At 42.7% G+C, this 144,179-nt stretch overlaps 1 protein-coding gene across 1 annotated transcript; it reads right to left on the bottom strand.

Moving 5' to 3' along the window:
• Positions 1-48,921: 48,921 nt before the first annotated feature.
• LOC121282840 (immunoglobulin superfamily member 22-like) lies at positions 48,922-143,389 on the bottom strand. Its single transcript, XM_041196652.1, has 22 exons — positions 143,266-143,389; positions 141,242-141,376; positions 138,812-138,948; positions 137,021-137,120; positions 134,403-134,445; positions 128,553-128,727; positions 122,023-122,136; positions 117,906-118,068; positions 115,829-116,101; positions 105,896-106,180; positions 93,570-93,694; positions 85,561-85,702; positions 84,885-85,181; positions 79,176-79,478; positions 71,696-71,869; positions 70,318-70,446; positions 62,793-63,089; positions 61,250-61,335; positions 57,087-57,279; positions 54,600-54,912; positions 49,988-50,304; positions 48,922-48,968 (listed from the first exon to the last, which is right to left on the bottom strand). The coding sequence occupies exons 1-22, from the start codon at positions 143,387-143,389 to the stop codon at positions 48,922-48,924; spliced, it is 3,972 nt and encodes a 1,323-aa protein (XP_041052586.1).
• Between the last annotated feature and the right edge of the window lie 790 nt (positions 143,390-144,179).

The raw sequence follows: 144,179 nt of genomic DNA, 5'->3' as shown, positions 1-144,179 counted from the left end.
TAAACTCAAATCTGCATCCAGCCTACCCCTGATAACCTATCACTCCATTGTTTACCAAGAATCTATCCACCTCTGCCTTAAAAATATTCAAAGACTCTCCTTCCACTGCCTTTACAGGAAGAGAGTTCCAAAGGCTCACAACCCTCAGAGAAAATATTTTGCCTTATCTCCATTTTAAATGAGTGACCCTTACTTTTAAACAATGACCCTCTAGTTCTAGATTCTCCCACAAGAGGAAACATCCCCTCCACATCCACTCTATCAAGATCCCCCAGGATCTTATGTTTCAAGCAAATCACCTCTTACTCTGCTAAACTCCAGTTGATACAAGCCCGCCTGTCCAACCTTTCCTCATAAGACAACCCGCCCATTCGAGGTATTAGTCTGGTAAACAAGATGGCCAAGGATGTAGGGATCAAACATCCCCACCAACTCATGGGACTCCCTGGCTCGTGACCAACCAAAATGGAGAAAGTTCACCCGGGAAGGCACCGAAGACAATGAAAGACTTCATCTAGAATGTGCAAAGGTGAAGTCGAGACATTGAAGGGAATACATAAACCTTCAACAACTCTTCTGCCTAACCCTTCAAGCGCCACCTGCCCAGCATATGGCAGAGTCTGCAAATCATGACTTATCAGGCATCCTCCCCCTGCCAACTGTCTCAGGTTACATCAGTCTGTTTGCAATCTTGGTGTCACATTTAACTCTGAGATGAGATTCTGATCTCATATTCATGCCGTTACTAAGATCATCTATTTCCTCCTCTGTATCTTTGCCTGACTATATTGCTGTCTCAGCTGGCCTGCTGCTAATACCCTCATTCATACCTTTTTACCTCAAGACTCAATTATTCTAACACACTTCTAGTTATTCTTCCACATTCTACCCTCTGCAAAATTTAGGTCATTCAAAACTCTGACGCTCATGCCTCAATTTATGCCATGTCACGTTACCCTACACCTCTGTGCTCATTGACCCACACTGGCCCTGATCAAGCAACATCTTGATTTTAAAACCCACATCCTTGTTTTCAAATCCCTCCATATCTCTGTACTCTCCTCCACCTCAAGAACGCTCCTAGATATCTGCGCTCCTCCAATTCTGGCCTCTTGTGCAACCCCAATTTTAATTATTCCAACACTGGAAGCTTCGCCTTCAGTTACCTAGGCCCTAAGATCTGGAATATCCTCCTCCCCCCCTCAACCACCCACCACTCCCCCAACCCCCACACCCCCCCCACCTCCCCAACCCCCACCCCCCCCACCATACCTCTCTACCGCAATTTCCTCCTTTAATGCACTCCTTAAAACCTATCTTTATTGACCAAGCTTTTGATCATCTGACCTAATATCAAATAATGTTGCTTGGTGCCAGATTTGTCCTTGTGAAGTGTCTTGGGACATTTTATTATGTTAAAGGAGCTATATAAATATAAGTTGCTATTGTATCATGCACCACTTTACAGTCAAGAAGGTGCCTATCAATGTTCCCCTTTGGGCATGACAAAGATTAGCAGATTTTCTTCCTTTTCAGATCAGTTGATGGCTTCTGCCCAGGACTTCCATCCATTTCAATTTTTTTTAAAAAATCAGCAAATGACATCTGGAGCCAATTTAAAATTATACTATTCTTTCTTCTCTCAGTCCTCTTTCCTGTCTCAATGATGCTGATTCCTATAATGTAAAATTTCACAACCAATGGTCTACCTCTGGTATTTCATGAGTGAATCTAGAGTGTGAGTGTCAGCATGCTATCCACCCGTGGGAGGCCTCACAGTCAAGTCCCTATCCTATTGTCCACTAGCTTCCACACCTCAACTTTCCAGTATCAGCATGAGTTCCGATTTCATCCTTCCTTTTTTCCTTACGGCACTAAAGCCAATTGTAGCACCCCAACAGAGCTAGGGCGAGGAAAAGAATGGCCAGGGCTCCTAATCACTATCCACTGAATGTCAGATGAGGACAGTCTTGTATACAATCACTGCACGGCATAGTCAAGAAACCAGGTGACGCCCCTACTGTTCAAGGCTCAGGCATGTAGAACATATGAACATACAATGGGAGCAGGAATAAGCCACTCAGCCCCTCAAGCCTGCTCCACTATTTAACAAGATCATGGCTGGTCTGACTGTAACCTCAATTCCACATTCCCACCAACCCCCATAACATTTCACCCCCTTGATTATCAAGAATCTATCTACCCCTGCCTTAAAAATATCTGCTTCCACTGAGTTTGCAGGAAGAGAGTTCTAAAGACTCAGGACCCTCAGAAAAAAATGAATGAATGACCCATTATTTTTACCTCTATTCTAGATTCTCCCCCCAAGAGGAAACATCCTCTCCACATCTACCCTGACAAGACCCATCAGGATCTTCTATGTTTCAAACAAGTCGCCTCTCACTCTTCTAAACCTCAGTGGACATAAGCCTAACCTGTCCAATCTTTCCTCATAAAACAACCCTCCAATTCCAGGTATTAGTCTAATAAACGATGGGTCAATTAGAAAATGTATTGGAGGAAATACTGGTAACTGGAACCATACACTATACAAGGAGGTAGTTCCCTCAGACTTTTTAAAATGGCTTAAGCTCCTTCCTTTAAATAACAGTCCTACAGACATCAGAAAGCCTGGGTTAAAAGGAGGTTACAATTTTTACAAGTCCACGAACCTCTATTCCCATTATTATCCACAGATGGTTAACTCAATAGCACCTGTGAGATTTGGTAATAAGTTATAATTTTCCTCTGAATACTTTGTACACTTTTCTGCAGTACTGTGCCAGCTTCTGGGGAAACAAAAACACATCTGAGTGGGAACTAATTGGGTCACAGCCCCCTTAAATGAAGTAGTTTGAAAAATACTAGCTCAGTCAGTTTAAAATCAAAGCAGGCTTCACTTGAATGTGGATAGACCTTCTTTGGGAGAGTCAGAGACATAACAGTATATGATGGCCAATACATCACTAAAACACTGAGCCTCATTTGCTGTGGAAAGACAACAAACACATTCCGAGAGTTGTGTTATGTGACTCTGGGTCATTACTGCTTTGATTGATGGGGCAGGTGGGAAGACAAAGGGGCTCGAGGTCACTTTAGATCAGAGGGGAACAGCCGAGCTGAAAGAACACTTTTCTAAATCAAAGCACTCATGTTTACTGTAACAAAAAGAAATGGACACAGAAAAATTCAAATTGGCACAGAGGTCAGCCCTGGTCTTAAAGGGGCAGCATGAAGATATCAGCACCTTTAATAAGCAAGCTCATTACAGGGCCATCATACCAAAGGTTGTGCTGCAACCATCATTATTTACTGAACCCAATGGCGTGACTGTGCTTTAAAGTTGTGAGATGCTCAACTCTATTACGGTAGGTCGCACATGCTGTGCAATAATTCTGCTTGTATATTCTAGCCCCAATAATATCACCATGCTTAGCAAAGTGCGGTGAAGGAAGTAGTTATGTTATACAGGCTAACACTGCTAGCAATGTGGAATCACCTCATTTACATTTCAAGGCAGATATCCCTGTGCCAGAGCAACATGCGCTTGTTGTTTACAAACTGCTATCCACAATTTTGTTTTCTCTCTGCTGTTCCTTTCCCAGCTGCTGACAATAACCACACTGATGAGCAAGCAGTTGGAAGAGATGGTGAATCACACCTCTCAAAGCTCTGTTTATATTCCTGCTTCAGAAAGCAGCTGAAGGCAACTCATTTAAGAGGGTCTTGGCAGCCAGAGAGACAGTAGTGGCATCATCTTGCAGTTGGTGGCAAAGTTGTGAAGCAAGTGGAACCAAGATGGAATAGTGACTTAAGGCTTATCTCCCACTGCTGCTTCAGGGCTTCCTTCCTCACCCAAGAACTGTAGCACCAGCTACGGAAGAATCGGTAATCAGTATGACAGTCCTTTCCCCACAACCCCAAAAAATGAAGTGCTGGAGACAAAACAGGTCAATCAGAATTTATGCAACAGCCTATTTGAAAACTGAATAGGAAATAGGGGAAAAGTTGAGCTAACAAAATTCAACATGCGGTGACTGACTGTAGTACATCTTCTACTTGTACCAACCAGTCTCTTAACACTGGATCAATCGCTAACTAATTGCAGCCAGCATTCATTGCATGACACAGCTGAGCTGCAGCACTCTGGATTCAGAAGTGAAATGCAAAACAGCATCTTGGCAGCAATTGTCTTTGTGTGTTAGCAAGAGGGAAACATAGTATGAAGTATGAAGGATGTGACCAGGCCAAACACCTCTCTGACATCAAATATGTTTTTCTTGTTGTGTAATTGATTGCAGTATGATCAACTATCCCCTGATTTACTAGGTAAATGCAAACTGGCACTAACCCACACAGATGGGGAAAGTCAAGATTGGCTGGTTCCCTGGTAAAGTTGCTGCCATTGGCATCAATGCCGCTTGGAATAGGGAGGACAGGAATCAACCAGGGTGGCCGGTCCTGTGACCACTGCTGGAAACCACGAGGACAGAATTAGGCTCAGCGCTCGACAATGGTTTCATGGTCACCATTACTGAGACTAGCTTTCAATTTCAGATTTATTAACTGAATTCAAATTCCTCCAGTTGTCATGTTGGGATTTGAACCCATGTCCCCAGAGCTTGAGTCTAGGTCTCTGGACATTACCACTATGCCACAAGCTCCCTCTTTCAAAATGACACCAACCTCATGGTCAGGGGTAACAGGGCAATCTATTTTGAATCAGCTACCACCCATAATACCAATCAAAACAAGTTAAAATTAACCCAAGGAGTTACACAATACACGTTCACTCCACGACTCCTACATAAGAGCAGAGGTTGCACTCATCAGCCACCCCACTCCCAACACAGGGACAGAGGTTACACATGACCAGACACTTCTGACTCTCAACAGAGGCTACACATCACTTCACAAGTGCCATGAAATTATCATTTACTAACTCGAGTAAACATGGATTAAAAGAAATCGTTTTCACCAAAACACAGTCCTTTGGACAAAAGTAAAACAGCCCTACACTTTCATCAATTATTTAAGAGTCTTCATTAAACTAGATACACAATTATATATTTTGATACATTTTATATCATGTCATTTGCTCATAACCAAATTAAAAATAAAACAATGGAGGCTTGCCCAAAAACAATTTGCTGTGTAGTCCAAGTCCCTTTTAAAAGTTGCAGGTGACTTAATGCAAAAACAGCCTGGTCAATGTCAACAGGTTAACAGAGGCAACATTAGAGCTGCACTTTTTCTGCCACCATAGATTTAAGTAAAATTCTCTCAACTTGGTGAGTTAAACGAATCCTCATTTAAGATAAGGAAGAGTCTGAAATGCAGCTTGTTCCAGTGCCGGGCTGTTGCCTCTTACCGAATAGGCGGCATACAAGTATTTAATATGAATGAAAATTAGTGAGAAGATGAGTTGATTCCCTCACCTCTGCATGGCCGTGCTGTACTGTTTCTGAATTCCTCGCTTCCTGCCCGGATAGACCCTGCCATCAGCTCTCAGCACACAGAGAAGCACACACAGCGTCCTCAGGCCAATCATAGCTGCACAGTGAGAGGCAGAAAGCGCCGAGCGCCCGCGGAAAGCCCCCAGCTCCAGTCAATGATCCGCCCTGCGCTCCCACTCAACACAGCTTCCCCCGGGCAGCAGCGCTCCGAGTCTCCCTGCACTCATTGGGAGACTGCACTGGCTGGAGAAACAGGCTGGTGGGAGGAGAGCCCTGAACACAGCCTCAGGCAGCAAGGAGGAGGTGGGCAGATCCCTGCCCTCTCACTGAGGGAGCTAAAGTCCCTGTGCTCGGTGGGGGGGGGAGTGGGTCTTTGTCCTCATACTGTCCTCAGGGCGGGTCGGAGGGTCTCTGTTTTCTCAATTAATGTCACAACTACAATGCCCTGACTATTCGCTGCTGCTAGATTAGGCTCTCTGCTAAATTTAGGGGGCTCTATTCCCCCCAAAGAAGGAATCAGTGTCTTTTCTACATTAAAACAGTGACTAGACTTTGAAAGTCCTTCATTGGCTATAAAATGCTTTGGGTGTCCTGTTATCCTGAAAAGTGTGATGGTCACTGCCTTCATACTGATGGGGGTGGGGGGTCTCTGCCCTCATATCAAAAGTATATAAATACAAAACTTTCTTTTATACTGGGGGATTCTACCATCATACTGGGAGATCTCTACTCCATTTTTATAGTCAAATTGGGGTGGGGGTCCCTTCCCTAGCACTGAGGGTCTCTGCCCTTGTAACAGAGTAGAGGATCTCAGTGTCAGATTGTGGAGGGGGTGAGTAGGAGCGACTGGGAGCTGAGTCCTCAAATTGTAAGGCTGGGGGTGGGGAGAGTAGCAGTTGATCTCTGCCCTTATACAGGAAATCATTTCACTGTGAGGGATAAGCCTTCCACTTTGGGAGAGAGAGGGGAGGAAGGGCAGTACCCTCAGAGCAACTGGTCAGAGACAGGTCTCCGTCACACAGGATGGCCTTCTGTTTTGCAGTTTGCCTCTGCTGGAGCTCTTCACTCTCGCACAATCTTTGTCCTCACAGTGGTAGTCTCTATTTCCACAGTCGATAGTCACTGCCTTTAATGTCAGGTGGGGTGGGTGACTGCCTTCATATCCAGGTTTAGTCCTCTCACTTGGAGTCTCTCAACTCACATAAGGTGGGGGTTTTCTGCTATCAGTGGAAGTAACTGCTGTGACACTGGGGTCTGCCGATTCACATAGAGTTAGGGCCCTGACATTGATGGAAAGATTTTGTGCTTTTAGACTGGTGGACCTGGTTATCAACCTAAGCCAGTCTCAATCTTTAACTAGGAGCCTCAGCAGTTGACTAAGTTCTCCTTCCATCACAAGGAGAATTTCTGCCTTCGTGTTAGTGTTCCCTTTTTCTCACTAGTTATCACTGCCCAGAAAGGGAGTCCCTGTTCTCAAATAGGGTGTTCTGATTTAACAGCCTCACATACAAGGCCACTATCTTGACATTGTGGGTTCTCTCCCCGCAACTGGCAATCTGTGTAATAAAATTCGGGCCCTCTTGTCTCACACTGGAAGGAGCCCAGCACCTCAGATCCTGGAAATCTCTTGCCTCAATTAGGAAGTCTGCTTTGACACTGGGCAGAGGGGTCTGCGATCACACAGGGGATCTCTATCCACACACTCTAGTGAATCAGTCTTGTCCTTAAACGTAGTTTTTACTCTCAGAATGAAGGCCATTTGTCCCCAGCATTAGAGGTAAGGTCCTTCAGTCATACTCAAACTCTATGTCTTAGATTACAGGGGCTGATTCAGTTTGGAAAGTCCCTGTGCACCACGAGAGGGTTGAAGAATTCAAGAAACTTGTAGTCAATATCAGTGTACCCTCCAATTTTTTTTGGAGTGGGCAATTTGTTTCAGTGCACAAACTCTTTAATTTTTTTGTGCAACCACGCACACACAGTTTTGTAAAGGGGACAACTTGCACTCAGCCTGCATGGGAACATTTGGTTGTTGTGCAGCCATGCAATTTAGAGAGAACATTGCTCAGTACCCAGTGAAATCATTCCAGTCGGATCCCCATCCCTGATCTATGACCCTGATCTTTATCCTTAATCTCAGCATGATCTCAGTCCAATATCTGCCTCTATTACCTGCCTGATCCTGGAACTTCGTTGCTGGTCATTTTCAAATCTTGAACCCCAGCCCCAGGTTACTGTCCAATCCCAGTCTCAGATCCCCAACCTCATTCCAGGCATTCATGCCTGCCTCTGGCCCCTGAATACTTGCTTTGTTCCTGCACTGACATTTTCAGTAGAATTAACCGAAGGAACTTAACCCTGCAATTTATTCATGTCTCTGGTAAGTCTAAGCAACAGCTATTGTCTCTTATCTTTACTAGCTTCATCAATATTCTTTCCTCATCTCTTGTCATTCTCAGCCTCACCATCTCTTAGCTCAAAAGGAACTTCCATTGCTCCCCTGTACTTAAAGCAGCATCTGAGAAACTTACTTTCTTCTTTTGCAAAAATACTTGTTCTGTTGAACAATTCTTGACTTCATATTCTGTCCAAAACTGAATCCAGACTAAAGGATATTCCCCTAGCATCTGGACAAGGTACGTACATGAAAAAATCTTCATAGTTCTCTCTGATTTCAGCTTCCAACTGAAATATTTCTGTGAAATGGAGATTTCCTAAGCAACAATCACTTAATTCAATGCTCAAGCTGAATATAGTGTGAGGTAGCAGAATTCCCTTCAATGAGACAGAAGGGCATCCTTTTCAAAAGCAGCTAGATCAACAACGGTGAATGTAGATTGCAGATAGAGTCAATTCTGTTGGTACAGTCTAGAAACAGGTCAAGAAGAAGATGGCTGACCTGTAGAAAACCGCTTTAGATAAGTTTGCAATTTTCACCACTGAGTCCCATACCTAAGTGTACCTACCCTAAAATGTACTTTCAACATATCTAACTCAGTTTATGTTGATCCATTTGAAGTAATCATATAAGCCTAACCTTTATAGTCCTGGCAAGACAGAGACTGCTCCAACAGTTTCCTGACATGTGCAAGACAAAAATAACACATTCTCTAAAACTGCCCCTGTTGCTAATTAACCCTGACAAAATGTCTAGGCTACATTAACATAATAATAATTATCAGCTTTTGACTTATAAGATTCCTGGGCCAAGCTATTGGAACAAACAAAGGAAATCAACCCAGGGTACACACCTTCCATTGCCACATTCAGACTGTAGAGTCAGTTATGTGGTTTGGTTGCACTTGTCTCAGAAAGAATGAGCACTACCAGGAGATGTCACAAACTGAAATTTTCATCAACTTCCTTGAGATTGTACAACCTCAGTGCTTATAACTTTCATTTCTCTGAAAATGGAATGGTTATTAGATTGTGTTCTCTTAAACTAAAGGCCCTGAAAATCTTGTTTTTGTTCAAGTCTTTGAAGATATAGTTTTTTCCTGTTTCTTGCAAGTATAACCACCAGCTACCAGCTTCCACTTCAGACAGCTCTATCCATAATCTTTCTTCATACATTGACACTGTTGGCTTTGCTATCTCCTCTCATCTTAAATTATACTGCCATATTTCCTCCAAAGCTGCTTCCTTGGAGTTAGTTTCCTTCATTCTAACATTTGTTTTCCCTCAAGATCTCTCTGTTAAACACAAGTCTGGACAGGAGTTGAATTCTGTTCCCATATTGAGATCTTCATGTCTTAACAAGATCCAAGAAAAAGTTAGTTGTGTGATAAGAAATGCTTCTCTTCCTTCACGCTTCCAGAGCACTATTTATTTCAATCTTTCTCTCTTTCTCTTATATTCCACTGCTTGACCACTAATTTTCTAAACATTTCTATCTTGTTCCGTCTAATCACCCAATGCAATATCCATCAATTTTTTCTTCCTTGATGCAAATAAAGTGTTTCGAAATTAAGATGCATTGCGAAGTCTCCTAAGCCAACTCATTTTTTCCCCTTAGAACTGGAGTTCCTTGACTCCCCCAATCTTTTCTCTATAATCTTCAGGTCCTTTTAAATCTAAGTCTGGCATTATCCAATCACTATTGATATAAAAAGCACGATGCTGAACTCTTCTTCCACCGCCTTCGTCTTCGTGCTCATTTCTTTGGGCAGGAGTCCTCTCCCTGTTCAACGGATCCTTTTACCCACCTCCAATATTCTCCCTCCACCTGGACCCCTCCCTCTGGATTCTTACCTTCTCTTGATCTTTTCATTGAGAACTGTCAGTGTGATATTAGTCGTCTCAATATCTCTGCTCCTCTAACCTGTCTCTCTCTGAACTTACTGCACTCTGTTCTCTCAGGTCCAACCCTAACATTGTCATCAAACCCGCTGACAAGGGTGGTGCTGTTGTTGTCTGGCACACTGACCTCTACCTTGCGGAGGCTGAGCGTCAACTCGCAGACACTTCCTCCTACCTCTCCCTGGACCATGACCCCACCACTGAACATCAAGCCATTATTTCCAAGACTGTCACTGACCTCATCGCCTCTGGAGATCTTCCTCCCACAGCTTCCAACTTGATAGTCGACCAACCTTGGACGGCCCGCTTCTACCTCCTACCCAAAATCCACAAACAGGACTGTCCTGGCAGACTGATCATGCCAGCCTGTTCCTGCCCCACAGAACTCATTTCTCGTTATCTTGACTCCCTTCTCTCTCCCCTTGTCCAGTCCCTTCCCACCTACATCCGTGAATCCTCTGACACTTTACGTCACTTCGACAATTTCCAGTTCCCTGGCCCCAACCGCCTCCCCATCACCATGGACGTCCAATCCCTCTACATCTCCATCCCCCACCAGGATGGTCTGAGGGCTCTCAGCTTCTTCCTCGAACAGAGGCCCGAACAATCCCCATCCGCGACTATTCTCTACCATCTGGCTGAACTTGTTCTCACACTGAACAATTTCTCCTTTAACTCCTCTCACTTCCTCCAAATAAAAGGTATGGCTATGGGTACCCGCAAGGGCCCCAGCTATTCCTGTCTCTTTATGGGGTATGTGGAGCATTCCAGTCCTACTCCGGCCCCCTCCCACAACTCTCTCTCCGGTACATCGATGATTACTTCGGTGCTGCTTCATGCTCTCGTTGGGACCTGGAAAAATGTATTAATTTTGCTTCCAATCTCCACCCCTCCATCATTTTCACATGGTCCATCTCTGACACTTCCCTTCGCTTCCTTGGCTCTCTGTCTCAATTTCTGGTGATAGACTGTCCACCAATATCCATTACAAGCCTACCGACTCCCACAGCTACCTCGACTACAGCTCCTCACACCCCGCTTCCTGTAAGGACTCCATCCCATTCTCTCAGATCCTTTGCCTCCGTTGCATCTGTTCTGATGATGCTACCTTCAAAAACAGTTCCTCTGACATGTCCTCCTTCTTCCTTAACCGAGGTTTTCCACCCACGGTAGTTGACAGGGCCCTCAACTGTGTCCGGCCCATCTCCCGCGCATCTGACCTCACTTCTTCTCCTCCCTTCCAGAAACATGACAGGGTACCCTTGTCCTCACTTATCACCCCACCAGCCTCCGCGTTCAAAGGATCACCCTCTACCATTTCCGCCAACTCCAGCATGATGCCATCACCAAACACATTTTCCCTTCACCTGCCCCCCCCCCGCCCGGCGGCATTCCGTAGGGATTGTTCCCTCCATGATGTCCTGATCCACTCCTCCATCACCGCCTACCCCTCAACCCCCACTTACGGCACCTCCCTATGCATATGCAAAATATGCAACACCTGCCCCTTCACTTCCTCTCTCCTCACTGTCCAAGGGGCCAAACACTCCTTTCAAGTGAAGCAGCATTTCACTTGCATTTCCCCCAATTGAGTCTACTGCATTCGTTGCTCCCAATGCGGTTTCCTCTACATTGGAGAGACCAAACGCAGACGGGGCGACCGCTTTGCAGATCACCTTCGGTCTGTCCGCAAGAATGACCCAGACCTCCCTGTCGCTTGCCATTTTAACACTCCACCCTGCTCTCTTGCCCACATGTCTGTCCTTGGCATGCTGCATTGTTCCAGTGAAGTTCAATGCAAACTGGAGGAACAGCACCTCATCTCCCGACTAGGTACTTCACAGCCTTCCGGACTGAATTTTGAGTTCAACAACTTTAGATCTTGAACTCCCTCCTCCATCCCCACCCCCTTTCCGTTTCTTCCCCCTCCCTTTTGGATTTTCCAATAATTTACATAGATTTTGCTTCTCCCACCTATTTCCATTATTTTTAAATCTATACCTTTTATGCCCTTTTAGTCTTATTTCACCCCACCCCCACTAGAGCTATCTGTACCTTGCATGTCCTGCTATCCATTCTTAATTAGCACATTCTTTTAGATAATATCACCACCTTCAACACCTCTTCGTTCTTTTGTCTGTGACATCTTTTGGTTGTGTGCTCCTATCACTGCTTGCTTGTCCCTACAACCACCCCACACCCCCCCACTTCTCCCCCCACCACCCACCACCCCCCAACCCCCACCTTAAACCAGCTTATATTTCACCCCTCTCCTATTTTTACTTAGTTCTGTTGATGGGTCATGAGGACTTGAAACATCAACTTTGTTCTTCTCTGGCGATGCTGCCAGACCTGCTGAGTTTTTCCAGATATTTCTGTTTTTGTTTTGTATCCAATCACTACTTCCTGCTTTATCTTATCTTCCCTCCTACATAATAAACCTGAATATATCATAAATTACCATTTTTTCCCTCAGGGAGAATGCAGCTGGATTGTCCCCTTCCTCACTCACTGTTGTCTTGGAAGCAAACATTCTCCCAAGGCATTGTATTTATTCAAGGTGCCGCTCTCAGATTGAGATCACAGTCCTCACAGGGAATAACAAACACACCAGAATACAGCTGAAGTATTTATAACTTTCTGAAGGTTGGTGGTAGAGAATGCGGTTTCCTCTTCTGTTAATCAGTAGCCTAAATCAAGATCACAATGGAGTGGAGACCAGGTTTCTGCATATTACCTCTGTGCAGAAGTCAGTACCCATCTCCCCTGATTAGTTCACAGTAAATGGACAGAAATCAATCTACTTATCTGGGTGATTAAAGGACACTGAAGGGACAGCTGATATGGCTTCATAACCAGATTGACATGTCAGCTCCTACTGTTCTTACTACTTTGTGGCTGAAATAGGGAGATGGGGAATGTAGAGAAAGATGGTTCATGGAGTCAGAAGGCTTTTAGATATTTGTATAAATATCTGAGGCAGATAGACTCAGCCCAATCCTACCTTTCTCTTCAAGATAACTTTGCACGTGAAAGATCTTTCAGTGTGACACCTCTTGTTAAGGTTTGAATAAGGAATGAGTCATAAGATCTGAAATGTTCCTCAGTTCATTGATGCTGCCAGACCTGCTTAGTGTTTTCAGCACTTTCCATTCTTAATTCAGACTTGCAGCATCTGCAGCAGTTTTCCTTTTGTGAGTGTCTAGACTTTGGGGTGAGGAGAGCCATTAGGCTTGACACTAATGGCCCTATGACAGAGATGCCTGTTTGATCTCAAGGCCTTGCCTCAGGGTTCAATAATGGACACAGGTGACATTTCAGAGAGTACTGGTGGAAGATATTCAAGCTACAAGGCTGAAACGTCACTAGAGGAGGGAAAAATGATAGGACAAATAAATGTATAAAAAGGAAATAAAACACAATGAGGTAGCATTAGGTGAGATTTCAACTCATGCAAAATGTCTTTGATACTTGTTTGTTCCCATATTGTACATGATTACAGACTTCACACATTGTGAAAGAACAACTGAATCCTCCTTAGAACAATCACTAAGTTACATTTAATGATTAAATCAGCAAAACAGCTGAAAGAAAAGCAGATACAAGCCAGCCTTCATTAAATATTCGAGTATGTAGCAGATACAAACCAGCCTCCATTAAATATTCGAGTATGTAGCTCAGTGGGTCAATTTGGGAGGGGGAAGCTATTAGGGTTCCTCATCTGGACCTCTATCCAGGGCTCCTGCTGGTGAATGGGCAGTGTGGACATTGGGTAAGATGAGGACAGGCTCATTTGATATTGTCTCTGCAGATGAATAGTCTGCCAACACTCACTGTCTTGCTCAAAGATGAAAGATTTGGACAGGTGGCACATTTGGGATGGAGCGCATAGAGCAGGGGTTTGGGGGTATTTAATCACGGATACAATCTTATTGTGCAGAAATTGAAACAATATGAAACGCTGGAATAAATATGAGTAATAGTGTCTCGCTCATAGACTCCATTTCCATAAAGAATGAGTTAGTTTTTGGGATATTCTGTGGATCAGGGTTCTGATTACATCACAAAAACAGAATTACCTGGAAAAACTCAGCAGGTCTGGCAGCATCGGCGGAGAAGAAAAGAGTTGATGTTTCGAGTCCTCATGACCCTTCGACAGAACTGTCGAAGGGTCATGAGGACTCGAAACGTCAACTCTTTTCTTCTCCGCCGATGCTGCCAGACCTGCTGAGTTTTTCCAGGTAATTCTGTTTTTGTTTTGGATTTCCAGCATCCGCAGTTTTTTTGTTTTTATTTCTGATTACATCAGATAGCAGAAAATACCTTAAAGAGGATTTAATGGATCTGGAATTCCACCTTGTGTGTGACTAAAGAATACATTTACCCTGGCCAGACACTGCTAGTTACTAACTAATGAGGCCTTGCAACTGACCCATTTGTATCAAGATGTGAAACAGCTCTTTGTACAGAGTCAAGAACATAGAATTAAGCTGCTCTGACACTTCTCCACCATCAGTCTTCCCAAAAAGGGGCCTCACCACCACAAACATCTTTTTCATTACTCATAACAAATTACAATTCTTATTAACACTTCAAGACTGGTACTGATTTTTTAGATATAGCACCCATCATGCTGGGCACAGCAATCATACCGAAGATGCTGCCAGACCTGCTGAGTTTTTCCAGGTAATTCTGTTTTTGTACAGCAATCATACCACCTATCCAATGGCATAGCGAGAGGCCAGAGCCAAGCTAGAAGCCATTGGTTAAAGAAAGAAAATAGGCAATACCGAGAAAGGAGAGGGAACAATAGGACCCAGCAACAGTCATGCTCCTCTTGACCCCACTAAAATCAGTGACATTTAGTTCATTATAACAGCCAGCAGCAGACCCCTTAAGGACGACTGGTTAAGTTGTTGATGGTCACATATGCAAATTGTGGCGCGTTTCTACAACCAGCATAGGAATCTACCAATTTAAATATTTTAATAAGCTCCTGCAAAATGTTCCCTCAAATTTTCCTTTGCTGGATGTGGCCTGCTTTTTTTGTCCCCTGCGCTGAGTGCTACAAGGAAAAGCACCCATGGAGCTTAGAGGGTGTGCTGCTTCCAGCTCAAGCACTGGCCATCAATTTTGAAAATTGAATTGGGGTCAGGGTCTCAGGCAACCATTGGGTGGCAAGTTTCTTTTTAAAATTAATGTCTTCCAACCACCTGAGCAGGGAAGAGGCAGACGCAATTCACCCTCTTTAAAAAAAATCATTGCAATCTATCAGTATATTAGAAATGCCACATCTGGGGTGCATGCAGATGTGCACACTTGAGATTTCACACTTTGTTCCAGATGCAAAACAATCCACTTCCTTCTGACCTTCAGCTTGAAACCGACAAGAACATAACAGTCTGTAAAGAACCTTGATTTGATGTCAAACGTAGACTGCACTGAGCTTACTCAACAACAATTACTTGTATCTTTAACAGAACACAAAACCCTAACTACATCAGAATAATACTTTGTGCATTCTCTCATATAGCATACCTGTCTTTATGAAATAATGCATTAACTACTGACCATCTATGGCAGAGATGTTGGTATATATTTATGGAAGGTAAATCTGCACACATTTCCTGTCTATCACACTTCTGACCTTATTGCTTTGGGGATCATATTTCATAATTTTGTCTATTTGAAAAATAGATATAATCATTATTGAAGAGTGAGGAAATGTACAAATCAAATACAAGGAAATTAGATAGAAAGGTATAAGCAAAGTTGTATTAAGCATATGAAAAGACTATAAACTAAATTTGAAGAGAAAAGTAAATCTACAAATTAGAGAAATAACAACCAATTAACTATTCAAATTGTTTTTTGAAAATCCTATTATCTTTGTTTTCTCAGTAAATCAAATATTGAAAATAAGTTTGTTACAATTGAAGACATAATTAAATATTTCATAATAACATTACTAAACTAAACTTTATTAAGTATAAGGTGCCATAACAATAGTCAAAGAAGAGAAACAGGGCAGTTCTCATAGTGTCCTGGTCAAGATTTCATTGCTGTTGTGTGTTCTTACTTTGAGCAAGTTAGCTGCCAGACATGCCTACATCGCAACAGCGGCTAAACTTTCAATGTACCTCATTGGTTGTATAGCATTTTGGTATGTTCTGAAATCCTGAAAGATGCAACAGTATATAAATGTAGGTTCTTCCTTTCTTTAGCCGTGGGGCACCATTGTTTTACTGTCTTGACAATTGCAACTTCTAACTTCTCGTATACTTCTTAAAGGAGAGGACTGCCCATAACACGTAGGAGAGGTCCATGACAGATGGTGAGCCTTGACATTTCAGGCCACTTATCCTGTGTGAGAAAGATGCCCTTGAAATCCTTGTAAGGAAAGAATTAGCATGTGCGAGAGTTGGAGGAGCAGGGTAGCATTTAAGGTTTGGTATCAGCTTTTGTGACTCTTCCCATTCTCTTATTCATTAACTGCTAACAAAGCATCCATGGAAATGCTGTACTTTCTACATCAGTGTATGACCTTATTCAATTAAGCAAAATAAACTTCTATATACTCTTGAAAGAGGTTCTAATTGTGCATGGGAAACCCAGAAAATTCAGCCTATCTATCAGTTGCCTTTATTGAAAGGTGACTTAATTGTCACCAAAGTGTTTTCCAGTACAGTTGTAGCAGAGAAGTGCTAAGAGGGATGATGGCAAAATGGGGACATAGAAGTAGAAACTCCACTCAAAGCACTTCCATTTCTCACCTGTTGCCCTCCACATTTAGTATCCATCATGTTGTCCCATCTCCCAATGGCCAAGTTTGTCCTTGCACAGGTGCAGCTGAAACAGTCTTAGGCAGAGCCTCAGGCTCCAAAATTCAGAAGATGTCAGCCAAGAGCATCTCAGCCATCAGAGCAGCTTATCTCATCCCATGTTGAAGCCACAGGTTGCACCATGTAGCAGCAGCAGAAAAAGGCAAGCAGAATTTTCCATTCTGGGACTAAGACCCATGGCAGGGTGGGAATTGGGAATGTTTCCCACTGCAGAGGCTGATGGAAGTTTGCAGCAAATCACACAATGCCGGCCTCATTAATTATGCAGTCGGAGGTTTCCTGACATCTTTTGTGTGGGGCGGGCTGGATGGTGTGCGCACCGCCATCATATTCTGGTGCCATATTTAAAAGGAGTCCAGACATCAACTTACCCACATTGAAGGAGGAGATGGCCTGCCGATTACAGGGACCCCTCACCCCCTGATACATACCACATCTCTGGAAGTCCTGCTCAATGCAGTGGAGGCCACCTCTACAGAGGATGAAAGGAGGAGGCCGAGCCATCAGACCAGGCCTGCATGGGCGGAAGTTTCCAGGGCAGTCAGTGCCCTGGGATTCCACTAGGGGACTGCCCTGCAATGCCACAAAAGGATGACTTACCTCATCTGCTCTGCTAGATTAAGTGAACCCTCAATTACTTACACTCACCTAAAAGGTGCAGGGAACATGGGCCTCAGTGACAAGGGCACCATCCCTGCAGCCCATGCATAAAAGAGATACTCAACGTGATAAGGTTGAGTACCTCTGCAGAGTCCCACTGCAGAGTATCTAGTCTGCAGGTGCAGAGGCCACTGTGGCCTTCCACACAGGGAACTCAGATGCTGACTAGGGGAGGGGAGTTAGGTGTTGAGAGCACCAGTGAGCACCGCTAATGACATGCCTCTGTGAGCCTCATCCTTCTATCTGCATGGGCTCACCGCTCTGAAGGGTGCTGTCTCAGAATCCTTGTGGGCAACCCAAAGTGCGTCAATCACATGGCACACAATCTAATGGGTCACTTGACTCATGAGAAAGATTCATGAATCCCAATTCCTCTCAACCCCATCTTCTCTGTTTGCGCAAAAAAAGAGTTGGATGACAAGCCTCTGGAATTGGCCCTGCACGCAATGCTGGGGAGCTGCAAGAAGCGGGGGAACATCAGGCAGTGATATTGGAGGCCCTCAGTAGAGTGGCATATGAGGCGGAGGAGTCCACCCACCTGCTCTGATGAAGTGGTGCCAATGTGTGCATGCATCGAGGTCTCAATGGGGCTGGAATCCTGGGAAACCTGTGGACCCAATGTGAAACTCAAAAGTTCATATAAATATCATTCTTATTGAGCAATTAACATGTTAATTGCCAACCTGCCTCTCCTGAGTGGGTTATGCCCACATAGTCTAATGTGCTAGAACCAACTTCACAACATGCTGTCAGTTTTGCTGGTTTTAACCCTCCACGTGGTCCCGGAGGTTAAAGTTCAGGCCTCTGCATCTTTTTTTTTATATTGCCAGTATTCCAGTCAGATGGGACCAGAAACCTCCCACCACAATTGATGTGAGATATTTATGCTGAGCTAGGCTAACAGCTTGATTATTTACAGTGTATGGAGAAACAACATCAAAGCATTTTGAGTAAATATTATCTTGTGTCTTTGTTTAAACACTCAGCATTTTTCTGTGGAGAAATGGGGGTGGGGTGGGGAAAGATCCCCCAAATGCAACAGCATATGCAGGAGTCACACAGAATGGCTAGGCTGCTGATTTCCCTTCTGAGCTCTGGAGAAATATGAGCCATGGACTTGCTGCTTTCTTAGATGGTAAAGCTGAGATAGGCAGTTTGTTGGCACTGCCTTGGAACACTGCCTTTTAAACTGACCAGTCCTTTTATTTCTGCTTGTGCCCACTGGACAGGCCATTCATCATTTGCCATGGTGTCCCTATTGTGATGCACCACCTGCTGAATATCAGCAATCTAATTGGACATCAGACAAAAAAAGACAATTCCAAGTAAAAATAAATAATTATAAATATTTCAGGAAGATGCATGAGCCCTGAAATTCCTGGGATGTGGAGGCATAATTCCTTTGTGTGTTCACAAATTTGTGATGGGGCTGATGTATGCCAGGGTTCTGCTGGAGAATTCTTCAAGGCATAACATCCATTCAGCTTTAGAATGTGAAGTACCCTTGTTCCCAGTGCCAGCCATTTGCAAATGGAAGAGTTAGATGCAATGAGATCACTTGCTAAATTGCTTTGTGTAATTGGGTGCTGCCAAAACTGGTGCCATAGTTCATACAATTTTCAAACTGTCAAATGCCTTCTGACATTCCTTTCTCCATTGAAACTTCTTGTTCTTTTTTAATTGTTCAGTCAGTAGAACAACCACACTGCTAAAATTTGGTACACATTTCCAGTAAAACCCACTCATGCCCACAAAAAACTTCTCGTTTTGTTAGAGGCAATGGGAAATCCACGATAGCCTTGACCTTCACATCGCTTGGAGCCACCTAACCATGTCTTGCGCTTTTGCAACTTCACTTTTAGCCAAGTTCATCACCAAATTAGCTTCTTGTAATTGAGTAAATAATTCTTCCAGATGCTGTGAATGCTTCTCCTACATCTGACTGAAAAGTATTAAGTCATCAATATAAATAGCACAATTGCTTAGATCTGCAATTACTTTGTCAGTCTTTGAAATGTTGCAGGTGCATTCTTCATACCAAATTACATGACTTCAAACTGATATAGTTAGTTTGGCATCACAAAAGCCAATATCTCCTTTGCTCTCTCTGATAACGGTACCTGCCAATATCCTTTTAGCAAGTCAATCTTTGTGATAAATTTTAATTGTCCCAATTTCTCAATACAATCCTCCAAACATGGTATAGGATATGTATTCACTTTTGTCATTGCATTCACTATCCAAAAGTCCACAAACAGTCTTTGTGTTCCATCTGGTTTCAGCACCAACACAATAGGTAAACTCCAGTTACTGCAACTAGACACAATTATATTATTTTGAACCATGAAGTCAATTTATTTTTGTACTTGTAATAACTTTGCTGGATTTAATCTATAAGGATGTTGCTTTATCGAAGATGAAACTTCTACAGACACATCATGTATAGCTAAATCTGTCTTCCCCAACTTATTCCCACAAATAGGTTTGTATGACTGTAATAGATTTTCCAAATCACTTTTACACTTGTTTGGAAGGTAACTCAATGTTACATTTAAATTTTCAAGTACCCCCTCATTATTCAATTTGATTAGAGGAAATCAATTTCAGAGTTCTGCACTTCTACCTCTTTCTCATCGTCTACCACCACTAATACCTCCTTTTGGTCCTCTTCCCTGTCAAAGTATTTTTTAAACATATTTACATGACACACCCTCTGCTTCTTTCTTCTATCTGGAGTATTTATTAAATAATTTACTTCATTCAATTTCTTATCAATCCTGAAAGGCCCACGAAACCCTGCCTTTAATCAGTCACCCAGTACTGGTAACAGAACTAGCACTTTCTCTCCAACAACAAAATTCTGAGCTGTAATTTTCCTGTCTGCTTTCACTTTCATCACTTGCTGTGATATCTTTAAATGTTCCCTAGTCAACTCACATGCTCCGTCTAATCTCTCTCTGAAGATTGACACAATCCAGGAGAATAATTTCTGAATTTTGACCCACCAATTTCTCATAAATCAATTTCAGTGGTCTCCTTACTTCATGACCATAAATTAGTTCACAAAGGCTAAAACCAGTCAAAGCATTAGGAGCGCCTCTAGTAGCAAATAACAAGAATGGAAATTCCAATCATATGGATAATCCTGACAGTATGCTCTCATCTTAGTTTTTAAAGTTTGATGCCATCTTTCAAAGCCCATTGTGACTCCGGATGGTAAGTTGTTGACTTAAACTGTTTTATCCCCAAATTATTCATTACTTCCTTGAACAGCTGTGACATGAAATTTGACCCCTGATCTGACTGTATTTCTATACGTAAACCATATTCTTGTAAAAGATTTAGTTAACTCTTCCACAATCTTCTTTGTTGTAATGTTTCTTAAAAGTATCGCTTCAGGAAACCTGGTAGACACATCCATTATTGTCAGTAAGTACTGATTTCCACTTCTAGTCTTAGGGAGGGGTACTACACAATCAATCATGACCCTAGTTCCTCAGGGTTCTTCAAATGCTGGTATTGGGATTAAAGGTGCCAGCTTAATCACTGCTTGTGGTTTCCCTATCACCTGACGTGTGGCATGTTCTACAGAATTTGACTACATCTCTATGCAATCCTGGCCAATAAAAATGTCTTTGTTCTTTTGCCTGTGATTTTCTAATTCCTAAATGTCCCCCTACTGGAATTTCATGAGCAATCCTCAAAATTTCATTTCTATACCCAACTGGGATAACAATCTGATGTACTTCACTCCAGTTTTCGTTTTCTGAGACATGATCCAGTCTCCGCTTTCTCATTAAAATATCACCCTTAAGGTAATGACATTTGGGAATACATTTTGCCTCTGTTTCTGAGTTCTGGAGTTCCTCAGGGTAGTGTCTTAGGTCCAACCACCTTCAGCTGCTTCATCAATGACCTTCCTTCCATCATAAGGTCAGAAGTGGGGATGTTCGCTGATGATTGCATAATTTTCAGCACCATTCGCGACTCCTCAGATACTGAAGCAGTCCATGTCCAAATGCAGCAAGACCTGGACAATATCCAGGCTTGGGCTGACAAGTGGCAATAACATTCGCGTCACACAAGTGTCAGGCAATGACCATCTCCAATAAGAGAGAATTCAACCATCACCCCTTGATGTTTAATAGCATTGCCATCACTGAATCCACCACTATCAACATCCTGAGGGTTACCATTGACCAAAACTGAACTGGACTAGCCATATAGCAGGTCAGGGGCTAGGAATTGTGCGATGAGTAACTCACCTCTTGACTCCCCAAAGCCAGTCCACCATCTACAAGGCACAAGTCAGGAGTGTGATGGAATAGTCCCCACTTGCCTGCATGAGTGCAGCTCCCACAACACTGAAGAAGCTGGACGCTGTAACAGGACAAAGCAGTCCACTTGATTGGCACCCCATCCACGAACATTCACTCCCTCCACCACCAATGCACAGTAGCAGCGTTGTAAACAGTGTTTACCATCTACATGATGCACTGCAGGAATTCACCAAGGCTCCTTAAACAGCACCTTCCAAACCTACGACCACTACCATTCTAGAAGGACAAGGGCAGCAGTTAGATGGGAATACCGCCACCTGGAAGTTCTCTTCCAAGTGACTCACAATCCTGACTTGGAAATATAGCGCCGTTCCTTCACGGTCTCTGGGTCCAAATTCTGGAACTTCTTTCCTAACAGCACTAGGGCGTACCTAAACCACATGGACTGCAGAGGTTCAAGAAGGCAGGTTACCACCACCTTCTCAAGAGCAACTAGGGATGGGCAATAAATGTTGGCCCAGCCAGTGAAGCCAACATCCCACGAATGAATAAAAAAAAGCTGTCTGATATAACTGTTTTAGTTGCAAATCATTTTGCTGCAACTCAGATAACTGCCTTGAATTAAACACCCCAACTGCCTTTTCCTCTGCCGTGTCTTTATGTTATCAAACACAGCAACTGCTAATTGGATTTCAATACCTTCTTCCTGCCTTTGAACTACCTGTCTTTCTTGTTTTTCTTGTTTCAATCTATTAGCCTGTGACCTGTCACACAATCTGGAAACAATCCAGGATGCTCTTTTTGCAACACCTCTGATGAAAACATTTCTGCAGACTGCCCAACTACCATAGGCATCACCCAAATCTGTGACCCAGCTATATCATTACTCAAAATAAATTGAACCCTGCAATGGACAATTTTTCCACTACTCCAACTGTCAACTCACCTGTCTTTAATTTATTCTTTAAATTTATCTTCCACAAGGGAATAGGTTTAGCAATTCCATGAACCCCATTTATTATCACCTGCTCCTGTAATACTCCCTCTGGACAACAAATGTCACTGTTCCACAACATTATGGATTGATGAGCCCTGTGACTCTTAATATTTTGACATATTTTGCTATCACTGATTATCCTTGGTTTTATCTGTAAGCAAGCTGTTGGTTTTTCCTGTGCCTGTACCTCAGAACCCACAGTACTCTTACTTCCAGAATCTTTCTACTCCCCTATAGTTCCAACAGATTTTCCCTGCAATTTCCAGCACACTGACTTCATGTGTCCAACTTTATTACAACGAGAACACCTCAACTTTCAAATGTCACTTCTACCCTAATTACCTCCCTTTTTATCCTGAAAAAAAAACTTCCTGGGAATTTCCAGCTGCTCCTCTCTTCCCTGATTATCCACCTTCCTTTCATCTTCCCGCTTTCTATCCTTTTCTGTTTTAAAAGGGTGACAAAAAATGATTTAGCTCTATGAACTAGCTCATAATCATCAACTATCTTTGTGGCTTGCCTGACAGATTCAACCCTCTGTTCCTCCACATATGTTCTCACTACTGAAGGAATTGAGTCTTTAAATTCTTCCAAAAGAGTTACTTCTATAAGAGCTGCATATGTTGTCTCTATCTTTAATGCCCATATCAACCTGTCAAAATTAGTTTGTTTTACTCACTCAAAATCAGTATAAGTTTGCCTAGGTTGTTTTCTCATTTCTGCCTGTATGCATCAGGAACCAACTCATGGGCACTCAAAATAGCCTTTTTTACCACACCATAATTCACTGATACCTCTTCAGACAATGAAGTATATACCTCATATGGTCTACCCACCAACCTGGATTACAACAACAATGTCCAGTTCTCCTATGGCCATTTCATCTGTTTAGCTATTTTCCCAAATGAAATAAAGAATGCTTCACCATCTTTTCCCTCAAACTTTGGAAGAGTTTGTACAATTTAACCATCTCCCCACGGGGTTCTGATCTGGAGATAAGTCCTTCCTCACCTCCTGGTGTCTCTTTTTTAACTGCTAGCATTTTCAATTGAAATTCTCTCTCTTTTTTCCCTCCTTTTCTGTCTTCACAATTTCTAATTCCCTTTCCTGTTTTCTTTTTCTCTCTTGCCTTTCTGCCTGTTCTCTTTGGAATACCCTTTTTCTTTCCTTTTCTTCCAATTCAATCATTTTTATTTGCAACTGAATTTTAGCCCATTCCAATGAACCACTGCTTGGAGAACCCTGTCTCTCAGGTATTTCTTCCAATTTCAAATGCTGCGCTATTACTTCAACTATGTCTGATTTCCTTACCCCTGCAGGTAATCCTAATTGCAACTTATCCGCCAACTCTGTTAACTTATTCTTGGATATTTTCTGTAACCTAATCAGAGTTATATCTTCTACTTTCAAAAAAAAAAATTTTAGCCATGGATACAGCCATTTTTGCAGTCTCACCACTTCAAAAATACCACACACCAACTCCTGAATTCAAAGTGCTTCTTGTACTCATAACCTCAAGATTCACCAATTCCAAATCAATCAAGTAATTACAAATATATCCCGCAAAGAGCCCCCAATTATTATGACACAGCCAATGGTAAATGCTGAACTGTTCAAATTCCCGAGGAAAACTTGAGACAACTGTCATAACCAATTTTGCAATTAGTTTTGAGATACGGGCTTTGAATTCATAGTAATAAGACCACCGAGTCTCAAGGTGTTTTTGTAAAACTAAATGAAACATTTATCAATACAAGAAAGATTGTAAGCACATACATATGTCTACTAAATTGCTACTATTATAACTACAAAATCTCCTAACTAATCTGATTCCTAGTTACACATCCATAAGGCAACAGTAAAACACATAGATTTAAACAGACCCCTGGCAAAGCACACTCTGGACAGTCACATTCAAAATGAGTTTCTTTCAGCTCTGGGTCCTTGCAGACAGTGGCTTGAGGTTTACAGGCTGGAGGTTTTATATCTTAGAATCCGTCTCTTTTTAACCAACTGCCTTCTCTACCTTTATACATATTTTCCTCTTTGAATGCAAATTTTCATTATATCACTGTGTCTTTTGAACTTTACCTCTTCTAAGAATAAGACCCTTTCATAGTAATCCTTGGGACAATAAACAAACACACTGTTTCTGAACATCACCTGATGTAATATTTCACACCCTCTCTTTGAATCAAAGCTACACTAATTTGTTTAAAGAAAGAATGCAAATTGCCCCCATATTTACCTAATTAACATTTCAAACCTATTTCTCTTCTATACATGAAAGCCTCCAGACCAGCTGGTTTTAATCCAATTAAGACACACACACACAGACACTACTAAACTCTATTTTAAAATCATTTCAAATAACATTATAGACATTATTATATCTTCTTGACAAGCAGCAGGAGGCTTTAAGGAAAGCCAAATTAATCAGGCAACACTGGAGAAAAGTTAGACCACACCAGCACTAGCCATCCGTCAGATATATAGAATCATGCACATTTTACAAGACTGTTGCCAGAAACATTGTTTCAGGGGCCTGCATTTTAGCCATGAATGCTTTGCCAAAAGCAGGTCAATAAGCAAGATTCACTACACATACAGCTCTTACTAGGCACAGAAGGTGACCACGGCTCTCAAACTCTCAACATTCTCAGGAGTCACAAGGCACTTTGGCAGATCAGCCAATTTGTGGTGTCATCCTTTATTAGGCAAATCTCCAGTGTCATCTTTGTCAGGGTTGCTCAATTTCTACAATTTACCAGGACTCACTGTCATTTGGCAGATGACTGAAAAAGCCATCAATTATTTCAGAATTACCAGATTACACAGGGTTGTAGATGTTGTTGATTGTACCCAAGTGGCATTATGTAGATCAAATGTAAATCTTAGTATTTATAAGAACCACATATTCTATTCCGTAAAAGTGCTGCTTATTTGCGATGAGTGACACAACTTGCATGTGAATTCACAACATGCTGGGACCTGTACTGATACTTGTGTACCTTTTCTATCTAGTGTCTCAGCCCTATTTCATCAGCAGAGGAATGTTGTGGGTTGACAAGGGATTCCTGTCAATGTTCTCTCAAAGCTGTGTGGTCACACAGCAATCTGGAATGTACTGCACAATGCAACCAACAGGCCACGCACATCAAATAAAATAATTGATACCCCCAGCTCCCATGAGTCATGCCATCTCTTTATGCAACTGCCAGTGCTGCAGAGGGGCTCACAGTACACAGTGATAAGTAAATAGAGCAAGTAATTAAGATGTTCAGAGTAAGATATCTTGTTAGGTCCTAATGCACCTTAACAGCCAGATTCATAGAAGTGAATGCTTCTGTTGGGGTCTGTTGGAGTGATTTTTTGTTCTTTGGCATGAAGAAATCTCTGAGGTATCCACACAAGTTTCTCCACATGTACAGGGATCAAGGTTCTAGTTAGCGGTGGACAGTAGCAAAACAGCTGACAGAATGAGAAAAGTCCCTAAATTTCTGACAGAGTCTTAAGTGAATAGCCTTTAATCCTGTTGAGATGCTAACATGTAAACCTCGCAACCATCTCCAGATGGTTCCCCCAAGATCTGCTGTCCTTCATTTAATCCTCCATGTTGAATTAACCAACTTGACTGAATCTCCCATGAGGCAGGGAAAGGTTTATAGATCATCCTGCAGCTGTCCTTTTATTCAGGCTGCCCTCCAATGAATTGAGCTACTTTCAGATCTTAATGCACACTGAGGTAGTAGACTCTACAGCCACTTGCCGCACATCTGGGACAAGCACTCAGAATCTTCATATTTATCTCACACTCTGCCAGTAGCTCTCTCTCCATGGTAGGACCTCAGAGATAATCATCTGTTCCTTAGTTGTCAAAAGCTGCTAAATTTTATGGCTCTGCTCAACAACACCAGGCTTCATATTTACATTGACATATTCTGACTTCCTTATTCTATGTGTCTCACTACATGTCAATTCCTCATCTGTATTGGAAGCTGGCTCAGCTGGCTAAGTTCCAAAGAACATAACTGGCAAATTGATCCTGCAGGGGCTCGTGAGAGCACCACTGTGAAAGGAAAACCTACTTGACCTTATCCTCACCAATCTACCTGTTACAGATTGACTACCAGACAATCTTTGTAGAGATGAAGTTCTGTCTTCACACTGAGGATACAATTTTTCATGTGTGGTACTGTCTCTTTGTTCTATGGAATAGATTCAGAACAGATGTTGCAGCTCAAAGCTGGACACCCTTTGAGGTGTTGTGAGCCATCAGCAGTAGCAGAATTGTATTCCACTATAATTTATAACCTCATGGTCCCATATATCCCTCACTCAGCCATTACCATCAAGCCAGCGGACCAGCCCTGGTTCAATCAGCATAGGCGAGCATGCCCGAACAGAACCAAGCATATCTAAAAATGAGGTGTCAACTTGGTGAAGCTACAGCACAGGACTAAGTGAATGCTAAAAAGCAAAGGCAACATGCTATAGACAGACTTAAGTGATTGCATAACCAACAGATCAGATCAAATCTTAGCAGTCCTGCCACATCCAGTCATGAATGGTGGGGGACAATTAAATAACTAACTGGAGGCTGAGGCTCTATGAACACCCCATCATCAATGCTGACAGAGGCCATCATTTGAGTGACAAGATCTGGCAGTTTTGCTGATGACTTGTGAGATTCTTATAGTTCCATGTACTAAAAGATTGGCCTCATCGGCAACCTCATAAGTAGGGCCTGAGCTATTTACTCACCATGCAAGCTTAATGCTGAAATAGGGCGCATCAAAGGTGTCCTGCAGGATAATGGCCTGATCAGGTTATTTTGCGCTGTATATTGGGCAAACTCATGAACGAGCCTAACACTTGTCAGCCCTGACAAGTGCCCAGATCACCCTGGAAGGGCAAGATATCTCAAACATTTGAGCAACAGGTGAAGCTAGCTGTTTCACGCTGCTACTATGCAGTAGCAACATAATTGGCATTCACCACTGACAGGGTGCTGCCATTAAGCCAAAAAGATGTTCTGCCTATCACATAAATGAGTAATGTGGTATATGAGTTTCAGTGCCAGTGTGATGCTAGGTATGTACATCACAAAGACTGGGGTATCATATCAAACATCATGTCCCTTCCACTGTTTACATAGGGCAAGGTTCAGATGGTACCCAACCAACCCATGCTTGCAAAATAGTGTCCAACATTAGATGTGATTCCACGATTGGACAACATTCGCTAAATAATCCTCGATGTGCTAAGAGTTACACTGACAACCAACTTAAGATTGTCAGTCGGACTCGCAGTGTACTGGAAGCCAACTATACTAATACACAGGGCCCTGTTCTTTGCAGACAGAAAGAACATATACATACATTGTGCCTGTTTCAGCTAAACAAAATAAGTCACAGCCATTTGCTGGTTCATTCCTCAGGGCAATGTCTTGACCAATCAATCAGAGTCAAGCCGCCTGGCTTAAATTTCAAACAATGCTTGGCAGTTAATTGTCAATCACCATCATCTGCATTGTCCATGGCAAAGCCTCTACCAATCAGAGTCCACTGATGGCTTGGTGGCTGCAAGAGCAGGTCAAAGGTTAGGAATCCCACAGTGAGTAACTCATCTCCTGACTCCCCAAAACCTGTCCACCATCTACAAGGCACAAGTCAGGAGTGTCAGAATACTCTCCACTTGCCACTTACCTGGATGAATGCCACTCCAACGACACTCAAAAAGCTTGACACCACCCAGAACAAAGCAGCCCATTTGATTGGCAGCCCATCCACAAACATTCACTCCCTCCACCACTAACGCATTGTGGCAGCAGTATGTACCATCTACAAGGTGCACTGCAGAAACTCACCAAGGCTACTTAGGCAGCAGGGGAGGCATTGACGTAGTGGTTTTGTCACTGGACCAGTAATCCAGAGACCCAGGGTAATACTCTGGGGACCAGGACCAGGGTTTGAATCCTGCCACCAGACCTGGAATTAAAGTAAAAACCCACCTGGTTCACTAATGTCCTTTAAAGGAAATCTGCCGTCCTCACCTGGTCTGGCCTACATCTGACTGCAGGTCGACAGTAATGTGGGTGACTTTTAAATGCCCTCCGAAATGGCCTAGCAAGCCACTCAGTTGTATCAAAATAGGTTAGACTAAATAAAAAGGAATGAAACTGGACGGACCACCCGGCATCGACCTAGCCACCGGAAACGACAATGGCAAACCCAGCCCTGTCGACCCTGTCAAGCAACATCCTGACATAGTCATACTCACGGAATCATACCTTACAGTTCATGTCCTAGAGACCACCACCATCACCATCCCTGGATATGCCCTGTCCCATCGGCAGAACAGACCCAGCAGAGGTGGTGGCACAGTGATATACAGTTAGGAGGGAGTTCCCTGAGAGTCCTCAACATCAGCTCCGGACCCCAAGAAGTCTCATGGCATCAGGTCAAACAAAAAGCTCAACTACATACCTCTCACAACCCCCAAAGTGATGAATCAGTACTCCTCCATGTTGAGCACCACATGGAGGAAGTACTGAGGGTGGCAAGGGCACAGAATGTACTCGGGGTGGGGGACTTCAAATATCCAGAGTGGCTTGGTAGCAGTACCACAGACTGAGCTGGCTGAGTCCTTAAGGTCATAGCTGCCAGACTGGGTCTGAGGAAACCAACAAGAGGGAAAAACATCCTCACCAAGCCGCCTGCTGCAGATGCATCTGTCCATGACGGTAAGAGTGACCACTGCATAATCCTTGCAGTGACAAAGTCCCGTCTTCACATTGAGGACACCCTCTATTGCATTGCATGGCAATACCACCATGCTTAAATAGGATAGATTTTGATAGAAATTTGATGCTATCTTTAACTTTTTAAATTAACCACGGATGGTGGATCCTCCCCATGGAATTTTTCTTTCTGGTTGGAATATATCTATTGTGTATGTTCTGAAATATCTCCTTAAATTTCTGCTATCGCATCTCTATGGACCTTTCCCTAATCTGTCAGTTCACTTTAGCTAACTCTGCTTTCATGCCCTCATAATTGACCTTACTTAAGTTTAAAATACAAGTCTTGGACCCACTCTTCTCACCCTCAAACTGAATGTAAAACTCAATCATATTATGATCAGTGCTACCTAGAGACGTCTTCACCACAAGGTCATTAATTAAACCCATCTCATTGCACAATATCAGGTCTAGAATAGTCTACTTTCTGATTGGCACCAGAAAGTACTGTTCTAAGAAATTATACCGAAAACAAGCTATGAATTCCTCATCTAGGCTACCATTGCCCACCTTTTTCCAGTCTATATGTAGATTAAGATGCCCCATATTATCGCCATACCTTTCTGACAAGCTCCCATTATTTCCTCCTTTATACCTTGTCCTTCCATGTGGTTACTGTTAGGAGGCCTGTACACCAATCCAAGTGACTTCTTGCCTTTATCATTTCTCAATTCTACCCAAACTGCTTTAACATTCTGGTTTCCTGAACTTAGGTCACCCCTCTCTATCGTGCTAATACCATCATTAATTAATAGAGCCGCCCCTCCAACTTTTCCCAGCTTCTTGGCTCTCCTAAATGTAAATAGTCAGGTCCCAGTCTACTTTATCCTGTAGCCATGTCTCTGTAATGGCTATCAGATCATACTTATTTATTCTATTTATGCTATCAGTTCATCTGTTTTGTTATGATTGCTACATGCATTCTGATAGACAGCCTTTAGTTTTGAACTTTTTATTAGTTTTGTAACCCCTAGCATTCTCTGCTGATTTACTCTTACTTTCTGTCCCTTCCTGTCTCAGTCTGTTTATCGTTTCCCACATTAATACCTTTCTCTCATGCCTTGTCTCTACTCCTTGATTTAACACATCTTCCCACATTTGATCCCTTGCCCCCACTATTTAGTTTAAAGCCCTATCTACGATCCTAGTTATGAGGCTTGCTAGAACATCAGTCCCAGCACAGTTCAGGTGTAGACCATCCTAATGGTACAGCCCCTACTTTTCCCAGTACTGGTGCCAGTGCCCCAAGAACTGGAACTCACTCTCCCACACCAGTCTTTGAGCTGTACATTCATCTCTCTAATTTTATGTGCTCTATGCTAATTTGCACTGACTCAGATAATAATCCAGAGATTATTACCTTTGAGGTTCTGCTTTTTCATTTAATGCCTGGCTTCTCATACTGCAATGCAGAACCTCTTTCTTAGTTCTACATATGTTATTGGTACCTATGTGGACCACAATGACTGGATCCTTCCCCTCCAAAGAGCAGATGTCCCAAACCTTGTAACTGGGCAGGCAACTCAACCGTCTGGACTCTCATTCTTTGCTGCAGAGAACAGTGTCAACCACTCTCACTATATTATACCCTACTACCACTACGTTCCATTTTGCTCCTCCCACTTGAATGGCTTCCTGTACCACGGTGCCGTGGTCGGTCAGCTCATCAACCCTGCAGCCCCAGCTTTCATCCAAACAAGCTGAGAGAACATCAAACCTATTGGGCAATTGCAAAGGCCAAGACTCCCGCACTCTTACCCTCTGGGTCACCTTACCTGCCTCACTCACAATCATACCCTCCTGTTCCTGACCACTGATTAAATCAGAATATGCTATCCTTGGAGGTGTGACTGTCTCCTGATACAAAGTATCCAGGTAAATTTCCCCTTCTTAATGTATTGCAGTGGTTGCAGCTCAGCCTCCAACTCAATGGCTTTGAGCTGAATCTTTTTGATCCATAAACATTTACTGCAGATTTGTTTGCCCTGGATCACACTGGCATCCAGGAGCTCCCACATGCTGCAGCTGTGACACATCATCTGTCCTGTCTTCCTTAATGAGTTTTAGTTAACTACTTAATTATATTATTCAATTATTTATTTTCCTTTTTTTCTGCACTTACCACCAGTTCCTGTACTAATTCAAGGAATAGAATAGATTTTAACCACTTACCAGATACTCACCAAACAACTAGCTTATTTTCCTGTACTGAGAACCAATTCCTACAGGGTGAAAAAGTTAGAAAAACCGAAAGGAACAACTCCTTCCCCTCCTCAACTAACTCCCCTGCTTACCAAACTCCCAGGTATACACTCAGTTCCAAACTGCACTCATTTGCAAGACTACATTAAAGACCCCTGAACTTATACAAACCTGAACTGCAGTTACAGAAACTAGATTATGCCAGTTGGCTAACTAACTTCTCAGCTCTCAGTGAAGTGTGTTTTCCCTGCCTAAGATTGGCACAAACTTACTCTAGTTACACAGTACTTTCAAGTTCCTGCTAATTACAGACAAGACTAAATTATTCAAGATTAACACTTTAAAGTCCCTCACTCACCAAACTCTCAAGTATACACTCAGTTCCAAACTGCACTCATCAGCCAGGATTGATGTAATGAAGGGTAGCAACGATTGGTCTAAGAAAGCAAGTATATAGGTTATGGTATTTCAGTGTTCTAGTGTGTATTATAGAATTTAGCACACCTAACATGAGCATTGTCAAGTAACATTACTCCTGGGATAAAGGATATAGTGCTGTGGGATACACTGAAGAGAAATGGTTGATTATTGGTTTAGGCAATATCCATGTGGTTACCTGCATTGCAATTCATCTTTCTACAAAAGTTGAGCTGCTACATGAGATGGTACCTTCTCATATAGTCTGCACATTTCTGGGGAAAATTTGAGCTATCAGCTGCATCAGCCTCTGAAAAGATAGCTACTTTTATTGCTTCTTCAGTTCCAGCCATTTCAGTCCCTCTTCCAATAGCTTGCTCAGACCTTTAAAGACATGGGCCCCATTAAATACAGAAGTTGTGCTCTTAATACACCCATCCTGAAGTTAAACTCTAAATGGGTCACATGTACACTGTCAATGTGCTTTGCCAGCTGAGCATGCAGAACAATAACATGGGGTCATGCTTCTCACCATTTTCCATCTACTAACTTCAATTTGTAAAATTACTGCTTAAGTGTTCATATTTTAAAATACAAGATCACATCACAATTCAAGCAACAACCTCCCTTGCACTCTACTTTCACAGTTCATAAGAAGTGGCAATCCCAGGACTGAAAATTATTCATAATTTAGCTAAGGATTATGCTGTTTGTAGTTGAGTGTTGAGGATTGCCATCTATTGGCAAGGTAAGGTACTCCCGCTTGGCTGAAACAGTTACAGGGGAGAATTTTTCTCCCCATTGGATGGGCCGGTCAGGAGCGGGCAGGTGCAGAGCCGATCGCCACCCATGTTCGGCTGTTACATGGGTGGGCCAATTAATGCCCACCCAGCATGACGCGTGCCAGAAGCAGGCAGGGGGAGGAGGGAGAGTTGGGGCCTGCGCACATGTGCACGATAGAGCTCAGAACTCTCCCTGAGTCATGGAGCTGCCCCAGGGAGATTAACTTAAGTTTTAAACTTGGAAAAAATTAAAAAAAAATTATTCAGACATGTCCTCTCATGTGACAGTGTCACATGAGCTGGGACATGTTTATGAATTTTCATAAAAATTTATATTTAATTAATGAAACCTTCACAAAACTTCATCCCGCCCGTGGATGAGGTTTCATGAAAAATGCAAAGGTCTTCTGGGCTCTTCGCCTGCCCGCCAACCTCAAGGTTGAATGGGCAGCTTTCTCAATTGGCTTAATTGTTTGATTAATGGCTTTCAAGGCCTTTGACAGTTCGGCAGGCGTGCAGCCGACTTCAGTGTGCGGCCGCCGAACGGAAGATCAGAATGACGCGCGGTGATGTCAGGATGCACGCCCGACGTCACCGTGGTCATTTTGCGCATCGGCGTGCGGGGGCGGGCCCTGCATGCCAAACAGAAGATTTTGGCCACAGTTCCAGCATAACAGATAAGCTCTAATTAAGGTGATCAATGAGTCAAATCAGTTTTATGGAACATGGTTCACACACACAATGATTGTCCACCTTCAGCATGGCCATCAGAGGAATGTTTACATGGTGGCCATGGGTAGAACTTTTCCCCCGTCGGGGAAGTTGTGCAGGGACAGGCGCGGACCTGATCCGTGCTGCGCCGCCATTTTATGTGGCAGGCCAATTAAGGCCCACCCAGCATGACATGCACCCAGAAGCGCTGTGCATTCCCTGCGCAGGCGGAGCGGCGGGGCGTGGGGGGGGGCGGGGTGGGAAGGGGTGGGGGGCGGTGTTGCCTGAGTTGGGAGTGCGTTCTTTTGCTCATGTGCACAAAAGAGCACAGAAATCTCCCTGAGGCACAGAGGTGCCCCAGGAGGATTAGCTTTAAGTCCAAAAAGCATAATAAAGTGTTGAAAAAGTTTTTATGACATGTCCTCTCATGTGAAACTGTCACGTGAGCTGGGACATGTGCATTAATTTCAATAAAAAATTTTGAGAAAATTTAAAATCATTCATGAAACTTCATCCCGCCCATGGATGAGGTGCCATGAAAAATGTGAAGGCCGCCTGGGCTCTCTGCCTGCCCGCCGACATTAAGATTAGTCGGGCAGCTCCGATAATTATTTTAATTGTTAGTTAAATGGCCTTAGTAGGCCTTTGACAATTCGGCGGGCGTTCAGCTAACTCAGCTGTGCACCCGCTAAACTGAAAATCTAAATGACGCACGCCCAACGTCACCCCGCATCATTTTATGCCTCGGTGACCAGGCCCCACCCCTGCTCGCCGAGTCGAAGATTCTCCCCATGTGTTTTCTCACAGGAAGGGAAGGAATGTGAGAGCAGTTGCCTTTTGCTCCCTTGCTAATAGTTGATCTTTTCAGCCTTGGTCAATAGCGAAGAGCAGGTCAACTGTTCACCCTATTGAAAATTGAAATGGTCTAGTGGAAGAGAACTAAAATCAGGAAGAAAAGGAAGTAAATAAATATATAAGAACAGTAAATGCTGGAAATTAATAATGGGCCCATTAAGAGAAAGGCAGGTTAACATATCTGCCTCTTTGTATTAGTATTTATCATCTTTATATTCATGGCTTTTACTCATTGTTTTCCTTTTCCTGAAACTTACTGGCCAACTGTGCATTTCCAACATTTGCTGTTCTCATGTCTATTCTTGAATAAGTTGGCTTTGAACAGAAGGAGACACCTGCTTGGGTTCAGAGAATAAAATGTTTGTGAAGGATGGTGCACTTTACAGTCACAAGAATATGCATCACTGTATCTTTTCTGGAGACAGTTTGTGGAATGTCATGAATTTCCTTATTTGAATAAAAAGTCAATTACTGCTTTTAATATTATTAAAAATTGTCTTCCTGTATAAAGACAGATACTTATAGAAGAATGTTCTAATTTATATTTCATGGAAGATATTGCTTTGACATGATAGGCTGGGTTTGCTGCTGGCAGCATTGTAGCACCTAATGCTTATGAGTGAAAATGGTCTATCTTCCCTATTGTGTGTTTGGCAAAAGGAGAAAAATGGCCACAGGAAAGTTGGCAGACACCCATACCAAATGTCAAAAATCTTTTAGCTACTTATCTAAATGCTGGACATAGTAACACCATATGCCTCTGTCATCTGCCTAATTGCCATCTTTGGCATCATTAGCATTTTGGGGTTGGTGTAAAATATCATATCCATGTCTTGGGAGGCCTTTAACTTTTCAGACCTGGATAGGATTTTAGAAAAGACTAGTTGTCTATTAGGTCTTCCTCTGTGTTTCCATCACAATCTTTCTTCTCTATTTTATCACTATTATTTTGCTCAAAGAACCTCTTAAACCTTTTTCTCTTGTTCCACCTACGAATAATAGGTTATAACGGGGTGGCTGGTTTGGCTATTCATTCTCTGGCTTCCTGAGATGTCATATAGAGAAATGAGGTGCCTCCCAGAACACATCTTATTGGACAAGTTGATCTTATGTATTCCATGGTCTGAGACTCATTGCCACAATTACACTTCAGATCATCCCTCATCTCCCACTGATGGAGCAGGTGGCCGCATTTTCTGTGCCCTGAGTGGATTCTGTTGAATGCTGTCCACTGTCTTCACATGGGATTGCAGTCAGGGACCTCTGCTATTGGACCAATGATGAGCTGTTAGTTTTTTATGCTCCATGCATCCCATGATTCAATCCATCTGGATGTGTGTTGATTCTAGCTGCATGAATATCTATTACCCCTGTGCTCACTGACCTATATCAGTTTCTGGGCAAACAACATCTTGATTTTAAAATTCACATCCTCATTTTCAAATTTCTCTATGCTTCAATCTCCCTATCTCTGTAATTTGTGCTTCTCTGGCTTCTTTTGCATCCCCCATTTTAACTGCTTCATCATTGGTGGCTGTGCCTTCAGGTGCCTAGCCCCTAAGTGCAGGAATATCCTCCCTTCATCTCTCTGCCTCACCTTCCTTCTTTAAGAGACTCCTTAAAACCTACCACTTTGGTCATTTGATCAAGTGCCTTCTTATGTGGCTTGGTGTCATATTTTGTTCTATAATGCTCCTGTGAAGCACCTTGGGGCATTTTACTACATTAAATGCACTGTATAAATGTATGTTGTTGTTGTGTGTGAATAGCAAGTCTATAAAGGCAACTGCAGTTTTCAGCTGTTTCTGGACCCTGCCTCCATGGTGGTAGCAAGTGCAAGGTTTGGTCAGAGGAGCTTCTTCCTTCTTTTTAGAAGCCTGCTGATTTTATCAGGTTAAGGTGCGGCTGTTTGACCACGCTGTTGATTTTAGACAGACAGGCAGTGGGTCAATAGCTTTTGCAATTGTGAGCTGTTTTTCCTGGCTTTAGGCTTGCTCCTGAAGTCCAAACGCTGCCCTACTCCTCTTCCTCCCCCGATCATCTCAGTTTTTTTACTCCAACTTAACTTTCTCTCAAAACAATGGAGCTCCTTCATTTTATCTTAAATCTACAAGCTTTTAAAAATATCCTTGATATCATCTAAACACCAACTCCTTACTTGTCTCAGTTTCATTCCTCTTTTCATTCTCGTGATATCCAATACTAAGGGCAATGCTAATTAATCCTTCCGGAGAGAAATTAATAATTAATCCTGGTTTCTTGCTTTAAAAAAAAAGTAAAGTTCGAGAAAGTAGCTTGGTGGTTCAAGCTTCTAATCTGCTGAATCCCTGATGTTTGATTTACTACTTCTCTTGGTTAGAATAGATGAAAATCGCTCCTCTCTGAGTGGGGTTTAAATGTCTCAGATCAAATCAGTAGCAGCAAGTATCTTAACCAGTCACAGAGATGAAGCACAGCGTATGAGATATTTTACAGACAATGTTGGAACTTTACTAAAGATGGATTCAGCCACAGTGGAGATAGACACAAATAAATTCTCAAGAGTTAAGGGAAAGCAATGATTTATTTTTCATTTTCATTAAATCAGATCTGTTTTCCAGATTCAATGACCAACAGTTATCCAAAATTGTTGCCTTACGATTGCAAATCTATAGGGAAAAGCACAGCCTGTCATAGGGAAAAATGCATAGCGACACTGTCAGTATCATATCCCATTAATGTCCCTGGGTATCTTGGCAGAATTTCAGAGACTACGTACCACTCTGGTCTAAATCAGGATGTTCATAGAATAGCAAAGAATAAAGACATTTTAATTGGAGTATGCCCACAAGATGAAAGATGGACTTTCTGTATGGAGCCAGATGATCAGGATAACGACATACACGCTGCTTTAAGGATGTTGCAAGCTTGACATGAAGGCCCTTGACATTGATTATTGCACTTAGGAGTCACTAGCTGAGAGACAAAAATGGCGACGCCTCCTGTGGGCTGGCATGCACCACCACGTTGATGAGTCACTACAGCAGCTTAGCAACAGATGTCAATGTTGAAAACAATAACCGACAATGTTACTTGGTAGCTTCATGTGTGGCAGAACAAGGATTGGCCTCTTCAGCATCAGCAAAGGTGCACCACATGAAGACACCCCGTCTGAAATGGATTTATTTGCTGTGTTCATCATCTTTCGTAAGTGGAAGGATATGGTGGGAAATTTGAGTAAGGGGCCACATGGAGACAATGCGAAGAATGGTGAGAGGGTTCCAACATCATTTGCTCTCTATATTGCTCTGACATACCCCTCCTCCATGATAACTCATTGCCAACCCTATAATAGAGACTCTGTTCGTGAAAATAGAAGAGGTCAAAATTTCCTCGTTTCTGTACAGTCAATCAATTAGTTCCAAATTTTTAACATTGGCATAAGTTTGTTAAACAGGGAACAGTAGATTGTCTGCCTATTATATATCTCACCATGACAATAACGAAAACAACAAAAAAAAAACACGCAGGTGTACAATGTGCATCCAATCCACCAACCCTTGTTGTAGACTACTGCTGAAGCTAAAAGCTCTGCCCTTTGTTTTATCACCCAATACTCCACTTAGAAGGACCTCCAAAAGAAAATAGGCCTTAAATCAGGATCAAGACAATTGCTCACTACAAGGTCAGATTCTAAAGTTCAACAATTCTCTAAATTTCCAATTATACTTTCCTAAACTTTTAGAAAAAGGATTGGGGGGTGGGGGGGCGGCGGTGCAGGGGGTCAACACTGTAGTGACTTGACAACTTTGTTTTTCTTTTCATTTATCGTCTAACTCAAACATAAGCACTTGACTGAAGCATGAGTATTACTGGGAAAGCAAAAACAATTAAATGCTCTTTCTTCCTGTGGTTCAAAAAGACTTAAATAGTTGCCATCAGCACAGCAACTATGTCTTCCTACAGAAGGACACTAACAAAAGTACACTTCAAATTTCCTACAAACTGGTTTGCAGAAGAACAATGTAGCAGGCTATGGCTGCGCTCTCTGGAACAAGTCTGCTTATCTGATGCCAATTAATTCAGATTCTACAGGAAACAAACAGTGGCCAGAAATGCAACAATTAATATTAATTGAAACATTGATTGAATGATAACTTCATGTCCATTAAGCAATAGCTTTTCATAGATTCACTGAATACCGTAATTAATTTCCAATGTTGTTGGAATTTATCACAGTAGGATTTTAACAGTGTGTTTCTTTTTAAAAAAAATTTAAACAGATTTTAAAAACCTTACAACTATGTCTTCCAATCCCCACTGGTGGAGACAATGGTTTTCCATCATCCAAATCTTTCTGGGAAGCATGAAATTTCTATGTTATTTGTGCCCTCTAGCATTCCAACAAAACCGTGGATAATTATTGCTCAAAAACAAGAGTTATTTATCCAATTTTTAATATGTATTTGATTCATGAAGTTTTATAGTGCACTGGTGCAAATTATGTCATCCTTCCCAGAAATCAATGCAGAACAGGGATAAAAAGCCAGCTCTCATCAATTGTGTTGAAGAGATGTAATATTCAAGGTGGATGATGATTTGAAGAATTAACGATTTTTCCTGTAATTGTCTCAATTTTACATACAAGCTAGAACTAGCTTCTAAATTGTGTTTTCATTTTAGAACTAGGTCGCACCTCAGATCAAACTACAGTGTATAGTAAAAATTACCCCCATAACTAGCATGTGGCTTTTTAATCATTACTGTCTCAAGCTTTAGCTCCTTCAGAAAATCAGAGGTTAAATATTGACATGGATGTTAAGCACAGTCTTGTCTCTGGCTCTGGAAGTGATTCAAGGACACTAAAAGGCAATTGGTAGACAGTTTGGAAATGATATACATTCACCCAATTCATTATGCCCAACAAAAATTGCTTCTCTGATAGTAAGCTCAATCTTCATAATGGCAACGAATGGCTAGTCTCAATCCACACCAGTCTTCACTGAGGCCCAGCTTGCATTCACATGATGTGTTTACTCCTACGTGGACTTTCTCCAATAGTATTCTGTATGATGGTAACGCCTTTCTCTGTAAAATAGCAGAGTCAGAATTTAATTCTTCATTCATTCTCTTATCTTCCTCTGTCTGATTAATTTTCCTCTTTTTCTCTCTGTTGCTGCTTCACTCTATTCTCTTTCTTTTCCTTTGATTCACCCTTTCTTTCACCTTCTGTCAATTCATTATACTCTGTTTCGTGTTAATAAAAATTGAGAAGTCATGGATTAAAAAGGCCATTGAGCCCAGAGAAGCTCATCCCTCTCATTCAGTGTTGTCCAACATACAGCCCATGGGCCAGAGTCCGGCCCGCCAAAAGTTTCTATCTAGCCTGCCAACCTTTCAGAGACAAGGGTGAGGGATGTGGATCAGAGGTGGTACAGCTTGAAAAGTGACTGGGACTTGCTTGGTTACTCGGCAACTTTTTCCCCTTCGTGTCGCTGGCAATAATATGAACAAAGACACAGCACAGTTCTGAGATTTGGGAGTTGCAGCAACCATGCTTGCATTCAAAGACATCAGTCTATGGTTCCTTCTGCTAGCTGTTTGGATCATATAGAGCACAGGTGAGGCCAGGCACAGGTGGGTGCAGGACCTTGAAACACAGCGGGGGAAGGAGAGGTTAATCTTTCACACATTGGGTGGAGGAACAAGTCATATTTCAGAGTCTGAAGACATATCACTGGTGAGAAGATGCTTGGTTTCTGAAATTTTAAGACTGCAGGGTGAGAGAGTGTGATATTGCCAAGAATGTCATTAAATTAAAAAAAAAATCAAAAGCTAGATGTGGTCAGCACATTTTTTTTTAAAAAGGAGACAGATGCAAATTGTTCCCCTTGCTATAGGCTGGGGGATTGAAATCAGGACTGAACTTCAGTGTTAATGTTGGTGCCAGATCTCCGTTTGAGATCAGGCTTCACAATGCAGAATCTGTATCTAAAACTAGAATCCTAGAAGTTTACTTCCCACTCAAAGACAATCTTACTCTAACCCAGAAGAGGCAGAGTGTGAGAATTGCCCTCAATGTTTTTATTTGTGGGAATTCTAAATCTATTAAAATACCCTCTTCAATTAATTTTGCTGTTTGTCAGCACATATTACTGCTAACAGCTTTTTTCAAGAATTAAAAACATCAAAACATAAGTGAGATTACTCCTGACAGACAGACATCTGGAATACTCCATATCACTACATCAAGTGTGGGGGTAGACATTGACTATCTATGCAACCAAAAACAATGCCAGATATCTCACTAAATCAATATAGTGATGAGAATTTATGCCAATAAATTAGTCTTCTAGTTTGAAGTTTGTTTACAGAAATGCACATTTTTTGGGGATTTTGATTAATAGTGAGATAAATTTCCAATGGCTTATCTTTCCCAAATTTGCTCATAGCACCCTTGAGAGAGAAAAAAAATGGAATGTGACCTTCATGCAAAAAGGTTGGACATCCTTGCTCTAGTCCAATAATTCTCTGGTTATTGACATTAAATGTATTTTGAAGAATCCCAAAGTTTTTGTTTCTATTTACTTGTTTGAGAGGTTATTTCAAAGATTTATTTCTCTTTAACTGAAGTCTTTCCTGCTATTTTTCTAAATTTCTCTTCAATTCAATTTATGTTCTGTTCCAACTTTCCTGGCTAGTTTTGAAGTGATTAAGTGGGATTTATCTTCACTATTCAATTTATCTTCACTATTCAATTTTCAATGAGGTCCTGATGAACCAATTTCTCTTCAAGCTCTCATATTCACTGATGGTTAGCAATGGTTCATTTTTCTCAGACAATGTTTTGGATTATGGAAAGGACATACAAAAGGTGGAAAAGGTGCAAAAAAGATTGATTGGAATGATTCCTGGTATCTGGTAAGTTGGTAAGTTCTATTTTATCCCTAAGGTTTAAAATAGTACATAGTTTGGTGGTAAAGTTAAAATGAAGCAACATAAGTAAGTGATTGTTATAATTAATTATTTAAAACACATTAAGGGTGGCAGAACAGGTGATGTGTCAAGGCTGCAGCATGTGGGAGTCCTGGATAACATTGTGATCCAGGGCAAACATGTCTGCAGTTAAGTATTTGAGGCTTGAGGGACTTGGGCTCAGAGTCATTGAGCTGGAGACTGAGCTGCAGACTCTGTGACACATCAGGGAGGCAGTCACACCACTTAGGATAGGGCCTTCTGATTTGGTCAGTGGCCAGAGACAGGAGGGTGTGACTGCAGGTGAGGCAGGTTAAGGGGACCCAGAGGGCAGGAGTGTGAGCCTCTGCAAATGTCCAATAGAGTTGAGGTTCTCTCGGCTTGTTTGGATGAGAATAGGGGCTGCAGGCTGGATGAGCAAACTGACCACGACACCATGCCATCCAAGTTGGGGGAGCAAAAAGGAATGTAGTGGTAGTAGGGCACAGTATATTAAAGGGGATTGACACTCTTCTCTGTAGCAAAGAGTGAGAGTCCAGGTGGCTTTGTTACCTGCCCGGCCTGGGTTTGGGACATCTGCTCAGAGCTGGAGAGGAACTTGCAATGGGAGGGGAAGGGTCAAGTGGTCGTGGTCCATGTATGTACCAACAACATAAGCAGGATGAGGAAGGAAACTCTGTATAGTCAGTATGACAATCTAGGCACCAAATTAAGAAGCAGAACCTCAAAGGTAATAATTTCTGGATTATTAACTGAGCCACATACAAATTGGCATAGTACAAATAAGATTAGAGAAATGAATGCTTGGCTCAAAGACTGGTGTGGAAGAAGTGGCTTCCGGTATGTGGGGCACTGGTACCAGTATTGGGGAAAGTGGTTTCTGTACCGTTGGGATGGTCTACACCTGAACCGTGCTGGGGCTGGTGTCCTTGCGAGCCACCTAACTAGGGAAGTAGAGAGGGTTTTACACTGAATAGTGGCAGCAAGGGATCAAGATTGGAAAGATGTGATAAACCAGAGAGTAGAGACAAGGCAAGAGACAGGTATTAATATGGGAAATGACAAATAGACTGTGAAAGGAAGGGACAGAGAGTACAAATCTAAGAGTGAATAAGCAGGTAAGGCTAGACAGTACAAAAATAATAAAAGGACAAAGCTAAAGGCTCTGTATCTAAATGCACATAGCATTTGAAACAAAACAGATGAACTGATAGCACAAATAGAGATAAGTACAATCTGATAGCCATTACAGAGACATGGCTATGGGGTGACATAGATTGGGATCTGGATATTGAAGGATATGTTACATTTGGAAAGGACAGGAAGTTAGGAAAAGATGGAGGGGTGGCTCCGTTAATTAGTGATGGTATTAGCACACTAGAGAGGGATGACCCAAGTTCAGGAAACCAGGGTGTAAATGCAGTTAGGGTTGAGGTGAGGAATGACAAAGGCAAGAATTCATTTGTGAGAATGTTGTACAGGCCCACTAATTGTAATTACACAGTAGGAGAAAATATAGAAGAAGAGATAATGGAAGCTTGCCAGAAAGGTACAATAACCATGGGGGATTTTAATCTACATGTAGACTGCAAAATCAGATGGGCAAAAGTAGCATTGATGAGGAGTTCATAGAATGTTTTCGGGATGGTTTCTTAAAACAGCATGTTCTGGAGTGAACCAGAGAGCAGGCTATACTAAATCTGATATGAGCAACAAGATAGGATTAATTGATAACCTCAGTGAATTGATAACCCTAGGGAGCAGCGAACTTAATATGATCGCAATTTACATTAATTGAGGGAGAAACGAGTGCATCCAAGACTAGTATTTTAAACTGAAATAAGGACAATTATGAGGGTATGGAAACAGAGCTAGCTAAGGTGAACTGGCATATGAAGTTAAGGGATATGTCAATAGAAGTTCAGCAGCTGGCATTTAAAGGGATATTTCCGAATACACAGAACATATAATTCCAATCAGAAAGAAAATTCCCAAGGCGAGGGTCCACCATCTATGGTTAACTGAATAAGTTAAAGACAGTATCAAACTTAAAGAAAAAGCATATAATTACGCAAAGACAGGTGGCAAGTCAGAAGATTGGAAAGAATATAAAGAACTGTAAAGAATGACAAAAAGATTAATAAGGAGGGAAAAATTAGAGTATGAGAAAAAGCTAGCTCGTAATATAAAGACGGAGAAGAGTTTCTATAGATATTTAAATATGAAAACGAATGAACAAAGTGAGTGTTGGTCCTATAAAGAGTGCATCCGGGAATTGATAATGGAAAGTAGGGACATGGTGGGTGAATTAAACACGTATTTTGCTTTGGTCTTCACTATAGAGGACATAAGTAACGTCCCGGAAATAGCTGTAAATCAAGAAATGGAAGAAGGGAGGAACCTGGAGAAAGTTACAATCACCAAGGAAGTGACCAATTGAGCAAATTGTTGAGGCTGCGGGCTGACAAATCTCCAGGTCCAGATGGACTTCACCCTGAGGTCTTGAAAGAAGTGGCTAGCGAGAGAGCCGACGCACTGGTTTTCATTTTCAAAAGTTCCCTAGATTTAGGGAATGTTCCATTAGATTGGAAGATATAACTAGATATTGGAAAATATAACTCCTTTATTCAAAAAGCAGGGGTGACAGAAAGCATGAAAGTATAGGCCAGTTAGCCTAACATCTGCCATAGGAAAAACATTAGAAGCTATTATTAAAGATGTTATAGCAGGGCACTTGGAGAAATTCAAGGCAATCAGGCAGAGGCAACACGGTTTTGAAAAAGGGAAATGATGTTTAACCAATATATTGGAGTTATTTGAAGGAGTCACATGTGTATGTACTGTACTTAGATTTCCAGAAGGCATTTGATAAAGTGCCACATCAAAGGTTATTGCAAAAAATAAAAGCTCATAGTGTAGGGGGCAACATCTTGGCATGGATAGAAGATTGGCTAGCTAACAGCAAACAGGGAGTTGGTATCATTGAGTCATTTTTCTGGTTTGTAGGATGTGATGAGTGGTGTGCCACAGAGATCAGTGCTGGGGTCTCAACTTTTTACAATTTATATAAATGACTTGGATGAACAGACCGAAGAAATAGTTGTTAAATTTGCTGATGACACAAAGATAGGTAGGAGAGTAAATTGTGAAGAGAACATAAGGAGGCTACAAAGTGACACAGATAGGTTAAGTGAGTGGGCAAAGATCTGACAAATGTGAAATGGTTCATTTGGCAGGAAGAGTAAAAGAGAAGCTTATTATCTAAGTGGTGAAAAATTGAGGAGCTCAGATTAAGACGGATCTGGGTGTCCGAGTTTATGAATCACAAAAGGTTAGAATGCAGGTAATCAGGAAAGCTAATAGAATGTTATCATTTATTGAGGGGGATTGATTACAAAAGTAGGGAGGTTATGCTTCAGTTGTACAGGGCATTGGTGAGACCACATCTGGAGTGATGTGCACAGTACTGGTCTCCTTAATTAAAGAAAAATGTAAATGTGTTAGCAGTTTAGAGAAAGTTTAATAGGTTACTACCAGGAATGGGTGGGTTTTCTCGTGAAGAAAGGACGGACGGGTTAGGTTTGAATTCACTGAAATTTGGAAGAGTAAGAGACAACTTTATTGAAACCTTTAAGATCCTGAAGGGTCTTGACAGGGTGGATGTGGAGAGGATGTTTCCTCCTGTGGGAGAATCTAGAATTAGGGGTCACTGATTAAAAATAAGGGGTCGCTCATTTAAGACGGATGAGAAATTTTTTCTGAGGGTTGAGTGTCTTTGGAACTCTCTTCTTCAAAAGGTGGTGAAAGCAGAGTATTTGAATATTTTTAAGGCGGAGCTAGATAGATTCTTTATTAAAAGGGGGTGAAAGGTTATCAGGGTAGGCAGGAACGTGGGGTTGAGGCTACATTCAGATCAACCATGATCTTATTGAATAGTGAAGCAGGCTCGAGGGGCCAAGTGGCCTACTCCTGCTCCTAATTTGTATGTTCGTATACCAGAACTGAAAGATTATATCTAACAAGAAAGATTGAACAGGTTGGAGCTTTTTTTCTAAAAAGCGAAGACTCAGGAGTGACTTGGTATAGGCTTTTAAGATTATGAAAGGGTTTGATTGGATAAACATAGTGATGATGTTACAACTTGTAGGTGAGATCAGAACTTGGGATCATAAATAAAAGTTAGTCACTTAATCCAAAGGGAACTCCAGGAGAAACTTCTTTACCCAGAGATTGGTTAGAATACAGAACTCACTACCACAAGGAGTTGAGGTGAATATCATAGATATATTTAGGCACATTAGGAGGAAAGGAATAAAAGGAAAGGAATAAAAAGGATCTGTTGATGGGGTTAGATGAGGAAGGCAGGAGAAGGAACATAATCATTGGCATGGATCCATGGGGCTAAATGGCCTGCTTCTGTGCCGTAAATACTTGTCAATTCTTTGTGATCTTCCTCGCTCCCCAAAACCAAGTATTATCCCTTGCTAAAAAACTTACTCATCACCTAGCTACCAACTCCAATTACCACCCTGCTCACATCCTTAGATGCATCATTGCATCTTATCCATGCCATTCTCTCCTCAAACTCCTTAGTTGGTTCCCATCAGATGGGACATCTGATATGCCCTTGTAGATATGGGGGGAGAGGGGGGTTCAGGCCTCTAGAGAACAAGGGTGCCTGGTTGCAATGTGGTGGTAGGCACAGAAAGAGAATTTCAGTAACTACGTGGGATATGTTAAAAAGCTGCTAATGCCCCTCAACATATGTAACTACAATTTCTGCTGCCCCACTCTGACTGTATCTGTCTGTGCTTCAACCAGATTCAAAGCTGACTTCAAAGTCAGAAGCTTGGCTTCAATCACAGTAGGAGAGCACCATGGGGTGAGTTCAGTTTTGGTGTGGATGGGTGAGGGTGGGCAGGAATCTTGAAAATACATGATAGGAAAACTTATGTAATTACTTCCTTCATGATTGTGGTTGAACAAGGTCAATTTTCACCACTTCAAGAATCACAACAGAACTTCCTCAAGGATGTGTCCAGACATCTTCAGCTGTTTTAATCAATGGCCTTCCCTCTGCCATAAGATCAGGAGCAAGGCTATTCACCGAAAACTCCAGTGTTCAGCTCCACTCAGTTCCCCAATAATGAAGCAGCCCTTGGCAGGATCTGAATAAAATCCAAGCATGGACTGCAGGGGTAGGTAACATTTGTACCACATAACTACCAGAAAATGACAATCTCCAATAAGAAAATAAAACTAGGATTTCTCCCTGACTTTCAACAGCACCATCACTGGGCTCTCCAACATCAACATATTGGAAGTTATCTTTGACCATAATCATTTGGAGCAGCTATATCAATACAATACAAGAAGAGCAGGGCAGAGGATGGGTACTCTGGAATCAGTGGCTCCCTCACATAGGAGCAGGAGTAGGCCATTTTGCTCATTGAGCCATTCCATTAGATCATGGCTGATCATCTATCTCAATGCCACTTTCCCGTGCTATCCCCATATCCCTTGATGTCATTGGTATCCAGAAATCTATCAATTTTTGTCTTGAACATGCTCAACGATTGAGCTTCCACAGCCCTCTGCAGTAGAGAATTCCAAAGATTTGCCATCCTCTGAGTGAAGAAATTCCTCCTCATCTCAGTCCTAAATGGTCTGCCCCTTATTCTGAAACTGTGTTCCCTGGTTCTAGACTCATCAGCAAGTGAAAACATCCTATCTACATCTACTCTGTCATGCTCTGTAAGAATTTTGCAAGTTTCAATGAGTTTTTAAAAAATTTATTTACGAGATGTGAGCGTCACTGCCTAGGCCAGCATTTATTGCCTGTCCCTAATTTCCCTTGAGGTGGTGGTGGTGACCTGCCTTCCTGAATTGCTGCAGTACCTGTGTGACCTACCATGTCATTAGGGAGTTCCAGGATTTTGACCCAGCGACTGTGAAGGAACAGTGATATAGATCCAAGTCAGGATAGGGAGTGGCTTGGGCAACTTCCAGGTGGTGGTGTTCCCATGTGTCTGCTGCCCTTGTCCTTCTAGATAGTAGCAGTCGTGGGTTTGGAAGGTGCTGCCTAAGGAGCCTTGGTGAGTTCCTGTAATGCACCTTGTAAATGGTATACACTGCTGCTACTGTTCGTGGGTGGTGGAGGGAGTGAATGTTTGTGGAAGGGGTGCCAATCAAGTGGAGTGCTTTGTCCTGGATGGTGTCAAGCTTCTTGAGTGTTGTTGGAGCTGCACTCATCCAGACAAGTGGAGTGTATTCCACTACACTCCTGACTTGTGCCTTGCAGATGGTGTACAGGCTTTGGGGAGTACGCTGACCTGCTCTTGTAGCCACAGTATTTATATGAATAGTCCAGTTCAGTTTCTGGCCAATGGTAAACCCCAGGATGTTGATCACCTCTCATTTTTTGAAACTTCAGAGAATACAGGCCCAGTTTCCTCAATTTTCCTCAAAAGACAATCCAGCCACCCAGGGATTAGTCTGGTGAACCTCTGTTGCACTCCCTCAATGGCAAATATATTCTTTCTTAGATAAGGAGGCAAAACTGTACACAATACTCCTGGTGCAATCTCACCAAGGCTCTATACAATTGCAGCAATTTACTCCTGTACCCAAATCCCCTTGCAATGAAGGCCACATACCATTTGCCTTCCGAATTGCTTGCTGCACCTGCATGCTAGCTTTCAGTGACTTGTGAACAAGGACACCCAGGTCCCTTTGGACATCAACACTTCCCAACCTTTTAAGAAATACTCTGTCTTTCTGTTTTTTTCTACAAAGTGGATAACTTCACACTTATTCATATATTTCATCTGCCATGTTTTGCCCATTCACTTAGACTGTCCAAGTCCCTTGAAGCCTCCTTGCATCCTCCTCAACTTAACATTCCCTCCTAGTATTGTCTCAGAAATTTGAAAATATTACATTTGGTCCCCACATCCAAATCATTTATATAGATTGTGAACAGCTGTGGTCCTAGCACTGATCCTTGCAGTACCCCACTAGTAACAGCCTGCCAACCTGAGAATGATCCATTGATTCCTACTCTGTTTTCTGTCTGTTAACCAATTCTCAATCCATACCAGTATATTGCCCCCAATTCCATGTGCTCTAATTTTGTTTACCAACCCCTTATCAAAAGACTTCTGAAAGTCCAAATATACCACATCCACTAATACTCCTTTATCTATGCTACAAGTGACATCCTCAAAAATCTCCAACAGATGTGTCAAAAATTGAGACTGACTTTGCCCAATCATAATTATTTTAAGTTTCCAGTTATCACATCCTTTTTAATAGATTCTAACATTTTCCCTACTATTGGCATCCAACTAACAGATCTGTAGTTCTCCATTTTCTCACGATCTCCCAAAGCCCAACAATCCAGAAGGCTAAAAGCAAGAATGTGGTGGAATACATGCCACTTGCCTGGGTGGGTGCAGCTGCAACAACACTTGTGAACCTTGGCAACACCAAGGGCAGCGCAGTTCACTTGATTGATGCCCTTGCTGCTGAAAATTCACTTTACATCTATCTATCTACAAGATGTTTGGCAGCAATTCAATAAATTTACTTCAACAGCAGCTTCCTCCCCGAGACCGCTATAATTGAGAAGGACAACAGCAGCAATGTTGCTCCAAATTGACCTCTTATTCAGACTTCATTGTTCCTAGGCCAATATCCTCAGATTCTCTACCTAACAATATCATAAGAGCACCATCACCATAGGAACCGCATCAGCTCCAGCCACAACCTTCTAAGGATAATTATGGATGGACAATAATTGTGGCTTTGCTAGCAACGCCCACATATGCTAGCAGATTATGTTAGACAGCAGTCACAGGGGATGGTTTGAGTTGGGTTAGATCAGGCTTCCAAAGGCAGCAGAGGACATTTGTTAACCCTGTAGAATGTGTATCATAACACTGAAGGGAATGGGTTATTGGAATTTTCAGAACAGTGTCCAAATCAAAAAAAGAGTGGACAGTCTTGATTTGATTGACCTAGACTCCCAATCAGGGAACTCAGGACCACATGAGATGAATGTCCCATTGAAACTGTTTGACAAGAAAAGGGATGAGGCAATATTGCAGCATATTCAATAAAGGAACAGTGTATCCACTGCTGGGTGTTTCAACCTACTTAAAGAGGCTCTTTTAGCATATATGGTTTATGCCTCTGATGGTACAACCACTAAGGTTACTCAGTCAATCTCAACAAAAAGTTGAAAGGAAACATTATTCTTTCTAGTTTTCTTCCCTTCTGTCCTGGAGGTGATAGGCTCATGTTGTGATATTTTTCTAGATGATCTCAATCCACTGGAGCTTCACCTTTTCTTCAACGTGAACTTAAATATTAAACACTAACAAGCCATTCATATGTGGGAGGCATCACATTTGAGCCCCTACTCCTGTATTTATCCAAAATCTATTCATATGCATTTTTCAGCAGGGAATACAGAATACTGACCAGGAATAGAGAATCCTAGAGGATTTTTTTCCTCCCTTGCCCTGGGGAATTGTGACCAATAGTAGTGCTCCTACTGCTGAACCTGCTGACTCAGCACAGATCAGGGACCTGGAATTTTTTTTTGCTCTGTACAGTTCAGCACTATACTGAATTGTCAGGTGTCCCAGTGCTGGTCTAAGACTCATGATCTTTAAGAGGGGTCTGGTGGTGAATATCCATCTTTAATCACTGTTGGTAGTAACTTACCAAGCACAGTCACCTTGCAGGAGCACTTCACCTTCCCCAGGGAGTTTTCAGCCACAATTATGTATTCATCAGCATCCTTCATTTCTGCACTGGGAACGGTCAGTGTACAGACACCATTCGAAGATGTGTACCAATATTTGAGATTCTCAGAAATGTGGATCTTGCCTTTATACCAGGCGATGTGTGGCCGTGGATTGCCAGTAATGGCGCAACTCATAGTGCAATCGTTGCCACGGTGAACTGTGTGGTCCTTTAGTGGTGTGATGAACTCAGGGGCATGGGTCCAGTCCTTCTCCTGGTATTCCTTAAATTGGAGGCTGAAACGTTCTTGTGGAAGGAAGAAAAGAATTTGAAACAAAAAACGACTTGCATTTGAATTGCACGTTATCACATCCTCAGGATATCTCATACGAACATACGAGTTAGGAGTAGGAGTAGGCCAAACGGCCCCTCAAACCTGTTGCCATTCAATAAGATCATGGCGTCAAAAGCATTAAATTACTTTGGAGTGAAGGCACTGTTACATATGCATAGTAGCTAATTTGCATGTAGTGAGATCCCACAAACAGCAAATGAAATGAATGTTCAGTTAACTGAACAATCGGTTCACTTGATTTAGTGCTATTGGTTGAGAGATGAATGGTGACTGCTCTTCCTGCTTTTCTCTGAATAGTGCCATGGATCTTTATGCCTACCTGAATCATTGGAATGTGTGGAAGAAAAATTTGCATCAGTTTAAAATCTCATCTGAAAGACTGCTCCTCTGACAATGCAGCAATCCCTCAGTACTCCAACCGATTATTTGTTCAAAATCTGTTGTGGGGTTCAAGTTCATGGAGCTCAAAAGTCCAGGTTTTAAATTTGCTCCTGTCCCATGGTGTGAAAGAACTGATAACTTAAAGTTTAAATAATTTTTGTCAGTAGAAAAGCAGACATTAGAATGCAAGCTACAATCGCTTACTCTGTGCTGAACCAATCCTGCCTTCTGTCCTGCTACTGCCTTACCACCTGAATCTTAAAATCATAGAATAGTTACAGCACAGAGGGAAGTAATTTGGCACATCGTCTGCAAGAACAATTTAGTTAGTCCCACTCTCCCCCCTTTTCCTCACAGCCCTTCAAATATTTCTCTTCAGATAATTATCCAATTCTCTTTCAAAAGCCACGATTGAATCTGTCTCTATCGCACTCTTAGATCATGCATTCCAGGTCACAACCATTTGCTGTGCAAAACATTTTTTCCTCATAGCACTTTTGGTCCTTTTGCCATTCACCGTAAACTGGTGTCCTCTGGTTCTCGACCCTTCCATCAATGGGAACAGTTTCTCCCAATCTACTCAGTCCAGAACCCCCCTCATGATTGAGGTCCTCTATCAAACCCTCCTCTCAGCCTTCTATTCTCTCAGGAGAACAGCCCCAGCTTCTCCAATCTATCCACATAACTGAAGTCTTTTATCACTGGAACCATTTTCAATCTTTTTCTGCAACCTTCTCTAATGTCTTCATGTCCTTCCTAAAGGGTGGTGACCGGAATTGCACACAATACCCTAGTTGAGGCCAAGCCAGTGTTTTATAAATTCCTTACTTTTGTATGCTATGCCTCTATTTATAAAGCCCAGCTCTGCCAGTCTCAATGATTTGTACATATTTACCTTCAGGTCCTCTGGTCCTGCACCCCTTTAGAATTTTACCCTTTATTTTATATTGCATCTCCTCATTCTTCCTACAAAAATGCATAATTTCACACTTTTCTGCATTAAATTTCCTCTGCCACGTTCACTCATTCCACCAGCCTGTCATTGTCCTCTTGAAGTCTCATACCATCTTCCTCACATTTCACAATATTCCCAAGTTTTGTATCATCTACAGATTTTGAGATCATGCCCTGCGCATCCAAGTATAGGTTATTAATATAGATCAAGACAAGCAGTGGTCCTGTCATTCAGCCAACTTCTTATCCATGCTGCCACTGTCCATTTTATTCCACAGGCTTCAACTTTGCTGATAGGCCTGTTACCTACACTTAATCAAATGCCTTTTGAAAGTGCATGTACACCATATCAACCCCGTTCAGCCTTCTCTGTCACCTCATCAAAAAACTCAACCAAGTTAGTTAAATACAATTTCACCTTAGCAAATCTGTGTTGGTGTTCCTTAATTAATCCAGGTTTGTCCAAGTGAGTATTAACTTTGTCCCCAGTTATCATTTCCAAAAACTTTCCCAGCACCAAATTTAAACTGACAGGCCTGTATTACTGGACTTATCTTTGCATCCTTTTTCTGCACAAGGGTGCACATTTGTGGTTCTCTAGTCCCCTGGCAGCACTCCTTTTTAACCTGCTATCCCAACACCCTGATCTAACCATAAACACCTCAACCTGTTCAGCTAATCTGGGTATTGACTTGATGACATTTCAGTGATACTATCGACACACACTAATTGTCCTGTGTTCCTCATTCTTCCAAATCAGGATTCACAGTCATTGCAGCATGAGGGATTAGCAAAGCTAATAGAATGTTATAGTTTATTGCAAGGGGAATGAATACAAGAATAGGGAGGTTATGCTTCAGTTATGTAGGGCATTGGCAAGACCATTGATGGAGTACTGTGTAACAGTATTGGTCTCATTTAGGAAAGATGTAAATGCATTGGAAGCATTTGAGAAGGTTAACTAGATTAATACCTGGAATGGGTGGTTTACCTTATGATGAAAAGCTGAACAGGCTAAGCTTGTATCCACTAGAATTTAGAAGAGTCAACTTGATTGAGACATACAAGATCCTGAGGGGATTTGTCAGGGTGAATGTGGAAAGGATGCTTCCTCTTGTGTGAGAATCTAGAGATAGCAGTCGCTGTTTAAAAATAAGGGGTCGCCCATTTAACACAGAGATGAGGAAATTTTTTTCCTCCGAGTGTTGAAAGACTTTGGAATTCTATACCTCAAAAATTGGTTGAAGCAAAGTCTTTGAATATCTTTAAAGCAGAGGTAGATAGATTCTTGATAAGCAAGGGGAGATGAAAGCTTATCGGGTAGGCGAGAATGTGGAGTTGATGTTGAAATTAGATCAGCCACGACCTTATTGAATGGCGGAGCAGGCTCGAGGGGCTAAGCAACCTACTCCTGCTCTTAATTCGTATGTTCGTACGAGTGCAGGGTGGTGGAAACGTGTAGCATCAGCCAAATTAGATTTCCAGTTTTCAAAAGCTGTTCATAGAAAAGCATGTAATATTTGTTGAAAACAATGTGGGTGGAAGATGTTGCTCAGAGGCTCTACATTGTCCAGTCAATTATTCCCAGAAAGAAAAAGAGCATCTGTAAAAATGAACAAGAACAAAATCTATAGCAGCCCAATCCATGTCTAGTCTATAGGTTACTCAATCAGAACTGAATCCAAGTCCTTTGAAATTGTAGTCTGACATCACATCCCTATTGTGGAAAATCAATGAGCTCTATTTCTTTTCCCAATGGAAAACTTGTCCAGTTTACTATTATTTCACAAGCAGGAGGTACTGAAGAAACTTTTTTTGTTTAGGTAAATATCACAAATAGAGATCAGTCTCCCCTTACTCCAGCCCATTTTCCACACAGCATTGTGCATATGTGTTCACCCTCAAGCTCCAAGGCAAAAGAGATTGTTACATAATGCACATGGGAGTACATTTAAAATACAATAGGAGACATTGCTCATGGTAAAGTATTGCATCTGCTTTATGTCAAGTCTGTGTGTGTTTTTATAGCATTGTATGTTTCCTTGCATTTTATTTGTAAGGTTAGTGAAAAGTTGCACATATATTGTAATGTATTTCCTTTCAGTACATATTCCTGAGAATGAACTCAAACAAACTTAGAAAAAAAGTTGACATGAAAGTGTGGAAGTCTGTTCATCTGACAATAAAGCGAAGGAGCTCCTGTGAACATCTGTTAAGGAATATTTTATGTTTATATTCTTGCTCAAAATATTATTTCAGACCTCTAACCTTAAACAAAATCTAGAAAGAGCAGTAAGGCAAAATGCTAATAGTTAAAACTGGTCTTAAAATCTAAAAGTTAGTTGTAACTTGACTTGTGTGCTTTAGTTTTGTGATATAAATTAGATAAACCTCGAGTTTTGTGTCATGTTATTTGTATGTTTTAGCTTAAGAAAACGCCTACTTTCAAATAATAGGAATTATTTTAATCTTGTCTGGCAGATTCTTACTTATGTACTTGTGAGGTTATAGAGAGGCAGAGATGCCAGTACACTAAAAATAAATGCATAGGAGCTCCCAATGTGGATGGGCAAATGTCTAGTTCTGTAGTGAAAATTAAGACTGACCTCCCTCATCATATATGAACAGATTTATTTATGCAACAGATACTTAGGGAAACAATTTTTTAAAAAGCTACTATAGACAAAAAAACACTAATTGAAAAGTACTTAACTCACTATATTGGTACCTCTTAAATTTCTTTACAATTTTTTTCAGAAGCCATGCGGATCCTCTCCCCCCATTCTCAGTCTCCAGCATCTCTCTACAATCTCCAACTCACAACAGAGAACACCATAATAGAATTACTAATTCTTTTAAAAGATTCATTTTGGTCTCCATACATTTGGGATGGCCAGCGACATCAAGGGTTTACCTTTGTCCCTGGCAATGTACCATGGTTCCTTCAAATCCAGTGGGTCACTATCTCCAATGTCATTCCGAGCAATAACCCTGAAGAAATACTTTCTGCCTGGAAGCAGACCTGTCACGGTGTACTTATTGCCAAAGACGCGGTCTGTTACGGTGTACCAGGTTGCAGTGCTGGCATCACGCTTCATTATCACATACTGTACACGGCCGTCCTCTATGTTATCTGGAGTATGGTCCCAAGAGAGGGTCACTGTGTTCGGAACTTCCTCAACCAGGTTTAAATTAGTGGGTGGTCGTGGAAAATCTGAAAAAAAACCCAGACAACACTTACTAGGCAACTTCTTGCTGCCTGTAGGATAGCTTAGCAATATTGGCCATAACCTAACCAAAATGCACAAAGCCTACCCACTAATCAATGGGAGACATAGCCTATCAACAGTGGCACGGTTTATTCATCAGGGAAGAGATTACATTACAGGGACGTAAGTTTATTGAGATCAGGATTAATTCACAAGGAAAACTTTTTTCTATCAAAGACACAGTTCACTGATTATGGTCACCTTTTGATTATAGTTTGACTCAGTGGTAGCATTATCACCTCCGAATCGGAAAGATCTATCTTCAAGCTCCACTCCAGGTATTCAGCTGCTTAATCAAGAGTGACATTGGTGCTGCACTGTCAGAGTAAGTGTCTTTCAGAAGAAACATTAAATTAAGGCCCCGTCTACCTGTTCAGGTGGCACAACTGAATTAAAAGCAGGAGAGTTCTCCTGGTTCCCTGATCCAATGTCCAAGCAGCATCAAATGCAACATATTAACTAACTGACACAGCCACAAAATTTTAGCTATTACAGGGAGGGCAAACCCAGCAAGGGTGTTAAATAGGTGGCTTTACATTTACCAAATCAGGCAGCAGAAGATATTCTGTAAATCACAACTGTTATATTGTTAAACTATAATTCAGTACAATATATCAGTTTCCACTCTTCCCTTCTAAATCCTTTCCCTGCCCAGAAGCAAAAAAAGACCCTTACTCGGGAAAAACCCAGCTTTTCAGTCCAAGCTTCAATGAGCATCATCTACTCTCAATTCACTCTGAAGCTTGTCCAGGTTTACTCTTAAAGGCACCTGCATTTCTAACATTGTCAAAGGGTACAGTTTATATATAGGAGCATTTATTGCTCAGAAGGGCAATAGATGTTCATAGAGGCACAGATATTTCTTCTTTTTATTCTTTCATGGATTGTATCACTTGTGAGGCCAACATTTGTTGAGCATTCTTAATTGCCTTTGAGGTGGTCGTGGGTGAGCCACCTTCTTGAATCGCTGTAGTCCATCTGGTGCAGGTACACTACAGTGCTGTTCAGAAGGGACTTCCAGGATTTTGATGCAGCAACAGTGAAGGAACAGCTATATAGTTCCAAGTCAGAATCGTGTGTGACTTGAGAGGAACTTGCAGCTAGTGGTATTCCCATGCTTCTGATGCCCTTGTCCTTCTTGGTGGTAGAGGTTGTGTGCTTGGAATGTGCTGTTTAAGTAGCATTGGTGAGTTACTGCAGCACAACTTGCTGCCACTGTTGGTGGGTGAAGGGAGTGAATGTTTAAGTTGTTAGAAGTAGATCAAGTAGACTGCTGTGACCAGGATGGTGTTGAGGTCCTTGAGTGTTGCTAGATCCACATTCATCCAGGCGAGTGGAGAGTATTCCATCACACTCCTGAATTGTGCCTTGCAGATATGACAGGCTTTGGGGAGTCAGGAGGTGAGTTACTAAGCTGTTCACAGTATTTATCTGGCTGGTCCAGTTCAGTTCCTTGTCAAGGGTCATCCCCAGGATCTTGATTGAGGGGAATTCAGTGATGGTTATGCCATTGAATGTCAAAGGGAGATAGTTAGGTTCTCTCTTGTTGGAGATAGTTATTGCCTGGCATTTGTGTGACATGAATGTTATTTGCAACTTATTAATCCAAACCTGAATGTTGTCCAGGTCTTGCTGCATATGGACATGGACTGCTTCAGTATCTGAGAAATTGCAAGTGGTGCTGAACATTCTGTAATCATCAATGAACATCCCCACTTCTGACCTTATGATGACGGCAAGTTTATTGCTGAAGCAGCTGAAGATGTTAAAGCCTAGGACACTGCCATGGGGAACTTCTGTAGTAATGTCCTGGGGCTGAGATGATTGGCCTCCAGCAATCCTTTGTGGTAGTATTAGTCCAACCAGTGGAGAGTTTTCCCCCTGATTCCCATTAACTTTAACTTTGCCAGAGCTTCTTGATGCCACACTTGTCAAATGTTGCCCTGATGTCAAGGACAATCAGTCTCACCAACCCTCTTGAGGTCAGTTCTTTTGTCCATGTTTGGATGAAGACTGCAATTAAGTCAGGAGCCAAGTGGCCCTGGCAGATCTCAAACTGAGCATCATCAAACTGATATATCCATAAATGCAGTCCCAATCATGGCAAAGCTTATTGTACCTGCAACACGAATTCTGATATCATGATACTTTTCACCGTAGTCATTTTTCAGCATAATCTTGTATATCCCTGAATCTGATCTATGTGCGCTGGAGATCAGGAACTGTGACATATTCGGTCCTTTATTAATTGTCTCCCTGCCTTTGGTGGGGGTTCCGTCTTTCAGCCAGATCACACTTGGTGGAGGAGACCCCTGTAATAAATAGTAACAAAATAATGTGAAACAACAACCATGAGATCTAGTATTCCTTTCTATATCTGGTGAATTCTGTATGTGCACAAGAGCTGGGAGTGAGGCTATTCAATGCAAAGGAGCAGTAAATCATTCTCTCTTATTTATTGTCTAATGCATACATACAGAAACCCACAGTAAAATACAAAGGCTCCAAAAATCCTTGGCCCTTTGAAACTGGTCTAAGCATTGAGATTTGCCCAATAGGAACCTGCAGTTGCTCCTCTGCTGAGATAATAAGGGTCAAAGGCCAGTCATCTCACTTTAATGAAACTGCCATGAATTTTGCTACTACATGAAAATTTCAGAACACAGCAGGCGAAATGATGCAAATCAGTTACTCAGTGGGTCAGCAGTAGCCTTGGTGTGTAATGTAATGTTGAAAAGGTCCATGTGCCCCTTGTAAAGGAAGGCAGTCAAGTTTTACTGAATGCTGTAATTTCCTTGACCTAAGTCTAAGATCTGGTTTATTGACAGGTCATGGAGACTCCAGGTATACAGGATCTGGACCCAGATGTCCTGCCCCATTTCCGACAAATCCTATTTTTGCCTGGAGCAGGGATAGGGAATGGGAGTGGAACTGACTCCCACATGTAGAAATCCCGAACTCAGTAGAGCTGTTTGAGCTCAGTGCTGAGTTCAAACAGGCACCATTTTTGTTGCAGCAAAGGTCTTATCCCAGAGCGTGAGTGTTATGAATCTTTAGAGAAATTGTAAATATTATTAAAGGATGGATAAGGTTTTTCACACTGCCAAGTTTTTTAAAAACTGCCTACCTGAGCCTGTAACACTTGAAAAAAATCTGTTCCAGCAGTTTCAATAGTTGTTTTCTAACAGAACTCTTTAGTGCCATCATTGTAGCATTATTAATACTTGGTTGCTCTCTACAGCCTATCATTATCACAGTGAGGGTTGGGGGCTTGTAAATTCACAGTTTACAGTTCAAAGAGGTTATTAAAGGATTAGATGTCCTTGATGTGGAGCTATGAATATAAATCTGTTTGGAAAAGGGATTAAGTGTTTGAGGGGATTTAAATATTTTGAATGGGCTTTCATGAATGGGACTATTTTTTATATAGTGAATTCTGCCATAGATATTTATAACTTTATTTTATTTCATCTTAACATGGCCCCTGAGGTCTGCCCATGATAATACAGGGGGAGTTAGCATGGAGAGTGTAGCAGGTAAAGGGTGGTGGGTACGGGTCTTGATTTGGTATTAATTTGGCATAGGGGATATAAAGGCCCATGGGAATGGCTGTGATGGGGTCATAAGTTTGCATGAGTTGGCATAGGGGCTATAATAGATCTTGGGGATATATGGATGAGTGCATGGGTTGGCATAGAGGGTATGAGGGGTCATTGGGATAGGTGGGGCAGTGGGTTGCATGGAGGGTATGAGAGGCAATTAGGAGTGAGTGGGTGGCATGTATGGGTATGGGGAGTAGGTGGGGGGGGGGGGTGATGGGGTGTGAGGGATGAGGGCTAGAGTGCCAAATGTTTAAAAAAAAAGGACAAAGTCCCAGAAAACTGAGGTAGGTCTTTTAAATAGTCCACCTTGGCACTCGGCAGCCCCCATGGCTGCCTCTGATCTCTATCCCGGGGCGGTGGGCCCCACTCCATCCCACACCTGCATGCCTGTAACAAAGATCCCGCCATTTGGGGCATTTTGTCCCAAGGCAGCTGTGGTAAGCTGGGAAATTTCCTGACTTGGGAACCAAAATTTGGGCCTAAGGCTTCAACCCACCTGTGGGCATCAAATCTGCTGAGCAGATTGGAACTCCTTTCTTCTAGCATACTTCTGGGACTCAGAGCAGGGCCTAGGAAACAAAGTCTTCAAGTTCACACCCGCTGGCCACATACCTTCTGACATATAGGGCCATGTTTGAGTGGTTGGAGGTTTTGACTAAACAAGGTCCTTCCTCAACCACCACCACGTCCCCCACCCCTGGTTAACATGAGCCCTAGCTTTATTTTAAGGCCTTTCAACACATTTCTGGTAGACCTACACTCCCAGTGCACCAACAAAGGCCACAAATTTATGGCCAAACTACTATGCAGTACTAAATGGGAGCATGTTGCTTTCTCTTACTTTGCATACTGGACATATACAGAATCTGACATTGAAATACTAACAAGATGCTCAGCACCAGACAAAAATGAACATTTCCTTTTAGCCAAGTGTATAAATACAGGCATACATGAGAGACGTACAAGCAGTATGGCACCAGACGTGAGCCATTCCTATTTTTCTATTCTTTTCTGTACAAATATAGGAGCCAACACTGACATTTGCATAAGCATTACTGTATCAGACAAAAGTTAATTGGTTTATTTCACTTGATGTGTACAATACATGTACAGAAGCTGTCATTGTATATTGAATGGTTAAAACTTAGACATTAAAAAGTGCAGTACTGGACCATTTACCTGGTGTGCACTGTGCATATACAAGAGCTAATGCTGAGCTATGATATTCGTCAAGAAGAAATTGTTTCTTACATGTCTTAACGGGCTCTATCATGTGCTCAAATTCACCTTTCAGTCAAATGAACTTCCCTTCCTTGAGATACAAGTTGAGAAATCTGCCAGGGGATTCTCTATCATGGTCTACCACAAGCCTACCTTCACCAGTCAATATACGCGCTGAGATTCTTACAGTTCCACATGCTATAAGATTGGTTTTATTGGAATTGTAAATAGGGCCCGAGCCATTTGCTCACCATGCAAGCTTAATGCTGAAGTAGGGCACATCAAAGGCATCCTGCAGGATAGAGGCTACCCTCATTTCATGCTGTATATCGCTCAGACTCATGAATGGGCCTAAGGCCATCACTTTTGGCACTGAAAAGTGACCAGTCTACCTCGGATTAACCTGGAAGGGCAAAGTATCTCAAAAATTTGAGCAACAGGTGAAGTTAGCTGTTTCACGCTACTAATATACAGTAGCAACATGGGTGGTATTCACCATTAACAGGATGCTGCTTTCAAACCAAAAACATATTCTGCCTATGACACAAATGAGTAATGTGGTATATGAATTTCAGTGCCAGTGTGATGCTAGGTATGTAGGCCGAATGTCCCAAAGACTGGGAGATCGTATAAAACTGCATGATCCAGCCCCTGTTCGCAACGGGCAAGGTACAGACTGTAGCCAACCAGCCCAGTTTGCAAACCTCAAAGCTCAGTGTCCAACATTAGATGTGATTCCACGATTGGACAACATTGGCTAAATAATCCTCAGTGTACTAAGAATTACGCTGACAACCAATTTAAGACTGTCAGTTGGGCTCACAATGTGGCGCATTTGCGTGTATTGGAAGCTACATATATTAATACACAGCACCCTGTTTTTTGCAAGTGGAATGAACACGTACACACATTGCGCCTGTTTCAGCTAAACAAAATAAGTGATAATCATTTGCTGACTCATTTCTCGGGGCAATGCCTTGGCCAGAGTCAAGCTGCCTGGCTTAAATTTCAAACAATGTTTGACAGTTAACTGTCAGTCACTATCACTGATGCATTCCCTGTGGCAATGCCTCGACCAATCAGAGTCCACTTGCCAGTCATCACATACGGTATAAATTGTTCTTTTCCCCCATATTGGTATTCTTGTGAAGTGTACTGATGAATGCAAGATGAAAAGCTTTGACATGTCTCTTTTTTCAGCAATACTCAAATTGTTTCTTTTTAATCCAGTGAGCAATGTTTAGGTACAGGATCTCATTCTGAAACACAAATGAGGCATACATTATCATAAGATAATTAATTGTTTAATTTCATTTGGTGTGGGTTTTGTTTGTGATGAAGGTTGGGTAAAATTGAAGGCTCATTTCTTATATGCAGAAACCTGTCCAAATAATGTTAATAAACTATTAACCTACAACGTAGTGTTGTCTACGACTGAGGAGTAACTAAAGCCTCTTACCGAGAAGCCCACGTTGATACACAGTGCAGTACCTGCACGAACCACCATGCTGCTTGGCATTCTGGCATCCAGAAACCTGGGAGAGGCTGTAAGTAAAAATATTTAAAGTCATGGAGGAAATATTTTTTCCTGTCACATGATTGTCACTCATAGGGCCATAGAAACAGACAGATTTGTCAGAAGTTAATGCTGTCCATCTAGCTGGTCACTTCATTCAGATGGTGCTCCAGTTCAGTCAATGGTCTGGCTTTACTATTCAACCAAAATGAACCAGGCCACACAAAGACAGTCTGGTGAAGAAATTATAAATTAAATCTGTGTGATTTTGCCATGGTGTCACATGTTCTGGGGGGAGTGGTGGGGGGGTGGTGTTGGTGGAGGTTAAAGGCCAATCAGCTGTAGTCAGTGGCAATTGAAATTACAATTCCTTAATCCTTACTTGATCACTGGGGTCTTGATGCATACCCAGCACTTGAAAAAAATATAAATTTTTTGACCTGGACATCACTAGTACGGCCAATAACTCAGCTGCTCTTGAGAAGGCAGCAGCAAGCCTCCTACCTGTACCACTGCAGTTCAGTCATCAGGGATCCAGTATATGCTGCTCCAATAAACCCTGTACACTTCTTGATAGAACGATTAGAAAACTTAATGCACAGAAGTTTAACATGCTTATACTACAGTCCTGTTTGTACCATTTTTAAAGAAAGCAAGGATTTTCATTTATATGGCACCTTTCATGACCTCAGGACATCTCAAAGTATTTCACATTCAATGAAGTACTTTTGACGTGTAGTCACCAGCTGTTAACCTCACTATTATTTTCTCCTCTCATTCCCTAAAGCCACATGTCCCATCTACCTTGTGGTGTCACACCAAATAGCTGTCCTTCATGCTTAGTACAAGACACTGAGCACTCACAGCATATTTAACTATACAGCACATCTCAGCCAAGCCTGACCTCATCCTCACTCAACATCCATATTTGCATTTTCTAGTAATGATCACCAGACAATGATCAGGACTGGGCCCCTGGTGATTTTTTTTCATTGGATTGAACACTAAAAATTACAGTTTAAGGTTAGCAGGCAAATATTAGTCCAAAGTAGAGCTGGTGATGAGGTTAATAGCTTGAATTAGAACTTAAAGAGAAAATACCGTGCTGAATTCCATATAGAGGATAATTTAGTCAGAGTGCAAAAAGATGTGTAAGAAATAAAACCCAGTTTAGAACGGAGTGGGTAAGTCAGAAGACATCGGTCTGGCCTTCGCCTGGTCAAGTTGGCCATCAGCAGGTTGATGGGTCGCTCTGGCTGCCTGCTTGCCTCTCCTCCATAGTTATGAAAGTGTTGTTGGAAAGGGAACACATGGTGTCCACGGCATGCTTGAGGATCTCTTCAACTTGTGAGCACTTGGGGGGATTGGAGTGCATCATGGACTGGTGGGAAAATATTTTTGTCTGGTTCCACATACAATTTGAAGTTATTATTTATGCACCTTTGAAAGGAGTTTTCCTGGTAAACTGGAAAAAAATTGACATTACCTGGTGGTGGCATGGCATAGACACCTTTGCTAAGCTCTGTTGGTTCCCCCACGCCTCCTTCATTTACAGCTCTGATTCTGAAGAAGTACTTGCCTCGCTCCTGCAAGCCTCCCACAGTGTAATTGGTGCTGGTAATTGGTATCTTACTGCACTTTGTCCATTCTTTAGCATCTTCAGCCCTCATCTCTAAGATGTATCCCTGAGGCTCATCCCCAGAATCTGGTTTGTCCCAAGCTAGAGAGATGCTAGAATTGGTGGAATCCATCACCTTTATATCCTTCACCTTTCCTGGAGCACCTGGGTGACAGAGCCAAGGTTAGTTGTAACTTCCAAATAAGTCTTGAGAGTAAACAACATACTTTAATACAAGTATATTAGATTAAAAATAAACATGTGAGCACACAAATGAAAATGCAAAGATAGATTAAGACATTTCCAGTGTATGTATTATCCTGGTGCAGCTGAAAATTTGTTCATTAGGAAAATAAAAACAGAACAAATATAAGCCTCAAAATTGCTATTGGTGTGAAGCATTACACCACTGACAGTTGTGAGATACCAATCAGTAATTTTGGGAGTTTCAGAATCGGACTGATACTTACCTGCTGAAAACCTGTCAAGAAATTGCTACAGGAATTTTGCCCTAGTGATATGGTGTAGCTGTGCAAATTTTCATTAGGCTTGTTCTACATGATAGGGGAGGGCATATTGCTTGTTGAAAGAAGAAGCCCACAAAATTGTTGCATTCACACATTGCCTGCCATTTAACTGCTGCTCAGCTGTTTTACTGGTGCTGGAAAACCATTACCCAGTGCAAGCTCTCATCTGAATTATAGGGCCTGAGCAAGGCCCTCAACTTCATGACTGATTTTGAGTTGATTTTCACTTTATGACTGACCATTAGACCATTTCATGGGTTTGAATCTGAGTTTGAGTTCAGTTAATTGAAATCTGTTTACATGAAACCAAAAGGATTGTAGTGTACTGGGTATATTACTGAATTATTAATCTAGGGGCCTGGATGAATAATCTGGTGAACATGAGGTTATGGCAATTTGAGAATTTGAATTCAGTTTGAAAGAATCTGGAAATAAATAGCTAGTAAAAGTTGACAATGAAATTGTTGAATTGTGAAGCTTTTAGATTGCCATCAAAACTCTACTGGTTCATTAAAGTGCTTCAGAGAAAGAAACTTGCCCTCCTTATCTGATCTGGCCTATATGTAGCTCAGGTCTCATACCAATGTGGGTTAACTGTATTCTGAAGTGGCCTAGTAAGCCTCTCATTTGTATCAAACTACTACATAGCAGTTCAGAAATGAAAAAAAGGCCCACCACCATCTTCTCAATGCCACTAGGCAATAAATACTCAACTAACTAGCAATGTTCCCTCTAAGATGCACGGCTGTGCAACAATCCAGGACGTACTGTGAAGGGACGAACAGGCTGCATACAACCAACGTTCCCTTTAAGATGCACATGTGCATGATCCCACAACAATCTTAAAGGGACCACATGTGCAAAAAGGAATTAAAAACAGCTAAATAAATAATGTCTGAGAGGTAATTCTAACCCCGCAAGATAGGGCAGTTAGGAAGTTAAAATTTTAAAAATTTCAAAGCCAAATCTAATCCACTTTGAACCCACTAATTTTCAGCTTAAACTGGAGGAGGGATGTAGAGTGCTGAAGGTGTCAATCATTAAAAGCTTCTAATGAGATTATGGCCTGGAATTTTGTTCCCGGGTCAGGAGCGCAGAGTCAGGACATTTTCTGGCTCCGCAAACCTGATCTGGGAGAAAGTGGCCTGGAAGATCGGGTTTTCATTCCAGGATGGTGGGATTCCCTGGAAGCCAGGCTGAGCGACCCCAGAATGAGTGCAGAGAATGCAAGGTGCGGGGGCTGGCTGGGTGAAAGGTTTGCCTTGGCACTCCAGCACTGTATCAAAGTTTTAAAGTAAAAGAGAAAATCATAAAGCAGCCCTCAAGCCCTCACCTCTCACACACGCTCACATCCCCAAACACACTCCCCATGCTCCATCCATGTGAACTCATGCCATCTCATGCCCCACCTAACCTCATGGCCCCTCATAACCTCCACGCAAATCTATGGGAAGAATTTTCCCCCATTGGGGGGGAAGTGCAGGAGCGGGCGCGGGCAGGCACGCCTCTGATCGGCGCCCCCGATCGGAGGCGTGCTGCCATTTTAAGTGGGTGGGCCAATTGAGGCCCGCGCAGAATGATATCTGCCAGGAAGTGATATGCGCTCCCTGTGTGGGTTGTGGGGGGGGCGGGGGGGGGGAGATTCCCTCAGCCAGGAGTGCGCATATACGCGAAAGAGCACACCGATCTCCCTGAGGCTAAGTGCAGCCTCAGGGAAATCGGCTCAGAATTAAAACTTTGAAGGTAAATGTTAAAAATATTTCCCTGCCATGTCCCCACATGTGACATTATCACATGAGTTGGGACATGTTCATCACTTTAACTCAAACCTTTATTTAAAAACCCTCATGAAACCTCATTCCACCCGTGGATGAGGTTTCATGCTTTTTCTGAAGCCCGCCAGGGCTCCCAGTCTGCCCGGCAACCGTAAGGTTGGATGGGCAGGTCCAATAATTATGTTAATGACTTCTTAAATTGCCTCAATAGGCCATTCACAGGTCGGCTGGCACACAGCTGATTCGGCTGCGCCCCCGCCGACCTGAAAATGGAGATGATGCGGGCTGTGCTCAACGTCACCCCGCGTCATTTTACCCGTTGGCTAGTGGGCTCCGCCACCACCAACCACCACCCCCCCCAACACCCCAACCACCCCCCACCACCCCCGCTCGCTGACCTAAAGATCCTGCCCTATGTGAAAATCCAGGCCAATGTGTCTAGTTGCCTCCATTTTAATATGCTTCCTGTTTTTACTTACGTCAGCTGGGTTTCCCTGGCTTAAGGAAACCTGGCAGATAAATAGGGACACAGGACTAAGGAAAAGGAGTAGGCCATTTGATGCTTCTAACCTGCTCCGGCATTCAATAGTATCATAGCTGATCTGGCTGTCGTCTCAAATCCATTTTCCTGTCTGCCCTGACGCCCCTGCCCCACACCGATAACCCTTGACTATCAAAAAAGAGTTTAACTCTTCCTTAAATAAATTCCAATGATCCAGCCTCCACTGCTCTCCAGGGAAGAGACTTTCACACACTAATAATCCACTGAGAGAGAAAATTTTTCCTCATCTCAGTCTTACCCTTAAATGGTGTCCCCTAGTTCTAGTCTCCCCGCATGAGTGGAAACATCCTCCCGCATGTCCCTTGTCAAGTCCCTTCAGGATCTTATTTATTTCAATAAGATCACCTCTCATTCTTCTAAGCTCCAATGGGTTATAGGCGCAACTGTTCAATCTTTCTTCATAGGATAAACCCTTCATCCCAGGAATGAGTCGAGTGAACCATTTCAGTACTGCTTCTAATGCAATTATATCATAGAGCCATAGAGTCATAGAGGTCTACAGCAAGAAAAAGGCCCTTCGGCTGGTCAAATAAGCACCTAACTATTCTAATCCCATTTTCCAGCACTAGGCCCATAGCCTAGTGGCATCACAAGTGCACATCCAAATACTTCTTAAATGTTATGAGAGTTTCTGCCTCTACCACCCTTTCAGACAGTGAGTTCCAGATTCGCTCCAACCTCTGGGTGAAAAGATTCTTCCTCACATCCTCTCTAAACCTCCTGCCCCTTACCTTAAATCTATGCCCCCTGGTTATGGATCCCTCCATCAACCTGTCTGCCCTATCTATGCCCCTCATAATTTTATACACCCCAATCATGTACCCCCTCAATCTCCTCTGCTCCAGGGAAAATAACCCCAGTCAATCCAATCTCTCCTCATAACTAAAATTCTCCAGCCCAGGCAACATCCTAGTAAATCTCCTCTCTAGTACAATCACATCCTTCCTATAATGTGGATTCCAGAACTGCACGCAATACTCTAGCTATAGCCTAACCAGCATTTTATACAGTTCCAGCATAACCTCCCAGCTCTTATATTCATGCCTCAGCTAATAAAGGCAAGTATCCCATATGCCTTTTTAACCAACACAAAACCAAAAATTGCTGAAAAAACTCAGCAGGTCTAACAGCATCTGTGGAGAGAAAGAGTTAACGTTTCGAGTCCAGATGACTCTTCTTCAGAACTAAAGAAAAGTAGAAATGTGGTAAAATACATTCTGTGTAAGGAGGGTGGGATAGGTGAAGCTGGATAGAAGGCTAGTGATAGATGGAGGCAACGGAGAGATTGTAAAATATGTCATAAACAAAAGGACAAAGGGGTGTTGATGGTGGTGATATTGGCTAAAAGAGATGCTAATGATGACATTAAGAGTAGAAAGCAGGATGAGCCAGTGACAGATGGCCCTAGTGTGGTGGGGGGAGGGGAAGTTGTGGGAGCAAGGATCAAAATAGGCTAAAAGGTGGGGATAAAACAATGAATGGAAATAAATTTAGAAAATAATAATAGAAATAGGTGGGGAAAAAATTACATAAAAAAATTAGAAGATAAATATTTGAAAAAAGGGGATCAAAAGGGGTGAGCATGGAGGAGAGAGTTAATGATCTCCTGCCTTCTTAACCATCTTGTCTACCTGTCCCACTACCTTAAGGGACTGGTGGACATGCACACCAAAGTCCCTCTGATCCTCGGTGCTTCCCAGGGTCCTACTATTCATCGTGTATTCCCGTGCCTTGCTTGTCCTGCCCAAGTGTATCACCTGACACTTATCAAGATTAAATGCCATTTGCCACTGATCAGCCCATATGACCAACCTATCTATATCCTCCTGTAATCTAAGGTTATCCTCCTCACTACTTACCAACCCACCCATTTTCATGTCACCCACGAACTTACTGATCAACCCTCCTACATTCAAGTCTAAATCATTTATATATACCACAAACAGCAAGGGACCCAAAACCGATCCCTGTGGAACCCCATAGGACACAAGCATCCAGTTACAAAAACACCCCTCGACCATCACTCTCTGCTTCTTGCCACTCAGCCAATTCTGGATCCAATTTGCCAAATTGCCTTGGATCCCATGGGCTCTTACCTTCATTATCAATCTCCCTTGCAGGACCTCATCAAAAGCCTTACTGAAGTCCAAGTAGACTACATCAAATGCATTGCCCTCATCCACATATCTGATCACCTCTTCAAAAAATTCAATCAAATTAGTCAGACATGACTTCCCCTTAACAAAACCATGCTGACTGTCCTTGATCAATCCCTGTCTCTCCAAGTGTAGATTAATTCTGTCCTGCAGAACTGCTTCCAATAGTTTTCCCACCACTGAAGTTAGACTGACTGGCCTATAGTTCCCTGGTTAATCCCTTCCTCCCTTTTTGAATAACGGTACCACATTGGCTGTCCTCCAGTCCTCCGGCACCTCTCCTGTGGCCAGAGAGGTATTGAAAATTATTGCCATTATTTCAAATAAGGAGACCAAAACTATCCACAGTATTCCAGATGTAGTCGGAGCAATGCCCTGTACAGCTGCAGCAAAACCTCCCTATAGTTCCCTTACAATAAATGCCAACATTCCATTTGCCTACCTAATCACTTGCTGTACATGCATACTAACTTTTTGTGACTCATGTATTCGGATACCTAGATCCCTCTGTACCACCGAGTTCTACAATTTCTCTCTGCTTTTCCATTCTTTCTGTCAAAGTGGACAAGTTCACATTTTCTCACATTATACTCCATCTGCCAAATTTTTGCCCATCACCTAGCCTGTCTACGTCCCTTTGAAGACTCTTAATCTTCTATTAACAATTTATTTTCCTACCTATCTTGGTGTCATCAGCAAATTTAGCTACCATACATTTGATCCCTTCATCCAAATCATTGATGTAGATGGCAATGGCAAATAGTTGACACTCCAGCACTCATCTCTGTGGTACTCCACTCGTTACAGCTTGCTAACCCAAAAAAAAACCTTCTCTCTGCTTCCTGTTACCTAGCCAATCTTTTATCCATGCTAAAATATCACCTGCTACACCATGTGCTCTTATCTTGTGCAGTAATCTTCGATGTAGCACTTTATCAAATGCCTTTTGGAAATCCAAGTATACCACATCTACGTGTTTTCCTTTATCCACATTACTTGTTACTTCCTCAAAGAACTCTAATAAATTAGCTAAACACGATTTCCCTTTCACAAAGCCATAATGTTCTGCCTGTAGAATTTTCTACATATCCTGAAGATGACCTCCTTAATATGGATTCTAGCAATTTCCCTATTACAGATGTTAGGCTAATTGGCCTGTAATTTCCAGCTTTCTGTCTCCCTCCTTTCTTGGAGCAAGATATTATACTAGCTATTTTTTTATCACCTGAGGCCCTTCCAGAATCTAAGGAATTTTGGAAGATTATAACCAATGCATCTATTTCTCTGCAGTGACTTCTTTTTAGAACCTAAGATGCAGGGGATTTGTCACTCTTTAGGTCTAATACTTTTCCCAATGACTTTTCCTGAGTGATGGTGTTTGTTTTAAGTTCCTCACTCCCATTCACCTTTTAATTTTCAAGTATCTTTGGGAAGCTTCCTAAGCCTTTCACAGTGAAGACAGCCATAAAAAACTGGTTCAACGTCTCTACCATTTCCTTGTTTTCCATTATTTCCCCAAATTACTCTCTAGAGAGCAATTGCTCGCTAGAGACTCACTCTCTAGAGGACCAGCACAAATTTAGTTGCTCTTTTCCTAGTTAAATACTTGTAGAAACTCTTACTATCTGTTTTTATATTACTAGCTAGTTTTCTCTCACACTCAACTTTCTCCCTTTTTATTATTTTTTAGTCATTCTTTGATGGTTCTTAAAATCTGACCAATCTTCTGACCTATAACTAATCTTTGCAGATTTGTACAGTGTTTCTTTCAACTTGATACAATCCTTAACTTTTTTATTCAGTCATGGATGATGCATCCTTCTCAAACAGTCTTTCTTTCTTACCAGGATAATTCTTTGCTGAGTTTTTAAATGGTGGCAAAAATGGCTGGATCCATAAAGCAAGTGCTTTTACAGCACCTCTTGTGGAGTAGAAGTGTTTCTTCCCAGCCCTAAAGCTACCCTGTAAACCCCCCAGGTTCTGTGTACACTCCCCAATCTCCCCATGTCAATCTCCGGTCCACTTGACCTGTCTGTTCTGCCACTGCGTCCTTCTGCTGCAGACCTTCTCGCCTAACAGCCAATCAATCAGACTGGAAATTGGGCAGGGAACCCAAGTTTCCCATGTATAACTCCATCCTACCCTGCTCTGAGTGCACGGCCCAGGTTTCAAATGCCTGACTTCCAGTTAGATGAAATCATTCATAAAAGTAAAGCTTTGGTAAAGAGCATTCTGGTACTTCAAATGCCACAAAACATGTTTTTTCTGAAAAGTACAGAGATAGGTAATACTTCTTAAAGGAGCACTTTTAGCGAAAAATGATTATCCAAACCCTAAACTGAATAATCAGGTACAGTAGAAAAGGTTACTCACGGATGGGGTCTTTTGCCACCACTGAATTGGAAACACAGCTGGGCTGGCCAAGACCTGCACGGTTAACTGCCGTAACACGGAACTCGTACTCCACATCCTCCATTAGCCCATCAGATGTAAACTTATTGTCTGGAAAAGAAATGATATACTTCTACCAGGAATGAACTTTAAAAGCTTGTTTTAAATATACATAAAAAGACATGATCCTCTCAAGTTTTAGCATAGTGATTCCACATGTCATTTCCCAATTTCAGCTATGACATAAGTAAATAGTTCAGTTACTTCACCCTGAGCTACTATATTTTTAATTTGTGGATTTAAGTATATTATCTAATAATTAAATATTACACCATGTGCTCAATCCCAAAACTGGAATCAGGTCATTTCTAAACAATATTGTGGGAAGATTTCGTCCATTTGCTAATTACAACAAAGTAATGCAAGTAAAGTACAAATGGCAAATTATAAAATCTTTCACCAGTGTGCAAAACTATCTGTCTCTTTCATGTTTGCTCATGACATGGAGTCCTTCCTAAATTATGTACATCAGAAATAGAAAATGGGTGGGATTTTCCGGCCCCTGCTCGCCGCTGGGATCATCCGGTTCCATTGAAAGTTAATGGACTTTTGGTTGGGCTGCCGCACCTCCTGCAACGGATCCTGCCATGGCAGGGTTGGAAAATCCAGGCTAATGTGTTCTCTCTCATTGGAAAGATTAAAAAAACAGCTGTGAAAAGCTGTAAAGAACTGCAGACTCTTCCAAGAAGAACTTCAGAGTTAGCTCCTACAAAGAACTGCAGTTTACCCGCCCCTGCAAAGAACATCAGTCGCTTGCTGCAAGGACAATAGTCGTCAGGAACAGAATGGAGAGAAAGGAGGTCTGTCAAAAACTAACCTCATCATGAAAAACTGATTAAGACCTGGGCTTTCAGAAGTTATGTCGTTGGGGGAAGAGGAAGTCAGTTAAAGACCCTACTCCTCCATAGTTGCAGTTACTTTTTTCACATCCTGGGGAACGGTGTAACACCGGTGGAAATGAGGAAAATCCACTGGGTCCAAGGCCTCACCACTATCATTTTCACATGACAGGGGAGATGGTCCAGTGAAGGTGTAGGGGGAGGGAAATGCCAGTCAGGGTGGTTAGATGGTGGTAGGCCTCAACTAATTTATGTTCCCGCTGTTTTTGCCATGGTCCCGCTTGAAAATGGGCTGTATCATGGAGAAAAAGTCCAAAGCCTAAAATAATATCTTAAATATAACATTTTTGCTTGGAAAATGACCTATGACACATTCCAGTTCCTAACCAATTACAGGAATGATGTACTGACTTCCTGGGCAAAGGAAAAAGTGGAGTTAAGCATGGTAGCTAGAATAGGACCTTGAATTGGCTCCTTAGTGGCTGGAATCCAACGGTTGCTGCCTTTCTTCCTTCTCTCCACAACATAGCCCAGCACAGGGGCACCTCCATCCTTTACTGGTGGGGTCCATGTGATGGTGATTGCGTCCTTGCTAACATCTGTGACCTGGGGCTGAGATGGCATTCCAGGCGACTCTGAGAATATAAAGTAAGAAAAAACATTATTTTTTTCTTAATACCCCCACCTCTATTGGTTCCACATGATATCAAGGAATGATGGACAATTTGCTGATGTAAAGGGACCTATTTGATTGACAACCCCAGTTTCTGCTGGACATGAGGGGAAGAAAAATGGAGAAGAAATTGTTAGAGAAAGCATCCAACATTAGGACCCTAGTAATAAAGAACATGTACTTCCTGATGAAACCTCTGTAGCAATGTATCTTCTTAAGTTGCAAAATGGGCAAAATGTGTACATGGAGAAGGATGATTTTGACCTTATTGACTTGGATCAACCAAAAAAGAAAACAAGGCCTAATTATTCCTCAGAAGACATCATCATCTTGCTTTCCAAAAGACTGCTAAATAGCGAACAGTAAAAGATGAGAACAATCTGGGATCGAAGGACTTCGATGAGTGGGGCATGAGAATAATGACAATGACAACAATGTTACCAATAATAAAACCAGCAACAACTTACAGTTATACATTGTAAAAAAAATTCCAAAACACTTCAAAAGGTTGTAATTAAAAAACGGACACTGAGATAAGGAGGAGGAGATGTTTAGAAAAGTGACCAAAAGATTGGTCAGAGTGGTTTTTAGAAGAATCTTAAAGGCGGAGAGGGAGAAGGTTTAGGGAGGAAATTTGAGACCCTGGGGCCTAAGCAGCTGAAGGCACGACTGCCAAAGGTTGGGCAATCAAAGGAACAGGAAAACAAAAGATCAGAGTCAGAACATTGGAGATTTTGTTAGGGGCTAGAGAAAGAATACAGGGATAGGGAAGAGTGAGGCTATAAATGGATTTAAACACCAGAATTGAGATTTTAAAGTTTGAGGCTGTGTGCGACCAGTGTGTGTCAACAAGGGTACAAATGATGGGAAAGTAGGACTTGATGCCATATAAAATACAAATGCACAGCTCTAAATGGAAGGATGGCCAGGACAATCGATGGAACAGACAAGTTTGAAGAAGACAAAGACAAAAGCGAGGGTTTCAGCTACACATGGGCTGAGATCAGGGAGAAGGCACACAATGTTATGGAGATGGAAGTAGGTGGTCTTTAAGGTGGGGATAATATAAGGTCAGAAGCTGAACTCTGGGTCAAATAGGAGGCCCAGGATTGTGAAAAGTATGGGTCAGCCTGAGATGGTTGGACAGAGAGGAGGATGAAGTCTGTGTGAAGTGTTTAAAATCAGGAGTCAAGGATGATAGAAGCAAAAAACTGTGGATGCAGGAAATCCAAAACAAAAATAAAAATACCTGGAAAAACTCAGCAGGTCTGGTAGCATCTGCGGAGAGGAACACAGTTAACGTTTCGAGTTCGTGTGACTCTTCAACAGAACTAAGTAAAAACAGAAAAGAGGTGAAATATAAGCTGGTTTAAGGGGTGGAGGGTAGGACAGGTAGAGCTGGATAGAGGGCCTGTGATAGGTGGAGATAGCAAAAAGATGTCATAGACAAAAGGACAAAGAGGTGTTGAAGGTGGTGATATTATCTAAGGAATATGCTAATAGATGACATTAAGGGTAGAAAGCAGGACGAGCAAGGTACAGATAGCCCTAGTTGGCAGGGTGGGCTGATTTCTACTCTTAATGTCACCTATTAGCATATTCCTTAGATAATATCACCACCTTCAACACATTTTTGTCCTTTTGTATATGACATCTTTTGGCAATCCCCACCTATCACTGGCCCTCTATCCAGCTCTGCCTGTCCCACCCCCCAAACCAGTTTATATTTCACCTCTTTTCTATTTTTCCTTAGTTCTGTTGAAAAGTCATATGGACTCGAAATGTTAATGGTGTTCCTCTCCGCAGATGCTGTCAGACCTGCTGAGTTTTTCCAGGTATTTTTATTTTTGTCAAAGATGATAGCTTCAGTCCTTCTGTTTAATCGCCTTGAGAAGGTGCTTCGGCTCTCTGGTTGCAGAAGACTATTATTTGCTGGCATAAAAGGTTATTGCACAAGATAGGGGATCATGGTATTGGGGGTAATGTATTAGAATGGATTGAGGATTGGTTAACAGACAGAAGACAGAGAGTCGGGATTAATGGGTCTTTTTCAGGTTGGAGAGACATAACTAGTGGACTACCACAGGATCAGTCCTAGGGCCTCAATTATTTACCATCTACATTAATGACTTGCAGGAGGGGTAGAGTGTAATGTATTCAAATTTGCTGACGATACAAAAATAGGTGGGAGGCATGTTGCGATGAGGACATAGGAATCTGCAAGGAGATATAGATAGGTCAAGTGAGTGGACAAAAACTTAGCGGATGGGATTTAATGTCGGAAAGTGTGAGGTCATGCACATTGGTAGGAAAAATCAAAAGGCAGACTATTACTTAAATGAAGACTCCAAAAAAGTGCAGCACAGAGGGATCTGAGTGTTCTTGTGCATGAAACACAAAATGTTAGCATGTAGGTGCAGCAAGTAATTAAGAAGGCAAATGGAATTTTGGCCTGTTTTGCTAAGAGGCTGGGCTTTGAAAATAGGGAAGTCCTGTTACAACTGTACAGGGTGTTGGTGAGGCTGCACCTGGAGTACTGTGTACAGTTTTGGTCCCTGAATTTAAGAAAGGATACACTGGCATTGGAAGCAGTTCAAAAGAGATTCACTAGGCTGATTCCTGGGATGAAGGGGTTGACTTATCAAGAACGGCTAAACAGGTTAAGCCTTGATTCATTAGGGTTTAGAAGAATGAGGAGTGATCTTATTGAAACGTACAAGATTCTGAGGGAGTTTCACAGGGTAGTTGTTGAGTAGTTGTTTCCACTAGTGGGGAATCTCAAACTAGGGGACATAGTTACAGAATAAGGGGACACTCTTTAAATCTGAGATGCAAAGGAATTTATTCTCTCAGAGGGAAGTGAATATCTGGAATTCTCTACCCCAGAGAGTTGTGGAGGCTAGATCATTGAAAGTGTTTAAAAAGGAGGTAGATTTTTGAAATATTGGAGAGTTGTGGGATATGAGGAGCTGGCACAAAAGAGGAGCTGAGGCCTCGGGCAGATCAGCCATGATCTTACTGAATGGCAGGGCAGGCTTGAGGGGTTGAATGGCCTACTCCTGCTCCTATTTCTTATGTTCTTATGCTCTTCCAATTCTGTTGAGAAGGAATGGACAGCACATTTAAAGAGCATGACTAACATTTTCCCCCCGTTAGGGGGGGAAGTGCGGGAGCAGGCGGACGGGTTCCCAATCGGTGCCCCCGTTGGGGGCGCACTGACATTTTACGTGAGCGGGCCAATTAAGGCCCGCCCAGCGTCACATCCGCCAGGAAGCACTATTCGCTCCCTATGCTGGCTGGGGGGGGGGGGGGCACAAAGAGCGCACAAATCTCCCTGAGGCAATGCTGCCTCAGGGAGATCGGCTCAGGTTTGAAACATTAAATGAATATGAGAAAAGAATTACTGACATGTCTCCTTATGTGCCACTGTCACATGAGGTGGGACATGTCAATCGCTTTTATTTAGAGATTTCATACGAGTTTTAGTAACCTCATGAAATCTTATCCCACCTGTGGATGAGGTTTCATGTATTTTCAGAAGCTCGCCTGGGCTCACGGCCCACTAATCACTTTAATGACTTTTTTAATGGTCTTAATAGGCCTTTGACAGTTTGGTGGGACGCACGCCTGATGTCACCTTGCGTCATTTTACGCATTGGCGGGTGGGCCCCACCCCCACCCCCACCCCCCACCACCCCGCTCGCCGAACGGAAGATACAGCCCCATGTCCTGTGATCTGATAAGTTTTCTACTGCCCAAAATGCCCATGGTCTTACTTATATGAAGCAGCCCAATCTTAATTTTGGGTGGGAATTGTCCATGTAAAATTCAGCCAGCACTTATTGTTACAAGTTCCAAGAAAAAATATAATGTGCTTGATTGACCATTTATTATTGCAATCTAATATATTTCTTCCAAGCATCTGTAATACTGGTGAGAAGAAAAGACCTGCATTTTGGATATATTTACATCACTGTTTTGATGTTGCAGGGAACAAGAACTAGAGAGCACTTATTCTCTGTACTATTGGTTATAAAGTTATGACTACTTACCTAGGTAGTAATATGGAAAAATTAATATCAACTCACTTTCAGATCAAAGAATGCTTAGGTGAAAATATCCTGTGGACTAGTGCTTCATACAAAATGGATAATTTTGAATAGCATCAACTCAGTCATGTTTTTTAGTCTTAAACATGTGGTATTGGCCCACTGGTTGCATCATTGTTTTAAAATCTGTTCTGTCAATCACAATCACTGGGGAAAATGTACTTGGAAAACTATTGAATCTAAAGGCTGAGAAGTGCCCTGGACCTAATGGCCTGCATCCAAGGGTTTTAAAAGAAGTGGCTGCAGAGATAGTAGATGGATTGGTTGCAATCTTCCAAAATTTCTGAGACTCTGGAAAGGTCCCAGCAGATTGGAAAATTTCAAATGTAACATCTCTATACAAGAAAAGAGGGAGACAGAAAACAGGAAACTATAGGCCAGTTAGCCTAACATCTGACATAGGGAATTACTTGAATCCATTAATAGCAGAGCATGTCAAAAATCATATACAATCAGGTAGAGTCAACATAGTTTTGTGAAAGGGAAATTGTGTTTGACTAATTTATTAGAATTCTTTGAGGAAGTAACAAGCAAGGAGGATAATGGGAAACCTGTAGGTGTATTTTGATTTCCAAAAGGCATTCAATAAGGTGCCACCTAAAAGGTTACTACACAAAATAAGACCTCATGGTGTTGGGGGTAACATATTAGCATGGATAGAGGATTGATTAGCTAACAGAAAGCAAAGAATTGTGATAAATGGGTCATTTTTGGGTTGGCAAACTGTAACAAGTGGAGGGCCACAGGGATAAGTGCTGGGGCCTTAACTATTTACAATCTATATCAATGATTTCGATGAAGGGACCAAGTGTATGGTAGCTAAATTTGTTGATGACACAAAGATAAGTAGGATAGCAAGTTGTGAAGAGGACCCAAAGAATTCACAAAGGATTAAGTGAGTGGGTAAAAATTTGGCAGATGGAGTATAATGTGAGGAAATGTGAGCTTTAACAGTTCGGCATCTAACCTATAATTTTATACTGACAAACTGTAATTGTATGTTTGTAGCCATTCTGAATTGCCACATAGAATATATTTAAATGGAGAGAGACTGCAAAAATCTGTGGTACAGAGGGATCAGATTATCCTGGTACATGAATCACAAAGTAAGCACGCAGGTGCAACAAGTGATTGGAAAGGCAAATGGGATATTGGCATTTATTGCAAGGGGGATGGTGAATGAAAGTAGGGCAGTATTGCTATAGCTGTACAGGGCCTTAATGAGATTGCATCTGGAGTACTATGAACTCCTCAGAGAGAAGGATATAATTGCATTGGAAGCATTTCAGAGAAGGATCACTTGGCTGATTCCTGGGATGAAGGGATTGACTTGTGAGGAAAAATTGAACAAGCCAGGCATATACTCATTGGAATTTAGAAGAATGGAGTGGTGATCTTATTGAAACATACAAAATTCTGAGGGAACTTGAGAGGGTAGATGCTAGGAGGATGTTTCCACTTGTAGGGGAGACTAAACTTAGGGGGAGCAGTTTAAAAATAAGGAGTCTCTCATTTAAGATGGAGTAGAGAAGGAATCGTTTTCACTCAGTGGGTCATTACATTTTGGAATTTTCTACCTCAAAAAGTAGTGAAGGCTGGATCATTGAATATATTCATGGCTGAGTTAGACATATTTTTGATTGACAAGGGAATCAAGGGTTATTGTAGGGTGGTAGTGAGTGGGGGCGGCAGGAAGAAAAGTGAAGTTAAGGCTACAATCAGATCAATTATGATCTTATTGAATGGCACAGCATGCTCAATGGGCCAAATGGCCTAATCCTGCTCCTAGCTCTTGTGATAAATGAATAGCCATTGGTTTGGACACCAGGATTACCAGTCATTCAATTTAACTTGAAATCAGTTGTCATCTTCGTCGGTAGGAATTCCATTTGCATGATGATATGAAATTGTTACCCTTTCTGTAACACGTGCACTAAATGTCCCAAAGTATTATGCATGTTTACAAAGTATGGGTTTAGGGTGTTGTTGCAAATTTCAAAGAGAGGAAATGTTCACCTTGTAGGCCATGGGGGTATGATTATCATAGCTGGAATAATTCTGTCTTTCTGCTAGTGGAAATACAGTGGAGATGAGAATCTCACCAGTGAACAATTTGAAGAATTTTTGGGAAGTAAATAGTTTAATTTTAACTATTTGTAATTGTGATCTCAATTACCCTTTTAATTGTGATCTCAAATAAAATGCTTACATTTATGTCACACTGTAACTCTTCTTGAGAAATATCTCAAGTGCTTGAAGTAAAAAGAATACTTTGGAATTTAATAATAAATAGTCATTTGGTAGTACAGAACTGAGTATTGCTGAAGAAAGAGACATGTCGAAGCTTTTATCTTGCACTCATCAGGACACTTCACAAGAATACCAATACAAAGGGAAAACAACAATTTATACTGTATAAGCAGAGTGTGTCGATTGGTTGGAAAGTGTACTCTGGTTGGTAGAGGCGTTGCCATGGAGAATGTACCAGTTGATGGTGACTGACAGTTAACTGCCAAGCAACGCTTGAAATTTAAACTAGGCAGCTGGACCCTGATTGGTCAAGGCATTGCCCTGAGGAATGAGTCAGCAAATGACTGTCACTTATTTTGTTTAGCTGAAACAGCCATAATTTGTGTACTTGTTCTTTCTATCTGCCAAGAATAGGGCATTGTGTATTAATATATGTAGCTTCCAGTACACGCAAATGCACCACACTGTGAGCCCAACTGACAATCTTAAGTTGTCAACATAATTCTTAGCATATTGAGGATTATTTAGCAAATGTTGTCCAATCGCAGAATCGCATCTAATATTGGACGGTGTCAGAGTGCACTTGCCAACCAATCAGCACTCTCTTCACATACAGTATAAATTGTTGTTTTCCTTTTGCATTAGTATTCTTGTGAAGTGTCCTAATGAGTGCAAGACAAAAAGCTTCGACATGTCTCTTTTCTCAGCAATATAATTATATAGGAAAACGTGCTCATTATGACTGGAGAAAATAGAACTGATGGCTCCATGAACAGAGGTTTAATTTAGTATAGTGTACTAGTTAAGAATATGGTAGTGCCTTTATAAGGAAGGATTTAATTCTAATTTCAGCTTCTATAATCTGTACTGTTATTAATGATAGATTGAAAACTCAATGTGCACACTTACCAATGGGATCACCAGCTGAGATCTCTTCAGAAATGAGGGGATCACTCATTCCTTCACTGTTCACTGCTCGGATTCGGTACTGGTATGCTTGTCCTTCTTCAACCTTGTTGGTGGAGAAAGTTGTAGTGTTGCTGTCAACCTCACCAACCTTGATCCATGATTTTTTTCCAACAAGTTTCCTTTCAATTATGAAGCTGGTTATTTGTTTGCCCCCATTGTCACGTGGTGCCTTCCATTTCATTGTAATACACTTCCTAGTGTGCTCCAGGAATTCCAATTTTCCTTGAGGAGGTTTGGGTCTGTCTGCATTAAGTAAATGGAAAAGCAGAATGATTCTATGAGCAGTAAGGAACATCAATCTTCTTAAAGTTTAACTATGCATTTAGTGTTAAGCCATCATATTGAACTTTCTGTCAATTTTTTTGTAGCTCTGCAACTTTCTACGGGTGCTGTCAAGCTTGTCGAGTGTTGTTGTAGCTGTACTCTCAAATGGGTGGTTAGTATTCAATCATGCTGCTGAGCTGAGCCTTGCAGGTGATGAGAAGGCTTCAAGGTGTCAGGTGGTAGACAACTTGTCCAGTCTTTTCCCTGCTTTTACATCAGTGGTGCAGTTATGCCCCACTCAGTTAAATTTCTGTTGAATGGGGTCCTCAAGGACATTGATGTTGGGAGGACTCAACAATGATTGTGACACAGCAGGGCAGAGAGCGATGACTGGGCTTTCTCTTGTTAACTTTCATTCTCTGGCACCTATGTGACACAAATATTACCTGCCATTTATCAGTTCAAGCCTGAATAGGTTAGTCAGGTCCTGCTATCAGCTGGTATGGGCTATTTCATAATGGAGATAAGCTCCACTCTGATTTCATGGTGGAATGAAAATCATTGAAGAAGCAGCTGAAGATGGTTGTGCCAAGGATGCTTCCTTAAGCGACACTGCAAGATACCTTGAGGTGTGAAAATTGGCCTTGACAAACACAACCATCTTCTTTTGTGTCTTGTATGGCTCCAATCAGGGTGGGGTTTTTCTTTTCACTCCCCATGACATACATTTTTTTTGGGTTCCTTGATGCCACACTCAGCCTCACTTGAATGCTGCCTTGATATCGAGGAAAGCTATTCTCATCTCTTCTCTGGCACTTAGCTCTTGAATGCAGGCCAGCATCAAGAGTGTGATGAATTCTACAGCGGAGTAGTTCTAGGTGCACCTTAACTGACTGTTGATGAGAAGATCACTAGTGAGTAGGTGCTGCTCAATGAACTAGTCTTCAGCTTCAAACAGCTTATTTGAAAAAAAATGTCAACCAGAAAATAAAGTCTCCACCTCCATCAGTACTCCCTTTCACTGCATTTTCCACAAGCACATATTCGGTAGTTTTCCACCTTTAAGATGCGTCTGTGCAGCTGGCGCGTAATCTACCAATCAAAACATCTAAAGGGTTTGCAGCAGCTTTCTGTTACATTGTTAGCTCTCTATATCCAAAGCTGAAACTAATAGGCTTGCTGGTTGGGCCAGTGTAGTTACAGCTGTTATGAATGCAAAGTTTATAAGACAATTATGGTTTGGGATCGTTTCTTTAATTCCAGGTAAAATGTAGGACTGAAAAGAGCCATGTGATCTGGCATTAGCATAATGAGGCCATCTGGGTAAATGGAAGTCTGGTCATCTGATTCTATTGATACAGTTACCAGGTGGCCACATTGTGAATGTTTGGCTGAGCTTCAGGAGTCTTTTTTTATTGTTTCATGGGACATGGTCGTCGCTGGCTAGGCCAGCATTTTTGTTGCCCATCCCTAATTACCCATAACAAGGTGGTGGTGAGCCCCTTCTTGAACCGCTGCAGTCCATACAGTATAGGTTCACCCACAGTGCTGTTTGAGAGTAAGTTCCAGGATTTTGACCCAGCAGTGAGGGAATGGCGATACAGTGCCAAGTCAGGATGGTGTGTGGCTTGGATAGGAACTTGCAGCTGATGGCATTCCCATGAATCTGCTGCCCCTGCCTTTCTAGATGGTGGAGGTTGCAGTCTGGAAGGTGCAGTTGAAGGAGCCTTGGTGAGTTGCTGCAATGTATCTTGTAGACAGTATGCACTGCTACCACTGTGCATCGGTAGTGGAGGGTGTGGTTGTTGGAGGTGGTGGATGGGGCTGCTTTGTCCTGGATAATGTCAAGCGTATTGGGTGTTGATGGAGCTGCACTCATCCAGGCAAGTGGAATGACTTGTGTAGATGGTGGACATGCTTTGGAGAGTCAGTAGGTGAGTTACTCACTGCAGAATTCCCAGCCTCTGATTTGCTCTTGAGGTCACGGTATTTATATGGCCAGTCCAGTTCAGTTTCTGGTCAATGGTAGCCCCCAGCATGTTGAAAGTGAGGAATTCAGTAATGATAATGCCATTGAATGTCAAGAGGAGATAGTTGGATTCTCTCCTCTGGAGATGATCATTGCCTGGCACTTGTGTGGCATTAATGTTGCTTGCCACTTATCAAGCCTGAAGGTTGTCCAGGTATTGCTGCATATGGACATAGGCTACTTCAGTATCTGAGGAGTCACAAATATTGCTGACCATTGTGTAGTCATCTGTGAACATCCTCACTTCTGACCTTCTGAAAGAGGGAAAGTCGTTGATGAGCAGCAGAAGATGGTCAGGCCTAGGACCCTATCCTGAGGAATCCCTGCAGCGATGTCCAGGGACTGAGATGATTGACCTCCAAGAACCACAACCGTCTTCCTTTGTGATAGGTATAGCTCTAAAATGTGGACAGCTTTCCCCCAATTCCCAGTTTTGCAAGGGCTCCTTGATGCCATACTTGGTCAAATGTTGCCTTGATGTCAAGGGCACTCACTCTCACATCACCTCCTGAGTTCAGCTCTTTTGTCCAGTTTTCTACCAAGGCTGTACTGAGGTCAGGAACTGAGTAGTCCATATGAATCCCAAGCTAAGCAGTCATGAGCAGGTGTTTCTGTATAGGTGATAGCACTGTTGAAAACTCCTTCCATCACTTTGGTGATGATCGCAAGTAGACTGATGGGATGGTAATTGGCCAGCTGGATTTGTCCTGCTTGCTGCACTGGAACAGCTTGGCTAGGGACACAGCTGGTTCTGAAGCACAAGTTTTCAATACTTTTGTTAGAATGTTGTCAGGGCCATAGCCTTTGCAGTATCCAGTGCATTCAGCTATGGAGTGAATCAAATTGGCTGAAGACTGGCATCAGTGAAGCTGGGGACCTCAGGAGGCCACTGAGATAGATCATCCACTTGGCATTTCCAGCTGAAGACTGTTGCAAAGTTTCAGCCTTGTCCTTTGTATTGATGTGCTGGGCTGCCCCATTATTGAGGATGGGGATATTTGTGGAGCTTCCTCCTCCAGTGAATTGTCTAATTGTCCATCACCGTTCACAACTGGATGTGGCAAAACTGCAGAGCTTAGATCTGATCCATAAGTTTTGGGATCACTTAGCTTTGTCTAGCACATGCTGCTTTCGTTGTTTGGCACGCAAGTGATCCTGTGTTGTAGCTTCACCAAGTTGACACCTCATTTTTAGATATGCCTGGTGCTGCTCCTGGCATGCCCTCCTGCACTCTTCATTGAACCAGGGTTGATCCCCCGCTTTTATGGAAAGGTGAAGCCCTATGCAGCAGGAGATCAGAAGAGAGGAAAGGACAAGAAGGCAATGGAAGCCGTAACTTCAACACAGGATCTACCACCAAAGACAGACCTACCTGGATTTGACCACGACCCATTGCTGCAGGTGACAGCAACTCTCATGCAGATGGTTACAGACACATGTGCCAATATTGACGAAGACCTGACACCTCATAGCAATGGTCATCTTGCCCGACCAGTGATTGTCAAAGTCAATACGTCCTTGAATTTCTTAGCTTCTGGTTCCATTCAAGGATCCACTGCAGATCTTAGTGGCATCTTACAAGTGGCAGCACACCACTGCATCGCATAGATCACTGATGCCCTCTTTTCCAGAGCTGGAGCTACATTCATTTCACAACAGATGCTCACTGAGACATTGGGTTTCAACACCATCGCTGGTGCAGGGCATCATTGATTACATACAAGTGGCATCAAGACACCCAGTGACTACCCACTCAGATTTAGTAAGAGGAAGGTCTTCCACTCCCTTGATGTCCAATTGGTCAGGAACCACAACAAGAGCTTCCTCCATGTGTGCACTCATTTTCCTAGCAGATGCCAGGCCTCCTTCATCCTCAGGTCTTCACTTCACCCCTCAAGGTGGGTGGATCCTAGGGAACAAAGAATATCCCTTGAAGAGATGGCTACTCACTCCTCTGTGGGAGCCCCAGACAGAAGCAGAGAGGTGATATAACCAATATCACCTGCTCAATAGACAACCACTGAGCAGGCCATTAGGTTTCTGGAGATGCGATTCTGGCATCTGACCCAGTCAGGAGGTGCCATCCTGCAAGGGTCTCGGTCATTTTGGTAACCTGCTGCGCTCTCCATGACATGGCCCTTCAGGAAAGTGTGGACCTGGAGGACGGTGGGGTCTTGGAAGGAGACAGTTCATCTCGGGAGGAACAGGGTATGACAGAGGAGGAGGAAGAGGGGATGGAGAGAGATGATTCTGGACAGAAAGGTTCTCCTGCTGCGCAAAAGAGTTGGTCTCCTTTTGCCACCCTCTGGGAAGAGGATATCTCTCCTGTCCCTCACGGCCTCCAGCATTAGATCCAGGTTGGCATCAATGAAGCAATACTTTCGCTCCCCCATGACATCTCATTTCCCTCTGATGCAGTAGAAGGCTTTGGCACAATCAGCAGATCTCTCAGGACAACTGGCAGCCTCAGTGATGGCTACTGTGGGAGTATAAATCAGTCCTATATTTCATCTGACCTGCCTCGTTTTCCACTCCAACTGGCACTACTTGAACAGAAAACCCAGGGCTTCCCCACCCAAAAATCTTAACTTTAATCAGTTTTGCACACTTGAGGTGGGTTTCTGATCTGTAAATAAATCTGGCTCCTGTTTCCCACCTTGGTGGCAGAACTTCAGCCCAATGTGCTGGCGGATAACCTTTTGTCCCACACACTGTGGAGCAAGAGGAATACATGATGGTGCTGGTGTTTTCAAAGGAATTTTGCAGGCTGGTAATAAACCTATATAGGAAGGAAATCTTTGGTAATACATACTGTAACGCTATGATAAAAGCAAAATACTGGGGATGCTGGAAATCTGAAATAAAAATAGAAAATGCCAGAAAAACTCAGCAGGCCTGGCAGCATCAGTGGAGAGAGAAACAGAGTTAACATTTCAAGTCCATATGACTCTTCATCTTTCACAACAGATGAGGCTCAAAGAGGCATTGGGTTTTGCCGCCATCACTGGTGCAGTGCATCACTGATCTCTCCGCCTCCTCTTCCTCCTCCTCTCTTATATCCTGTTCCTCCCCAGATGAGCTGTCTCCTTCCAAAGTTCTGAGGAAGAGTCAGACGGACTCAGAAAGTTAACTCTGTTTCTCTCTCCACAGATGCTGCCAGACCTGTTGAGTTTTTCTAGCATTTTCTGTTTTTGTTTCACACTGTAATGCTGTTGGAAGACAGCATACTCTTATGGTTGGCAAATAAGATAAGCACATCCTTGGTCATGCGTCTTAAATGGTTCTTTTTTTTACTGCATATAGATCACAAAGAAAGAAAGACAAACAAAAAGAGCCTTAGTTCTTGTTTAGCTTACCAATGACATTTAGCTGCAGATTAGCTGAAGCTGATCCATAATCACTCTTGAGTTTCAACATGATGTTCCCACTGTCCTCCCTTATGCAGTGTTTTAGTACTAACACTGTCTGTGTAGGAGACTTCTCTATCTCTGTTCTATTATCTTCAAACACCTCCATGCCATCCTTGAACCACGAAACTTTAGGGATGGGTTTCCCCTTAAATGGGATCTTAATAGTTGCTGTCTGTCCTGCCTTAACAGTGATTGGATCCTTGGATAACATTGCAAGTAGATCAGGATCAATAACAGGAGGATCTACAAAAAAGAAAAAGATGATAAAATATTCAAATTCCAAAATTATAGTTTCGTTATGCCAATTGTATAATCCTAATTATACAATTGTTATAACAAGATATCATGACCTTAATTGCATTTATGGCATCTGCCTGGACACAGGAGGAAAAAAATAGCAATGGGACAGAAGCCCTAAATTCAGTTGAGTCCTATTTTCTCAAAGTTACAAGGAAAATTAATTGGAATGAAAATCAATCAGGTTCAATAATGGGTAAGCAATCTTTTCCACCAGATTACTGCCCAAGAGGTGAAGGTGAAAATTTGCCTCCAGGCGTATAATTGTAAATTGAACCAAGTACACTCTGAATTTAATGTTCTGAGTAATAGACAGCATCAATACCTGCAACAGAGAGTATGGCCTCACTCTCAGCTCCTTTTGCTCTGAATGTGTATTTTCCTTCACTCTCTTCACCTGCTTTATTGATGATCAGTTTGTGTACTGCTCCTTGTTTTACAATCTGTATATCTTTTGTGTCTGTAATCTGAAAAACAAAGAATAAATAAGGGAAAAAGAAACTAAAGGAATAAGGGGTCTGAATATTAAGGAAAAAGTTTATGGCCTAACACGAGCCAGATTTCTTAAATAAATGAGGCAAGTAAATCTATAGTGGTATAAGCTGGATTTCAATACCCGGGTTGGGACCCCAACGTCACCTTCATTTCCGCATCCCAACTCCACAGCACATCAACAACATGAACACCTTCATATACAAAGTTGTTAATTGCTTTGGAGTCATGTTCACCTCCCAATTAATGGTAGCAGGTGTGGAAAGGAATGGGGACTGAAGTAGCAGCCAGCGGCAAACATTGTTGAGGTTGCTGTTTGTCCAAGGAATGGAGGTTGGCACTGAACAAAGGGCAGTGAGAAAGGAACCCCATGCCAGGGCAATCCCACATTTATTGGATGCCTCACTGGAGGTGCTACTCGAAGTGTGATAGACAGAAGAAACGTCCTGTTCTCTGCCAGTGGCAACAGATAGCCTGCAAAGCTCACAAAGAAGGCATGGTTGGAGGTGGCTAACAAGGTCAGCTGTAGAGGGGTGGAGAGGAGGAACTGGATGCAGTGTCAGAAATGTTTCAATAATCTTCCCAGGTCTGGCAAGATGCGTGCAAGAATAGAACCAGATGGCATGCCTCCTGGTCAGCACTCACCAGAGTGCAAAAGAGAAGGGCATTATGAGGATGCATAGAGTTCCCATGATGGGAGAGGTGTATGCTCAGCAGCCCCTTAGACCCATAGGCATGGACAGCAGGGTTCCACAGCTCGGATCACTGTCACTCTTCGAGAAGCAGGCCAGAGTGGAAAACCACAGTGATTCTGGGGATGGGGAAATGGTGTTCAGTGTAGACAGAGTGGAAATGCCTCATCATCCTCATGTCCAAGGGAAGCATGACAATGCTCCTTGTGCATCAAGCTGTCAATACCTAAGATGTCATTTCATTATTCTTAGCTATGGGAAAATATGTTGAATGTCCTGACCTCTCATCATCACCATCCCTTACGTCTCCCACAGGGCCAGCTGCAGAGGGACGGAAGCCCACACAGCAAGAAGATTCCACGCATTCAGAGGTGGACAACCCATTGGAGCTTGCACCATCACATCTTTCACGTGCACCCTCCACCAGTGCAGATACTCACAGTTCAGTGGGTCCATACATATTCTTAAAGAGGATGGCAAAGGGTGAAGCGCACCCAGAGCAGGGGGAATTGTTGAAGGAGGTGGTAGGGTGATGGTGGTGCAGTGGGTGGAGTGGTGGGCAGAACTGGCTGTAGCCAGTCGTCTTCCATTTTACCTTGATTCTTATTCCATTATTAGATCCATAAGATCACTTACATTGGTGCTGTGCTCTGGAAGCAGGACTTCCATCTGCAGCGAACCTGCATTGCTGAGCCTGCTGTAAAACATGGGGAGTTAGCTTATTTAAATACCCATTGTTGTTTTCTTGTTATTCATTCATGGGATGAGAGCATACTGGCAAGGCCAGCATTTATTACCCATCCCTAATTGCCCTTGAGGAGATGATGGTGTGCTGTCTTCTTGAACCACTGCAGTCCATCTGGTATAACTTTTCTGTACAGGCTTGATATGATTGTATGCCTTGCTAGGCCATATCAGAGGGCAGTTAAGAGTCAACCAGATTGATATGGATCTGGATCACATATATGCCAGACCAGGTAAGGGTGGCGTATTTCCTTCTCCAAAGGACATTAGTGAACAAGATGGGTTTTTCCAGTCGTTTCATTATAATTGTTACTAGCTTTTTATTTCAGCTTTATTTGAGTAAACTGTCCCAGCTGCTGCGGTGGGCTTTGAACTTATGGCCCTAGATCATTAGTCCACTGTCCTGTTTCTGTAGTGCAGCTCATACTTGATAGAGGAATGCGGCAATGGGGGAAACTACTATTGCAGACTTTAAGTAAAATGAAATGACTGAATATTTCAGCAACAGACTATGGCATTGGAAGGGGGAGGAGGTAGCTGCTGCAGATTAATTGGGAGCCTTGTGCAGATTGTCAGCAAGCTGGACTCAATGGTTTATGTGAGATGTTATGGCACTTTTGAATAATGTATTGCACTGGAGGAGAAGTCAGAGGCACCAATGAAGGAATAAGATCACAAATCACAGAATCGTTACAGTACAGAAAGAGGCCATTTGGCCCGTCATGTCTGTGCCAGCTTTCCGAGTGAGCAATGCACTTAGTGCCATTCCTCTGCCTACTTACTGTAACCCTGCACATTATTCATTTTCAGATAATAATCCAATTCTCTTTTGATCACCTCACATGAACCTGCCTCCACCTCACCCTCAGACAGCTCATTGCAGACCTTTAACCACTCGCTGCGTGAAAAAGTTTCTCATGTTTCCATTGCTTCTTTTGTCAATTACCTTAAATCTGCGCCCTCTAGTTCTTGATTCTTCCACCAGCGGAAACAGTTGTTCCTTATCTACTCTGTCCAGGCCCCTAATGATTTTGAGTACCTCCATCAAAACTCCTCTGAACCTTCTTATCTTCAAGGAAATTAGTCCTAATTTCTCCAATCTATATCCATAACTGGAATCCTCATCCCTGGAATGATTCTTGTAAATCTTTTCTGCACTTTCTCTAATGCCTTCACATCTTTCCTGAAGTGTGGTACCCAGAACTGAACATAATATTCCAGCTGAAGCCAATGTTTTATACAAGTCTAACATAACTTCCTGATTATTGTACTTTATGCCCCTATTTATAAGGCCCAGGATACTGTATGCTTTATCAACCGCTCTCTCAACCTGTCCTGCCAGCTTCAATGACTTATGCACATATACACTCAGGTCCCTCTAACCCTGTATCACTTCTGGATTTTTACTCTTTATTTTATATTAGATCTCACTGTGCTTTTCCCACCAAAATGAACCATTTCACACTTCTCTACATTAAATTTTATCTCCCACTTGTCTGCCCATTCCATCAAGTTTTAAGGTTCCACACTATTCTCTTCACAGTTCACAATGATTCCAAGTTTTATTTCAATTGCACATTTTGAAATTGTGCCCTGTACACCAAGGTCTTGGTCTTTAATATACAACAGGAACACCAAGGGTCCCAACACCAAGCCTTGGAGAACTCCACTATCAACCTTCCTCTAGGTCCAAAAAACATCCAAGAACCACTACTCTCTGTTTCTTGTCACTCAGTGAATTTCGTATCTACATTGTTACCGTCCCTTTTATTCCATGAGCTAAAACTTTGGTCACAAGTCTGTTTTGCGGCATTGTATCAAACATTTTTTGGAAATCCATGTACACCTCATCATCAGTATTACCCTTATCAACCCCCTCTGTTACCTCTTCAAAAAGGCAGGAGACAGAGATTAGGGATAATAAGCAGGTACTCTAATTGGAAAACTATAACTAATGATGTCCCACAGGGTCTGCATTGGGGCCTCAACTATTCACTGTATTTATTAACAACTTAGAAAATGGGATAAAAAGCTACATATCCAAATGTGCTGATAATACAAAGATAGGCGGCATTGTAAGTAGTGCAAATGGAAGTATAAAATTATAGGTGAACGGGTAACACTGTGGCAAGTGGATTTCATCCACTTTGGACCAAAAAGGGTCCCCCACTTTCTAAGTGGATAAAAGGTAAAAACAGCAGAGGTCCAAAGAGACAAAGGATCTAAGTAATTAGATTATTAAAATATCATAGACAGGTACGGAAAATAATCAGAAAGTATAACCTTTATATCTAGAGAACTAGAATACAAAGGGGTGGAAGTTATGCTATAGCTATATAAAACTCTGGTTAAACCACACCTGGAGTACTGGGAGAAATTCTGAGCACTACACCTTAGGAAGGATATATTGGCGTTGGTAGGAGTGCAGCACAGATTTACCAGAAAGATACCTGACCTCCAAGGATTAAATTACAAGGACAAATTACATAAACTAGTGATATATTTCCTGGAAGTTAGAAGATTAAGGGATAATTTGAATGAAGTTTTCAAAGTATTAAGGGAAGCTGATAGATTAGATAGAAAGAAACTATTTCTACTAATTGGAGAGTCTAGGACGAAGAGCTATAATCTAAAAATCACAGCTAGACTTTTCAGCAGTGAAATTAGGAAACAATTCCAAATGCAAAGGGTTATAGAAGATTAGAACTTTCTTCTGCAAATGGCAATAGGCACTAGATCAATTGTTAATTTTAAATCTGAGATCAATAGATTTTTGTTATCCAAAGGTATTAAAGGATCTCGGACAAAAGAGTTAGGTCATAGAACAACCATGATGTGAGTGAATTGCAGAATAGGGTTAATTTACGAAATGACCTACTCCTGTTCCTAGCTTCTTCCTTTGTTCGCAGGTGGGTGCCCTCCAAACTCAGGCTGATGAGTAGGCGTGGAAGGGGATAAATGTATAGAGCCTGTACCACAACCAACAGCTGTATTTTTTTATTATCAATTCATGGGATGTGGGCTTCGGTGGCTGGACCAGCATTTATAGCCCATCCCTAGTTGCCCTTGAAGAGGTGGTGGTGAGCTGCTTTCTTGAACCGCTGCAGTCCATGTGGTGTAAGTATCCCACAGTGTTGTTAGGAAGCAAGTTCCAGGGTTTTCACCCAGCGACAGTGAAGGAACAGCGATATATTTCCAAATCAGGATGGTGAGTGACTTAGAGGGGAACTTCCAGGTGGTGGTGTTCCCATCTAGCTGCTGCCCTTGTCCTTCTAGATGGTAGTGGTTGCGGGTTTGGAAGGTGCTGTCTAAGGAGCCTTGGCGAATTCCTACAGTGCATCTTGTAGATGGTGCACACTGCTGCTTCTGCCGGTGGCAGAGGAAGTAAATGTTTGTGGATGGAAAGCCAATCAAGTGGAGTCCTGGATGGTGTCAAGCTTCTTGAGTGTTGTAGGAGCTGCACTCATCCAGGCAAGTGGGAAGATTCTATCACATCCTTGACTTGTGCCTTGTAGATGGTGAACAAGAACTATAATCTAAAAATTTGGAGAGTTAGGGGGTGAGTTACTCATCACAGGATTCCTAGCCTCTGGCCTACTCTTGTGGCCACAGTATTTATGTGGCTAGTTCAATTCAGTTTCTGGTCAATGGTAAGCCCAAGAAGATTGATGGTGAGGGATTCAGCAATGGTAATGCCATTAAATGTCAAGTGGTGATGGTTAGATTCTCTCTTGTTGGAGATAGGCATTGCCTGGCACTTGTGTGGCACAAATGTTACTTTCCACTTTTCAACCCAAGCGTGGATATTGGACATGGACCGCTTCGGTATCGGAGGAGTCGCGAATGATGTTGAACATTGTGCAATCATCAGCGAACATCCCCACTTCTGACCTTATGATGGAAGGAAGATCATTGATGAAGCAGCCGAAGGTGGTTGGGCCGAGGACACTACCCTGAGGAACTCCTGCAGTGATGTCCTGGAGCTGAGATGACTGACCTTCAACAACCGCAACCATTTTCCTTTGTGCTAGGTATGACTCCAACCAATGCAGAGTTTTCCCCCTAATTCCCATTGACTCCAGTTTTGCTAGGGCTCCTTGTTGCCACACTCAGTCAAATGCTGCCTCAATGTCAAGGGCAGTCACTCTCACCTCACCTCTGGAGTTCAGCTCTTTTGTCCATGTTTGAACGACGGCTGTAATGAGTTCAGGAGCCAAGTGGCCCTGACGGAACCCAAACAGTGAGTCAGTGAGCAGTTTAGTGCTAGCTCGCTGCCGCTAAGCAAGTGCCACTTGATAACACTGTTTATGACCCCCTTCCATTACTTTACTGATGATCAAGAGCAGACTGATGGGGTGGTCATTGGCTGGGTAGGGTTTGTCCTGCTTTTTGTGTACAGGACATACCTGGGCAATTTTCCAATAGCCGGGTAGATGCCAGCATTTTAGCTGTACTGGAACAGCATGGCTAGGGGCGCAGCAAGTTTTGGAGCACAAGTTTTCAGTACTATTGCCAGAATATTATCAGGGCCCATAGCCTTTGCACTATCCGGTGCCTTCAGCCGTTTCTTGACATCACGTGGAGTGAATCGAATTGGCTGTAGACTGGCATTTGCAATGTTGGGGACCTCCAGAGGAAGCTGAGATGGATCATCCACTCGGCACTTCTGGCTGAAGATTGTAGCAAATGCTTCAGCCTTCTCTTTTGCACTGGTGTGTTGGGCTCCCCCATCATTGAGGATGGAGGTGTTTGGGAAAACTCCTCCTCCAGGGAGTTGTTTAATTGTCCACCACCATTCACGAGTGGATACGGCAGGACTTCAGAACTTAGATCTGATCCATTGATTGTGGGATCGCTTAACTCTGTCTATCACTTGTTGCTTTTGGTGCTTGGCATGCAAGTAGTCCTGTGTTATAGTTTCACCAGGTTGACATTTCATTTTTCGGTTTGCCTGGTGCTGCTCCTGGCATGCCCTCCTGCTCTTCATTGAACCAGGGTTGATCCCCTGGCTTGATGATAATGGTAGAGTGGGGTATATGCCGGGCCATGAGGTTACAGATTGTGTTCGAGTACAATTCTGCTACTGCTGATGGCCCAAAGTGCCTCAGGGATGCCTAGTCTTGAGTGGCTAAATCAGTTCCAAATCATTCCCATTTAGCACGCTAGTAGTGCCACATAACACGTTGGGAAGGCGGGACTTCGTCTCTGCAACGACTTTGCGATGGTCACTCTTATCGATACTGTAATGGGCAGATGCATCTGCAGCAGGCAGGTTGGTGAGGATGAGGTCAAAATGTTTTTCCCTCTTGTTGATTTCCTCACCACTTGCCGTCGACCCAGTCTAGCAGCTATGTCCTTTAGGACTCGACCAGCTCGATCAGTAGAGCTGCTACCGAGCCGCTCTTGGTGATGGACATTGAAGTCCCCCACCATACATTCTGCGCCCTTGCCACCCTCAGTGCCTTCTCCAACTGGACTTCAACATGGAGGAGCACTGATTCCTCAGCTGAGGGAAGGTGATACATGATAGTCAGCAGGAGGTTACCTTGCCCATGTTTGACCTGATGCCTAGAGACTTCATGGGATCCGGAGCCGATGTTGAGGACTCCCAGGGCAACTATGCAGCCACCTCTACTGGGTCTGTCCTGCCAGTGGGGCAGTACATACCCAGGGATGGTGATGGTGGTGTCTGGGACATTAGCTGTAAGATACGATTCCTTGAGGATGACTATGTCAGACTGTTGCTTGACTAGTCTATGAGACAGCTCTCCCAATTTTGGCATTAGCCCCAGATTGTGTTCAAGTACAATTCTGCTACTGCTGATGGCCCAAAGCACTTCATGGATGCTTAGTCTTGAGTTGCTGGATCTGTTTGAAATCTATCCCATTTAGCACGGTGGTAGTGCCACATAACACGATAACAGGAGGACTTTGCAGGGTCGACAGGGCTAAGTTTGCTGTTGTCATTTCTGGTGCCTAGCTCGATGCTGGGTGGTCCGTCTGTTTCATTCCTTTTTTGAGACTTTGTCACGGCTTGATAAAACTGAATGGTTTGATAGGCCATTTCAGAGGCCCTAGTGACATGTAGGCCAGATGACAGATTTCCTAAAGGATATTAGTGAACCAGATCGGTTTTTACAACAATCGACAATAATTAGACTTATAATTCCAGATTTTTTATTGAATTCAAATTCCACCATCTGCAATGGCAGTGGTTTGAACCTGGGTCCCCAGAGCATTACTCTGGGTCTCTGGATTACTGGTCCAGCAACAATACCACTACACCATTGTCTCCTGGGTCAGTATCACCCAGGAAGCACGACAATCATAATGTAGCTAGAGGTTTTCTCAGTATTAACTTTTACTGTTACTCATAATAATGATCTGCATGCTAACATACACAAACCTCTTTTCCATCCTTTAGCCACACTCCATCGACTTTCTCGTCATTCAGCACCACACAAAATTCTGCAGGTTGGCCTGTCTGAGGGTGGGCATCAGACATTCCACTCTTCACTGTGGCAAATCGTTCTGGAAATGTGTAAAAATTAAACATATGTTAATGCGTAGTAAAAGCCATAGCCACAGCACACACTGTGGCTCCACATGGAACATGTGAGCAGATGGAGTTTAATGTAGGAAAGTGTGAGGTCATGGACTTCGGTAGGAGAAATCAAATGGAAAACTATTATATAAATGGAGAGAGACTCCAAAAAAGTGCAGTACTGTGCGATCTAGGTGTTCTTGTGCATGAAACAAAAAACGTTAGCATGCAGGTGCAGCAAGTAATTAAGAACACAAATGGAACTTTGGCCTGTATTGCTAGGGGGTTGGAGTTTAAAAATAGGAAAGTCTTGTTACACTGTACAGGGTGTTGGTGAAGCCACACCTGGAGTACTGTGTACAGTTTTGGTCCCCGTATTTAAGAAATGATATACAGGCATTTCAACTGGAAGCAGTTCAAAAGAGATTCACTCGGCTGATTCCTGGGATGAAGGGGTTGACCTATCAAGAACGGCTAAACAGGTTAGGCCTTGATTCATTAGAGTTTAGAAGAATGAGGCGTGATCTTATTGAAACGTACAAGATTCTGAGGGGGCTTGACAGGGTAGATGTTGAGAAGATGTGGGGAATCTTGAACTAGGGGATATAGCTACAGAATAAGGGGACACTCATTTAAAACTAAGATGTGAAGGAATTTCTTCTCTCAGAGGGTGGTGAATGTCTGGAACTCTCTACCTCAGAGAGTTGTGGAGGTGAGATCATTGAAAGTATTTAAAGAGGAGGTAGATAGATTTTTGAAATATTGGGGAGTTGAGGGCTATGAGGAGCTGGCATGAAAGAGGAGTCATGATCTTACTGAACGGCAGGGCAGGCTTGAGGGGCCAAATGCCCTACTCCTGCTCCTATTTCTTATGTTATGTCCTCTCACTTATTTATGTATACTCCTGATTATATATTCACACCCCTCCCAATCATATGCTTTATTACCTTTCAATCTCACTCGCTCACAAACCCCCTGTCAATAAGATATAATAATTTTCATAATGTTATTGGAATTTATTGTAAAATAGAGTAATAGTGGAACGACTTCAACTCATCAACTGTCCTTGTTCTTCCTTTCAGCTTCTCCGGAGCACGCCCAGACTCAGGAGGCAGAGGGACCGCCACTGACCTCTGAGGGCCCTGAAGATATACACACACCAGCGTCACATCATCTCAGCCAGGTAGGCACCAGCACAGATACCAGCACCTCGGTGGGAATAAGATCGTCGGCTAGTGTTCCGGTGCACAGTGGTGAGGGCACTTCACAGTCGCTTAGGGCGCAGGTGGAGGCAGAGAGTTCCCAGGGTGTCAGAGGACTGCTGGAGACCAGGAACATGCTCAGTCGGTGGCTAATGATGTGCCTCTGGAGTTGTCCCTGAGGCAGCAGATGCTGAAAGTCCAGCACAGTCTGCAGGAAGATCTGGCGGAGATACATGAGGGAATGCGTGCCATGACCTTCATGATGGAGGAGTCCATGCAGAGCATGAGCAATGCAATGACCCTCATGGCCGAGCACAATGCCTCCTCCATGGAGAAAGTGGCAACTCTCATGGAGGGGCTCCTCCTGGAGAATAATAAGGGCTTCCTGAGGAAGCGCTTGGACCAGCAAGCCCTCACAGCGGCATTGACCGCAGCTGGTCAGTGTCGGTGTGGGAGATGGATTGAGCGCCCAGTATCCCAGCTAGGTGCCCATCCATCAATGGTGAATAGGGAGGTCTGAAGCGACTTCACGTTGGCGCACGAGCTGCACGTCGTCTCTGCAGGCTCCTCTCAGGGCGCTCCAGATGAGGGCAGCAGCTCCTCCGCCCCTCTGCCAGTAACCGTGGCATCTGATGAGGCTGCGGTGACTGGGGAGATGCCAGCCGTGCCACTGGCTGCTCCCTTCCAGTCAGGGCCAGCACAGGCTCCACGGGCCAGAGGATGCCTGCCAAGGTCATCAAGGCTAACAGGTCAGCAGAGTGAGCAGGCTGTCTCCAATGCCAGTGCTGGTGAGGGGGGAGCATCTAGATGTAGCACCTGCAAATGTAAACATAAATCACCTTAGGCACAACACTGGTGGTTTTCTTTTGCCCCCGTATTAGTTGCTTTTCATTCAGTGTGCTGCTCAACACCTTTTAATGCACTTTCATTTCTGTATTGTAGTATGTAATCATTAAATGTCTTAGTTATCAACAAGCCTCTGGGTGCTTAATTAGTTCTGCAGGTGTACAGGAACCCATGATATTATGAGTGACTTGTTTGTCATTGAGCTTTATTGACAAGTCACATAGTTAAAGTTCCTAACCAGGTAAATGTTGCTCTCAGGGTTCGAGGTATGGAGCCTGCAGCCCTGGCATGTGTTGGAGATCCATCTGTGGTAGGCTAACTGAAGGATCGTTGGATCAAAGCCCTCGGGTGTCCCTGCCTCCCTGGAGGTTGCCCAGGTCAGCGTCTATCCCCTCAGCATTCCCCTAAGTGAGCTCATCCTCGGACTCACTACTGGACTCATAGTCTGCAGCTAGAGCATCTGTGTCTACATCTTCTTCCTCCACTGCGTCCCCCCTTTCCAGCACCAGATTGTGGAGAGTGCAGCATGCAACCGCTATCAGTGACACACGATCTGGGGAGTATTGCAGTGCGTTCCCTGAATCGCATCGGAAGCGCATCTTCAGAAGACCGATCTCTCTACCATGGCCCTTGTGGAGGCATGGCTCCTATTGTACTGCTGCTCAGCCTCTGTCCTGGGATGGTGGAGAGGTGTCATGAGCCACCTTTTGAGTGGATAGCCCTTGTCACCCAGTAGCTGTCCATCCAGCTGAGCTGGAGCACTGAAGAGCCTTGGCACCTGGGAGTGTCTCAGTATGTAGGCATCATGGGAGCTGCCTGGGTAACTGGCACAGACTTGCAGAATCTACATAGTAGTCATTTGTAGATCTACATATGTATTTAAAAATCATTCCTCTTATTAATAAATGATTAATCTAGTTTTATAAAAACCTATTAGACTTAGTGTTCTTAGTAGTATTGAATTCAAGGCATGTATCTCGAAATTTATACAACCTGAAAATTAGTTGTGGCAATTGTTTCAGGTTTCCCTCTGGGATTTGAGCAGCTCAACATTTACCATCGGCTGAGTCATAATACCCCAAATACTGTTACAAGCTGCTGCTTGCACACTTTCACATCTTATTATCACACCCATTGATCACTCTCCCAACTGCACAGCAATACGCCCTACCAACTGCATATTTACACATCTTCCTGACAACATACTCACACCCTCTCCATCATACATTTTCACATTCTCCAAATGATACACATATTCTCTCATGATCACAGATACTCACATCTCCCTGGTAATGTATTCCAACCTTCCAATCTTCACACACATTCACCTCATCCTAATCATACATTATCATATTCTCCCAACCACATATTCATATACCTTTCCAACACTATTACACCTGCCTAATTGCACAATTGCACCCTGCTAAACCCCCTTTCATGTCATCACAACTACACATTCACACACTTTCTGACTGTGTCCTTTCATGCCCTCCTGATTAACTCTCTTGCACCCTCAACATTCTAATAATTGCACAACCAAGCGTTCTAATATTATATCCCTATTATGCACCTCTCATATCCTTTTAATTGCATACTCTCCTCACAAGTTTCTCTCACTGTCCGAAGCAATTTTTTTTAGCCTATATCAAGATTATAGCTCTCAATCCTGCATATTAACCTTATCCCAAGCACACTTCTCCTGAGTGCACACTCTCACATCACTGAGGTCATTAACTTCTTCAGCTCATATCCTATATGCACGTGCTCACAATAGATCTCTCTCATGTGTAGTGCCCTCTAGTTCAGGGGTCTCCATTTTTATTCTTATTGCTATTATATGGGTAGCAGGATCATTTGAGACCTCAGGGGTAGGTTGTCCCTGTCCTGTTGTGAGCCTGACCAGGCCCGGATAAGGGTACCATGCCCAAGGTTACAAGCTATGACTGATGGCAAAACCAGCAAACCTTTGGTGATGATGGCAGGAGAGTTAGAACCTCAAGGGTCAATGGCTGCTCACAGCCATAGGATCCTGCGGAAAGAATAATTGTGCTTTCTTTAAGCACACATGAGGAAGGCAAAGGGAAACCACCTCATGTATTCTTTTGCCTAGTGATATCGCTCATTAAAGTTGAAAATGGGAGGCTGTTACAAGCAACTGAAAAGGAAAGCACAGAACCGTGAGGCATCAAGAAATGAACAGAAAACCCACCCTTTGGCAGATCACCAAACAGACAGGCTTGCATTTACGTAGTGCTTTTTCATGACACCAGATGTCTCAATCGTTTTATAGCCAATGAAGCACTTTCGGAAATGTCACCTGTCATGAAGCTATTAATATATATAATATTATTGGAAAATATTTTTCTTTTAAAATAGATGTTTAGTCAGTGGGTGTGACTTAATTGGATTAAAGCCAGCTGGTCTGGGCGCTTTGATGTGTATTAGTTTTGATATGTAAGAGAGATAGCGTACATTTGCATTTTTTGAATACAACATTCATGAAGTGGGGTGAAAACTGACACCTATCTACCAAACCATACGTTTATATTATTAATAAAATTGGTACTATGAAAGGGGTTTTATTGTTAGAAGCGGTTAATGATACAATGAGAATTTACATTCAATAGGCGGTGGTAGGTATAACTTCTGCAGTTTTCGGGTGTGCGGAGCAGAGACAATGTAACATCAAAGCAGTTGTGAGCCTACCACTGTCTTCAAAGGAACCAAAGTGAAAAGAACCTCATTTTGAATTCGTAAAGTGAAAATGCTTTGCCTGGTGTCTGGTTAAGTCTATGGGTTGATGTTGCCTTAATGGAGAATAGTTTGGGAATTTGTTAAAAGTTATGTTAGTAGTAATTTGTAGCCATATGTATATATATTTTAACTTTTGTAAATTAATAAAATGTTTCATTTAGTTTAATGTAAAACTTCGAGAACCGGTGGTCTGATTCCTGAATTTAGAGTCACATCTCAAACACAACACTTAAAATTATAGGTTATGACAGTTGTTTAAAGTTTCCCTCTGGGGTTTTAAAGTAACTCAGCTTTACCAACTGCATCGGTCATAACATCGCCACTGCTGTAATGTAGGAAACATGATGGCTGATTTGCGCTCAGCAAACCTCTACAAACTATAATGTGATAATGACCAGAAAATCTATTTGTTCTACAATGACTGTTGCCTATTTGTCTTTCTTAGACCTATACTCTGCACTTGCTGAAATCGTGTTACATCTAACTTTTTCCAGTTCTGATGAAAGTTCATCGACTTGAAAAATTGACTGTTTATCTCTCACCGGATTCTATCTGATGTGCTAAATATTTCTAGCATTTGCTGTTGTTATCCTCTTTGTGTTTTCTTCCTGCTACTCCAAGATCCACATGGAAAGCTACCTTCTCTCCTCCATCGCAGCCACTTGCTCAGTCCTCCTTCCTACATTGTCCCATCCTTGAGCCATATCCTGAATGTGAGGAACTCATGGATTTCTTTATATCCAAAATCAAGAGAATCCTCATATTTGCCACTGCCTCGCCAACTGAACCTTCTCTCTCTCCCCTCAATACATAGATTTTCAACTGACTCTCTATCAAATCAACCTGTGACAGGAGTATTCAATTTTCTGCCATTTTTCTTCTATCTCCCCCTCAGCTGTTAACATTGTCTTTGTCTTCATGACGTCTATTGTCTGACTCAATCCTTTTCCAATTCAACTCCAAACCACTCAACTTCCTTCAGACCCATGGCTTGCTGACATCTTCAATCTGTCTCTATCCTTCAGCATTGTACCATCCTTCTTCAAAATTGTCATCATCACTTAAGAAACGCACTATCATCACTCAACATTCTTCAACTATCATCTTATTTTTCTTACAAATGTCCTGAAATGTGCCAGTGCCTCACAACCACATTACTGCCTTTATCACCAAACATTCATCCATGGAGGTAGGTAACTTATCAATAAACAATCCAGTTAGTTTGGTTGGAGAATGGTTTTGTGAATGTTTCTGTTTTGCACAGCCATAAAGTGTACAGTGGTTTGACATCATATTCATAATTTATAACTGCATGTATCAGATGCTTAAACTATAAGAAGATGATACAGAAGTTCAGCTGATTTCCTCTGGAAAAGGTTGGACTTCAAATTGACTTAATAACTGTTGAGCTGATGAAGGGCATTAACAAAATTAATCCAGGCATGAACTCTTATGAAAAGTTCAAATATCAAGGGTGTAAATTAAGCTGAGAAAATTAGGAGTCACAGAAATACAGAATGTTATGGCACAGAAGGAGGTCATTCAGCCCATTGTGTCTTTACCGGCTCCCTGAATGAGCATTATGACTTAGTGCCATTCTCCTGCCTTTTCCTCAAACCCTTGCACATAGAAACAATCATCTAATTCCTTTTTGAATGCCTCGATAGAACCAGCCTCCACCACGCTTCCAGGGAGTGCATTCCAGACTCAAACCACTCACTGTATGAAAAAGTTTTTCCTCACATCACTTTTGCTTCTTTTGCAAATTACTTTAAATCTGTGTCCTCTTGTTCTCGATCCTGTTACGAGAGCAAACAGTTTCTCCCTATCTTCACTATCCAGCCCCCTCATGATTTTGAACACCTCTATCAAATCTCCTCTTAGCCTTCTCCTCTCCGAGGAGAACAGTCCCAACCTCTGCAATCTATCTTCATAGCTGAAGTATCTCATTCCTGGAACCATTCTTGTAAACCTTTGCTGCACTCTGTCCAATGCATTCATGTCCTTCTTATAGTATGGTGCTCAGAACTGCACACAATACTCCAGCTGAGGTGTAACTAGTGTCTTATATAGGCTCAGCATAATCTCCTTGCTCTTGTACTCTATGCCCCTATTAATAAAGCCCAGGATACTATATGCTTTATTAATGCTCTTGCCACCTGTCCTGCCACCTTCAGTGATCTATGCACATAAACACCCAAGTCCCTCTGCTCCTGCACTCCCTTAAGAATTGCACCCCTTATTTTATATCATCTCTCCATGTTCTTCCTACCAAAATGCATCACCTCACGCTTTTCCAAATTGAACTTCATCTACCACCTATCTTCCCAATCCACCAATTTGTCTATGTCCTTTTGAAGTTCTATACTGTCTTCCTCACAGTTTACAATGCTTCCAAGTTTTGTATCATCCGCAAACTTCGAAATTGTCCCCTGCACACCAAAATCTAGATCATTAGTATATATCAGGAAAAGCAAGGGTTCCAATGCCAACCCCTGGGGAACTCCACCACAAACCCAAAAAATATCCATTGACCATTACCCTCTGTTCCCTATTAGTCAGCCAATTTTTTTATCCACTTTGTTATTGTCCCTTTTATTCCAGGAGCTATAACTTTGCTGACAAGTCTGTTGTGTGGCACTGTATCGAATGCTTTTTGAAAGTCCATGTACACCACATCAACAGCATTACCCTAATCAACCCTTTCTGTTACCTCTTCAAAAAACTCCAGCAAGTTAGTTAAACAAAATTTCCCCTTTAGAAATCCATTCTAGCTCTTCCGAGTCAACCCACATTTTTCCATGTGACTACCCATTCTATCCTGAATAATTTTCCCTTGAAGCTTCCCTGGCACTGAAGTTAAACTGATTGGTCTGTAATTGCTTGGCTTATCCTTACAACCTTTTTCTGAACAAGGGCGTAATATGTTTGCAATTCTCCAGTCCTCTGGCAACTCCCCCGAGTCTAGGGAAGACTGAAAGATTATAGCCAGTGGCCCTGCAATTTCCTCTCTTACTTCCATAATATGATAGAATTCTTCATCAAGATGGAGAGTGACGTAGTTGATTCTGAGACTTGGGTCCTGAATCTTAATAAAGGAAACTACGATGGTATGAGACACGAGTTGGCTATGATGGATTGGGAAACGTTACTTAAAGGGATGACGGTGGATAGGCAATGGCAAACATTCAAAGAGCGCATGGGTGGACTGCAACAATTGTTTATTCCGTTCTGGCGCAAAAGTAAAACAGGAAAGGTGGCCAAACCATGGCTTACAAGGAAAATTAGAGATAGTATTAGATACAAGGAAGAGGCATACAAATTGGCCAGAAAAAAACAACAGACTTGAGGATAGGGAGCAGTTTAGAATTCAGCAAAGGAGGACCAAGGGATTGATTAAGAAGGGGAAAATAGAGTACGAGAGTAAGCTTGCAGGGAACATAAAAACTGACTGTACAAATTTCCATAGGTATGTGAAGAAGAAAAGATTGGTGAAGACAAATGTAGGTCCCTTACAGTCTGAAACAGGGGAATTTATAACGGGGAACAAAGAAATGGCTGACCAACTAAATGCATACTTTGGTTCTGTGTTCACAAAGGAGGACACTAATAACATACCAGAAATGTTGAGAAACACAGAGTTTAGTGAGAAATCAGTATTAGTAAGGAAATGGTGTTGGGGAAATTGATGGGATTGAAGGCCAATGAATCCCCGGGGCCTGATAATCTACATCCTAGAGTACTTAAGGACGTGACCCTAGAAATAGTGGATGCTTTGGTGGTCATCTTCTGAGATTCTATTGACTCTGGAACAGTTCCTACAGATTGGAGGATAGCTAATGTAACCCCATTATTTAAAAAGGGAGGCAGAGAGAAAATAGGGAATTATAGACCAGTCAGCCTGACATCGGTAGTGGAGAAAATTCTAGAGTCCATTATAAAAGATTTAATAGCTGAGCACGTGGAAAACAGTGGCAGAATTGGATAGAGTCAGCATGGATTTATGAAAGGGAAATCATGCTTGACAAATCTACTGGAATTTTTCGAGGATGTATTTAGTAGAGTTGATGAGGGGGAGCCAGTGGATGTGGTTTATTTGGACTTTCAGAAGGCTTTCGACAAAGTCCCACATAGGAGATTGGCGTGTAAAATTAAAGCGCATGGTATTGGGGGTAGTGTATTGAGATGGATAGAAAACTGGTTGGCAGACAGGAAACAAAGAGTAGGAATAAATGGGTCTTTTTCTGAATGGCAGGCAGTGACTAGTGGGTGCTGCAGTGATCAGTGCTGGGACCCCAACTATTCACAATATATATTAATGATTTAGATGAGGGAATTAAATGTAATATCTCCAAATTTGCAGATGACACAAAACTGGGTGGGAGGGTGAGCTGTGCGGAGGATGCAGAAGTGCTCCAGTGTGATTTGGATAAGCTGAGTGAGTAGGTAAATGCATGGCAGATGCAGTATAATGTGGATAAATGTGAGAATAATCCATTTTGGTAGTAAAAACAGGAGGCAGATTATTATCTGAATGGCTATAAATTGAGAGAGGGGAATGTGCAACGAGACCTGGGTGTCCTTGTACACCAGTCGCTGAAGGTAAGCAAGCAGGTGCAGCAGGCAGTAAAGAAGGCAAATGGTATGTTGGCCTTCATAGCCAGAGGATTCGAGTACAGTAACAGGGATGTCTTGCTGTAATTGTACAGGGCCTTGGTGAGATCACACATAGAATATTGTGTGCTGTTTTGGTCTCCTTATCTGAGGAAGGACGTACTTGCTATAGAGGGAGTGCAGTGAAGGTTTACCCAACTGATTCCTGGGATGGCGGGACTGACATATGAGGAGAGATTGAGTCGATTAGGATTATATTCGCTGGAGTTCAGAAGAATAAGGGGGGATCTCATAGAAACCTATAAAATTCTAACAGGACTAGACAGGGTAGATGCAGGAAGGATGTTCCCGATGCTGGGGGAGTTCAGATCCTGCGGTTACAGTCTAAGGATATGGGGTAGACCATTTAGGACTGAGATGAGGAGAAGTTTCTTCACCCAGAGAGTGGTGAGCCTGTGGAATTTGTTACCACAAAAAGTAGTTGAGACCAAAGCATTCTATGCTTTCAAGAAGGAGTTAGATACAGCTCTTGGGGTGAAAGGGATCAAAGGGTATGGGGAGAAAGCGGGAGCAGGCTATTGAGTTGGGTGATCAGCCATGATCATAATGAATGGCACAGCAGGCTCGAAGGGCCGAATGGCCTACTCCTGCTCCTAGTTCCTATGTTTCTCTCAATATCCTCAGATGCATCTCATCCGGTCCCAGTGCCTTGTCAACTTTAAGTACTAACAGTTCATGCAACACTTCCTCCTTATCAATTCTGAATCCTTCTAGTGACAGAGTTTCCTCCTCTCTCACCGTGGCTTCAGTAGCATCTGCTTCCTTGGTAAAGACAGATGCAAAGTATTCATTTAACATCTCAGCCAAGCCTCCTGCCTCCATGTGTCAATCCCCCTTTTGGTCCCTAATCGGCCCTCTCCTCTTTTTACCATCCTCTTACTATTTGTGTGCCAATAGAAGACTTAGGGATTCTCCTTTATGTTGGCTACCAATCTTTTCTCATAACCTCTCTTTGCTTCTCTTATTTACTTTTTCACCTCCCTTCTGAACCTTCTGTATTTTGCTTGGTTCTCGATTGTATTTTCTACCTGACACCTGTCGCAAGCACACTTTTTCTTCTTTATCTTAATTTCTACCTCCTTTTTCATCCAGGGAGCTCTGGATTTGTTTGTCCTACTTTTCCCATTTGAGGGAATATACCTTGACTGTGCCCAAACCATTTCTTCTTTGAAGGTAGCCCATTGTTCAGCTACAGCTTTTCCTGCCCACCGTTGGTTCCATTCTTGCCTCATTGAAGTCGCCTATCCCCCCAGTTAATTATTCTTACTCTGGATTGCACATTTTCCTTTCCTACTATCATCCAAAACCTTAAGACACAATGATCACTGTCTCCTAAATGATCCCCTACTGACACTTGATCTACTTGGCCCATCTCACTTCCAAGAATCAGGTCCAACAGTGAATCCTTTCTTGTTGGACTGGACAAATACTGCTGTAGAAAATTCTCCTGAACACAATCTAGGAATTCTTGCCCCTCTCCCGCTTTACACTACCACTGTCCCAGTCTACATTCAGGTAATTAAAGTGCCCCATTATAACTATTCTATAATGTCTGAATCTCTCTGTAATTTCCCTGCAGATTGTTCCTCTACATTCTTCCCACTAGTTGGCAGTCCATATAGACTACGCCGAGCAATGTAATTGCATCCTTTTTGTTCCTTAGCTGTAGCCAAATTGATTCTGTCCTTAAACCTTCTGGGACATCCTCTCTCTCCAACACTGCAATGCACGCCTGAGCCAATACTGCCACCCCTCCTCCTTTTCTTCCATTCCCACCTTTTCTGAACACCTTGTACCGAGGAATATTTAACATCCAGTCCTGCCCTTCCTTGAGCCAGGTCTCTGTTATCATCACAACATCATACATCCACGTGGCAATCTGCGCTTGCAACTCCTCAATCTTATTTACTATACTCCGTGCATTCACATACATGCACAGTAACCCTGATTTAGACTTCATGACTTTCTCTCTTACACTGACTTCACCTATTAACTCACTGTTCTCTGTACTAGTGCTATCTGTCTCTCTCAGTGTTTTGCGCACCCTGGTATTCCTCTCTAATATTGTCTCCTGGTTCCCACACCCCTGCCAAGTTAGGTTAAAGCCCTCTCAACAGCAGTAACAAAATGCCCCATAAGGAACTCAGCCCCAGGTGGGTTCAGGTGCAACTCATCTGGCTTGTACAAGTGCCATCTTCCCCAGAATCAGTCCCAGTGTCCCAGGAATCTGAAGCCCTCCCTCCTGCACCATCTTTCCAACTACACATTCATTGCCGTATCCTCCTATTTCTGTACTCACTTGCACATGGCACTGGGAATAATCCAGAGATTATTACATTTGAGGTCCTGCTTGCTAATTTTCGACCGAGCTCCCTAAGTTCTGATCACATGACCTCATCCTACTTTCTACCTAAGTCATTGGTACCAATGTGGACCACGACCTCTGGCTGATCATCCTCCCCCAGAACAATATCCTGCAGGAAGAAAAGAAGTCAGGTGGAAGTTTTCACTCAAAGAGCAACAGAATTGTGAAATAAATTAGTAAAGAAGCACACTGCAGTGAAGCATGAGTGAGTTGAAAAAACAGTTGGATGGACTTCAGGAGAGTAAAGGATGTTGAAAAGGTGGGTGAGTGGGCTAAGTTTATCCAAAAGGGACAGACTTCTTAGGTCTGACAGATTTTTCCTGTTCCTGAAAATGGGCTCTTCTTACCTTGAACATTTAATGCACAGGAACAGGTGTACTCTTGATCGTCATTGTCTTGCACTGCAACAACTGTGTATTCCCCACTGTCATCAAGCTCAGCATCATCAATAATCAGCTCAACCCGTCTTCCTTCATGCATCATATTGTACTTTGGGGATCTGGTGATCTCTTTGCCATTCTTTAACCACTTGATTCGAACATCTTTGGAGCTCAGTTCACACTCCAATCGAGCTTTGCCTTTTTCCTTTACATGAACATTTTTCAATGCACTTGGGAACTGAATGGGGAGCCCTATGGAGGTAAAAGAAGAGTAGTATATCAATCACTTAATAGTGTTCCTTGAACAAAACAAAAAGAATTTTAAGAACACAGGTGGTATTAACTGAGAACAATTGTTCACGTTCTGCAAACACCAGACCTCAATAATCAGCTATTCCATAGTCTGATATTTGGCTGTGATTACATGGCTCTTCCCACTTCAGTTCTTATCTTTATTCTCTAGTGCACCTATGCTACATATGTGTACATGGTTTCAGAAAGTTCTATTGAAGAGGGATAATTTACACCTTCATCACCTAGTGAGTAATCTGGCAGAGTGGATCACCTGCCCATATTTTCATGATTTCAAAGGGTAGAAAATCGGACGGACTGTGAAGGTGAAAATTACTCTTGATATGTTCTGTTTATACACATCCACTAGTATAGTCATGAAACTATTTACCAGGATGAAGGTGGGAACAATATTTGTTGACTCACCCTCTTTCCCCAGGAGAAATGCTGGACATTCACTTGCTTAGGATGGTACTTGGTTGAGAATAGGAACTCAGAGGGGTTCAAATTATGTGTGTTGTTTTTTTGGAATGAATGAGAGCAATTTGAAGAATTCATGTGTTTACTATTTTAACAAAGTCATTAGCTCATAATAATCATGAACACAGAACTCTCATTGAACACCTTTAACTATTCATCAAAAACAGTGCACAAAATAACAACATTTGTTTAAAAATATTTCTTTATAAAAGCCTGTACCCCTAGACTATGCCAGCACACTACAAAACACCAGCACACTAATACTCTTTGACATTAATCAAGGTTGAAGTACACCTTAAGGCGCTGTGAATTTCCTTGCCTTAGTGAAGGTTATTGGGTCAGAATCCCACCATGTTTTAAAGGGTCACACTTGAATATTTGGCCCTGGATTTTTCCTCTATTGGTGCATTTGCAGATGGGTAAACCTCCCAATATTAAAATGTTACTAACCCTTATAAACCATGTAGGATGTTTTGGAGGCCAGAAAACCACCCTACATTAATTTACCACCATTGGCAGGCAGTTCCTATACCATGTCTGGTCAGCCGTTATGGAGAGAAAAACAAAGTTAACATTTCAGGTCTATGACCTTTCAAACTGAAACATTAACTCTGTTTGTCTCTCCACAGGTACTGCCAAACTTGCTGAGCATTGTTTTGATTTCAGATTTTCAGCATTAACAACATTTTGCTTTTGTGTTGTCATAGTTCCTACATCATATTATTTATCATGTCACTGCACCAGAGCTGAACAATGTTTCAGATACAAAGCTTCTGCCTCACACTACTTAAAACCAACAGTTATTACTGTGACAAGGGACAATAGAGAGATACTTTGGGTGGAATTTTCTGAGCCCACTGGTGGCAGGCGTGATTGGTGGGGAGGTGGGGGCCTAATGGTATTGTCATTAGGCTGGCAATCCAGAGACCCAAGGTAATGCTCTGGGGACCTGGGCTTGAATCCTACGATGGCAGATTGTGGAATTTGAATTCAATAAAAATCTGGAATTAAAACTTTAATGGTGACCACGAAACCATTGTTGATTGTTGTAAAAATTCATCTGGTTCACGAATGCCCTTCAGGGAAGGAAGTCTGCCAGCCTTACCTGGTCTGGCCTACATGTGACCCCAGACCCATAGCAATGTGGTTGACTCTGAAATGCCATCAAAGGCAATTAGGGACGGGCAATAAATGGCGGCCAAGCCAGTGACACCCACATCCCAAGAACAAATGAATCTTTTAAAAGTGCGCGGAAAATATGGCGCGACCTGTTTCACGACGGCATAAAGGCAGGTTGCAATCGTCCACTCAGCCCGTGTTTCCTGCCATTGGTCGGTGGGGAGCTAATTGTAATACATCAGCATATAATTAAAAGGCCACCCTGCCAGGCTCTTGGAACCGTACCGTATCGTCCTTCTACTTCGGCCGGAAAGCACGCCATCATGTTTCACAACAACATGCAGGCGTTTGGCTGCCTTCACTTTGGGGGAATTGAGCTGAGTGAGCAGCAGCGTTCTCCACAGCTCACCTGTTGTTTACAAGCCTCAGGAGCACCTGAGGCAACTGATGCCTTGCCCCGGAGGTGACGGCTGAGGCGGGGTGGTGTCCAGGGGCAAGTGCTGGCCAGCCTCGGAGGTGGGTGACCGTTCTCAGTGGGGGCTGGGTGGGGGGTGGTGGGGGTCAAGTGCTACCCTGGCGCTGCATCCTGTGCACGGGCATTTGAGGTGGGGGGCATAGTAAGCGAGGGAAGTGGCCACAGATTAGGGACACCTGTATAAACTGACCATGCCTCTGCAACTGAGAGAGATCAGGCGCAGCCACAGTGATATGATTGCGGTCGGGTTCTGAGCCTGCCTGCCCAGGCAAGCAATGCGGAGGCACCAAAGGGCCACAAAGCGCTCCATATCTTTCCTCCCCAGCCCCCCCGGCACAGACTTCGAGTTCGACCCCACTTTATTGGACCGCATAGCAGTTGGACTGCAACATTGTCAATCTCCTCGCCAACGCTGGCCATGTAATAGTCACTGCTGGAGGCGCTCACAGGCCCTTGCAATCTCAACATCCCGGTTTGGGCCTGTGTCCCCCATGTCGCAAGTTGACAGGGCAACCATGCAGTGCACTCACCTCTGGCCATGTGAGGGGTGACCAGCCATCTACGGGAAGCATTAAATGGTGGTCACACAGGGCCAGGAAAGGTGCTAAGTACAGCCAAGATAACCTTGTCTCCCTCTCTCTCTCTTTCATGCTGCAGGAGGACCACATCAGGATCATTGATTCGGGTAACCTAGCTGTAGGCCTGATGGTCTACAGAGACCGTAGAAGACTGAAGAGAGAGCGACTGAGGTTCCTGGCTACGCAAAGGCAGGAGGAGCAGCAACCTCGTGAAGAAGGGGCAGCTGGGTCTCCCGCACACGCTGCCCAGGAGCGACAGTGAGCCGTGGTTGGTCGGCACCCAGCGACACCCAGGGTCTATGGGTACCGCCTGCCGTTCCTGCAGATGACTGAGAACCAATGTCGCTGATGGCTGTGCATGTCTAGGGACATAGTAGTTCACATCTGCCACTTACTGCAGGACTTGGCGCCAGGGGAACATGGAGGGCATCCACTGCCAGCGGCTGTGAAAATGACCATGGCGCTCAATTTCTATGCCAGTGGCTCCTTTCAGGGCTCCACAGGTGACCTCTTTGAGATTTCACAATCCGCACCCACAAATGCACCCATGAGGTCACAGATGCCATCTTCTCCATGGCACAAAACTTTGTGCCTTTCGCCCAGGACTGGGACAGCCAGTATGCAAGGGCCATTGGATTCGCTCTGACCTCAGGATTCCCACAGGTGCAGGGTGCGATTGACTGCACTCATGTGGCGCTCACATCTCCGTCACAACATTCAGTGGATTTCATCAACAGCAAGGGCTTCTGCTCAATGAATGTGCAGCTGGTATGCATCCGCCAGAAACGCATCCTGCAGGTGTGCACAACACCGATACCCTGAGTCACTCACAGATCCCTGCAGTCTTTTAGGGTCCACAGAGGCTGCAGGGTTGGCTCCTTGCGGACAAGGGTCACTCGCAGAGGCTGTGGCTGATGACACCTATGGGGCGGCCTCAGACAGCAGCAGAGTGATGCAGAGTGAGGCTCAGGCAGCAGCTCGCAACTTGGTGGAGCAAGTCATCAGGATGCTGAAGATGCGGTTCCGGTGCCTGGACCGGTCTGGTGGAGCCCTGCAATACAGTCCACAGAGTGCATGCATCATCATTGTCTGCTGCACCCTTTACAACCTGGTGCTGCAACGAGGTGAGGAGCTGGCTGAGGAGGAGATGGAGGAGCTGCATGTCTCCTCCGATGAGAACACTGCCAACGGGGATGAGGGTGAGGGGGGTCCTCGGTGATGATGACGATGGGGATGAGGCTCTCACACTGACTAGATGAGGCAGGTGTGCTCGGGAGGCCCTTATAGCTGCCAGGTTTGTGGAGGATGATGACGACATGCGGTGAGGTGTCCCCATAGATCCTCACATCGCAGTTGTGAACGTTTGATTTGAGTCTGGCTTATGGCAGTGTCAATACCCTCTGTGAGAACGCTTCTGTCATGGAGATGCAGTGGAGGCCCTAATAGTGGATCGATTGCAGGAGGATGACAACATGCAGTGACGACACTCCATAGACCTTCACATAGCCTCTGAGAATGTCTGAGTCCTGTCAGGCTGAGGGCAGCTCACTTGCAATCCATGATTAGGGCCTTCACAGAGATGCAGCCATGAAACTTTAGGCGCATCTGACGATGTGTCCACCTTCAGCACCTCAGCCCTTCAGGAGCTGGTGCACAGCATCTCTGGTTGCAGATGCTGGTGTGATCGGGACCAGCCCCACCTTAAAGGTGCTGAGAGCACACAGAGAGAATCGGAGAACTCTGTGGCGCCTGCCCATTACACTTTGGCAGCAAAGATCAGCACTGCCGAGGTGTAGGCATTGGTGATGTTTCCAGGGAGTGTGAGGCTGGACCATCCTCGTGGTCTGAAGGCTGCACAGAGCACAGGGTTGTGCAGAAAGGTTTCACTTCCGAGTGACAAGAGCTTTGCTCATCAGAACAAGGAGCCACAGGCAGGGAGACATTCTTAGGAGTTTATTGACAATAGTGAACAGTATGTACAAGTGATCAACACTGGTACCCAGGCTGTGCAACTACGTCTACCTTACTTTCATAACCCTGCCACTATGTCTTTGTGCTCCCCAGGCATCCACAGTAGAGGTGGAAGCAGCCTGCTGATTGTGATGACTTTGGTGGACGTTCTCTGGAGGGTCGAGGCTTGCAGGGCCCCGGCCTGCTTTCGGGGTCCTGCTGTGTAGCAGTGGCATCATCCTCGGCCTGTGAAGCTGGAGTTACGGAGGTCACAGGAAGATGGGATTCGGATGGGCCAGTCACTCCCAGATTCACCTGGGTGGATGGCCCCGGAGTGTGCACCTGCTGATCCTCCTCCTTGTCGGTACTTGAGGGCCCCTGACTGACTCCGCAAGCAGAAGAGTTACCTGGAGTGAGATCGAGCTGCCCAAAGCCCCACTCGTGTACACACTGTTGGAGGCCAACGATGGCATCAGTGCTGGAGTTAAGCCCGCGCAGCAGTGCAGGAATGATGTCCTGGACCAAGGTCTCCATGGCAGCCGCCATCCTGCCAGTGTTGACCTCAGTGCATTGCAATGCTGACAGTTTGAAGATGGACGGACTCCTCCAACATGCCTTGCAACCTGACGAGTGCCGTGTACATCCCTTCCTGATGTTCTCGAGCTTGCCTTTGCAATTCCAGCAACTGTGACATGACCGAGTCCAGAGGCTCGTTTTCTGACTTGGACTCAGCAGATTTCTGGCCTCCAGTAGTCCTCCGAAGGGGTCCTGGGAAGTCCCTGCCTCCACCTGCTATGGATCAGAAGGTGCAATGTGCTCACCAGATTGTGATCCCGAGGCTACTCTGGAGCTAGGTCCCACCAAGGTGTGTGTCTCTGCTGGTGGAAGGTGTGGGTGAGCGCTGTGACGGGGCTTCAGGGAGGGTGCCTTCAGATTCCTCTTCAGAGGTTTCTTCAGAGCTTGATCAGAGGCCCTGGGTCATGGACTCTGTCGGCTGTTTGACAGATGTGCCTGTGAAAGCAAGGGGAGATAATTAGTGCATGGCAGTGGCCTGTGAAAGAGGACATATCATTCACGGCATGTTTTTCGATGGATGTTGCATTGCTGATCCTCACTTGATAGAGCAGCATTGACCTCATCGTCAGCACAGGACTGGCCCCAATCACCGCCGGCCAGCTGGATGGCTCTGTTTTTGAATTCTGTCACAACTTTGATCTCCAGCATCCCTCCACCTGTCTGTGACCTTTACCTCCTGTTGTGAACCAGTTTGTCCTGCACGGACAGAGATGGCGAAAGTGTATCAGGATGCCTGCCGGGCCAAATGATAAGTATGCCTTGCCTGTGTGGGTGGTGAGTGGTCCCATGGATGGGATGAGGACAATGATGGTATGTGTGAAAGAGTAAATGGTGATATCCTTTGCCCTGGCAGTGAGTGAGGGCCCTGTGGATGTGTGATGGGTTTGTGAGTGTGTGAGTTGGAAGTGATGAGAAAAGTGACTTACCCTGGTGGAACGGAGGAGATCATTCATCCTTTTGCAGCACTGGGTGGCTGTCCTCCTCTACAGGGCATTAGTGCTGACCACTGCTGTCACCGCCTCCCAAGCGACTTTGCTGCCCATCCTGTGGCCAGAGTGGGGGTACAGCACATCCCGACAGGCCTCCACTCCACCCAGCAGTCACTCAAGGGACCTGTTGTTGGAGCGGGAGGGCTTAAGTCTGTTTCCCTTTGCTCACCATTTCTCCCAGGCAGCGGTACTGAGCTGGTGGCGAAGAGTGCTTTGCCGGCAACTGTCTTTTAAAGATGGCGGCCGACGTGATGCAACAGCAAGGTGATGGCAGGTAGGCAAATGAGAGCCTGCCCACCATGGAAACGGCGTGTTTCGCGGGAGTGAATAAATAATGAGGCAGACTTGGGACGATACGGCACGAAAACCCATTATTTTTGTTGGGGGGTCAGACTCCTTTTTACCCACCTGCTACTGCACTTAGTGCAATTCTGGGAAAATCCTGCCCTATCTGTCATAAAATTAACACTAATGCGAGATTGTCTAATGGCTGTGACATAATAGGGTGATGAAAATCTCACCACTAATTCAAAAGACAATCAATATTCAGAGAGCTTTTTGTTGACAGAAATTTTAGCCATATTAACATTTCAACCTTAAATATTAAATTACTAATTAAATCACGTCCTGGCTGCCATGTTCAACAACAAAAATAGCAGTTTATAAGGATCCAGAATCAGATCTAATACACAACTTGGATAATGGCATCTGAGTGCCGGCAGTGCTGGCCCTGCATAGTCAGTGTACAGTTACAGACTGTTCACCATAGAATCATAGAATGTTTAAAACACTGAAGGATGCCATTCAGTCCAGTGTGTCTGTGTTGGCTCTTTGCAAGAACAATTCAGCTAGTACCACTCTGTAGCCCTTTCCCCGTAGCCCTGCAATTTACTTTTCCCTTCAGGTGCTATCTAATTCCTTTCTAAAAATCCTGATTGTATCTGTCTCGGGTAGTGCATTCCAGATTCCAGCTTCCAGCCACTCACTGTGATAAAATTTAATTCCTCACATTGTCGATGGTTATTTTACCATTCGCATTATTTAGTGTCCTCTGGTTCTCAACCTTTCCACCAATGGGAACAGTGTCTCTCTATCTACTATGTCTAGATCACTCATGATCTTGAACATCTCTATCAAATCTCTTCTCAACCTTCTCTTCCCTAAGGAAAACAACAACAGCTTCTCCGATCTATGCATGTAACTGAAGCCCCTCATCCCTGGAACCATTCTTGTAAATCTTTTCTGCACTTTCTCTAAAGCCTTCACATCTTTCATAAAGTGTGGTGCCCAGAATTGGACATAATACTCTGGTTGAAAATGAATCAGAATTTTACAAATATTCATCATAACTTCTAAGATAAAAGCAAAAAACTGTGGATGCTGGAAATCCAAAACAAAAATAAAAATACCTGGAAAAACTCAGCAGGTCTGGCAGCATCTGTGGAGGGGAGCACAGTTAACGTTTCGAGTCCGTATAACTCTTCAACAGAACTAAGTAAAAGTAGAAAAGAGGTGAAATATAAGCTGGTTTAAGGTGGCGGGGGGGGGGGGTGCAAGTAGAGCTGGATAGAGGGCTAGTGATAGGTGGAGACAGCCAAAAGATGTTATAGACAAAAGGACAAAGAGGTATTGAAGGTGGTGATATTATCTAAGGAATGTGCTAATTAAGGGTAGAAAGCAGGACAAGCAAGGTACAGATAGCCCTAGTGGGGATGAGGTGGGGTGAAGGGAAGGGATCGAAATAGGCTAAAAGGTAGAGATAAAACAATGGATGGAAATACATTTAAAAATAATGGAAATAGGTGGGAAAAGAAAAATCTATAGAAATTTTTGGAAAAAAAGGGGGATCGGAAAGGGGGTGGTGATGTAGGAATGAGTTCATGATCTAAAATTTTAAAACAACCACTCCCTGGATGCAACCCACCTGGTCTTGGCAGCTTATCAATTTTAAGTATACTCAGCCTTCAAAATGTCTCCACTTTATCAATTTTTAGCCCATCCAGTATCTCCCTTATCTCCTCTTTCACTACAAGAGGAATCTTGTGGAGATGATAGGGTTGTCAGCTGCTGGCTGGACAGCCAGTGAGGCCTTGCACTGCCTCTTTTCTGCCGCATCTTGTGCCACTCCGGCACTTAATAGACCAGCGGCTGGCCTTCCCTCAGGATCAAGAACCCTGGGAGTGGCAGGCCCGTCCACTTCCGGCCAATCAGAGGCCGGCAGCTCTACTGTACTCAGCAGCACCATTGGGGAGGTGGTGGCAGCTTCTGGTGCTACACCCACCTGAGATCTTACATGGAGGAGGGACTCAGGAACAGGTGAGTGATGGCAGGAAAGGGGTCACGGGGTATCTCAGCCATCCCCCTCTCCACATGTAGATACCATTTTTAGTCTCTAATTTTCTCCCACCTCTCCTTTTACAACTTATATGTTTATTGAAAACTTTTGGATTCCCTTTTATATTAACTGCCAGTCTCTTCTCATACTCTTTCTTTGGCTCTCCTATCTTTGGCACTCTTATCTATTTCAGCTTTTACTTCCCCTCTGAACTTTCTATATTCAACCTGGTTCCCACTTTTATTATTAACCTGACATCTGTCTTACATCCACCCTTTTTCTGCTTCATTTAACTGTCATCCAGGTAGCACTGGCAGTGGCTGCTCTACTCTTCCCCCTCGTGGCAAAGTACCTCGACTATACCCAAACAATTTCTTCTTTAAAGTCAGCCCATTGCCTGCCAACTTTTGATTCCAATTTACCTGGGAAAAATCCATTCTCATCCCACTGAAATTGGCACTCTGCCAATTTAGTATTTTTATTTCAGTTCCTCCTTGTCCTTTCCCAAGACTAATTTAAGCCTTGTGATACTATGATCATTATTCTCTGCTGACAGTTGATCCACTTGACCCGTCTCATTCCATAGAACCAGATCCAGCAATGACTCCATCCTCATTGGGCCAGAAGCATACTGATAAAGTAAATTCTCCTGAAGCCACGTCAGAAACTATTTCCCCTCATGGTCCTTTACAGTACTATTATACAGTCTACTTTAGGATAATTGAAGGTGCTCATTATCACTACTCTATAATTTTTTGCACTTCTTTACAATTTCCCTGCTAATTTGCTCCTCTAAATCAAGTTTATTGCAGGCTAAACTCCAGTATTGAATATCAGGATGAGAGTGTCTCAGTTTCTATTAGGGTAAGTTAAATGGGAAGAAAGCACTGTTGCTGACTTTTACTCCATAATAATAGCTTCAAGAACCATTAAGAGTGACAGGGGCTGGATCAATCTGAACATTACCAGTGGGTACCGCACCATTTGACTGACACCACTCTCTCCCAGTCACGGAGAGGAGAGGTACAAATAGAAATACTTAAACAATGCCTTGCTGTTCTAGGTCACTCCACCTGCCCACCTTAATTGCTCAGTGTTAAAACTTACGGGCTATCTGCAGTTGTGAAGAAGAGGTTAGGTTATCTGCAGAAAAGCTGTATTCGCCAACATCACATGGTCGCACATCTTTGATTTTCAAGGTGTGGGTCAGCCCATCCTCGGACACAATGATGTCATGCTTGTCATCTCGCTTCACCTCAACACCTCGGAACTTCCAGCAGACGGATGGCACCTTTTTAGAGAGACGGCACTCAAAGGTCCCTGTTTGTCTCTCCACCACCTTTATAGGCTTCAGTTCCACCCCAAACTTCAGTGGCTCATCTGTGAGAAAAATAATTTTATAACAATATTTAATCAAACATTTGCAATGGAACAACATCAGGATCTTGAACAATTTCAAAACAAAGAATTCATTGTACATCCCCGGAATAATGTCTCTGTGTTAGTTATAATCTCTGTCTTTCTTACCATTCTATCATTTTAGAATCATAGGAAGTTTACGGCACAGAAAGAGGCGACTTGGCCCATTGCGCCTGCACCGACCAAAAAGACATTGGTCTTACAACATTTTGTCTGTAGCCCTGTAGGTTACAATACTTCAGATGCACATCCAGGCACCCTGTAAATAAGGTGAAGTTTTCTGCCTCTACTACCCTTTCAGACAGCGAGTTCCAGACCCTTACCACCGTCTGGGTGAAAAGCTTTTCCTCATCTCACCTCATGTTTTCTTTTCCATTTACTACAACCAGTAACCGCTTGGCATTGTGGTTATTCCTGTTGTGACAGCAACAATTAGTGTTTATATAGCTCCTTTAACATAGTAAAATGTCCCAAGGCACTTTTAAGTAGTGTAATCAGACAAAAAAACTGACACCCACAAATATTGTTGTGGGGTGTGTTGGCAATAGCTTTTTCCCTCCAACGTTTCAATATCTCACCTACATATGTGCTATAACTGAGAAGCAGGAATCGGGGGAATTCAATTTACAAAGTTCTCTGATATATACTACCCAAAGCAGGTAGAAAATTAAGTACTGAGACAGGAGAAGATGTTTTCCTGGATCTGCACCTTGGAATGGCTGCCTGGCACACTATCAAAAAATTGGGTGGGTTCAGCACACACCTATAAAGGAACTTGTTCAGTTTTCTGATATCTATTGTACACAGGCAATTCAATGCATCAACATGCAGGTCCCCCAAACATTTTCCCTAAGGAGTTAAAAGGCTGGATTCTACTCTTGGGAAGATACCAGCCCTTCCAAAGCCACTCCAAGCCCAATCGATTTCTCTGATGTGCAGCCAGCTCTCAGCAGAATCCCTGCTGTCAAGAAGGAACCTGTCCATACCCAGTTGTAAAATTCCAGCAGTGCTAAGGTCGGTCCACCACTAAAACAAACATCAGAACAAAAGTACTTTTGTGCTTTACAGCTAATTAAGTAAAGTTTTTGAAGCATAGTCACTGTTATAATATAGCAAACATAGCACACAGATTGTGCTCAGCAAGATCTCACTAACATCAGTATGATGGTGACCAGATAATCTATTTTAGAGGCTTTGGTTGAGAAATAAATAAATATTGGTTTGGAATCCAGACATAACTCCCTTGCTCTTTTTCAAAATAGTGCAATGGGATCCTATATGTCCAACCAAGGGCTGCTGGAGTTTTAGTTTAACGTCACACCCCAACCCACAACCAGCTGATTCAGAGGCACAAATGCCACCACTGGGCCAGATCTGACACTTGCAGCATCAGAAGACATAGAGATTGAGATCTACGAAACAAAGTAAGAGGAGACCAGATTGCAGGGGGAAAGGAGACTTCAATTGTGGGACCTCAGTGCCATTACTACCACATTGTGGAGTCTACTGCACTTTACACATGGAAGGTCTTGGGAAGCGTCAGTAACTTAGTTGAACAGAAGGAGAATCTGTCAGGGATCCAAACTTCCGTATTGCCATCACAACCAGCTGCATGTGGTGACTGGGGAAGGTGTGGACACTGGCAATGCTCATGGTGGCGCAGGATAGATATACAATTGCTCACAGCATTTACCTAATCAGCCATTGCACAATTTTACAGTCATCTCATGCAAAATTAACCCCTTCTTATGTCTGTACTCAGTACCTCTCACTTTCAGCCCCACGGTAAACTTTTTATCTCCAACTACCAGGGTGTATTGGCCAGTATCTTTCTGGGTTAAATTCTTCACAGAAAGCATAAACTTAGTTCCCATTTGCTTAATTTCAAACTTCCCCAGTGAGAACTGTGTTCTTATTGGCTCGCCATCCTGCAACAAAAACAGAAACAGATACAAAATTGCTAACTGTTCCAGATAACACAGCTCTCTTCAGTGAAAAACTGAAATAAATTGCCCACAGTTAATGTTGTGGAACCCATGAAACAGAAAATAGTACTTTAAGATAAACATAACCATGGATTTTAACATGGGGAAGTGTGAGGTCATACATTTAGGGAGATCAAACAGTTACAGGGATTACAAAATAAATGGGAATATACTAAAAGGGTAGATGAAGTGAGAGATCTTGGCGTACATGTACACAGGTCGCTGAAGGCAACAGTTCAAGTAGACAAGGTTATAAAGAAGGCATATGGAATGCTCTCCTTCACTGGCAGAGATATAGAATATAAAAGTAAGGATATAATGTTGGAATTGTATAAAACACTGGTGAGGCCACAACTGGAGAATTGTGTGCAGTTCTGGTCACCACATTACAGGAAGGACGTAATAGCTCTGGAGAGAGTACAGAGGAGGTTTACAAGAATGTTGCCAGTGTTAGAAAAGTGTGGCTACGAGGAGAGATTGGATAGGTTGGGGTTATTTACCTTAGAACAAAGGTGGCTGAAAGGTGACTTGATTGATGTGTACAAAAATATGAGGGAAATAGATAGAGTGGACAGGATAAAATTGTTTCCCTCGGTGGAGAATTCTAGAACCAAGGAACATAGATTCAAGATAAGTGGCAGAAGGTGTAGGGGGGGACATGAGGAAGAACTTTTTTACTCAGAGGATAGTGGGTGTCTGGAATTCGCTGCCTAAGTTGGTGGTAGAGGCAGAAACTTTAAACTCTTTTAAAAAGTACCTGGATCTGCACCTAAAGTGCTGTAAACTGTAGGGCTATGGGCTGGGTGCAGGAAGGTGGGATTAGAAAGGGCACCTGGGTGTCCTCAGGCTGGCATGGACAAGATGGGCCGAACGGCCTCCTTCTGTGCTGTAACTTTTCTATGAGTCTATGGTTCTATAAGGTAACAGCAGGCCACCTGACTGTGGAGGACACCTGACTCATTGCAATCCTGTCCTTAGCTGATACCTGTACAACGTAGTTTCAGTCAAGAGTTACTGAAAAGTGATAAGGAGCAGGAACTACAGCTCATTGTCCTTCCTTACCCCAACTGCTGTCCCTGTTGAGATCAATGAACTAAACAAAGTCCAAGGATGGAACCTCACCTTCAGTCTTGCATGGCTTCAAACTACATCAGATGTGCCTTTACCCAAATTGACCCACTCCAGTATCTTTCTGCAGTCTGCCTTCAAGCGGTTATATTGGATTGACTGCAATCTTCTTTCCTGCTCTGTCAGGTAACCCCTATGTGCTGCTCAGCACATTTTTCTCACAGCCTGTCTAAGTTAAGTAACTCCACTGCACAGCCACTGCAGATGGTGGGGGATGAACTTGGGTTCCCACTCAATTTCTGTTACTTTGGAGAAAGAGACATAAAACCCCAGGAAACCGTGTAAATGCAGTTTATGTTATTCTTCTGGGGTTCCCATGGCTCTTCTCCAAAATTTATCGTGGATGAACAGGAGAACCTTGCCAGAAATTTACCCCCCTCAATTCTACACATTCTATTCTGAGCTGTGCTATTAAGCTGCAGGAGATGAGATAGCCCTTTACAATCAAGTATGTGTTGGCCTTTTGCTATTTCCAGGCACCTTTGTACAGTGAAAATGTCTACCATTGGTGAGCTGGCATTGCAGAAAGGAGAACCAATGCCACCCTCGTAAGGTTTAAAATGATTAGCTGTATTTTGCCAAAATGAAGCAGAGTATGGTGTTAGCTAAACATTTAGAAATCAAAGAACAAGGTATCACACACACTGACTTTGTTGTATCAGAACAGTTTCAAACTAAATTATTGCAGCGCAAATAATGTTTTCAGCAGTTATGTTAGTGCAATGCATTCTTCAATCTTCACCAAATTAGTGTTAGCAAGTTGTTTGACCAAAGGGACATCATAGCCAAACTATTCCTATTGCTTTCAATGGAATGAAGATTGGGCAATTTTTGCAGTGGGAGGATGATCTGCTCCACTAGATAACTGCCCAATTGATGAAGGTAATAATTAACTCCACTCTATTATATCCAACTACATCTCCATCCACCCCAGTATTAACACAGTATCCCATCCAGCTCTGCACACTTTCACAGAGAAATTGACCAATATTGTACATGCTATACTACACCAAATTAGGCACAGATTGCAGAAGGAGCATTGGGAAAATGGTGCTGAAACCCATTACCACCTTCTCAACTAAAATAAAGGCAAAATACTGCAGGTGCTGGAAATCTGAAATGAAAACAAAAAATGCTAGAAAAACTCAGCAGGTCTGACAGCATCTGTGGAGAGAGAGAGACAGAGATAATGTTTCGAGTCCGTATGGCTCTTCTTCAGATCAGAAGTTTCCTATTCTCTCCCTATTCCCAACCTTCAGTTCAGGCCTGTACTCACTTGCCCCTTTCACGACTTCAGTTTACACTGACACTCTGCCACCCGCAGTTAATGCTAGAAATCTGTTAAATTACTGCACCCCAGTGCTTATCCCCTTCTTCCCAAAACACCATTTCTAGTTTCTTGCTTAATCCCTCTGCCAATACTTTCCACTATTCTTTGTTACTTCCTTTCTTTTCAACCTTCCATTTGTCACATTCTATTGCTCTCCATTCCCCCTCCTTCATCCATATTCTTCCATTACCATATACTTTTTACTTTTCTCTTCTCTTAATTTCTATCCATTTCTCCCTTTTCACTGTCATGCATTCTTCCTTTAATGCCACCCATTTCCCACTCTCCTTTGCATGTTCCTACCTGAGTACTGGAGCTATTGGGGATGTTGTGGGCCATTGCATCCTAACACAGAAGTTGGTATATGCAATATGCAACACCCAGATCTATTCAGTTAACAATGGGATTGTGTATGAGCATTGTTAAAGAGTAAGGACAGTGTCCTCAAAAGGGTGACAGTCTGTGTGAAATATTGACAGTCAATATATATGTTAATTCCAGTCTGTGGTGAATTAGGTGGTGGGAAACATTGGCCTCCATGGAGGAGAATGTCAACTCCTGATCACCATCTCATAGCCCTTGCATAAAAGGACAGACTCAAGAGGAACTATAATCCTCCTCATGGTGAAATAGTCCATTGGCATTTACTGTCTGAGATCCAATATAAAAAGGATTACTCAGTGATAGATTGAAGGGTGACACCAGGAAGCACACCATCAAGAGATGAGCTGACAAAACTAAAAAAAAGGAGTGAATATATTGTTAAACATAAAATGAGAACACAGCAAATGCATAATCTATAAGGATTCAACTACACTGTTGTGGTCAGTCCTGACTTTAAGTTTAGAAAGCCTGTTATTTGAACATTTCCTACTGCAGTCTTGGCCTTTTTCTTGCACACTATCAACAGGACCCTACAAAACACAAAGTTCAATCATCTATAAACCCTTTATAGCTCATTTCCTTGACTTCAAAGAAGAAAATAAAGATAAATAGTGTGATACAATGATATTAGAACTGAGTACCAGTGACTTTATACCACATGTTTAGCTGTGCTTGCAATGTGCTGTAGATAATGTTGAAGAGATATGTCATTATTGGAACTAGCCACTTCTAACAGCAGTTTGCAGCAAATGCCCCTGCTTTGTTGTAAATTAGACTATGTACAATTGTTACAAGTTTCAGGCCTTGGCTTAGATATTCATGAGTACAGTGATGTCGGTAACTCCCGTAACTAGTTTAAGCATCATGCATTTAGGAATATGGCCTTATTGCCCAAAACCACACAAATAATAGCATAACCTCAGTGGTGGCAATAAAACCTCCTTGTGATCCAAATTGCAGAAAATTGTCAAGAAATCCCAAAGCATAGACATGTCAGGTAGTTTATTCTAGTTGGCAGCAATGCGAAAAGATTCAGTCCAGTAATCCTGCCTCACCTTGAACCATTGCATCTTCATATTAGGATCTTTCAGCTCCAAAACTGTATCAAAAGTAACTGTTGAGTCAATTTTTCCTTCCAGGTCCTCCAATGGCTTTAAAACTTTTACTGCCTGTAAGAACAGAGACAGGGCACGAATCACTAATGAGAACAGATTGCTTTCTACACTCATTGAGATAGGAACATTAGTACTGAGGAGCTGAATTTTCATAGCTCAGGTACGGTATGGATTAGATGCAAATAAATAAAACTCTACACAGTGCTCTGTTAAGGAATTCCCAGGTCAAATGCAACTTGTAAAATAGAAATCTCTTTGTCTACCCTGAACAACATGCCTCAGCATCAACTTCACACAAGTTCCCTTACTACAATAGTTTGGAACATTTTAATTTTCCATACCAGCAATCCTGTGGTTTCTCTGAATTAGACTGCCAATTTATATCTAAAATCTCTCAAACTCAGCCTTGAATGTATTCAATGATCCAGTCGCCACTGCTCTCTGGGGCAGAGAATTCCAAAGATTAACAACCATCTGGGAGAAGAAATTCTTCCTCATCTCTGTCTAAAATGGGAGACTCTTTATTTTGAAAGGATGCTCCCTAGTTCTAGATTCCCCCAAGAAGAAAATGTCCTCTCTGTGTCTACCCTGTCAACCCTCCTCAAAATCTTACATGTTTCAATAAGATCACCTCTCATTCTTCTAAATGCCAGTGAGTATGGATCTAACCTGTTCAACCTTTCCTCATAAGACAACCCTTTCATCTCACAAATTAACCTAGTGAACCTTCTCTGAGCTGCCTCCAATGAAAGTATATCCCTCCTTCAATACGTTGACCAAAATACAGTACTCTAGGTGCAGTCTCACAAATGCCCTGTACAGTTGTAACAAGATTTCCCTACTTTAATACTTCATCCTCCTTGCAATAAAGGCCAACATTCCATTTGCCTTCCTAATTACTTGCTGTACCTTCATGCTAACTTTTTGTGACTCATGTACGAGGCCACCCAGATCCCTCTGCACTGTAGCATTCTGCACTTTCCAGTTAAATCATATTCTACAACATGACATTTTCCCACATTGTACTCCATCTGGAAAACCTTTGTCCATTTAATTAACCTATCTATATCCCTTTGCTGACTCTTTATGTCTTCCTCACAACTTGCTTTCCTACCTATCTTTGTATCGTCAGCAAATGTGGCTGCAATTCACTTGGTTCATCCAAGTTCATGAATATAGATTGTTAAAATGTTGAGGCCCCAGCATCGATCCCTGTGTCACTCAACTAGTTACAGTTTGCCAACTTGAAAATGACCCATTTATCCCTACTGTTTCCTGTTAGATAGCCAATCCTCTATCCATGCTAATATATTACCCCCACCACTATGAGCTCTTATCTTATGCAGTAACTTTTTATATAGCAGCTTACTGAATACCTTTTGGAAATCCAAATACACCACATCTATCGGTTACCCCTTATCCATCTTGCTTGAGACATCTTCAAGGAACTCGAATAAACTTGTCAAACATGATTCCCTTTGAATCTGCTTTGATTCTACTTGATTGTATTATGCCAATGTACTTGAGTAACTGCTCTGTGATGGTCCAAACTTATTTCTCATAGGACATTCACATCAAGAGCAGAATTTTACTTTCCCCCGCCAGCAGGTTTGCTAGCAGTGGGGGCCTGTAGAAGTCCTTGGATGGCCTTTCCACCAGCCTGACCTCTTCGCAATTTTATGATGGGAGGGGTGAAACCTAGGCCGAACCACCACCTTTGCCCCAATTGAGGCCCTTAAGTGGTCAATTAATAACCACTTAAGGGCCATTTCCCATTCAAACTCAATTCTCAGGCTTGCGGGAGGGAGTCAGGTTACATGCATTGTTCCCAACATTGTTTTAGGGAAGCTTGACCTGTTTTTAACCTGCCTTGAAAGTTAGGAGAGCAAAATCAAACAGTTTATCCCACAGTTGGGGAACAGATTTTTGCCTCCTACCAAATTAAGTGCCCCACCCGCCATGATTCCCGTCCGATTCAGGGGAAAAGTCCAGAAAGTGACCCTGCTCAGGGATCCATTTGGTGGTGGGGGGGTGGCAGGGGCACCTCCATAAACAGCGGCCAGGTTTTTCCCATCGGCGATTTGGGGACGGGGCTTGCTTGCTGCCGGGAAAATGACACGGGATGACATTGGGCGGAACCCCCGACGTCATCCCAGTCCCTTTAAATTTTCAGGAAGGCAGGTAGACAACAAAATCAGCTGTCCGCCCGCCAACCTGTCAATGGCCAATTAAGGCCATTGACAGGCTAATTAAGATTGTTAAAGACCCTGCCTGTCCAACCTTAAGGCTGGCGGGCAGGCCAGGAGCCTGATTATTCATGAAACTTCATCCACTGGCGGGATGAGATTTCATGTCCGTTTTTAAAAAGTTTCATAAAGTTTATGTGTTTCTTATTAACATGTCCCATCTTGTGTGTCATATTTTTCTAATTTTGGAGTTTTTTACCTGTCAGTAATCTCCCTGAGACAGCACTTGTTCTCAGGGAGCAATGCATCGCGAAAGAGCACACTTTGACAGATGGGGAATCCCTCCCCCACCCCCCACACAGGAAGCGCATAATGCTTCCTGTCAGGCAGGCTATTGGGCGGACCTTAATTGGCCCACCAGTCAAAATGGCGGCGAGCCCCGTTTCGGCGGTGGAGTTCGGCGGCCCGCCCGCCCACCAGGGGCAAAATTCTGCCCAGCCTTTTTTCAACATTGGGTGCCCCACTTTCCCACCCACACAAGATCTGCCCCTCATGAGTTTTCGATTTCTCTGGGCTACTCCACCAACACTGCTACATCCCCTCTGCCCTAACCTCACCTCCCCTCCCCAAAACCCCACACACCTGGTTCTGGACGACTGGGATCTGGACTCTGGGGACTGCTTGTAGTCCCAGTCCTGTCCACTGTAGCATCTGGCACTGCTGGGATCAGAGAGAGGGACTTCCTCCTAAGTAAGAGGCAGAAGTCCCATCTCCAGCCAACTAACGCTCCTTGTAGTGTTAAATAGCTGTGGGGCATTCTCCATACGGTCTTTCGGTGGTGGGTAGGAAACCCCACCATTCTAAAAATCTTGGCCCAAGAAAATAAAAAAGACATTTGTCCCATAACTCTGATCTGTAATTAAGTTTCAGAAGTAATAAAATTAGTGAGTGGAAACTTCTGGTCCTACCCACGGTGGGAATTGTGGCAGGTGGGGGGACTTAATTTGATGTGAGGCAAAAAATCTGTTTCCCACCGGTAGGATTAACTGTTTGAATTTTCTTCTCCTGATGTTCAAGGCGGGTTAAAGGCGGGTTCAACTTCCAGACGATCAATGTTAGGAATTCCACTTGTATGCATTAGCTCCTCATGCATGCTCATTAGAAGGCCATCACACCAGAATTAAGTTCGCCCTCCAAATTAAGTTCCCCGCCAGCGAGAATTTAGAATGTTTTACGTCCATATATAAGTGGCATGCACCTGGCGAGCTTCATCTCTTCCATGACTTTGAGGTCAAATAGACGCTGCTTTCGTCTTCTTGGGGACCTCGCATAATTTCATTCATATCAAGTGCTGGTAGCAAATGCTGCATCAAGGCTAAACACAGGAGGCAGGCTAAGCAGGGGATGGGGTTGGGGGGAGAATACTCGGAAAAGTGGAGGCGGGAGGAAGGGGAGATTGTCCAAGAAAGTGGGGCGGGGAGATAGTGTCTTAGATGGTGGGGTCAGTGGTGTCAATGGTGGGGTCCTGGAGGATGAATTCAGAGTACTGGTGATAGGAGGGAACAGTCACAGTAAGAGGGGAGAGTGGGATGCAGTAGGGTGGCAGGTCCAGGCTAAGAGTCTGGTAGGTGAAGGTATCTCATCAGGTGCATCAAGAAGGGGGAACCAGACAAGTGGCTTGGATAATGAGATGGGGCAGGATCAAGGTGGGCATGGTAACGGGTGAGTGGAGAGAAGACATGTGGAGGTGAATCGTAATAGAGTCCAGGGTTATGGAGGGAGGTTCAAGAGTGACAAAGGGGAGAGGAATGGTGATATTGGGGGGGTCAAGGGTATTTTTGGAGGGGGGGGGTGGGGTTGGGGGAAGGTGGTGGGTGACAGGGGTAGGGTCAAAGATGGTGGACCAAAACTGGAAGGTGACATGCATCATTTTTCAAACCTGACCTTGACCACGCAGTTAGTTAGGAAGTGAGATCTCTTGGAGTGGAAGGAGGGTCTTTTTGGTTCAAGATCAGCAAAAAGATCCAACAAAAGGGACAGCCTAAAAATAATTATTATTCATCCAAGGACGGGATGAGGTTTCCATTATTAAATAAAATAAAAATATAAATCACTGGACAGCATTTTCATAATCTATATGTTCAGGTGCCTGATTATGATGCTTGGTATTTTTTTCCTGATTTTAAAAGCTTTATTTCCTGGGTTTCAGGTCTTCAGCTCCCTGAGGCAGCTCTCTGCCTTCAGGGAGCTTTCTGTCAGTGCTTGACTGCACCCACGTTAACGTCATCGCCCACCATCCTCCCGCCCCACCCTGGCAGTGCTGAGCTTTTAGCCCGCACTTCATGCTAGCTGGCCATTAATTGGCCAGCCAGCATGAAATCGCAGTCAGGGGTTGATTACGGTCGGCGGTCCGTTTCCTGACCACTCCTGAGCCCACCAATTATGCTGCCCACTGAGCTGAAAATTCAGGCCCAGCTGTGTCCTATCCACAAAAAGGAAGACAAATCCAACCCGGCCAATTAACATCCCATCAGTCTACTCTCGACCATCAGCAAAGTGATGGAAAGGGCAGTCGACAGTGCTATCAGGTGTCATTTACTCAGCAATAACCTGCCCACTGATGCTCAGATTGGGTTCTGCCAGAGCCACTAAGCTCCTGACCCCATTTACAGCCTTGGTCCAAACATGGACAAAAGAGCTGAATTCATGAGGTGAGGTGAGAATGATTGGCCATGACATCAAGGCAGCATTTTGACCAAATGTGGCATCAAGGAACACTGGCAAAACTGACGTCCATGAGAATCAGGGGGGAATCCTCCACTGGATGGAGTCATACCTCGCACAAAGGAAGATGGTTGTGGTTGTTGGAGATCAATCATATGAACATAGAAAATAGGAGCAAAAGTAGGTTATTCGGCCCCTCGAGCATGCTCCATCATTCAGTAAGATCATGACTGGTCTGTCTGTGTTTCGAATTCAATGTTCCCATGTATCCCCGCTAACCTTTGATTCCCTTGGCTAACAAGAATCTTTCTACCTCTACCTTAAAAATATTCAGTCATCTCAGCACCAGGACATTGCTACAGGAGTTCCTCAGGGAAGTGTCCTAGGCCCAACCATCTTCAGCTGTTTCATCAATGACCTTCCCTAGATCATAAGTTTAGAAGTGGGGATGTTCACTGATGATTGCACAAAGTTCAGCACCATTCGCGAGTCCTCAGATAGTGAAGTGGTCTCTGTCCATGTGCAACAAGACCTGGACAACATTCAGGAATGGGCTGATAAGTGGGCAGTAACATTCAGACCACACAAATGTCAGGCAATGACCAACAAGAGAGAATCTAACCATCTCCCCTTGACGTTCAATGCCATTACCATCATTAAATCCCCCACTATCAACATCCTGAGGGTTACCATTGACCAGAAACTGAACTACACCAGCCATAAAAACACCGAGACTATAAGAGCAGGTGAGAGGCTGGGAATTCTGCTGTGGGTAACTTACTTCCTGAATCCCAAAAGCCTGTCCACCATCTACAAGGCACAAATCAGGAGTATGATGGAATACTCTTCAGTTGCCTGGATGAGTTCAGCTCCAGCAACACTCAAGAAGTTCAACCACATTCAGGACAAAGCACCTTGTTAGATTGACATCCCATCCACCACCTTAAACATTCACTCCCTCCACCACCCACAAAAAGTGGCAGCAGTGTGTACTATCTACAAGATGCACTGCAGGAACTCATCAAGGCTCCTTAGATAGCATCTTCCACAACTGCTACCATCGAGAAGTTTAAGGGCAGCAGATTCTTAGAAACTCCACCGTCACACACAATCCTAACTTGGAACTACATCACAATTCCTTCACTGTCATTGGATCAAAATCCTGGAAATCCCTTCCTAACAGCACTATGGATGTACCTACACCACTTGGACAGCAGCAGTTCAAGATGGTGGCTCACCACCACCTTTTCAAGTGCAATTAACGATGGGCAATAAATGCCGGCCTAGCAAGTAACCACTACTCGTGGATGCAATACAAGCAAAATCTGTTATCTGGTTAGCAATTTTTTCTCTCACTCTAGTTTTCCAACTTCCTCCATTGCAACTACCATCTATTTTAGCAGAATTACTATTGTTAGTGCTCCTCTGGGCTTTCAGTCTTTATTTTTCTTGAATTCCAAATGCATTGGCCAACATGTTGTTCTTCCTCTTTGTGGACTGCTTCCTACTCAATCCCATTCACTGGACTCAAAACTTTGCAAATCCTTACTTCCCTCCTACCTCAGTCTCTACTTTTTTCTTCATTTCCTTTAGGCGTTTCAGCATTCCCCTGAAGTCAGTGAAGCCATACTCCATACAAATTTTCTCATAGTCCTTCTTATCTGCTTTCATTAAGATCTCCCACATCTCCTTTTCATCTGGAACTTTCTTTTCTTCCTTGGGAGCTGGGGCTGACCTGTAAGTAAATCTGAGTTACTTTCATGTATAATTTATATTTCAGTTATGCATTGATTGCCTTCCACACAACAAGGGGCAGGGAGGAAGGAGGTGGGTGTGGGTTCCAAAATCAGAGCACTTTATTTCAAAGGATGAAACATTTGTGATCACTGACTAATGCCTGTGAGGTCCAACTGGCACTGCAGAAAACGTACCCAATATATTGGAGAATTAGCTCCACCATTTATCTTCTTAATACCCACACTTATACATCTAATATCTATTATATCAGGAGTTATCAACCGGGGCTCTGTCAGCCCCTTGGGATCCGTAAGAAGATTTCAATAGGTCCACCAAAAATAATAATAGGATATAAGTTCTCATTTGTAAATGGAAAGGCCTGTCTACGAGTCCTAGAATCGGTTTCATCATAACTTTGTCTCTTTCCAGCTACAGGAATTGTCTCTTTAAAACTGCTCTATTTTCCTTTCTCCAGTTACCAGGAATATCTTCAGCAAAGCTGGTCCAACTGTTTTCAATGCTCAAACACAAACCTTACCCCCCTTCCCCTGATGCTAGTTTAACTATTTCTTATAAGTTTATCAAACCCATCTATCTATGTTAAGGATAAGGATTGGATTAGTTATATCTCCTCTAAAAATTGTTTTTAATAAGTGCCTGTTTTTACCAATCATTTTCTTCATGACTAAAGCATGCACTTTCCTCACCATCATTCATTCATTCAACTCACTGTTGACTGTTTTCAGGCTTTTAATCTCTTTATTCAATGATCTTTGATCACAAGTTTCATCGCTAATGACTATGTTTTGGTTTAAGAATCTGAATGTTGTCTTAGAATTTACTTTTGCAAGAAAAATAATGCAACACAAGGACTAAGTCAAACAAACACCCATCTTTTATCTGTTAATTTGTTTTAATTCTTATTTCCCAAAGTCATATATTTATAAAGCTTTATATTTTTATTTACTTAATATTTCTTTCAATCTAATCACTTGCTCTTTTCCATAATAAACAATATCGCCTTTCATGTTCTTTTAATCACTGGGGTTTTCTTTCACTGAGTAATTAGCACAAGCCACTTTTGCTGAGTTTATATTTGCATTAAGGAGTGTGTCCATTAAACAGAGCTGACTACATATAAAATATATGCAGGGGAATAAAGACTACTGGTGCAAACAATGTCTAATGTGGTATAAGGAGATCCTAGCTAAATAGAGAATCTACACATGGTTTTGCAATAGTTTCATTTCATAGATGGTTGAGTCTGTAGTCTAGAGATATATTTGCACAATTTTAGTAACAAAAATTAAAGCTTAAGTGTGGCGACCGTATAATAAAACTAATGTTTGACACAACCTCCTGTTAGTACAACCTACTTATGTGAAGCTGTATTTTCAGCAATGACATCAATGAAAACAACGTATCAAGCCATAATGAACACTGATCAAGACATGCATGTATGCTTGTCCAGGATACCTCAACAACAAGAATCTTAAGTACTTGTTAAGTCAAGCAATAATAATAAATATATAGATCTAATTGTGTGATTAATTTTATACAGAGAAACACTGGTGTGTTACAGCGGGCCTATGAAATTTTTATATGGAAGGGGGAAGCAGAAGCAAAAAGGTTCAAAACATCTCCTTCATATATTCCATAATGAGGAGGTGGTGGCGTGGTAGTAACTCAATGGACTAGCAATCCAAAGGCCTAGGCTAATGCTCTGGGGACACAAAATCCCACCACATCTATTAATAATCTGGAATAAAAAGCTAATTAATAGTGACCATGAAACAATTCTTGACTGTCATAAAAACCCATCTTGTTCACTAATGTCCTTTTGGGAAGGAAATCTGCTGTTGTTACATGGTCTGGCTTACATGTGACTTCCAGACCCACAGCAATGCGGCTGACTCTTAAATGTCCTCTGAAATGGCTTAGCAAGTCACTTGGTTGTTTCAAACTGCTACAAAGTCTAAAAGGAATGTAACGGACAACCAAGAATCAACCTAGAAACCAGAACAGCAGCAAAGCCAGCCCTGTTGACCCCGCAAAGTCCTCCTTACTAAATGTGGGGTTTGTGCCAAAATTGGGAGAGCTGTACTACAGATTAGCCAAGCAACAACCTGGCATAGTCATACTCACCAAATCATACCTTACAGGCAATGTCCCAGACACCACCATCAACATCCCGGCGTATGTCATTTCCCACAGGCAGACCAGAGGTGGCAGCACAATGGTATACCATCGGGAGTGAGTTATCCCGGGAGTCCTCAACAGTTACTCCGGACCTCATAAATCTCATGGCATCAGGTCAAACATAGGCAAGGAGACCTCCTGCTGATTACCACCTACCACACCACCCCCAGCACCAAGCTGATGAATCAGTGCTCCTCAATGTTGAACACCAATTGGAAGAAGCACTGAGGGTGGCAAGGGCACAGAACTTACTCTGGGTGGGGAGTTCAATGTCCATCAGTAACTCGGTAGCACCATAACTGACTGAGCTGGCTGAGATCTAAAGGACATAGCTGCAAGACTGGATCTGCAGCAGGTAGTGAGGGAACCAACAAGAGGAAAAAAACTACTTGACCTCACTCTGATCAATCTACCTGTCGCAGATGCATCTGTCCAAAACATTATCGGTAGGAGTGTCTACTGCACAGTCCTTGTGGACAGGTCCCTCCTTCACATTGAGGATCTCCACCATCATGTTGAGTGGCACTACCACCATGCAAAATGGAATAGATTTCTAACAAATTAAGCAACTCAAAACTAGGCACTGATGAGGAGCTGTGGGTCATCAGCAACTGAATTGTATTCAAGCATAATCTGTAACGTCATGGCCTGGCATATACCTCACTTTACGATTACCCCAAGCCAGGCATCAACCCTGGTTCAATGAAGAGTGCAGGATGGCATGCCAGGAGCAGCACCAGGCATACCTAAAAATGAAGTGTCAACCTGGTGAAGCCACAATACAGGACTACTTGCATGCCACACACCGGAAACAGCATGCAATAGACAGGAACTAAGCGATCCCACAGCCAAAGGGTCAGATCTAAGTGTTACTGTGCTGCCACATCCAGTTGTGAATAGTAGTGGACAATTAAACAACACACTGGAGAAGGGAGCTCCATGAATAGCCCCATCCTCAATGATGGAGGAGCCCAGCATATCAGTGCAAAAGATAAGGCTGAAGCATTTGCAACCATTTTCAGCCAGAAGTGTTGGGTTGATGATCCATCTCTGTCTCCTCCTGAGGTCCTTAGCATCACAGATGCCAGTTTTCAGCCAATTCAATTCACTCCATGTGATAAGAAGAAATGGCTGAAGGCACTGGATACTGCAAACGTTATAGGCACTGACAACAATCGGGCAACAGTACTGTACTCCAGAACTAGCTGCGCCCCTAGCCAAGCTGTTTCAATTCAGCTACAATGCTGGCATCTACGTGGCAATGTGGAAAATTGCCCAGATATGTGATGTCTACAAAAAGCAGGACATCAGTCTACTTTCAATCATCTGCAAAGTGGTGGAAAGCATTGTTGGCTGTGCTATGAAGCGGCAATACTCAGCAATAACCTGCTCATTGTCGCTCAGTTTGGGTTGCGCCAGGGCCACTCAGCTCCTGACCTCATTACAGCCTTGACCCAAACATGGACAAAAGACCTGAACTCCAGAGGTGAGGTGCGAGTTACAATCCTTACATCAAGGCAGCATTTCACCAAGTGTGGCATCAAGGAGCCCTAGCAAAACAGGCGTCAATAGGAATAGGGGGGAAAACTCTCCACTGGTTGGATTTATTCCTAGCAGAAGGAAGATGGTTGTGGTTTTCAGAGATCAATCAACTCATTTTCAGGACATTACTGCAGGAATTCCTCAGGTTAGTGTCCTAGGCCCAATCATTTTCAGCTGCTTCATCAATGGCTTTCCCTCCATCATAAGGTCAGCAGTGGGATATTTGCTGATTATTACACAATGTTCAGCACCATTCGCAACTCCTCAGATACTAAAGCAGTCTGTGTCCATATGCAGCAAGACCTGGGCAATAGTCAGGCTTGGGCTGATAGTTGCAAGTAACCTATGTGCCACAGCTGGTGGAATTTAAATTCAATAAATGAAAAAAACTAATCTCAGTGATTGTGACCACGAAACTATCATTGATTGTTATTAAAAACCCATCTGATTCACTTTAGGGAAGGAAATCTACAATCCTTACCTGGTCTGGCCTACATGTTACTCCAGACCCACTGCAATGTGATTGACTCTTAATTGCCCTGTGAAATGACTAAGCAAGGGCAATTAGGGATGGGCAACAAATGCTTGTCATTACAGTGACATCCACATCCCTTGAAAGAAAAAAATCTCCAGCAAGAGAGAATCTAACCATTTCCCCTTGACATTCAATGGCATTACCAAAACTGAATCCCCCATGATCAACATCCTGGGGGTTTGCCATTAACCAGATACTGAACTAAATACTGTGGCTACTGTGATGGAATACTCTCCACTTGCCTGGATGAGTGCAACTCCAACAACACTCAAGAAGCTCGACACCATCCAAGGCAAAGCAGCTCGCTTGATTGGCACCCAATCCATGACCTTAAAAATTCACTCCCTTCACCACTGACACACAATGATAGCAGTGTCTACTATCTACGAGGTGCACTGCAGCAACTCATCAATGCTCCTTTGACAACACTTTCCAAACCTGTGATCTCTATCACCTGGGAGGACAAGAGCAGCAGATGCATGGGAACATCACCATCTGCAAATTCCCCTCCAAGATACACACCATCCTGACTTTGAACTATATTGCCGTTTCTTTACTGTTACTGAGTCAAAATCCTAACAGCACCGTGGGTATACCTACGATACATGGACAACAGCGGTTCAAGAAGGCAGCTCACTATCACCAAAGGGCAGTTAGGGGTGGACAATAAATGCTGGTCTAGCCGCCAACACCCACATCCTGTGAACAATTACTTAGAAAAAATACTTATCAGGTATCCTCTATACATTCTACAGTTACCCCTATAAAGTCCACAGTGTTTCACTGCATATCTTCTATATATCATACGATTATTTATCCCACAGCTTCCCATTGAAAATCCTCTATATATACAAGCGTCCTCTGTACAGTATACACCAAAATTACTCAGTGCCTCAAGGCATCAGAGTTACACAGCATGGTCATCGTAGATCGCACATTTACCCAAGTAGTATCATTTATATAGACTATTATTTATTCTAGATTACCTCACAAGTATTCTTCATCAATGCCATACTTAACAAAAAGGAGTACCATTTAAATGGACCATAGTTGTCCACTGTATATTCTGTATATAAACACATCAGTTACTGAAACTTCTCTATATAGCCTCTATTTACTTATTGAATATTGTATATGTGTATATACATATTTGTGTGTATATACTTCTCCCAAGATGGATGGATGCCATCAGATATATACATATATGTGTGTATATATTTGTCCATTGTATTTCCTTTCTGTATATTCCAATTACTGTGTATTCTCTATACACCCCTCATTTAACTATCAGGTAGCCTTCTATCTCCTGCTGGTTACTGCGGATCCTCTAAATATCACTTTGCTATCTGCAAAGTGCCCTCTTGAAATCTCTCTGAGTAATGTGCTAGAGACTTTACCTTTTCTTCAACATTGTCCGGAAGTTCAATTGTTTATCTTGATCTGGTACAAAAGAACAAAATCTACATGAGCAGCCAATAAATTTTGGATTACATCATAAGGAACAATTCATGTGGAATGACTAGGTGACTACCATCTCTCAGGATAACAACATCCAGTTTCAGAATTATTACAAATAGAATCAAGTTTTTCATGAGCTGAGCGATAACTTTATAGAATATGGTTAGTATGAATCCCTTATAATGTATGTCATTCGACAGGTCAGTTTTACTTCAAGTTTCATTAAGCAACAGAAAGATCTATAATTGAGGTCTGTCTGTCCATTTGTGGATTGTTTCAGAGGATGAGTCAGGCTTAATGGACTTGGAATTGGTTGAGTCACATCCTTTGAGGGTAAAATGTAGCTGAGCCTGTGCAAGAGCATCCAGGATCTGCCAATATGATAACAAGGTAGAGTTTGAGAAACTCTGACCTCAGCAGAATTACCATAATCAGGTGTTTGGTGTTTTGCTGCCTTTTATCTTTGGCTCAATTAGGACCTTCCTCAATCCCTGGCAGGAGGGATCAATCATAATTTCAGACAGAGGCCCGATATAAATTGGAAAAAATCTAGTTCTCAGTTGTTAGGATATAGCTGATTTTGGCAAAGCTGCACTTAGTGCCAGCCATACCTGCCTTTGGAAGTGATGGTAGGCTTGAACTGCTGCAGCCCTTGTGCTGATGGTGCTCCCATGATGGTATAAGTTAGGAAACCCCAGTATTATGACCTAGTGGCAGTGACTTGGAAGGAAAGGTCCAAGGCAGATTGGTGTATGACTTAAAGCAGGATTTTCTGGCCCTGACACCGGTGGGCAATGTCAAGGGTGAGTCAGGAAAATTTGGAGAGCCGTTGACTTTTAAGTTGCTCTCCAAATTTTACCATCCTGCCCCCGACGATGCCTGCTGGTAATGGGGCCAGGAAATCATGCCCTTACATTAGGACCTCAGAGTTGATGGTGGTCTCATGATGGTGCTGTTCCTTCTTGTTAACATAGATTGCTGGACTGAAAGTGGCTGTTAAAGGAAGCTTATTGAGTTGCTTAAGTGCATCTTACAGATTGGACGCACTGCAGCTACTGTGTGTTGTTAGTGAAGAGTAGATATTGAATCCAATGGTGGTACGCCAATCAAGAGCAACTGTAAGGTTATACTGCGCACCTTCTCACACTGAGGTCAGGACATGGAACTAGAGGCAGGCAGCAGAATGGATAGGAAGCTGGCTACAAAACGGAAAATGGAGTGTAGAGGTTAGGAGCAACTACTCAGACTGGCAAAAGGTGAGAAGGATGGAAGTGGTGTTCCACAGGAATCGGTCTGAGATCAATCGGTTACAATGTATAGTAATGATTTAGACTCAGGGATTGGAAGTACAACAAATTGAGGGACCAGCTAATGCAAAAGATGATTATGACAAAATACCAGATGGCAGTAATAAAATTACAGAATGGGTGTTTAATGACAAATTATTTTCTATATAAATAAGTGTGAGGTGGTGCATTTTGGTTGGGTAATAAGACTCTAACTGGGGTACAAGGGCAAAGGATTCTAGGGGCTCCCATACAACCTTCAGGGATGCAGGTTAATAAGGCCATAAAAGAAATCCAAGCACAGGAGTTTGTTTCCAGAGAGAATCAATTGAAGTCATATTAAACTTGTATACAATCTTCCTTAAAAGTACTGCTTCCAGTTCTCTCCATATTATAGAAACGATATTGAGACATTGAAAAAGGTGCACAAAACATTATGAAGGATGATACCGGAACTGAGGTTATAATTATCAAGAAAGACTTCAGATCTTTTCCAGAAAACATGAATTAATAAAGGTCTTTAAAATGATGAGAGGGTTTGATAGAGTAGACCTAGAGATGTTTCTACTTGTGGAAGAATTAAAAAACTAGGTGCCATAAACACAAGATGGTTACAAATAAATCCAATGGAGAATTGAGGAGAAACCTACTTTACCCAAATGTGATAAAACTGTGGAATGCATTACTACAAGGAGTAGTTGAAGCAAATAGCATAAATGCATTTTAGGGGAATCTAAATAATTACATGAGGGAGAAACGAATAGAAGGGTATGTTGATAGAGTTAGATAAGAAGGGTGGAAGAAGGCTCATCTGAAGGGTCAACTTCAGCATAGTCCAATTAGACTAAATGGCCTGTTTCTGTGCTGTAGGCTTGATGTAACACAGCTCATATCAGAGCAACATGCCTGCAGGAAGCCTCTTACCATTGTAACATGAGGCCCACTGAGCGATACAGCCATGAACATGACAAACTCATCTAGCCCCATACAGCTGGTTCAGAGCAGCACTCTTGGAATGTGGGAAAAGGGCTGCAGAAGCTCAGTCAACATAAGTGCAGTGAAGCCATGTTGAGGAATGAGATGAATATAATTTGAAAAGCAGCTTTTATCACACTCTACATTCAAGAAAAGAAAATCACAAAAGGGCTAGGAGCCAACATTGTTCCTAGTGACTGCCTGCATATCATCCAGGAACAGGTGTGAAGCAACATCACATCGACATGCACTAATTAAACATTATCATATACAATCCACCCAGGCTCAGAGCTTACTCTCAGTCACCGTCAATGAAAAGGTATATATGCAGTCAGCATGAGTGTTGGAAGCAATGCATTTGTAGGCATCCTCATCATCCGGAGTGACATTATCAATCTGTAAAAGTCAGAATATCTGCAAATCATGCATTGTTTAAACAGTGAAAACATTGTCATTCAGTAGAATTGACCTGGCAGAATGCAAAGCCAGCTAAAATCTGGTCTTAAATAAACCTTCTCATAACTGATCAAATTAAAACATCGCATGTAACTGGACTGGCTAATCTGGTACTGTGCTTATCAAGTCAGGCCTGGAAATTTGAAGTTAATATGATGTATGTAACTGGATTTGTTATATCAAAAGAGTACTGACTAAATCAGTAGTGTTTGTGTTACAGTTTGGGATATCTAAGGACTGATTAAACTGTAGTGTATTACTGATTGAATTGGGGCAGAGTGTTTATTAGGACTTTATATCCCAGCACTTATCAAATCAGTATGCAACATCACTAGTCATCTCTGCACTGACTGAGTTGGAAGTGTGGCGTGACAGGATGGGCTAGCTCAGCACTAACTGTGTTGAGACTGTGTGCAATAAACTTGATGTCTCAGGACTGACTCATCAACATTATTTGTCACTCCGAAACCACAGGTCCTGAGCAGGGCTGCGAATGCTGATTTCTATATCTGCTAACACAATCTCAGAGTGTGTGGTCAACTTTGGCCTCTCTTGTTACTAGCTGCAGTGAGAGATTAACAGGGGTCATGATGTAAATATATTGGACTCAACATCTGAGGACTGATTGAGTTAGCAAGGTGTGAACAAGGTCTCAGTACTGATCAGATCAGGAGCTTGAATATTACTGGAGCGACTGACTCAATGGGTCAGATTTGATTGTCAAAATAATGGTGAGACTAATGGCATTCACTGTTATTTACATACAAATGGTGCAGAAATGTTTGGGAAGGGGCAGATGCCCGATTAAACGTAGAAATTCAAAAAATATTGTCCGGATTGTACTGCTCCACTACTGTCTTTGGGAAAATGGCAGCTTCTTGACTGGCTCAACATTGAAATGCATTGAATGGCTCGAAATTGTTCTATGTGTGCAGTAAATGTGAACTAAATTTGCCATATAACGTTAAGTCTTGTCATTGTGTAGGCACTCTTAACAATGTGTTAAGTTTAATTTACTGCCAACTGGCACTGAAAATTAATTATTATAAGTGTGGAATGTCATTCCTTCCTATTTTAATTGTTGGAGATTTTAAAAAATTTCTAATTTCAAATTAAAATAATGTTTTTTGTTACATTCCTTTCTGTTCAATTTTTCTCTTAATCCAAGCTTTCTCTCCCTCTCTCTTTTTTCTATTCTTCATTGAATTCAGTGACTCTAATTTACACTTCCTTCTTGGTCCTTGCGCTGTTTATTTTTCAATCCTTCAATCTCATTGGCTAAGGAGATACCCTGTTCAATCAGGTACTAGATGCCCTGTTTCCTTCTCTGCCCCTTTATCAGTAAGCGCTTTCATCAGCTTGCCACATAAAAATGTAAACTATGCATGGGAAAGTTTAATGGATGGTAGCTGTCATTGGACGCCCTGCTGCAGTAACATGTGGCACATTATTGTCTAAGTAAGGGATAACAGGACTAGATATATTCATATATTAGTACCGCGCTAAGAATTGCGCTGCCACTTACGATCAATCTGTCCTTTTCTTTCAAATGCTGATCAACTAACTGACTTAATTAGCTGGTTAAAACAATTCATAGTAGCTCTACAATGAAATCTGATGGTTTCAGATACCTTTAGAACATTCTCCTTAGTGATGCTGTCAAAGAAAATCTTTGCTCCTTCTTTGATTGATTTTCCACTTCCTCTCTTCCATTGAATGGTGGGTTTGGGGTTCCCAGATACCTTGGCTCTAAAAATTGCATCTTTGCCTAGAGTAAAACAAACATTTCAGAAGTTCCAGCATAAATTGATATGACAGACATATTATTCGCACAAACATCAAAATCCCATTGAACGTCATTTAAAACTCATTGAATCTATCTGAGCATATTAACCAGTGAGTTTGTTATTTTACAATAATGTTGAACCATTTTTCAAGATCTAGAGATTAAGGAGAACCAATGTCCCTCATCCAAAGCAATATTTATAAAATTAATTTTTCTCCTTAATCACGATTAAGGAACCTGCTTCAGTTCAAAAATCTGAGGACTAAAGGGTGGACCAAATAAAAAGAACAAACCTCTAATAAGATAAGAGATATGAAGGTTTGGACTTTTCTTAAAGTTTTCTCCCCCTTGATTTCCACTTATGACTATTATTGAGGCTAGGGTATTGTTCTACATGTTAATTGTATATTACTTGTGTTTAATTGTATGCAAGTGGTGGATATTAGCTGGTAATTCACTTGTGCCCCTTTTAATAGAGATAGACTGAAATTTTGTCGAATTGGTGGTTGGGTTAAGAGGTGCTTGCTTGCAACGTGTAACTCTGTTCATAAATGCTGATAGAAGCATGCAAAGAATGACTCAAGTGATATCCTTCACCCACTGGCTTTCTGTAGACATTTGGTAAAGGATGTTCCTACTGAGATATCCTTCTCACTGATCCCTCACACCACACTCCTCAACCCATCCTTGCCCTATTCCTTACATGAGATGACACAGTGTATGTCAGCAAGCTAGTCCATAATGGAAGGCAGTACAGCCTTACTCAACATCTACAGAATTTCATTTTCCAGCAGGGATCACCGAATAATCATCAAAATCAGAACCATAGCTAGTTTTGCTTTCTCTTGCTTAAAGTGGTTGTGGCCCAAATTGCTCAGCTGTGATCAGCTTAGTCAATAAGGACCAAGGCTGGTCTGCATCACTCAAGTATCACATCAAATGGTACTTTCATCCATAATGGATTTGCCACTTTTAAAAAGCTACATAGTAATGCATATATGGTAGAGTTCCCAAAAAAACATTCATTTTGTATAGTTCTGAGAAAGATCCAAATAAATATTTATGATATTTATGCTGCACGGTCTTGTCCACATTGGATAGACCAAACATAGAAGGGACAGCTGCTTTACAGAACACCTCCTTTAGTCTGAAAGCACAACCCAAGTTTCCAGTCACCTGTCATCTTAATTCTCCACCTTGCTTCCACTCTGATCTTTCTGTCTTTGGCCTGCTGCAGTGTTCCAATGAAACTTAATGCAAGTTTGAGGAACAGCACCTCATCTTTCAACTGGACACTTTATAGCCTTCTGGACTCAACATTGAGATTAACAATTTAAGGTCATAATCTCTACCCCTAGTTAGTTTTCTGTTTCTTTGCTGGTTCATTTTTTATCTCTCGTTTTTATCTTATTTCCTTTACTCTGTTTTTGAACTGCAGCGATTCAGGACGTGCCATTCATCCCTCCTCTAGATGCACCTTTTGTTTCTTTACTGTCCCATTACCACTCTCTTTGGTCTTGCAGCATGACACCTTTTGTCATTTAATCTCCTACTCTCCGCCCTATCACAGACCTTTTTTTTCTTCTTCCCACCTTTCCCCTTTCGCTTGCTCAAAACCTATTACATTTCTAAATTTTCCCAGTTCTGATAAATCACAGATCTGAAACATTAACTCAGTTTCTCCCTCCGCATATGCTGGCCAGACCTGCTGGGTATTTCCAGCACTTTGTTTTGATTTCAGATTTCTAGCATCCACAGTAATGTGCTTTTACAAATGCATCCTTGTTAATACATCCTTGGAATAAAGAGCACTTTAAAGTCCTGATTAACGTTTAAACTGGAATTGGGTTTATAACAAATTCTCTGGATTATGAGCTTGACGATGACATCAGATAGTCAATGGAAGTCAGACTAGTTTTACACAAGTAGAAATGAAAAAATGTTGGAAATACTCAACAGGTCTGGCAGCATCTTTGGAGAGAGGAAAAGATTTAACATTTCAAGTCGGCGACCCTTAGTCAGAACTGTATTTTCTGTTTTTATTTCAGGCTCTCAGTCTCCACCATACTTTTCTTTTGTTTATTTTTACATAAGGTTGGGAATGTAAACAGTCCAAATGGATCTGTCATTTATGCCTCCTTTTTATTTTTTTTTAACAAAAATAAAAACCCAGGTGAAAGCCAAAGGCCCATTGTACAGGACATTGCCATGATCAAAAAAAGTAGAGGAAAGGCAATCAGCTGAATCAGGGAATAACACTGCTAGGCTAGCTTACCTTCTTGAACTACAGAGGAATTTGGTTTTTCATCAAACTCAGGGATGCTCTCTCCTGAAGGGATCTCAAAGGACCGCGTGACAACATTTAGTGTCTGCTGTGTGACTGATGATTTCCTTTGTACTTGTTCTCCATCTGAAATATAGCATAATGCAGTACCTTTTAAGAGCAAAGATATGTAGCTGGTTGTTAATGAACCTGTTTGTGGATGCTTATCTCTTTGCCAATATTCAAAATGGATGCACAACTCTTGGGTTCAGAAATAGAGTCATATTAAGCTCAGACCAATAGATTGATGAATTCTTAATTTTGATGTTTGTCAAAAGTTCCAATGAAAATAATTGTTAAGAGTATCAATCCAAATTCTAAATAGCTCCAGCTCACAAGGCAAACTTGAAAGGTAGCATAAAGTAGTATGGCATTTTTAAGATGGGCTAAATAGAACTAAGGTGTAATATGAGAGAAATAGTACTGCTGTTTGCATAACAAATACCATACCTTACAATGTAAATGAATGTATATATAAATATATATATATATATCCTCAGCCATCCCATTAACCACAGCATCACGCAAAGTTTCACCATTTCTGAGGTCTCTCTCACTGAAAAGATCATATCACACCACTTCTTGGTTTAATTTGTTATCTATGTATTCATATTAGCCTCCAGCTCCTTTAGAATCATGATCAACACATAGAAAAGAAAACTGATTCCCCAGATCTGACTGGAGCTTCTGTGACTCCCAACTCCCTCTACTTCTGCCCTTCACAGCTTCAGTGCTTCCAAAAAGCTACTCAACATTTCTGAGTTCCATACCCTTGTGTGTCCCTGCCTAACCCTTGTGTCCACTGTAACCTTCATTCATACAGTCACTAGCAGATTCAATTTTCCAATACTTCTACACAGGTTCCTAAGTCCAGCCTCCATCAACTCCAACTCACTCCAAACTACATTGTATACACCCTATCCAACACAAAATTTAATTCCCCGATCATCCTTGTTCTTGGCAGCCTCCATTGGATCCTGATCACTCAAGGTACTGTGCTGAATTTAAAGTTAACATTCACAAATTCGTCAATGCTATTGCGCCTACTTACCAACGTTCCCGCATTTTTTTGCCGACTGCGCAGACAATTTCTTAATGTGTGTGGTCCCTTTATATCTGTTTGCACGGCCATGGCCTTGTGGTAACTTAAAGGGTTCTTGAAGTTGCTGTGCAGCCGTGCAACTTAGGAAGAACATTGCTGTTTACCTCTACAACCCCGTCCAGCTTTCCACTATTCCAACTCCGGTCTCATGTATGCTTCCCTCTTCCTCTGTTCTATCATTTTTGGCAGAGCCTAGCATTAGCATCTGTCATTCACATCCTAGAGCACTCTTCCACAAATCTTCCACACTTCTTATCATTTTGAAAACCTCATTAAAAGCTATACCTTCAACAATGCCAATATTATTTCCTTCTATTCTTACTTGGGTCTGACCCTCTAAAAAGCATAGGGATTATTTACAACATTAAAGGCACTATATAAATGTGTGCTATTGTTATGATTGTGACCAGAATTAATTCAGGGAAGCTCCATGAGGTTCACAGTTGAGACAGACAGCTAAAGCTGATGTAGAGGGCCTCTGTGAGGTTCACCTAGATACACTGTCATAGTTGATATAAAGAAATGAGGTTCAGAGTTTGGATGTGACATAGTAAAGGGAAAGTCAGTGAGGTTCAAGGTTGCTACAGTTAAAGTCGAAAAGCTCTGTGAGATTAATATACTTAATATATCTTAACTTTTCGATTTCTGAATTGAAAAACATTGTCACTGTTAATGTTGGGAAGCTTTGTGAGGTTCAGGGTTGAGGTACATGGTCAGGGCTGAGCGTAGGGAAGCTATTTGAAGTCCACAGTTGTGGTACACAAGGAAAGTTTGTAAAGTTCACAGTTACAGTAATTGTCAGGAGTCAGTGTTGGGAAGCTCTATGGGTTCAGGGTTGACACATTGATATATTAGGAAAAGTTTTGGCAGTTACCTTCATCGGATGTGATTTTCGTCACCTGGCTTACTTTCTTCACTCTGGTGATCCCCGACCCAGTGGACTTCTCAGTCACGATTGTTGTAGTTCTGGTCGTCCGCTTTGACACAGTTGTAGTCATGATTGAAACTCAAGTTGGATTTCTTTGGTAGCTGGTAAAACATAAAACCCCAAGTATTAGTAATCAGGCATCAGTTTGGATGGAGCACAGGATGATATTGATAGTCCTGCCTTAGTTAGTTTTAGGAGATAAGAACAGCTTATTCACAACTCTGAAAACAAGGGAATCACTGTTACAGAGAATAAATATTTTCTAGTTTTTGTACCCAGTGTCAATTAGAAGTCATGCATAGAAGGGACCAAATGCAGACTTAGGCTCTTTCTATAATGTTTCATCAGTACTCCAAAGTAAGCTACAGTATGGATTAGCTGTAGAGTGAAGCTGCCTCTTTGCCTTCCCATCAAAAACTCCCAGGGCAGAGATTCAGTACCACAAAAATCAGCTAAACTGGATTACTCTGCTGTACCAGAAGTGGAAGTGCTTCATTTCTGACAAAATGGGAAAAATTAATAAGGCCCATTTTTGCGTGTGAGGATCATGATGTGCAATTATAACACTCCTGATTTTGTTGAGGCAAGCAGCTTGCAAACTTTGTGTTGCCTTCTTCTCTAATTTAGCAGTGCAGCATACAGCTCTGGGCTGAACATATTACTGACTGCAAGTAATGACTACCTGCAGCTCAACAGGGGGCTGAGCAGGATGCTTGACAAGTGTGACATGCAACTAGCATGAACCACTTAAAGGCAACCTATGCCTCTTAAAGGGGAGTTGCACTCATGCAACCAGAACTGCTGTGATTCTCTCTAGAACACTTGTCTGGAAGGAAAAGCACAGCAAACGGAGCAAGAGG

The sequence above is a fragment of the Carcharodon carcharias genome, chromosome 10, assembly GCF_017639515.1.
Source record: "Carcharodon carcharias isolate sCarCar2 chromosome 10, sCarCar2.pri, whole genome shotgun sequence".
Lineage (NCBI taxonomy): Eukaryota > Metazoa > Chordata > Chondrichthyes > Lamniformes > Lamnidae > Carcharodon > Carcharodon carcharias.
This window is presented reverse-complemented; position numbering and strand designations above follow the sequence as displayed.

Excerpts from the sequence above, each read along its gene's own strand:
- LOC121282840 (XM_041196652.1), bottom strand. The coding sequence starts at position 143,389 with ATGACTACAACTGTGTCAAAGCGGACGACCAGAACTACAACAATCGTG. Across the intron at positions 116,102-117,905 it reads CGTGGGGCTGAAAGTGAGAG|ATGAGCCACTGAAGTTTGGG; the intron begins GTACTGAGTACA and ends TTTTTCTCACAG. Across the intron at positions 85,182-85,560 it reads GGCCATACTCTCTGTTGCAG|ATCCTCCTGTTATTGATCCT; the intron begins GTATTGATGCTG and ends TCTTTTTTGTAG.